Raw genomic sequence first — 143,278 nt, 5'->3', positions numbered from 1 at the left:
AGTAAAAGATTCTAATAACCAAGCCTTCTCAAAATCCCAATAAAACATAACTGTTTTCAGTAATGAAATATTACGTTTAATTTAATAACAAAAACAAAATAAAACAATACATAATTTTACATGATTTTCCTATTTGTTAGAATAGTACTTGTGTTTCTTAATACAACATGTGCCTAAATAATTTTATATGGTTTTCCTGCACGTAAAAATAGTGCTTATGTTTCCTAATATAATACGTGCCGGAATATTTTGACGTGCTTTATGTATACGTTAAAGAGAGTGCTTATGTTTGTTTCTTTTTATACAATGTATGTGTCTTACTAATTTCACACGATTTTTCACTACTTAAAACTCTTTGTTTTGTTTTCAATTTTGCGCAAAGCTACACTAGAGTTATCTGTGCTAGCCGTCCCTAATTTAGCGGTGTAAGACTAGAGGGAAGGCACCACCCACTGTCAACTCTCAGGCTACTTTTTCACCAACGAATAGTGGGATTGACCGTAACATTATAACGTCCCCATGGCTGAAAGGGCAAGCATGTTTGGTGGGATAGGATTTAAACCCGCGACTCTCAGATTACGAGTCGAATTCCTTAACCACCTGGCCATGCAGGGTCGTTAAAATGGTAATTATGTTTCTTAATATAATACGAATCTAAATAAATTTATGATTTTCCTATACGTTAAAGCAATGCCTATGTTTCTTGGTATAATATATGCGTTAATTATTTTACATGTTTCTTCTGTAAGCAAAAAAATATTTATGCTTTCTGATATAATGTGAGTCTCAATATATTTATATGTTTTTTTTCACATGAAAGAATTCGTATTCTATAGATTGATAACATCTGTATGACTGAATACAACGTCATATTTAATAAGCTCTTCACAAGCCAGTGGTGGACATTTTTATTGAAAAAGAAACAACTACTCATTCAGATTTTCTTAAATTTGAACTGAATATTTTTAGACAGATTTATTGGCTTAAAAAAAAAAGTTATTTTCTGCTCTCTTTTAGTGTTAGGTCTGCGAAAAATGATTTGAAGTGGTAAGGTGATTGGAATATGTCACTGGCCAAGCAAAAGAAGCATGAAAGTTTCCAACTCGTTCCAAAGATGTTCGATGGGGTTTAAATCTGGTGATCTGGAGGGCCAGGGAAGAACGGTGATGTTGTGGTGTCTCAAGAAGACAGTAGTGAGTCAGGCTGTGTGAGGACGGGCGCTGTCATGTTGAAAAACGTCGTTGACGTTCACCATGCTGGGTTGCACATGGGACCTAAGAATCTCGTCGACCTATCGTTGAGCCGTAAGATTCCCTCGAATGTGCAAAAGGTCTGTTCTGGCATTGTAGGCAATGGCAGCCCACATCATGACGCTGCCACTATCAAATCTGTCAACATCCTGCACACAGTTTGCTGCAAAACGTTCACCTCGGCGACGGTAAACACGGGTTCTTCCATCCTGCCTACGAAGCATAAAACGTGATTCATCGCTGAACCAAACATGCCTCCATCGTCGATGAGGCCATACCCGATGTGCCCGAGTCCACTGCAGCTGTGCTTGACGATGTTGCTGGGTGAGGATGACGCCTCTGACTGGACGTCGAGGTCGGATTCCTGCATCTCATAGACGGTTGCGTACGGTCTGATCGGAAATCCTACGCAGCCCTGGTATGGTTGAGGCAGTAGACGTCGCAGTGGTTGTCCTATACCGAAGGTATAGTAACCGGATGTTGCGATCTTGTGCGGGCGTGGTCACACGAGGTCTGTGAGATCGTGGACGGTCACGAGTTGATCCATGTTGTTGGTGACAATTCCATAGCCTTGTAATGGTGCTTGGGTGGACATTCACAGCTCTGGCAACATCTGATCGAGATTCGCCTGCTTCCAAGCGACCAATGGCGTTGTTGCGTTGTGCTAGAGTCAGTCTTGGCGTAACTGTATTGCGTGTCGGTGGCTTAACACTGAGCTATGGAAACCGAGAACCCGTCACTTTTATAGGGATTTTGCACTTGCAGAACATGCAGATTTCTCAAACAAATTTATTGGACACGCATGCGTTTTGGCGAAAAATCCGATGTTTTCCTCCGTTTTCAAAGTGCACAACTTTTATTGTCATTTTGGTCTGACAATCAGTGCCTTAACACGTGTAACATCACATACTCTGAGCTTGTAACGTTATTACACATATTTCTCTCTAAAATAACAAAAATATCCCTTTTGCGTTTCTTGTTTTGAAGAGTATATTAACCATTCATAATAATTAAATCAGGGGCGGTACTATACATACTAGCTTTATGTTTTATTTAAAACTACATAGCTCTTGACACTTATAATTTACTTCTCATCTAGTAACCTTACAATTGTTTTACTTTAGCGATGTTACAAGGATACATTGCCACCAAGCCTTTATTTCCATATCTTCAAAACATTTAGTGACAATATTTACGTAAAGTGCACATAAGGTAATATTTTCTCGATGAATAATCAATTCTCGTTACGATATTCCATGCAATGTAATATATAATCTAGAAATACTTAGTGAAGTAATTAGCGCTAGGAATTTAAAAAAGTTATGTCATAATTTGTACTATGACAGTTTACTATTTCACTGGTGTTATGAAATGTAAATAGTTTTTGAAAAATACTTTTTTCACCAAATGTGACGATACAAATCAGGAATTAATTAATCAGTTTCAGTAAATCACATAATTATAAGATGTTGAGAGTAAAAGCAAAATAGAATATGCAATAATATGTCAACCACACTACATCTAACATATCTATTGCCTACTAGGTCTTTGGTCGAATACCACGGTTCAGTAAGGCGGCTGAGATGAATATATTCATAAACTGTTGTGACTGTTGTGGTGTGAACAAAGTTAAGCTAATGAATTATAATTATTGTCATTTTTATTTAAGTCATTTTAAAATGACATAAAAATAACATCTAAAAACATTATTGAATTTATTTCTAACGCCGATTATTTATTTATTTATTAGCATTTTGTTTAAGTATTGCTGCTATTCACATGAGCTAGCAAACCAACAAGATAGTTTTCTTTACCCTAAATTGAGTCAAACAATCACAATCATAGGGTCAATGGAAGAAAAGCACATTTATTATTCTGAGAATCCATGAGTGAAAGCGAAGGAAAATATGCCATAATATATCAATCACACAACATCTGCTATATCCATTGCCGACGAGGCTTTTCGTAAATACTATGGCTCATCAAGCCGGCTGAAACACGACACGCATTTTTGGTCCAGAGGCTGTTTATATCAAGTTTATTGAACTATAAATGTTAAATGACAACCAATGGTTGATGCCACTTAATCCTTTACCAGTGCAGAACCTACTTGGATCACTTGCATTGAATGACCGCCAAAACTCTCCATTTATTTTATTTGACACTTTTAAGGGTAAATAGAGATAACGTTTTACAGTATATGAGTCAAAATCAAATATTTCTGGGATAAAATTCAAGTAGGCCATATCTCCAAGTGTGGGATTCAGTACCAAAGAACAACCTCTTTGTTTGCCATCTTCTTAATATTGAATCATGGGACCACAAAAATTTCGTAGGAATTTAACATTTATATGATTTCATGTGCGTGGTAGTTCGCATTGGTGAGAAATATTTTAAAATTAATTGTTTTGTATTTTGCAGAATTATCAATAATTCAGTGCCAAGGAATGTAAGTTAACGGAACAGAATATGCACATTACAGGTTTCTAATATAAGACAGTGATAAACATCGTACTATAATGGAACTCTTGCTTATATGATACTGGAAAAAATGTGTTTATTACAGTATGTGCAACCCCTAACTTCACGAAACGTTCATCATGTGTGCATGCAGAATTGCAATAGGCACAAAGAACTGAGGGTGCATATATGACGTCATGAATACGTCACACGTGGATCTAATGCACTGATGCCATCTATATAAATGTAATAGTACTTTTTGTTGTATCTCCATATAAATACTTCGCATTGTGTGGGTGGATCTTCACCAAAATTGGTATGAATGTTCATTAGGTCCATGAGAAAATATATACAACTTTAACATTTTGCACGTTGCAGTTTTTATGAGTGTTCTTGCGGTGTTTTTTTACCACTACTTCGCCCCTATTATGGATCTTCACCAATTTGGCATTGAAATGTTTCGGGTCCACGAAGAGACACAGGCAAATTTACAGTTTCATATTTTGTGTTGAGCTCTTTTTTGGACTTTTTCGGTTTTTAAAGTATATATATATAAAGGAAACAACTTTTCATATCTTAATATAACCTTTCATTAATCATGAATTTGCATAGCTTCGGTCCAGAAACGGATACCCAAGCCAGTCTGAATATATTAAATATCTTTTGGTGACTATGTGAAATTAAACTCCAAATATTACGCAAAATTATGTAGTTATTACGAATTTGCATTGTTTTCCGGAATAAATTATTTTCTCTGTGGTTGCTTCCTTTGTACGATACTGGCCCGGCATGGCCAGGTGGGTTATGGCGTTCTACTGGTAATCTGAGGGTCGCGGGTTCGAATTCCGGTCGTACCAAACATGTTCGTCCTTTCAGCCATGGGGCGTTATAATGTTACGGTCAATCCCACTATTCATTGGTAAAAGAGTAGTCCAAGAGTTGACGGTGGGTGGTGATGACTTTTCCTCTAGTCTTACACTACTAAATTAGGGACGGCTAGCGCAGATAGCCCTCGAGTAGCTTTGCGTGAAACTAAAAAAAACAAACAATTATTCGATACTTACAGAGGGCACAACACAGATGGCCAGTTGTGTAGCTTCGTGCTCAACAAATAAACCCTTCGCACAGATACCACGGACTTATCAACATCGGTAAGTATCTTGAGTTTTAAATTTAATTTTTAAAATATGCGCTATAAATAAAACCTTGATATTGTGTGACACATTGAAAAACAGTTACATTCTTTGCCCTTTTACACTTAAAACATCGAAAGACTTAACTGAACAGTGGTAAATTTAGTTGGCCATTAGACAGCATTCAAATGCTTATTTCTCTTAGGTATTTTAAATAAGTCCAGTTTTCAATTTAAAAAAACAGATCGTTCGTGTATGTTTAGTGTTTAGTGAAATAACTTGGCGGAATAAAATATGTTTTATAGAGTATCAATAAATTATTATTTTTCGTAAACTAAAAACAAACCCAGCTGAAATTAATTTTTACGACAATGAGTCCAGATCTCGTAAAAATGGCGATTTTCCCCAGTGATACTGGGGAGTCTTTCTCATAAAATCTTTCTATTTAAGGGCCTGCTATAGCCCAGTGGACTACATTGCCGGACTAATTCGTGACCCATTGTCCAAAAATAATTCCTGCACTTTAAGATCATGGGTGCAATATAAGAGTACCAGCAAATCCTACTATTTGATCAGAAATGACCCAAAAGTTGGTGGTGAGTGCTGTTGGCTAGATGTTCTCTCCAGTGACGTAGTTAATGGGTGTAGGGAATGAATCTGTCACCGGGCACCGTATTCAGGGTTAGGGCTTAGAATTAATAACCACTTTACCCAGAATTTAGCTGTTCCTATAAGGTTAGGTCTCATAAATATGTTTTTGTTATGTTTGACAGTAAGCATTTAGTATATCATAAGAAATGTCATGTCTTGAAGAAACAAAATTACCCACGCGTGTAAAACACCCTCACTATACTACTAGTTTTCCCTCCAGTGTATCAGTTCTAAACTTGGTAGGGCTAGCGCGGATAGTGTTTCTATAATTTTTCTTAAATATTCGAAATATAAAGTTATCTGGTAAAACAGTGGGAAATACACTGATTTAAAATGCTAAAATATGGGTTTCAATTACCCGCGGGGGCACAGAAGATGTGGCTTTGCTCTTAAACAAACAAATAAAACACAATATTCAAACTTTCTCTTAAAAAAAAAAAGAAATCAGTAGCGAAGAGGATTCTTAAAAATATCCATTCTGCTCCTTGTAGTTTTGTAATATAATTTATTTTGCCTTCACGTGGTAATATCCCAGCATGGTCAGGTGGTTAAGGCGCTCGACTGGTAATCCGAGCGTCACGGGTTCGAATCCCCGTCACACCAAACATACCTCATCCTCTGAGGTGTCAGGGTGTTATAATGTTACGGTCAATCCCACTATTCGTTGATAAAAGAGTAGACCAAGAGCTGGCGGTGGGTGGTGATGACTATCTGCCGTCTTACAGTACTAAATTAGGGATGGTAGGGAGCGCATATAGCCCTCGTGTAGCTTTGCGTGAAATTTAAAAACAAACAAATAATCATATGGTAATCTCCCCAGTGGCGCAGCGGTATGTCTTCGGATTTACTATTTTAGCAATGTAGTTGGTAGAGCATAGAGAGCTCATTATATAGCTTTTTGCTTGACTACAAACAAATAATCTTATGGTAAAGCACCATATGACCATGTTGTAAATGGATGAAAGTTCAAACTTTAGCTACGCTTTTTCTTTACAGCTCTTTATATCATATAATTTTTTTTTGGGGGGATGCAAGGTGAGCCTCTAGGAAGATAAATTTTCAAGTCTCTTTGAGAAAACTCAAACTTAATTTAATTCTAATGATTTACTGTTGGTTAAAAACTATTTACAGTTTTAACGATTTTTTAAACATATTATAATAGCTTCCTATTTTATAGTTTATACACCATTAGTTCGACGTAACTTTGTCTTCATTTTGTCACACTTGACATTTATCTTGGTTATGGAACAGTCTTTTAAAACTCTTAGTAAAATCATACTTATTCTACTCGTGTAAAACTGTAAAAGGCATGTGGACTTTAACAACTGTCAAAGCTGCTATTCTTTACTACATTTAATGTTTTTCACTTTTCTCTCTTTACACGTTATTGAACCTTAACTTGAACACTGTTGCACTAGATAAGAAATAGCATACTCACAAATAGTTTGTGTGGCAAACTTCTTGTAGTTTTTGGATTATTACCATCTTTTATATAAAATCTGCTAAATGTCGTTTATAGTAGTAAATATTTAACCATATACAATTTTTTGTTCTTTTTTCAATTATTCAAGAAGTTCAGTTGAGCCACTTTTAAAAATTTTAACTAGATTGTTACAAATGGGATCTTCCAGTAACAAATGGACTATTCTAGCAGATTGTTCCCAAAATCTACTTTGTTATTGGTCTTTACAGAACATATTTATGTCCCTTATCTAATACCTTTGTCTAAATCATCCAAGGCAAATAACTTAGGGTTTATAGGGAGAAATCCCATAACTTGGACTCCTCACTTGGAGTATCTCACCTTTGTATTGTATCATTGTTTTATTAACTGCTTTTTTTTATATTGTCTCATTTTGTCGTGCGTGTTATCCAACTATTGTAGTTTTCTCAACATATCACAACTGCGAATAGTAAATTTGTTCCCTCGCAGGTCAAGATTGAAATGTTCTGGGCTTCGAGCTGTCATGATTCGCTATTTACTGCTCACACTTTCTTATAACATTTTCGACCCGATACATGTTATAACACAAAAAAGTACTTCTTGAAAATGTTCACATATTCAATATATTTAGCATTTGTTCTTCACGGACATTTCATAAAGCGACTCATGCAATATGAATGCTTTATACAGAAAAAAAGTGATATTAACATTATTTAATTGAATGCTAAGAACTTATGAGCGAAAATAATGAAGAACATGTAACTATATGTCAAATACACTGTATCTGCCATAACCAGTGTCGACGAGGTCTTTCGCTAAATACCAGGGATCATCAGGCCGACTGGAATGCAGCAGACATAATAGTGATCTTTTCTGTTTGTTTGTCGTTTTATTCCAGTCCAATGGGTTGATGGTTATAAGATTGTTGTGCCCTTTCTCTCACCAAGGACAGAACAATTGAAGAAAGTTTGGAGAATCATTCAACTTTCTGGAGTAAAAATAGCTGGTAAATTTGACATTGGAAGTTCCACGTGATTAGGATCGTCCACTGGAAATGGCATAACATACGGAGTTTAAGAGACGATGAGCTGGTGATAAGAGCAAAGTATTTTGATAGAATAAAACTCCTATGAACATCATTTTCTGAAGTTTGCATTGGACAAATAACGTATATATGTATAAAACCAGGTTGATTTAAACCTTAGAAGGTTTTCTTAAGGCATTGCACTCTTAAGATATTGAGTCAACTTGTGATTAAAATCCGTCATATGGGCATTTTAAATGAGATATTTATTGAATATGATATCCATATACTTAACAGTTTGAGAGCTGAATCAGAATAATGTTGATTTAGATAATGGACAACAATGGTTTCAACATAGTGAAGCTTTCTCTTTTTATAACCAAAAACATTCTTGGTTTAGTACCGTTAATTGCAGGACACCAATGACCTCTCCAAGCCCAAAAGGTATTCACTGCAGCTTGAAGAACTTTATTAAGAGAACTTATAATCTTGTAGGTGGATACAAGAATAGTATATGAGCAACATAAAGAATATTCAGTAGAAAAGATAGAATAGGGCTTGAAAGAGTTTCAGCAGAAGGATCGAGAGAGAGTACTCTAAAGATAAATAGCTACATGTCGTCCAAGAAGAAATTAATTATTTATTCAGCATTGTGGTTTGTAGGTTAAAACTAAGATGATAGGTAGTGTCGAAAGCTCACTAAAAATAAAAAGTAGCATACAACAAGGCTTGCTCGTGTTACAGTTACAGAAAATAATGGCTAATAATTTGAGAAGTTGATTCATTTTCGGTAAGTGTGGACAAAAACCAGCCTAGATACTTGGTAAGAGTTAGTAACAAGGAATAAATGCATTGATGTGATGAACTGAAATGTATTTGACATTTTTACAGAGGGCACTGTTAAAACTCTTTGGAACATAAGGATAAGTTGGATTGACGCTTATTAGACTTGATGAAAATAAAAGAATCGATTTTTTTCCAGGAATTGGGGTAAAATCTGGAACAAAGAAGAACGGTATAAAATGTTTCAAATAGAAGAAATAATTTAACAGAAGCATGCTGGAGAATATACTCTGCAGTTTAGTCTAGGCTAGTGTCAGTGTTGTGCATACCCATCAAAACCAGTTGGAGATTCTGGAGAGTGATAGGTGTATTCGTTCCATTAAGCTAAATTTACAGTTTTAAAACACTATCCTCTCGAATTTGAAAGTACAACATATATTCTTGAGTTAACTGATCAATCTCTTCCTGAACGCACTCCCAAGTTTGAGAGGATAGTGTTTTAAAGCTGTAAATTTAACTTAATGAAACGAGAAAATTAACCAATGCTAATTGATATTTATGCAAGTACTTTTGTTGAATTATGGGATTATTGGAAAGAATTTGAGAAATGATGAAGTTGGTTGTAAAAACATGGCACCATTACAGCCTCTTTATTGCTCGTGCATAATTACGGGAGTCTGCTTGGGACCTCTTTGACGTCATAAAAAAATGGGTCATGATAGTAACAATAATGCCGAAATAACGTTGTTGAAGTCAGACGCAAAAGATCCACAGCTTAATTAAGTAAATATGGTTTATAATAGTATATAGCGATTGGTTAGGATATATAAGAATCTGATAAAAGCATTGGAAAGAAATGTTGCCAATGAATTAACATTATTTATAGGGGAAAGATTCGTAGCAATGATAAAGATATCTGTTTAAACATGAAACCAATGAGAAGGTTAATAGGCATTACAAATGTTGTAAAATATGTTACTTGTTTTGGGATGATCGTAGGATACGCTGGTCAACAGTTGAACCATATGCTAAGAGAGAAAAAGGAAGCTACATTTACTGAAACTATAACATTATATGGTGAATAAATTGTTTTTCAACGACTTGGAGAAGAAAAGGGTCAATATAGATCCTGTAATATTTTATAAAGTAGATTGAAACTGAATAAATTCTAAAATTTCTATGCAAGTTGTAGAAGAAGTTATGAAATATGGTACATAATAACAATTGTGATATTTGTGAAAAGAAAGAACAAAGTGAAATTAAGGTGCTCTGGAAAAGTTTTCTGGATAATATAATAAATACAGACAGCCACCATAGCTTTGACAATACCTGAAGTGTGATCACAACAACCGAAATTGTAGCCAGAAAATTTAGCCTTTAAGGTTAGTTTGAAAAACATCTCGTTGAAGACAATGCATTAATAGGATTTCTCAACTTGTAAAGTTTACAGAAGAGTCTACTTTGTGAGGAAATAATATATGTTAAAGAATAGACATTTTAATATGCAGTATTGACGTATTTTCTTTCTTTAGTATCCCATAAGTAACGGAAATGAAAGAGAGTGTTAAGGCTTGAATAAGTGGTTTGCATACTGAGTTAAAGACAGACTTAACTACATAGTGGATGTTGTCCAGGACAAAGGTTCATTGAAAGGGGTAAATATTTTGTTCAGCAGTACTATAAACTGGAGAACGGTTTCTATAGTTGGAAATTACATGGATAAATTTGATGTATAATTAAGATCAGTGGTACCAACAGGAATAACATTAATTATATTCCTATAATTATAGAAATATGTAGGTTAGTCTAGCCGAATAATACTGCAAAGGGAGATAGGATGTATACTTTACACTGTCTGAGGTGACGAGGGGTCTGCCAATAAGGACAAACTAACTTATTAAAACATTTAACAGTGGAATGAGCATTGTATCTCTGGCACGTTTTGCAGCACAGTGGTTGGGGTTGAGGTGTCTAGAAGTTTCAACCCAATATTGTTGAAAATGAAAACACCACGTTGAAAAAGGTGGCCACTTACGTCACTGCTTTCTGCTAAGACATAAAAGTTGGTCCATGCACACTATTATTACGTATTGATTACCTTACTGACAAATTATCTTTAAGTAGTTCAGGAACTATTTCTGTTTCTGAGATAATTACGTCCATTCCACTATTAATACATGAAAATAATATAATTCGACAAGATGGTGGTTGTGTTTTAATAAACGTGGATCCGAGTTTCCAGATGGTAGTTCTATTTAGTAAAAATTATTAATAACCTCACAGTTACGAGTTGATATAATTTGGTGGATGTTAGCTCTAAGACAATACTTAGAAATCTGCAAAAAATAAGATACAAGTCGTATAGAATTTAGCTTCCATTTGAGATAACAAAAACACAGAGAAAATTGGTATACAACTTGCATCCATTGGAGCCAATGACAAAAGTGGACCATCTGGAGGAGGCACATAAAATAGTGTGGTTGAACTTGAGAAATCTTACACCATCATAAAAGAAGGAGAAATGACAGGCGTTGCTAGAGATGTAATTACATCATAGCAGGGCATGATTTTTTAATATATTTCGCGCAAAGATACACGAGGGCCATTTGCACTTAGCAGTGTAAGACTAGAGGGAATGAAGCTAGTCATCACCATCCAACGCCCATTTTTTAGTTATTCTTTTACCAAAGAATAGTGGAATTGACCATTATAATGCCCCCACTGCTGAAAAGACGAGCGTGTTTGGTGTGATAAGGATTTGAACCCACGACCTTCACGTTGCGAGTCAAGCATCCTAACCACCTGGCTATGCCAGGCCGATAGGGCATGATAGCGGATCCAGGAGAAACAGCAGTGGGCATTGAAGAATGATACAGATCTGATGCAGCAGCCAGTAAAGGAGTTACTGTTTCATGACATGGACTTTGAGTTATTTCTATATTGGAAATAAGGGTTAACTTGATATCTAGTAAGAAATAATTCTCGTTGCTCGGTCCCTGTGACGAACTACTACCAATGTAGGCAAATTAGATTGCATATAATATAAATGATTGTAAAAATATTGAATATTTAATCGTACAGATGAAATAATAAATAAACCCAAAAGAGTATTAATAACAAGAATAATACAATTGAGAAACTTATCTTTAAAATAATTGTACTTCAACTGTACTCAGTAGTAACAAACACAACTAAAGTCCTTTCTTCCCATACTACTCTAAGCGCTATTTATATCGTTAATTAATTGCATGAACAGCAACTGTTAAGGTGTGAACTATATTAAATGTACATAAAGTAGAGTGTAATTATTATTATTTAAGTTAGTTAAATATCATAATTAGGCGAAGGGTTAAGTATATTTATTCATGATTAATGGATTGGAATAGTCGCTACTACCTGTTGTAGAAAAAAACTCAGATGTAGAGGACGATGTCTAGAAAGTTTTTCTTCTTTCTGACGAAGGAGAACTTTCAAAACATTGTTCTCTGTACTTGTGTTTTGCAGAACAGCTAGTTGCTGCCCATTTCAGTCTACTCATCATGAATAGTCTGCCTAAATAATCTAACAATATTTATTTATTTGAAAAACAGTTAATTAATAATAATTATTATTTTCACGTCAATTAATTTTACTGGTGTTGCAAGATATATTTTTGATGTTGTGATTTAATTGTTAGCTAGAGAGAGTTGCAGGAATTTTGATACCTTCATAGTACATTAAGTTCATGTTAGTCTTAGGACTCTCCAAAACAAAGGTTTGCTTTGAGTTTCACGCAAAGCCACACGAGAGCTCTCTGCACTTGCCGTCCCTATTTAAGCAACGAAAGACTAGAGGAAAACTACTCTTTTACCAACGAATAATGGGATTGACCGTTGCTTATAACGCTCCCATGACTGAATGGGCGAGCATGTTTTATGTAACGGTTATTCGATCCCGCGAACTTCAGATTGCGAGTCGAGCGCTCCCAACCACCTGACTGGGAAGGCCCGTAATGACAAACCAATATTATATACCAAATGTTAAGTGACTTATTATTGTTACTTTCTCTAGACAACTGACCATATTTATCACTGAACAAGTACTTGACAACCCAGTTATAAACCTTATTTTGAAAATCATACACACTTAAAATGAACGAATTTTTCATTCGTTAGAATAGACTACAAACATGATTTAAAATGGTTTTCAAACTTTATATGCGTGGTTTTTAAAATGTTTTTACTCACATAAGAGTCACATATTCATGTAGGAATTTCAATAATATTATGACAGATTTATTATGGTATTGATGTTTGTTTAAGTTAAATTTGTATTTAGAAATGTTGTGAACTTATTCTGTTAAATCTATTTTAACAAAATTCCCGCCCATTCTCTAAAACTGTAGAAAATTCTAAAGTGTAATAATCAACAATATACGAGCGTACGCAACAACTTGGTTTCGTTTATATTGATGCGTAAACTGAAGTTTCGAGAAACTTTCCTCACGCTTATCAATATAACCAACGCAACATGCCAAGAGACAGTATGTATTTTTGGTTTGCTATAGTTGGGGTGTTATAAATATCGGAAGCTATAACTGTGATTAACGCTTATTAATAGGAAACTTTAAATATTCGACCAGAAACGGTTATAGATTTCAAACATCACAAATATTTGACTTAAGTGGGTTCATATCCGACATTTTTAGTTTTACGAAAATCTTAAATAACCGGCGAAGAAAGAGGAATTCAGAGCCAGTTAGCTTTATTAAGTGAATTGTATCTACCTCAATTTGAAATTAATGCGCTCATCGTGAATCCTTGATAAGCTATCAAGGAAGTCCCAAATCGAACACAAGCTTCAATAATGTTTGAAAGTTTGTAAAACTTTTTATATACAGACATTATTTACAATAACCATTATTGTAAATTGTGTTATTTGTTTGTATATTAAAATACATTTGTATTAAAACAAACATACTTATTAATCTTATTGGCAAGAGTTATAAACTGTATATATATCGACATTTATTTAACTCCTAAGTGATTTAACTCAGTTTCACGTTATTCATAATTATAAAACATTGTGTTCTAATGTGCAACAACGATGATACTCATTTATTTTTGAGAATTATTCATCTGACATCTGTTTAAAAATATATTAAAACTGTTTAAAACATGCTCAATATAGCATACTACTTTCTCGGAGTTCCACTCTTAAAACAAAACAAAACTGGATTAACAGTTAAGTATGAACTAAATGGAGAGTAACTGAATAATGATCATAATTTAGAAAGGAGACCAAACAGGCCTACTTGCTGATAAGGTAATGAGGCGTTGCCAATTCTACAAATGTCTCATTCATCGCTGTGACGTCATTTTGTATAACATGATGGACCTCATCAATCTACTAACATAGAAACCCATTAGTACCTGACCTGAAACCTGGTTCGGAGGAAGGCTAAACTCTGGTATTAAAAGTAAAAATAGGACAATTTATATCAAAGAGTCAACAATCATATAACTTGTACTGAGGTTCATCTCTTCCAACCAAAACACCTATTATATTATTCGCTTACCCATTTATATACATATTTTTTTAATTATCATACATAAACATTAGCATATCTTATATATTCTTAGAAAATGATTGATTATATATTTGCTGTGTCAATTATAGCAAGTGCTAGTTTTATAGCCACAATTTATAATATATTTCATGGTTAATATACATGTTTTTTATAGCAAACTTAATTTTATTTTATACTTCATAGCCTTATTTTTACAGGTCGATGTCTTTACTTATATTATTTTTTTTTGATAACAACAAACAGTAACAGCGTTTCCACAGTTTCGTTCAGTGAACAACACTAAATACGTTTAATTCGGGCACATGCGTATTATACAAAAATACATTTTTATGATTCAAGATTTATCACGGTCATTAACTCAGGTTTCATTTCCATCAGGCATTCAATTTTTTTCTTTAACATCAGATCCTTACCACTTTATTCCGGAATAATGAAAGTGTAGGTGTACTGTTGACGAAATAACGGATGTTAAGAACAATGTTTAGGAAGCATGTGACAAGCGTGAACTGGTATGCATGCATCCATACGTTAGGCTTGTGAGATATTCAACCTGTTAACGTTTACGCCACATCATTTTATTTTGAGATAAGTTTGTTAAACAAATTGGTCTTAGTATAAAAAAACAATGCAGGGAAGTGTTAAATATCTCCAGCTTCATAAAACAACAACAAAAAATATTATTGAAGGTTCAGCTGAAAGCACATAATTAAATGATAACCAATAAATAATATTGTAATGAAAATATTATTTGTGAGACAGTAAAACAGATTAATGACTATCAGCTGCCAGTACTCACTAGTGAAGACAAACGGTAGATTTGTGTGAAATCCGACTTCTTTCCTCTTTGCAGTATCTTTTAACGACTACATTAAAACTATTTTAAAAGTATTTTCAGCGCAGCATTTAATTCTAAGACTTATTTTTAAAGTTTTAATGTAATACTGTACGAGGCTTAAAAGCGAAAGTTTGATTAAAATGAATGAAGAATTTCAAATCACCAAGCAAGCATTAAATACCTTGATTCTGTATATTTATTTTTGTCAGTAGTTGAGAAGATTGTGTACAAAAAAGGAACGAAATTTCAAAGATTTGGAGTGACCTCATCAGCAGGTCACGTACCAATTACGTAATATAAACACTGCCCTTATATGTCAGTCTGGCGCCCACTCGTCTTTTCCTGTAATGTAGAGGAATTGCGCGTAGTGGAATACCAGTTTTAAACGGGCCGTGTGCAAAATTATAAAAATTGTCGTATCATTCAGAAGTTTATCATAGTTATCGAGAAAATAATCAAGTGAGTGATTTTGTCAGGTGGTTAGATTGCGCTTTAGATTTTTATTTTCTGATATCTTTGTTCCCAATTAGCATCGATAAGGTAAGGCCATTCACAGTATGTATGTATTACTGTATTAAACTTGTGCAAACAGAGATAACCGTAATTTAGTTAATTAAGAAAAATCATTCGGCCTAGAGTATTGTTTTGAGTCTTCTTCTGTGGTGGTGTAATTTGTTTAGAATTATTATTTTCCTTCTTTACTATTATTAACTCACGCTTGGTAAAATTTTATTAGATATTACTGAGAAAACTATGAGCATTCTGTGCCATTCTGAAATTTTAAGTTGGATGAGTAAAGTTTCCAATTATAAAATCCTGTGGCAGTTGTGAAATGTATGTTATTCACGTTTCAAAGGTAGAGCTATACTTTGTTGTTGATGGCTGGCATATTTTGTCAAGAGAAAATACTTTCAAATGTGAAACATGTATAAGTTATAAAATGACTGTTCAGTTATAGAGAACCGGCTGTATCATTAGACTGTAGAACTCTTAACTGACAGACACCAATATTTACTAGGTATGCAACACACGAATGGGGCCTGGCATGGGTTAGTGCTTTTAGCTTTAGACTTATAGGGCATGGCATGGCCTAGCGCGTTAAGGCGTGCGCTTCGTAATCTGAGGGTCGCGGGTTCGCGCCCGAGTCGCGCCAAACATGCTCGCCCTCCCAGCCGTGGGGGCGTTATAATGTCACGGGCAATCCCACTTTTCGGTAGTAAAAGAGTAGCCCAAGAGTTGGCGGTGGGTGATGATGACTAGCTGCCTTCCCTCTAGTCTTACACTGCTAAATTAGGGACGGCTAGCACAGATAGCCCTCGAGTAGCTTTGTGCGAAATTCCAAAAACCAAACCTTTAGACTTACAATTTTAGGATCGCGGATTTAAATTCCGGTCATACTGAATCTTCTCGCCCTTTTAGCCGTGTGGACGTTAAAAGGTTTGGTCAGTCGCATTATTCGTAGGTAAAAAAAAATTAGATTAAGAGTTGACGATGAATGGTATTGATTAGCTGTCTTCCCTCTAATCTATAACTGCTAAATTTGGGACTGCTAGCGCATATAGTTCTTGTGTAGTTTTGCACAAAGTTGAAGAACAAACAAAACATGAATTCATTCTTAAAACCTTACTAATTGCCAACTCCATACAGAATTAATGTATGTATATATATTTTCAGAACCTTTGTTATTATAGAATATTTGTAAACATTTCAAATATCTTGCTTACTGTCGTTTTGTTAATTAGAGTATAGTTACTTAAAACTGCATGAGTTGGGTGACGGAAACCTAGACAAGGAATGTCTAATTGTGAAGCAAGTTGAAAGATAGGAGTATTTATTTCTAGACGCTAAATATGCTAAAGTATTTTGATATTAACAATATGTTCTTATCTTCTCAGCAGTCCAGTGAATGAATTTGATTTTTCCTTTTTGTAAAATCGCAAATTACAACAATATGTAGCTATACTGGGCTAAGAAAACCTCCTGTGGTTTGCGAGGATGTTTCAGGGGATCGGGGATCACGTCTAAATTTCATAAATATGTTTGAAGATCTATAATTTATAGAGTGAAAATGTTTTTGTATATGAATTCAAACATTTCATTTTGAAAATGTAGATTTTCGTGTACACAGAATATTTAATTTTTCTTTAAAAAGAAACATCGGTAGGTTTGAAGGTCCTCGACAAAAAATAGTGGTCCTTGGGTTATTACAGTTTGAGGCCCGCTGATTTGAGACTAATTTTACCTAGAATTTAGATAATGTAGTTCAACCTTGATAAATTTCGTATTTTCAGTGTTTACGTAAAACGTGTTTTCATCGCTTGACCTGTAGGCTGTAGCGATTGATTTAAATTCAATCCATGTACTGCCGATAATACTTTCCTTATGCAGGCTATTTTAAACCAACAACAAAAATGAACCAGAATTTACTAGTAGCAGTATCCACATTATTGTTGGAAAACAACAGCAACAAACTTTTTCATGGAGATTGAGTAGTTAAGTATTGTAGGCACATTTATTCTACATAGTGTCACAATCCAGATAATTAAGGTTCAGTTAGGCTCAAGTTTCGTATATCTGTGTATGAAATGACTAAATCGGCCCATGTTACGGTATTGTATCGAACAGCCTTTTTATATCGGCTAACGTTACGGAAGAGCTTAATATTTCGACTAACATTTATTTATTATTAACTAATTCGTAATCAAAGCGCTGGATTTTTAGTGTGTGTTTTTTAATATTTAGGTGTAACTTTCTTGTACTGAACAAATATAGCAGCATTTTGAAGCGATGTTATTAATTATAATCGGATTCCTAACAACAATCAGTCTGTTAAATAAATGGCGAAACCATTTTTCTCTCTGACCCTGTAAGATAAATTGGAGAGACCGCTATTAAAGTTTCAGCTCCTGATTTCTCTTTCAGCGTAAAATGTTCACTGTCTCTCGAATGCTGGCTGATTTTTAATAAACCTGACAAAACCGATTTGCCAGTATAATTAGATTCTGATCTTGACTTGTTTAATTTAAAACGAACCATCACTTTAATGACAAAGTAACTTGGAAAGTAGGAGGTGTCTCATGTCATGAGTGATTTGGGGAAGGAAAAGAAGTCATTCAAATTTCGTGGATTCTTTTGAGATGAAATCTTCAGACAAAACTAAAACAAATTGATTAAATAAATAATTCTCGGTGCATTTAAATTACTCATATTTGGTGGTCTTCGGATATTTTGTTCAAATTGTTAACAAGGCCTGAACTAATACTAAAGATTCCCTTATCGGGTAATAGGAGAAATTGTGAATGCTGGTGAGCATGATTTTGAAGTGCGGAATACTCTGCGTCATCAAAACTAGGTGTTGCGAGGAAACACGTAGTTTTGAATGCTTACGTCATATTTATTTGACTTGTCCTGCGGCGGTTTAGTTACTCAGTGATCTGTTATTTTAATATTGAATGATACTTGTACATGAGTTACTCATAATGTATTAATACTAGTTATATAAAGCTTCTAACAGTGTCAATACAATAATTTAAAAGAACTGCAATATTGTGATAGAATATTTAGTCTGACCTCTTTCGGAACCAGTTGTACCCTAGGTGATCTGAAAAGATGAATAACAAGCCGCATACATGAATGTGATCAGAAATTGGGAACAGGATATTAACTGGGGCATACCTATCAGTTAGTCTTACCAGTTTTAAGGTGTAAAATTTTATTTTATGATTACTATTGAAAATAATAAATGTTTATTCCAGGAACATTAATAAAGTACAAAAAAGGTTACAAGACTAGCTATGCATTATTTGTCTTCATTTTTATTCGGAAAGTTGTTCTTTGTAAAAACTGTCTCGAAATTTACTGATTTTTACTTGATTAACCCAAATTGTTCCACAAGTTTAAAGCTGTATTGATAACATGAATTGAATATTTAATTTAGTGATTCTCAATAATTATTTAGCTGACAGCATCCTAACCTATTTCACCTTGAGTTATGTGATATCCATGGTGCCACGTGTAATTGTTTCACGTTCTTAATTATCCTTCTTTTGGTTGAACTCTCGAAACTTGCCGCGACGAAGATTGGAAACCTCTGATTTCGAGAATTTATTAACGAAACAATTTTCCACAAACGTTTCTCAAATCACTTCTGCCAGTTGATGCAATTATTTAAATATTATGCAATTAAACCTAAAAACGAAAGTGACCTTTCACGTTCCGGAAATGAGTAGTCTTCTCTCTAACTTGTTATTCGTCATTTTGTACGTTTACTAAACATTTTCAGAGTATTTAAAGCTCTAGATAAAAACGAGAAGTTTTTGAATTTTTTCCTTTTTGTGACAAATGCCAATTATTGAAATGATTCAGTAGTGTTAAACGTTTATTATATGTTAAAATTTTAATTGAGTTGTAAATAATACTCTACTCGTTAGATCTGTAGCAGTAGTTTTTGATTCTTGGTTTGCGAAATATCTTGCAGAATGGTATTCATACTGTAACTTCTATTTTAGGATTAAAGCAAGAGTGAGGGAGAACTGAAAAGAAAATTTAACTGAGACACGAAGCTTCGTATTGGTGATAGGAAAGTTATGATTATGATACAGCTTTGAAAGTTGTGCATAGTATTTGTTTGATCGATGACAGGAAAGTCAGTATGACGTAGCTTTCGAGGTTAAAAGGATATAAAGCGATATTTTAGATTACTACTTTCAGACAGGTAATATATGGACATCATGTGTTCCTACCTGCTTATATTAATGTTAGAATTTACCAAAAAAAATCGTTTATTTTTTATAGTTTTGGTATAAATACGTGATCTAGAAAACCACAGATTGTTTCATTCTAGGTGCTTTTGTATTTCTGTTATCTAGCAGATAGCATCAACTTTACCGTTAGGAATGTTGCGTAGAAATAAGTCGTTGATGGCAGTGGCCTAGTGGGCGATGTCTAGAAGGTACAGCCTTCGTCTGTATCAAAACGTCCAACGACCAATCACATTAACGTGTTTATATCGCTTGAACTTAAAACTTAGGTTACCTATTTCTCCAAGTAGTATTGGTTGAAGTTATTCTTGCTTGGTTATCGTCGTGTAGTCAAGCTCAGAGTTAGCGTGTAATTATCCTGCACGAACCTCCTGTTATAAACCGGAACTATCTAATATCTGCAAAGAATTAAGTTAATCTAATTCTAACGAGATTAAGAGACCAGTAACTTAAAGAATTTGGTGTCTGTTTTTTCATATGGGTTGCGGAATTTTTTATAGCAGGTGTCTTTTGACTTGTTGGCGATAAATTCGAACGATAATGGGAAAGTGCACAGTCCACTTGTTTTAAAATAAAGCAAGTTAAACCCATGTGCAAACATTCTGTACTGTACAAGATATCAGTTTCTAAAACTGAATAATTCTTTTCTTGCTAAAGTTCACACAGGTTAGTTCAATTACTTTATAACACATTTTGACAAGATGAATTATTTTCATTAAATATTAAACTGTGAAATTCGCTTTAAATATTGCGTCTAAACTAACAATCATCCACTAACTCAACGTTTTCTGACTTTTTAGTAACTTTTTAAAAATCGTCAGGACTAAACTACCATTCACTCAGACTAGATCTGTCTAATTATCGTTCACGTAACTTGCTCTATTTTTCTATCTCCGTATTTTTTAAACGACACAGAAAATATAGAAGTATCGTTCCTATAGTGAAAGCATTACTCGGAGAGAATATCTTGAAGCTTTTTGTAAGATGACGCCAGCAGTAGTACAAAAATCTAGAGCAACAAATAAACTGCATACGCAACATACGACTCGTACCGAGCTGTGCTTGTCTTGAATATTCGCGCAAAGCTAGAGGAGGGCTATCTGCGCCAGCAATCCTTAATTTAGCAGTGTACGACATGAGGGAACCCACCGCCAACTTTTGGGCTACTCTTTTACCAACGAATGATGGAATTGATCGTCACACTAAAGTTTCCCAAAGCTGAAAGGGCGAGCACGTTTGCTGTGACGAGATTCGAACCCGCGACCCTCAGATTACTATTAGAGCGCGTCCTAACCACCTTGCCATGCCCGACCCTTACCGAGTTATGTAATAAAAGTTGTCACTTTTCGGTTTTAAAATTAGCATTTAACATCCTTGTGATGGAAACTAATTAGTCATTAAATATTAAATCATTAATAACTCTTAAACGAAAGTCTTGTATATGGAATAAAAACGAAAGTGTAACGCATTGACTTATAGCGGAGATTGGAAAGTTCGTATATGGTTACGCGTCGAGATAGGCATCTTGACTAAATGAATTAAGTGAAAAGAAACTAAAACCTCGAACTACTTTTGCCTTTTATCGAGCGATGTTTTGCTTACATTACTCGGAAGTTCTTGTTGCTACATGCCTATATATGTACATGTGTATATTCTTGTGTATGTGTGTGTATATATCTGTATGTGTATAACGTTCGTAGGTCGATGGTGGCGTGCAGATCGTAGTCATTCATCACACTTGTAAAATTGGGCTTATACGTAGGTGTACACCATAACCGTTTAAACAGCTACTTGGACTGTATTATTAAGATATATATTACTCACGCTTATATGCAAAATAAAAACATATCTTGTGTTGATCAAACGTTCGTCATTAAGCCTGATTTCAACAGGTAATCTGTATGACTACTTTATACTGTGTAATGAAACTTGGTTTTTGACTACAATAAAAATACCGAGAAAAAATACGTATTAAAGACTTGCGAGTAGCTTTATCTTCGTTATAAGAATAAGTGAAACTTTAAAGAAATGCTTAAAATAGTCTGACTTTTCACTCGCTACTAAACAATGATACATGTTACATTCCCGATGTTTGAGAAATTTTTGAAGTAAAAACGACGCTCTTTTACTTACGTCAAATATAATTTAAGACTAACTTAATAAAACTCAACGTATCAAATGTTTTTAACAGATATTTTATTAAAAGAAAAATATTAACTTGATTTTTCAGAATTAGTTGAACATTATACATCAGTTTTAGTATAACTCTAAAAACTAGCATCAAATAAACAAATACTAATATTCATTGTTTATTTGAGGCTAGTTTTCAAACGTACATTAAACGAACACTGACGTTGAGTACGTGTAAGCTCTAATTAAACTGACCCTTTAATAAAATCCTAGAATTTGTTGTTCATACAAAATGTGGAAGCATTTATAAAAGATAAAATAGAAGACAAACTAAATGGAGTTCAACATCTGAAAATGCTTTTCAAACATCTAAATTAAGTTTATATTGCTATAGATAGAGGTAGGTTATAAATCAGGCTAAAACTTATTAACGTTACGTATAATGTTACTTCTAATAAATAATTTCTTTCAAAGTTCTATGTAATTAAAAAAAATTTGGTTTGGTGCAGGGACAAAGTAGTCAAAAATTTATTCTTAAATGTTGCGCTTAACAGTGTTAACAAAACACAACTAGTATTTGGCATTAAGTATTGATTTTCAGGCTATAAATGTAGATATAATGGTTTAGACCAGGTGTTAAGCATTCAGTTTCTTAGTTGTAATGGGTACAATGGTAGGGTTTTATTTGGGAACTCGGGACTGCGTGTAATTTTAAGGAAGCTAATAAGGAAGATGTGTAATTTTTATGTAGTTTGTAAGGTAGAAGAGTTTGAAACTATCCTAATCAAAGTGGAAGCAGTAGATAAAGAAAAGCGTAAACTGTGGGAAACAGAAGCAGAATTTCAGGAGGAGCTTAAGCTTTTACAGGCAAGGTATACATCTGCTAATAGTGGCTTTCAGGAAGTTAGAGTACTATTAGAGTAAAATATATTGAACTTAGTTATGACGAACTTATTTTGTTGAACAACAAATTTTAGCCTTTGGCTTCTGCAGATGAGGAAACTATTGCAGTGAAAAAAAAAAAACCAAAAGTGTGAGAATGATGTGGATAAAGAGGTTATAAGTGATTTCTTGACAAGACGTGGATAGAATAGTCAATGAGGCAAAAAGGAAGAAATGAATCAGTTACCCAGGGGCACAGGTGGTGGATATAATTGATATAATAGAAGATGTAAAAAAAGAAGGGCCAACAAAGATGCATCTTTGTGGTGCATGTAGGATTAATGATCTAAAGAAAGGTATGTCAGAGGAACTATTTAAGTTCAAAAGATTGATAAAGGCATTTTAAAGAAAGGCCATAACTTAATTTTGTTGGATATTACTTTGGATATTAGAGATAATATTCAGCAAGGACGCTGAATCTGTTAGTTGAGTATAAAGGGAAAAGGCGTTTTTCAAATAATAAATTAAGATTTCAGCTGTTAATGAAATTGTGGTTATGGGCGATTTCAATTTCAAGTATATAGATTTGGAAATATTAGTCAAACCATAAAGGGGAAAGTTTTTTTCCTTTTTGAAACTGCTCAGGTTGGCTTTTTTCGCCAATTATTCAAGAAACCTACTAGAAGCGATGCTATTTTAGATTTATTGCTTACTTCAAATCTAGAAATGGTCGAGATGGTAGAGATTGGCAGGGGCGTAGATTTTTTACACCCGATGGGAGGGGGATGATTTTTGCAACCACGTATGTGGACTGTTCAATTTGCAAATTGGTAATCTCTGAACCTGAAAGCTGTTAACATTCAGTCAGAGTAATCTTGTTGCCACGATACTTGGATGTATACTTAGGCCTACTGACTAATACTTACGAAGTTACGATCTATAACTTTGATCGAAAAGCTTAGAAGCACGTCTATATTAAAGATTTACATTTCGGCTACTGAAAAAGCCTACATCTAGGCCTAATTATATAATTCGATTGGTAAGAACACGAGAATCACAAGAACAAACACACAATTATAGGCCTATGATGCAATAAAACAATTCAACAGACCAAACTGTAGGGGGGATGATTGTATGCACCATACCCCCCACCTAAAATGAAGGGGGTATGTATAACCTCCATTTCCCCAGGATCTACGCCCCTGGAGATTGGTGAATATTTGATGCAAGTAATCATTGCTGTAATTGGTTTGTTTTGCTGCATATAAAGATAAGCAATAATGATATATTGGTTACAAATTTCAAAAGCAAATTTTTAATGGATGCAACAAGAATTATATGCTGTGCATTGGACAGCTGAGTTATTAGGAGACGCTGGCCGGATGCGGAAAATTTTAAGATAAACTTGGAAATATTCAAAATATTTCTCATAGAAAGGAAAGGGTAGTTGCAAGTAAATAACCAGGTTGACTTCCAACAAGTTTGAGATGAAATTAAAATCAGAAACTTAAATTGACTGGTATGACAGGAGGCCTAGAAAATTATAAAATAACAGGAAATTAGGACGTCAAAAAGGATGCGATAAAAAAAGGTTGGCTGAAAATGTAAAAATCAAGTTTTAAATTTCATATAAAGCTACACAAGGGCTATCTGCTCTATCCGTCCTTAATTTAGCAGTGTTAGACTAGAGGGACGGCAGCTAGTCATCACCACCCACCTCCAACTCTTGAACTACTCTTCTAACAACGAATAGTGGGATTGGCCGTCACATTATGTCGCCCCTACGGCTGAAAGAGAGCATGTTTGGTGTGACGAGGATTCGAACCCGCGACCCTGACACTTAAAGGACAAGTGTTTCTTTAAATACATTAATGGCAAACAAAGTGTTAAAATTGTAGTAGAGGTATGGTAAATGAAGGTTATTATCTGATGATCATAAGATAGCTGGGTTATTAAATTTAGCAGTTTCTTTGGTTTTTTACTAATGAAGACTTGAGCATTATTCGACATTTTGAACAGTTGATAAATGAAAACGACATTATACAAGATGAATGCAATAATTAGGAGCTGATTAATAAAAAATTGGAGAGCTTAAAAATACGATGAGACTTCTGGTCCCAAGGATTTCGAAGGAGGTTTAAGATTGGATATGTGAGCTACTTTCTACTATTTTTGGCATCCCGTGAATAGTGGGCAGGTGCCAGGGGATTGGAATTTAGCAAACGTAACTCCTCTTTTCAGTGAATGTGATAAAACTGTCCCAGTAATTATATACTTGTTAGTCTTGCATTATTTATGGAAAAGGTTTGGAAAGTCTATTAAACAATGTTTTGCAAAGTTATTTAACAAAGTTTGGATTTTAATTTAGATAGTTGACGTGGTTTCACTGAGGAAAAACCTTGCCATACAAATCTTTTGTTATTCTTTGAAATAGTTACTACTTATGTAGATAATGGTAGGGGTGTATATTTGTATCTGAATTTTCACAAAGCATTTGACAAGATGTGAGATAAGACTTAAGTTATTTTTTTAAGAGATAAGTTAGAAAATAGAATAGAAGAGCAGCTGGATGGAAGAAAGCAGAGGGTTGTCACAAATGGAGTTCATTCACACTGTATTAATTTCACAAATGGGATACCCAGGGCTCAGTCTTAGGACATTTGCTCTTTTTGACTTGCATCAATAACAGAGGAAGGAATGGTCAATAAATTACTTATGTGCAGATTATATTAAGGTCTTGGGTGCTGATATCTGTGAATAGGATGCTGCTGATTTAGTTAAGGATTTAGATAATTTGAGCTGGTGAAATGAACGGCAGATGTTTTATTATAATATATGTAAGGTAATGCATGTGGGTTATAAAAATTTGAACTATAAGTATAATTTGATAATAACCTTAATATTATGAAAGAAGGGGATCTAGGTGTAATAGTTGATCTGCCTCTAAAGTCATCCAAGCAGTTTGCTGTTGCTAGTGGTGAGGAATATAGAATTTTAGGTTGTATCTACAGAAATACTCAACAAAGTCTGAAAAGGTTATAATTCATTATAAGGTCACTGGTTAGGCTACATTTTGAATATTGTTCAATCTTGACCTAGCTACCTTAGGAGGGATATCGAATTGTTGGAAAGGGTTGACAGGAAGTTACTAGAATGTTGGTTGGGGTGGAAGAGTTGTAATATGAGGAGAGGTTACCTGTTTCCTCTTGAAAATATGAGTTAGGAGCATCTGATTGAGTTATTTAAGATTATAAAGAGAACTGATAATGTTGATGCATAATTTTTTCATATTTAACGGTGAAAATAGTAGGATTAGGGGGACACAAAGGGGACAAGGTTAAATTTTGGAAGGATAGGAGTTATCTTCAGCTAAGTTATTATTTTTGTAACAGTGGTTGACCGTTGGAATGGATTGCTTTCAGATGTTGTACATACAGTAAATTTAAACGCGTTTAAGAAAAAGTATAAGTACATTAATTTTATAAGCTGGCTTTAAAGCTTTTTTAGATTAATATAGTGCAGAACAGCTGAGATGGACCAGTAGTCCTATGTTGTCCCAGAACGTTGTTAAATCTATATGGTATGTCGTAGTAATGATTTGCTTGTTGGAGATCAAATGTTTGTTTCATTATATATTGAATGTTAAATGTTTGGAGGTAATTTGTATTTCTGAGATTTCAGCCATTTAGATATGGCTCGCTAGTTTGACTGTGTGGGTATTTGGGTATTGATGTTGTTAAATACCCAGGAGGGTCAGGTACATTTGACCTCTTCCTCCCTCCCGAACGATTATAGCGTCTGTCTTTAGGTTTTTTTTTGTTGTTTTTTTTCACAAAAGAAAGTAATAATTATTATTATTCAATACTTGAATAATAATTCAAAAAGAGAAAAAAAATAATGATTAAAAAAGAAAATAATAATTATAAAAAGAAAAAGAAACAAGGACTAAGTGTCTAGTGCATAGTGGCCAGCTTGTGTTACATTTTTTAAATATATGTTAAAAGGGGAGAGGTATTTAGGACCATTTACATCATGTACGTGATATCTGTCGAGATCACACATTAAGTCATTTTTATGCCAATTCTTATTGAAATATTTTAGAGAATTATGCAAGAGTCTTTCAGCTATTGTATCTATGTTTGCATACTTGTGCATGAATGTGGTTGAGGTGCTACGTGGTACTTTATATGCTGAAGGTAGTACAGAATTTTGTATACGTTGAAGTTTCTGTACATGTGTGGGTGCTATGTTAATCCAGGCAGGTGATGCATATTCTATTGTTGGTCTAATGTACGTTTTGTAGATTTTAAGTATGTTGTCTGGTGATGTTCCTTGGATTTTACCTGAAAGACTTCTTGCATAGTTTGCTCTTTTCCAGATTCGTATCAGTACATTTTAATATGTGGTAGCCACGTTAATTTTGAGTCATAGGTTAGACCTAGAAATTTAGCAGAAGTAGCAGTCAGTAAAAGTGATCCATTCATATAGAGTTTTGGTGGATCTTTTTTCAGCTTATTCAGTCTGCTGAATACTATGACTTGGGTTTTTGGAATATTAATTTTGATTCTGTATTTCTGGCAGTATTCTTCGATGTTATTTAGGACTGGTTGTAGGTTCGTTGCTGCTATTGACGGAGTGGGGCACTTTTCCAGACTGCTACATCGTCAGCGAACTGTGATGCATAACCTAAATTTAGGTCCGACAGAGGCATATTACTCACGTACATGATAAATAATATAGGGCTAACAACCCCTCCCTGCGGGACTCCTGCTTCGGGTGAAAAGGACCCTGAGTGGGCCCCATTTACATTTACTTTACACATTCTGTTATCCAGGAAGTTGGACAGCCAGCGAATAGTTTCCTGGGGTAATGTCATTTCAAGCAATCTATGTCGTAAGCCGTTATGCCACACTGTGTCAAATGCTTTCTCAATGTCGAGAAAGCAAGCTACAGTGCATTCTTTTTTGTTGAAGCTGTCGGTAATTGATTCTGTAAGTCGAATCAGGTGGTCTGTAGTTTGGCGGTTTTTTCGAAATCCGTTTTGAATTTCTGGTAATTTTGAATTTTCTTCTAAGTAAACTGACAGACGATTACTAATTATCCTCTCTAATATTTTGCCAATACAACTGGTTAAGCTAATCGGGTGGTAGTTGTTTGGTTTATTCGCTGGCTTTCCTTCTTTCTGGAACATTAATATTATTGCTTCCTTCCAAGAAACGGGGATATATTCAGCTGATAGTGAGAGATTAAATAACGCTGTTAGGTGTTCATATAATCTCTGAGTGCCTTGTTTTAGGAGGATAGCTTGAATACCATCTTCTCCAGGGGCTTTGTTTTTTGTGTTGTTAATAGCAGTTACGACTTCTGTTACAGTGATATGTTTTATCAGTTGATTAGTGCTCCAGTCTTTTGTTTTTTCTTGGTGTGTAATAGTGTTGACTGGAAATTTAGGTGTAAAAATGCTTCTGTTTTGATCAATAAAGTTTGTGACTGTATTATAAAAGTATCTGTTCATGTCTGGTTCATGATGTGTTTTGAACGTGTTTTCTAGGTTTTTTTAAATATCTCGGCTTTTTCTGTGTTAGTGTATGCTGTTTCTCCATCCAGTTCCAGTGGTGCGCTAAAATTGTAAATTAATCGTATTTTAAAATCACGCGTTTTGTAGTTCGTGGTGTAGACTGGAAGCGGCCTCTACCGTAAACTAAAGTTTATAAAATAATTATTGAAAATGAAACTTGTCAATATGTTTCAAAGATGTTAAACCTAAAAGGACGTGTTTGAAATGGGGGAATAAGCCTTCAGTTTATTTTCATTTATTGCTTTGGGAGCCTTATTTTAGGTTTGGCATCATGAATAGTGGTGAGGTCTATAGTGACTTCGAAGTAAACTGTCACGATTTTAACTTTGTGCACCATGTTTGAAGCATAATATTAATGTTAAAGGATATGGAGATAAAATCGAAATCTTCCTCCATTATATGTTTTAATTCTATGTAATATGATCAGTTATATCATTAACCTCTTTAACATCCTTGTAACATTTACGGTCTTTATTTTGCGTGAAACAGCAAAACCTGATTTGGATAAAAATGCTACGGAAGGTTTGGATTAATAACTGACATCTCTTCTTTTCACTTAATTTTATACCGAGTTCTTTTGTTTCACCAATTCCATCATTTTTTTTAAGTGTTTTTCTTCGTCCAAGTTGAAGGGTGTTTAGACAATCAATAGTTAATTTATTCTTTTCCTTCTGAATCGAAGTTGTCAATTGATAGTGTTTAAGTATTTTGAATTTTAATTTATTAAACAAAAAAGCACAATATTCTTAAACAAGATGCTAGTTTTAATTGGAGAGCCAATTTACCAAAATGAGATATATAGATCTAGATTTTAATATACTGATCTGCTCTACCCTAAAGTGGTTCAGCGATAGGTCTGAGGGTTTGTAATGTTAAAAACTGGGTTTCGATAGCCATGTGTTCTGGCAAAATACCAAACCAAAAGTTGCAAGCTACCATATTATATCCCAGCATCAACGTTCGTAAAGAAATGGTTCGTTGACACTAAATATCCCAGTGGATACACTATCAAGATTTTCTACAAATCCCGAGTTAACATTGCTGTTAAGTAGCAGGGTGGTTTCATTTTAGAAGAACGAAGCATTACATGTTATTTCAGCTCTTGTGTGGACAGTTTTTGCAATAATAGTAAAACCAGTTCCATGCAGCCTCTGAAGACCGAAATTTTGGTAAGAGAAGTAGTGGTAGTTGTCTATTATTAATTTATTTGTTTCGCGCAAAACTACTCGAGGACTGTCTACGCTAGCCGTCCCTAATTTAGCAATGTAAGACTTAAAGGGAAGGCAGCTAGTTATCGTTACCAACCCTTGGACTACTCTTTTACCAACGAATGGTGGGATTGACCGTCACATTATAACGCCTCCCATAGCTGAAAGGGCGAGCGTGTTTGGTGTGACAGGGATTCGAACCCGCGACCCTCAGATTACGAGTCGAGCGACTTAACCACCTGACCATGCCGGGCTCGGCCCGTCTGTTAGGGTAACATGTATGTTAGAGGTTTTCCTTTGTTCGGACTGATTCTTCACATCCAATCAGTCTTGACCTATTTTCAGAAGCTTAGGTCATCTTTTCAAAATTTAAGGAATATAAAATATTTATTTTGACTTTATATTATGCAAATTAGTCAGTGATAATGTTATATAACCTGTGCTGGAGTAAACTGTTGTACCTATTTCAATATTTCCATACAAAAAACAGTATGAATATTTTCTTTACTGATAAAAAACAAAAAAGGCCAAAACCTAGATAACACTATTTAAAGGGTACATGCTACCTTAAATGAACCTGGTAGGTTTGGCAGTGATGCATAATGAGTAGTCAACCAGAGAAAATTAATTAAAAAAAATAGTAATACTGACGAAAGTGTTACCAGTATCAGAGTGTTGAGCATAAGTTGGCTCTAAACTAATTTCATGAGGTAAACTGTTGTGTGAGCCGTGTATACGAATTTCACAAATATCCTGTGATTAATCGATAACTGTGTGAAACCCATATGTATATCATTTGTCACAATATCCAATGTATATTAAGGGTATTTTAGCTTTATTGAAAGGGCATTCTCTAGTGAAAATGATTTCAGTATCTTTGATACTACTAATGTAATTTGCGAGTTGTAGTGTAAGCCCATTTCTGGTATCCGTAGATTCAGTGTTATGCACTGTAACACACTGATCTTTGAATCGTATGAACAAATGTAGTAGAAAGTTTAAGATAAAAGAATGAACAAATGTTACAATGACAGTCATTGTTGTGGTGACAAACTTAATCCCTTTGACACGGCATATAAGATGGCAGGTGTGTCGTCGTTTTGTTCATTGGACATTTATGCTGTGTGCTACACCGCTGTTAAGTAAACGGAAAATCTACGTTTAGTCTTCAAACCCTCTTGAAAGCAGTAAAAACTCTTACTCTGATCAATCGTTGTTACAAAATGGATTCCGATGAACTTAAAAGGCTTGGCCTGTCGATTTAGAACCCTGGAATCGCAGTCTCACTATTTGTTGGTAAAAGAGTAGCCTAAGAGTTGACGGTGGGAATTGTTGACTAGCTGCCTTTTTTCTAGTTTATCACTTTATAATTAGGGATAACTAGCACTGATAGCTCTTGAGTAATCGAAAATAAAGAACTGTTTAGGAGATCGACGTATTTCTGTCTTTGAGATAAGGTCTACCTTGTATTGTGCATAATTTTCTACCAGCAGGTATAACAGCTAGTTTCTGTGGAATGCTATTGGGCATGCGGCATTTTCTGGAATTATTTGACACTTCAACCATATACTTCTACTTGACATTCAGTAATATTCATCATCCTTGAAAAAGAAATATTATGGAAATTTTAGTTTGAAGTTGCGTTATCATCACATCGAAGAGTACATTTTATTGGGGTATTTTTTGTAGACGCAGTTATCAAAGAAAATGCCTTATTTTTCTGTTGCAACTCTCGTAATATTTTCACTAAAGAAAAGCAGTTTTTTTTAATTTGTTTTTTGGTTGTTTTATATTTGAAACTTGTTCTTTTTGTATTCTTTATTGGTTAAAATTGAGACGTATTTTTGTGGAAATTTCAGTTTTATTAATTGATCAGCTATAAAAAAAATAGTTATATATTGAAAAAAAACAGTTATGATTGGTGATGATCTGTGCAATAGTTTCCGAAATCCGGGTTTTGGACGTGTACATTGCAAGCTCCATTATAAGATAATCATCTGCAGTTTCCAAACTTACTAATGTTACGTCTCTCTTATTGTATTGATACTGCCGTTTTTATTTTTATCGGCCACAGTACATTACCGATGAAGAATTATCCTCCAAAGTAGACAGACGTACACGTCAACCTTTTATCGACGGAAATCCGATTTAACTTCAGTTTATACCTTCATGAAAGCTTCGAATTCAGTTGCATCGAAAAAATGGTTGACGTGGACCGATTTTAGCTCGAATAGATGCTATAATGAGAATTTTCCGAATGACAGTACTTAGTTGCGCACTTGTTAGGAAGAACTTGTATTTAGTTTCGGCCCAGCATGGCCAAGTGTGTTAAGGCGTTCGATTCGTAATCCGAGGGTCGTGTGTTCGAATCCCGGTCACACCAAACATGCTTGCCCTTTTAGCCGTGGTGGCGTTATAATGTTACGGTTAATCCCACTATTCGTTGGTAAGAGTAGCCCAGGAGTTGGCAGTGGGTGGTGATGACTACTGCCTTCTCTCTAGTCTTACACTGCTGAATTAGGGACGGCTAGCGCAGATAGTCCTCGGGTAGCTTTGCGCGAACTTCTAAAACAAATAAATTAATAATAGACAACTATTACTACTTTTAACAAGCTTTCGGTTTTCAGAGGCTGTATAGAACTGGTTTTACTATTATTGCAATAACTGTCGACACAAGAGCTGAAATAACATGTAATGCCTCGTTCTTTTAAAAAGAAACCACCCTGCTACTTAACAGCAACGTTAACTCTGGATTTGTTAAATAATTTTTCATATTTCAATGAAATTACCTGAAAGTTTGTTTAGACTTCGCAATTTTGGTAGTTGTTTAACCCTAGATAACAGTGCAAGATACATTTTGTTCGTTTTGCGTGTTTTCATAATTAGTTGAACTTTGTTTTAGGAACTTTACTACAATGCCTTTCAAACCCGTTCAACAGCCCAAGTGCCCCAAATGTAGTAAATCAGTTTACGCAGCTGAAGAAATTTTGGCAGCTGGCCAAAAGTGGCACAAGAACTGCTTTAAGTGTGGTAAGTAAACTGAGGGTTTAGATATTTGTTGAAATACTGACTAAAATGTTATTTTGTTTTGCTAAATTTATTTTTTCAACGCTTCCAACACCCACATAGTGTTCGAGAAACTTAAATTAGTTACATAGCAGTAAACAAACACCGTTAAAACGTTTTTCATTGAAACTTCTGCTGACCAACAGTAGTCTTCTTTTCCATAATGCTCAATTGACCAGCAGTTAAACCTTTTTACAACGCTCCATTGATTAGATTCCGGATTAATTAATGCACTCGTTTACTTACTGTTCGTGTAATAATTTATAAATTTGTGTTTTATATTTAGATAATATAAAACATTTGATTATCTAAATTTGTGTAGATAAAATGCACAGAATAAATCAATCTAATTTAGATAAAATAATTATAAACATTGAAAACAACAGAAAAAATCCTAACTTCAACTAAAATTTGTTTGTATAACAGTTAAAAGGTAAATAGCATAAAAACTTAAACACAATATACTAGGATGCCTCTTGTGTAAATAGACAAAACGTTGATTCTAGTTTTACGTAACACCTTTTAAGAAAAAATGTTTTAATGTTCGACTGTACTTCTTCAATTAACTTAACGGGCCATTTTTGTTTAATCGGGGATTTACTGAGAATGCAAAGAAACTGTTGACTAATAAATACTTAATTCTAAATTTTCTAAATGCCTTTTGGTTATTAAAAAAGATAGACTCGTAACAATAATATTATTGCCCTTACCCTAATATTAAGTGATTAAGCTAACTAGGATATAAGATCTGATTTTTATCAGAATAAAACGGAGTCGTTCTAAAGATTATTTGACATTTTGAACCGAGATTCTGGGATTCTAAACGTTGTGTTTTTAATAATAAACGTTAATGTTTCGTTCTAAGAGACTTTCTGGGAAAACCTAAAGATTCGAAGTTGTACTTGTCTTTGTATGAAGCAGGTTTTGGCTGTCTAAAGATTATCTTATCTATTAATAAAATAAAATTCTTTAAATGCAGTTCATTCTCACTGGTTCTATATTTTGATACACGTAGGTCTCTGTCAGAAAAGATTGGACAGTACAAACGCGTCTGAACACGATTCTCAAATATTTTGCAAACAGTGTTATGGCAGAAAGTTCGGACCGAAGGGTTACGGTTTCGGTCAGGGGGCTGGAACCTTGAATATGGATACTGGAGTGCACCTAGGCAACACCGAAACTCTGATGAGGTGAGTGTTGGATTCAACCAGTTGGCTTTCTTAGGAACGACCTTAAAATTTGACTAGTTAATGTGTCATTTTTTGTGTTAAAGTATTTGGTTGCTTCATAATGATATAATTATGTGTTAGAAGCACTTTGTTGTTCTTTCACATTAGACAACTATCTGAATGTCAGTGTCGAATATGGAGTCTTTTCCTCATGACTTACAAAACAAACATTAATAAAAAGGGAACAAATTATTGAGACCACTAATACTGAGGTGGTTCTTTCTTATTTTGGTTTTAATTTAATATTTCATTCAGATATCAAGCAACTAACAGGGACATTTAATTTTTAGAGACAGCATCCACATTTTTAGTCAATTTTCAAATTTAATTACAGTTATTTAAGAATTGAAAAGCTGTTTTAATCACAATTGTGACTAGATAAACCTGGAAGAAACTGAATATAATTCAGTTTAAAGTCGATCAATTACCTCCCCACACAAAACCATTATGTAACTTAAGTCAAATATGATAAATTTTTGTTAGTCTTTAAATTTTAATGGTTCTGAAAGTTCATGGAAAGTCTTCGTAGATTCATACAAATAAACAATCTTAAGTTTTAACTGTTACTTGTTTTCTTAACTAAGTTATAATCCTTTTACTTTACTCTTTGTACAGTTTTTATATTTTGTTTATTCTGTCCAGCTTCATTTTTCAAACTCTCCCATTTTCGACATGAGAAATCTTGAATATACGACATGTTTTCAACTGTTAATTATTTTACCAAAGTGTGTACAGTTGTGAATCACATGAAAGAATATCACAAAAATATTAAATGTGTTGATCTCATGACATGCAGTTATCAGGTTATATTGTATGAATGCTTTGCCCGATATTTCAGTGTTTGCTTATACCAGGCGAAGAAATTCGAATGCCATTAGAAAACTATTTACTCGTGAAAATACTTTTGGTACACCAGAGTAATTATGTACCCATATAGTTCATACAATTTAACTTAAGACAACTTATTTCTGTAATTTTTTTTCGTCTGCTATCAACTAAATGTTTATTAATATAGGATAATGTAAATACAGTACTTCAGTTTTACCTTTTTCTAATGTGATTGTGCTATGGTATCTTTTTGTTTTTCTTTCAGTAATAAACCAACTGACCCGAATTACGGATGAACGACAGAAATCGAATGTTTTCTACTGCTGGGCTGTTTTTTTGTTTGTTTGTTTTATCAAAATATGATGTACAAAGAAAATTTACAAAAATAACAAACTCTAATTTAGCCCTGGTGTAAGAATGGTCTATAGGGTTTCTTATTTTTGTCTTCAATTAATTTTTCTAAAGGATTTTCAAGGAGAGGATGGTTCATTGAGGACAATTTTTATTGATTTTATAATAAAACATGTTTATTTAAATGTTTGTTTTTTGTCATTATGAACTTAATTCGTTATTTCGAAGAGTACGGGGAAACAAAATTAAACATTACGGTGATATAAAGCAAGATTATATATAATAAATTATTAACGATAACTTTCTCAATGCTTAATGCTTGTTTTTATTAAAAGAAATTATCGGTTCAAATGGAACATTTATTTTCTCATGCTATGGAAAATATTAATTATATTTTAAATTTTAGTTACTATTTTATGTTGTTTTACTGTCAGACGTGTAGCAAAACATTTATGTAATAAGCGCTGGACAGTTATTTACTCGCTTTCTGTAACGTTCTCTGTTGATTAAAACGTTTGGAACAGTTAAGTCTTTCTTTTTACTTTCCCTTTAACTACGAATGTTTGAATTCTTTTTTCATGATACACTACATTTTCCTAAACGTGCTGCAGTATCATGGATTTTGTTGTGCTAGAGTCTAGCTAGACTGAAATGGATTAAAATACTTTCTGCCCTCTAGTGGCTGAGCGGAAAATCTGAAGGCGCTGAAAAAGTGTTCGTACGTGTGGTTGACACGACACAAAGTTCATTATGTAGATTTGCGCTTAATAATAAAAATCAAAAATATTTTTCTGAAAAAATCTATTAAATACTTTTTAGTGACATGTTTCTTCAAATATGAAAATATTAGCGAGTAATAACTGAGAATGTGTAAAGAAATAAAACTTCCTAAAAGCACATTTGATTCACTCGCCGTGATAAAAATGAAAGTCAATTTATTTAGTTTCATTTATTTAAAAAAACGATTTTATAGAGGCAGAAGTTTTTTTTTATATATTACAAAGATGTAAAGACCACAACACTATCCTGCTTAGGTTTTCTCCATTTTCTAAAGTACTTTATGGGGTTAGAACACTGGTTTCCATACTTCAAGAACAAAAATTCGTTTTATGACGAGGAATAAAGTAAGTCCATATGAGTGTTAATTTTCAAGCCATGATTAGTATGCGTCGGTTGAGAACATGCATAGTACAATAAACACTACGATCTATATTTTCACTTTAACGCACGTGTACGAACAAGTTCAAAGCGTTAAATCATTACATGGTCGTGTAGATGCGTGCTATGGAGGGTGGGGTGAAGAACGGTGTGGGTGTTGGTAACAAACTGTAAAATAAAGTTTATCCAATGTATGAAGGAGTAATAATGGTTATACTACTACTTTGTCACATCGATATTAATTACTTGTGTTCATTGTAAAGCTATTCATCTAGTTTCAGTACAGAACTTCAGAAAGTCGAAATTATTATCGTCAAGGTTGGAGAAGCTTGCGCTGTTGCCAAGCGCTCAGAACCTTGTTTATGATTACGATGTTATTTTTGAAATAAAACTATTAAAACATAACATATATTTTGCTGTGTAAACAAATTTCTTGTAACTACTTATTAGCATTCGCAACGCATGCAGTTAGATATTCGTATCTAAAGTTTGATTCATAGTCTCGGATGTCGCTGGAAAAACAGCTCACGCGAATCATAAGTTGTTGCTAGTTGGGGATAAAACTAATAAAAGTTGCTAAAAGCTAGTTTCAGTTACGAATTATCTGTCACCACATCAAAATATTCAGTTCCAAAGAGTGTATACAGTTCGCGTTCAGTAATTTTAACTTTTTCCTTCGTGACTGAAATGTAGTGTCAGTACGAGTGAAACCGTTTGAACGAGGTTGTAAAATGTTTTCACATTGGCGTAATGCTACTTAAATAGCTTCTATATGCCTACAAAGTACATGCTACTACCTTAGGCTTAAGAGTAGGCTAGGATGAGGTTTGATCGTCAACAATTTAATACTCTATTAAAATAGTAAACACCACCAAAAATGTTGCGGTCAAAGTAGTATCTTTATTGTAACAATACTTCTTTAATCACATGTTTTATGAAATGATATGAAAATTATAATCGAAGTCGCCGAAATCTATAAATGCACTTGTCTTAAGCCTAACAGTAGTTACACGTTTATAAACAAAAAAACAAAAACGACATATTCGATAGCGGTAAAATAACATCACCTTTGTACGTTTTTGTTTTGGTTTAGGTGGAACTAAACTATACCGTACTTAATGCAATCGATGATAAACTTTTATTCTGTGAGCTAAAACTAAGTTTAAGCTTTTAATATGTTGAACAAAATATCTACTAAGGTGTGTTAACACCCGTTAAAAACAATTTCGTGTACATGCGCCTTTACAGTAAGATACGCCCACATTTTTAGGCCAGACAAAAATTGACTATTATAATAGACAGTAGACTTGAAATAGATGTGGAATAATTACATTTGAAATGAGAATGTAGTATTAGTGTGATGCATTCAGATAAAACTAAAGCAACTTGAATTCTAACAAACTGGTTTGCTAAACGGGAAGTCAAAAGATAAAATGTTATTGGAGAATATTGATTGAATGAATACAGTTTGATTATAAGTCTTGGAATTATCAGTAAGTGAACTTAGCAGTACAGTAGGGAAACAATCTTCATTAACGAAAAAACAAAACTTGTTGCTTTGAGAAGTCGACAGTCACTTCAGGCTTTCTTCTTTCGAGATGAATTCCTAGAAAATTGAACACGTTAAAAACAAACATTAATGTTTTTAAACAAAGCTTTGACCTTGCAAAAAAACAACAAAACAAAACACTTCGGTACGTTATTATTGTGTCCCCACATGATTTCTTATTTTGTCAGGGTATTCTTTGGACTTCAGATATTCCCCAATTGGCCAACGGAAGATCGCTCCATCAGTGTGGCTTCTGATACTAATGTAGAAACAACAAAGCTTCAAGACAAATATATTAATAGTTCAGAGAGGCCTTAACGATTGTTTTAGACCACGTATTTAATGCCAAAGTGGCATTTATTCAGAATTAACTGCAAGTATACAATGCATATTAATTTAACAGGAAGAAATTTCTGGTATATTCGTATACCTTATTATACACATGTAGTTTTCTCATACCTTATTCGGTCCCTGGGAATTTTTTCTCAAGAAGAAGAGTGCGTAATATTGTCTTACAGACTGTCTGTCATATCCAAAGAAGAGAAATATTTTGATGTAACGATGTGTAATTCACACTACTTGGACTACGGTTTTGTTCTGTACATTTCCAACACTATTTTTCTAAAATCTAGCATTTGATTTATTAGTAATGCAAGAATTATAAATTTGAAGTTTATCGAATTTCATGTTAATTTCTTTGATCTTCATTCAAACATTCTGGTGACGAAACGGTTTGTTTTGTTTTTTTAATTTCGCACAAAGCTACTCGATGGCTATCTGTGCTAGCCGTCCCCAATTTAGCAGTGTAAGACTAGAGGGAAGGCAGCTAGTCATCACCACCCACCGCCAACTCTTGGGCTACTCTTTTACCAACGAATAGTGTGATTGACCGTCACATTATAACGCTCCCACGGCTGAAAAGGCGAACATGTTTGGCGCGACGGGGATGCGAACCCGCGACCCTCGGATTACGAGTCGCACGCCTTAACACGCTTGGCCATGCCGGGCCGTGACGAAACGGACAAAAATAGCAAATAAATCAATGGAATTTAGTTGACTTAGTGTGATGCGCCCGACATGGCCAGGTGGATTAAAGCGTTCGACGCGTAATCTGAGGGTCGCGGGTTCGAATCCCTGTCGCACCAAACATGCTCGCCCTTTCAGACGTGGGAGCGTTAGTTATAAGTGACGGTCAATCCCACTATTCGTTGGTAAAAGAGTAACCCAAGAGTTGGCGGTGGATGGTGATGACTTACTACTTTTCCTCTGGTCTTATTCTGCTAAAGTAGAGATGACTAACGCAGTTAGTCCTCGTATAGCTTTACGCGAAATTAAAAAAAAATTTAATAAAGATATTAGGCCTAGTGGTTAGGGCAGTCGCCTCGAAATCTGCTTTTCGCGACTTCGAAATCTGTCATGAAGCATGTTCGCCTCCTTTTAACCGTGCAGAAGTTATATGTATTGGTCAATTCCACTATTCCTTGTTAAAGAGCAGTCTAAGAGATGGCGCTAGGTGAAATAGACTAGCTGTCTTCCTTCTTGTTTCTAACTTCTTAGTTAGAGACGGTTAGCGCGAATAGGCCTCGAGTAGCTTTGCAGGAAATTCCAAAACAAACAAATATGATGGTATTGCTAATTTATCAGTTAAAGTTTACCCACAATTTAGCAGTGTAATACCAGAGGGAAGGCAGCGTCATCACCACCCACTGATTCACAGTCACATTATAACGCTCCCACGGGTGAAAGGGCGAGCATGTTTGGCGTGACAGAGATTCGAACATCAGATTACGAGTCGAGTGCCATGCAGGGCATTTAAATTCGTCTAACAAAGAACGCGATACAGTTACTGATAATCTGTAAAGGTTTGATGGGCGGATCTTACTTGTGACGTATACTAGCCACATCTGTATCTGCCTCGATACTGTTTAATATAAAGTTGTATTGTGCACATGCACGTTCATCGATAGAAGGCTCAAAAGCTTCATTATAATTCCCTTTATTGAGCTCGAAATCTCTGCGTCATTTCAACTCATCTGTCGTCGGAAGTATTTCACAAAACATATAAGTTGACTAAATATAACAAGACACGAATTTAAATATCCTGACTGAATTTGCGCAGATATAGTCGAGTATGTTACTTAATTTGTTTCCATTATCAATGGTAAATATTTGTAACTACTGATGACTAAATTTTGCGATTTTTTTTTTTTGAGCAGTGTATTCTTGTTGTTTCAACGTTAGTATTTTGTTTCCAGGTAATTCATATCATACAATATTCTTTCAGTGTTGAATGCAAACACACTATTAATATTTCTTTAAAACGAAGATATTTTTTTATTTCTGTTGACTTTTGCTTCCAAACAACGGAGCTAGAATACGTAATCGCGTGTAGTGCCGTCTTTTAGATGTTACTGAGAAATTCTAAGTAATTAGTTAGTATCATAATAGACTAACATTTAGTTATATATAAAAAATTGACGTACAGCCATAAATGATTAAATTATTATATTATGTTGTGATTGAGAACCTCATTAATAATCAAATAATTACCGGTTTATATCCTTGGTTGAAAAAGAATATTGTACAAAGACTGTTATTCGATGGAAAGAATGTTAACAAGCGAATATGTGAATGAAGAAATATTGCGCTTTGAAGTTATGAACGAAACTATTATAAAACTGATGTGTTTATCATAGCTAATCGAATTCAGGTACATAAAAATATGTTTTGTTATCATTTTAATATTTCTACATGAAAATAGTCTGATATTTTAAGTTCAGCATCGTTGTACGAATAATTCACAGTGAAAATTTGGTTAAATAAAGTTATTGTCACTAGATAGCAAAATATAGAAATCATAATCAATGTTTGTCACACTAGTATCTTTTAGCAACGTCAACGCAAAAGCTACGAAAAGTATTTGAACATTTGAGCTTACAGGTAAAAAAAAAACAAAAAAAAACAATATATTTTATCATCAAAACAAAACAACTTAAACATAACGTGAATAGTTTATATAAATAATTTTTAATTATATGATTAAACAAAGCACACTTTAAGCAATTTTATTATCTAATGTCTTACTACGTCGAATTCATCTAATATCATCTCTTGATATGGTATGAAAAATTAGCAGAATAATTCGTTAATGAAAAAAGCCAATGTCTGATAAGTAGTCTGCTAATTAATTTATTAGTTCAAAAATACAATAATTATAATTTTTACACAAGGGAGCTTCTAATTTTTACAATTTCAAATTTCGACCCATAGTATAACCTCATCATCAGGTTACAGTTATATTCATTAAAGAAGTTTGAATTTCACTTCAGATACGTGACGGTGAGTACGAGTTTTGTAGGTGGCGTTAATTTAGCTTTTTATTTAGTTGTCGTTTTTTAAGAACAAAGGTGCTCAGTGGCTTATCTGTGCTGTTCACACCATGGATATCGAAAACCGGTTTTTACTCTTCTCGCTGAGCCATTTGGGGTGAGGGGGAGGCAGCTTTTAAGTAAAATAAAGTAGATAAACAACAATTTACATAAATCGAGTTCTTGTTTATTTATTTACCTTCAGCTTTGATGACTTTATCAGTTGTGCTTCAGCTGACGTCTGGTTTTCTTTGAATTATTTCGATATATTGTTTTGTTTCTTTGAGATGTTTACAAACTACGAATATACTTTAAAAAGTTCATTAGGTTTTGAAAGTCATTTCTCTCATGGTTTATACGGTATAAAAGTATAAAAGTGTATTATGAACAGATGGGTCCAAGTTTGTAATATTTGGTTCAAAGCGTGGTTTATACGTTCGGCGGAAGAAAGGTGAAAGATACTTACGTCAATGCATAGTACTTACCATGAAGCATGGGTGAGGTAGTATGGTGATTTGGGAGTGTTTTTCTGTAAAGGCGACAGGAGATATTTGCAAAATAAATGGAATAATGGACCAGAGTAAGTACCATCAGATACTGATCCGTCGTGGTATATCTATGGCATATGCAGAAATTACTTAGCTAAGAAAAAATATGCTGGAGTCATTCAAATGATGCAATGATTTCCCTATCCCAGATCCCCAATTTCAAATAAATTGAGCAGATTTGGGATTTGATAGATCAAACACTTGACAAAAGTTGCTTTCAAAGAAAGTTTATAGGAGTGTATTAGAAACATTTGAAGTAAAATTCCAAAGAAATCTTTGATTAAATATGTTGCAACAATGCCTGAAATACTACCTTCAATTACTAAAGCAATAGATGAACACATAAAATATTAACTGTTTACTGAACTCAATCACTTCCATTGGGTGTTTGTTGTACTAAGTATGAAAATTAATAACTGCCATATGTGGTAACTGCCATGTATTGCATAGGGACTTCCTTGTCCTGGACTGCGAAGCTACTAGAAGCTAGCTTAACCTAGCAGCCACATATCTGAAACCATTTCCCAATATGCATTTTTCCTCAAAGTTAATGAGAAATAGTAAAGTACCCTACAGTGAGGGTAAATTCTAATTTTCCTCTTGCTTGCAATTTATGTCTACTCACCATTTGCATCACTCCTTCTTGTTTTGTCTCCCCCCCAGTGGCACAGCAGTATGTCTGCTGACTTACAATGTTAAAAACAGGGTTTCGATACCCGTAATGGGTAGAGCACACATAGCCCATTGTGTAGCTTTGTTAGTGATGTCCTACCTACGCAAAACCAACTCACGCACACCACAAATATACGGCATGAAGACAAACTTCATGTTCAACAACCACAACTATATACAAATAAATGGCCTAAGCATGAACAACCCAGTATAACCAGTTCTAGCTAATATTTTTATGACACAAGTTGGAACAAGCAATTAACACAGCATTACATCCATTACTATACTGGTACAGATATGTAGATGACACGGTTGCGAGATTCACATCTACAGAACACACACTTAATTTTTTCAATCACATTAACGCTATACATCCCAACACTAACTTCACATGTGAACAAGAAGAAAGCAATCAAATATAATTTCTTAACTTCAAAATTACAAGAACCGATACACAATTTAAAACATAAATCCACCAAAAATTCACCCATACTGGACTATACATTTCTTGGGACTCAGCACATGAAACAAAACAAAAACTCAACATAAATAAATAAATAAAAAGTAAATAAATACAGCTATAAATCTATGCTCACCAATTACCAGATGAAATTAACGATGAATTAGACAAAATAAAACAATACTCCATCAACATCAATAAGTTTCCTCCACAAACCGTAGAAAACATTATATGCACACACTTAAACAGAAAGCAAAATTAACCAACAAAAGTAAATATATCTCACGAATCAAAAATCACGAAACCATATACTGCTGCATACCATATATTCTCGACATCACTAAAAAAATAACCAACATTTGGCAAAAACTAGTTACAAAATATTACATTCCAGTTAACACCAAATTTATTCAAAAACCAGGCACAAAACTGAGGTCTATACAATGTAAAAACTACACTGACAAACACCACACCAACGTTATTTATAAAATACAATGCAATAACTGCCACGACTTCTATATTGGAGAAACAAGTAGAAAAATGGAAACCAGATTCAAATAACATAAAAAGTCACCTTCACACGTTTTCTACAAATCAAATAAACACAACATAACCATAGAAAACACCAAGATACTAAGTTGGGAAACAAATATAAACAAATGCAAAATTAAAGAAGCCTTATTTATACAACAACTTAAGTCCAAAATAAACCAATGCAAAGGAACACCTTTATACCTATATTAAAAATAATATAATAAACAATAATAATAAAATAAATGATATAAAATTATATATTCAAACATCTAAGCACGCCCTCTACATTCCGACACTCAGTTACACAACCCCTTTCAAACATGTGGTCAGCTTCCGGTCAGTTACCTCTTTCTTTCTATGTGAACCACACGATGACTGAAAAAGGTCGAAACGTTGTTCGCTCCTCTACGTAAAAATTTTTCTCAACTCAACGATCCGTTTTAACATATTTTACATATATGTGTAGCTTTGTGCTTAATTCACAACAACAACAAGATTTATTTTGTTGTTTTTTTTATTCAACTGATTGTCTAGCTAATGATTTCAGTTCTTCTACAATGTCGATAGATTAGGTAAGATGTAATATTCATATAGCTTCTAGATAGTACCATTTGTAGTTTATTTGTAAATTTGAAGGATTAAAGTTCCATTACCAACTGAAAAGCCTCCCTTAAAGATGCACACTTACTTTGTTTAAGCCTGATTAACATATCCTCTGCTTAGGATAACCCACATAACCCAGTGGCTTAGCGGTATGTCTGCGAACTAACACCACTTTAAACCGGTTTTTGATACTTGTGGTTGGCAGAGCGCGGATAGCCCATTGTGTAATCTTTTGATAAATTCCAAATAATCAGAAATAATCAATCAAACCTCTGCTATTATGACATCTATAATTGGCCATGTACTAATAAATCTGTCATTTCTTGAGGAATGTCTGGATGAGATAATTGGCCAAGCCTTTACAAACCTTCTGTAAGTTCAATTAAGGGTTCTTCTTTTTTCTATATCCCCTTTTGGAACTTTACTCTGGATACTTCTTTCTGGTACGAAATTCCAAGTTTGTTGGATAAGCAGTTACCAGTGTTTGATCATTGTTTCAGCTCTCAGCTGGAAGGTTGTTAAAAGCTGTCAAACCTGGATCTTGAAATTGGCAGCAAGATGAATAACTTGTTGTCCACTATTCCACCCGTTTACTCTGGAAATGATTTTGAACCGAGCTTGGTGTGACTACTATGATACATTCCCGATATAGACTATTATTTTCTCAATTGGATAATGGTGAACTGGCCAGCTAAATTATGGAACTAGATTTGATAATTTTATTACCAGAGTAGCCCATTTAGGTTCTTCAGTAACAGGTAGAACACTAGTAGAAGAAGTAAGTGTAAACAAAATATGTTTTCCTATTACATATCCGGTGGTTGATGTTTTCTTAGTTGGAACTCTTCAGTTAACGCAGAAAGAATTGTAGTTGGGTTTGTAATTGCATTGAGCAATTCGTTTTCAGGATAGTCTACTTTGTCACTAATGTTTTCTTCTACGATAATGGTACACCATTTACCTCATCGACATCTTATCTTATTTCACTTTTAATTTTGTCAAAGTTCTTTTGTGTTTTGTTTTGACTTTGCTGATACCCTTCTATATTTCTTTATCCTTGTTGTTGTAATTCCTCTGTATGTATCCTATAGTTTCATCAATCATTTCTTTAATCAGGTTATATTTTATTTTAATTCTTTTTTAAATATTACAGTTCTTTATTTTAACTTCCCTGATAAACAACCGTCTCGTTCTTACTTATTAACCTGGTTTATTGACTAGTTCATCTGTACTTATAATCTAACTCAGGATATTTGACGTCAAATCTTCTACATATATCGCAAAGCCACAAGCTTTTCGTGATGTCAATTTAGAGTGTTATAGGCCTACACGCACAAACATATTTGATCTTACCTTCGTGCGATCTTTAGGCAACGAACAAATTACAACGCTAAATTGTAGCTTATAACAATATAAAAAGTAAAGGTAGAAAGTCGATTGGAAGTATGTAATTGTATATTTCTTTTCTGGCTTAAACAGATGTGTGTCTTTGTGAATACCTGCTGAAAGAAACGTGACAAAGGTCTCTTATCTTTACATTTCTTAATAAAGCTTGTACCTGGAGCATATATCTCCTAAATTACAGGGTGGCCCGTAAGTCCCTACCCATCCATATATTATTATGTTATATTCAATAATAATAATGATGAGTTGAAGGCAGCTGTTATTACGGCATTTGGAACAGTAAACCCTAGTATGTTGAGGAAAATGAGTCATAGAACATGGCGTCGCATAATATTATGCAGCAAGAATGAGGGACAGCACACAGATACACTGGCTACATAAGATATATGGATGGGTAGGGACTTACGGGCCACCCTGTAGAATAAACTAAAAAAGGCTAAAGTTTCACGTGTTTTGCATATTACGTGGTCAGTATGAAAAGTAAAGAAGATAAAGTAGATAAATCACAAATAAAAAATCAGACAACTTTCGAAACATAGACCTTTATTTTACACAAGCGAAGTAGTGAATAAGTGTGAACGTTATTGTGTGCTACGTATAAATAATGGCTTAATCTGCCAAAAAAAATTCAGACTGGAGGTGAATTAAAATGTTGCAAGTGTATTTTCATAAAAGTAGCGTTAAACTATAATGAGTTAGGGAAGGGTAAAAATTATAAGAATTATTTAAAATAAGAAACTTAAAAATACATGGAAAAAGTTTACTAAAAGTTTCTTAAAGTGAGAAACTTGAAATAAGAATAGAAACACGTAGAACAAATATAAATAAAAACTATAAAACCAAAAAAAAACACTTCTCCCCTTATCATAGAACATTTACCAGTGTGCAAGCCAGGTAGCATGGTGCCACCATAATCCCATACTTATAACAGAAAGGTAGGGGGGTAGAGAGTTGGTAGTGACCATTTTAATTAGTTACGTTATTTAATTAAAATTATATATCATTTTTATTATTTGAACAACAAGCATGAATTAAGAAAGCGGAAAGTGTGATTTTCCTATAAAGAAGTTACGACAAGTCTGTTAAATGTAGTTCGATATTATATGATCAGTGCAAACAAACGTCTAACTTAGTATAGAGCTGCACAAACCAAGTAATTTGAAATTAATCTAACGTACTAATTTCAGTAACAGCAATACTGTTGCTCCATTTTATCGTCTTTTTAAACTGATATCGGTGCCTTTTACATACAAATAAGCTCACTAAGTTATTACACTATGTAACAAAATTTTTACTTTTTCTTGTTCCTGGCCATAAAGTGTTATTTTCCAGGTGCTTATGATGGGAGACCAAATTTATGGGGCTGATACGTGAAAGTGATTTACGTTACAGTCGCAAATCACGAAAAACTACTCATTTCTAAACATTTTTGTTCATTTTTGTATATTTTCAGTATAAATACATGTAAATCTTGATGCATATGTTGTTTTATTCAGACCTTATGTAAATGAAAATGTGCACATTTGTCCGTTTTTACATAGAAAATAGGTTAATTTCTAAATTTCATTATCTAGGTCACAAAAGCAAAGAGGTGCGGCATGGCTAGGTGGGTTAAGGCGAGCGACTCGTAATCTGAGGGTCGCAGGTTCGCATTCCCGTCGCACCAAACATGCTCGCCTTTTCAGCCGTGGGGGCGTTATAATGTGAGGATCAATTCCACTATTCGTTGGTAAAAGAGTAGCCCAAGAGTTGGCGGTGGGTGGTGATGACTAGCTGCCTTCCCTCTAGTCTTACACTGCTAAATTAGGGACGGCTAGCGCAGGTAGCCCTCGAGTAGCTTTGTGCGAAATAAAAACAAACAAACAAACAAACAAACAAACAAAAGCAAAGTTTGAAGGGAATAATGGACATTTTTGTACTTTTAAGCAATTAAGAAATAACACTTACTATCCAGGAACAAAATTTGTGTTACATAGTGTTATCTAACTACTTGTTCGATGTTATAGACTAGGCCTACTTTTTACAATTTTCTAGCTATCATGGCATCAACGTATCTGTATAGAGTTTGTATAGATTTAAGACCTTACAACTAAAATTAAGCTAAATTATTGAAAAGTTCAGCATTTCTTTTTCTTATTACATTTATAGCCTATAAATTAAAAAGTTTTTGTTCTTAAAATTATAAAATCTGAACGAATCGCGATAAAAATATCATGAACTATTTATTCTAGATTTTAATGATAATTAAGGAATAGGCATAATCACCCTTATCATCTGTCACATATACTGTACTTTGGCAACGACAAAATAAATAAAGTAATTTTTCATTAGCAATCCTTTTATTTTGTAATAAAAGGCCCCCCGCTAGTACAGCGGTAAGTCTCCGGATTTACAACGCTAAAATTAGGGATTCGATTCCCCTCGGAGGGCTCACCAGATAGCCCGATGTGGCTTTGTTATAAAGAAATAAATAATCATAATAAAAGATAGACGCTTTTCAGGTGATAATAAAATTGAAGAAACGTGACCTAGTTATCAGAAAAATCTTTCTGAGAGGCAAATCTCACAGATTAGAGGGCATTTCCATAAGAATCATTAAACTGATAATTCGAATCCATTAGTCTTACTGCTTTAGTTCTATAATCATTTTAAACACATTGATAGTTTTATTAATAACATGTTTCTGATATATATAAGTTGATTGTTAAAGATTTTTCTTTATTTAAAAAGTAAATGGAATTGTACAAACAACCTTGTTTACAATTTTTAAGGATATTTTGATTGTGTTTGATGGAAAAGGTAGTTTTTATAACCTTAAGGGTCTGTCAAAAAGCTTTGTTACTGGGATGATTATTGTTCTGTGGTGGAATGCTATATATTTTGCATGAACAGAAATATGTTTGAAAGTTTTCTTGTGAACGAAAATTTCAAGGACAGTTCGTTTTCAACACCCACTGACTTGCAATAAGTTTTTCTTTTTTCATAATACGTGAGGCATTCTTGAGTTTCGGTATATAAAAATTGAATTATCTTTCAATATTTAATAGAAGACTTATAATAATGATTTTTCGTTGAGTGGTTGGTATTAGTCTTTAAATCTTTATATCGATTCAAATTTTTTATAACCTATTTATACTATGGTTCGTTTAAACCTTTGTGTATTTTAACTGTTTTAAATACTACAGATTTTCCGAATGTAAAGATATTGACTTTACAGACATTTCGTTTAGTATTAGTGTAATGAAATATTCTGTAGTGAAAGTACGAAGCTGTATTGTTTGTTAAATTTAAGGGCATATTGCTATAAAGAAAGATTATGTGGGCTGGGAGTAATCAACAGTATCCTTGGTAGTCGTGTGAATGGTGTTAGGATGTGAAAGAAGTTTCGAATCGATCTATCACTGCTTGTACGAACAAGGCAAATTTTGAAAGTGCTTTTCTGTAAAAGTTTCAGTTCATTCAATATCCGTAAACGTGTTAACAGTGCTGGGAATCACGTTACTCTTATTATCCATGACAATACCGTTCATTTAAATATTCGTTGTTAAAGTCATTTAATAATAAAATAACACTATCTAGATCAGAAAGATTTTCATATTTAAATATATTGGATAAATTTTTAGTAGTTTTTCAGAATCTTTGCCCCTTTACTGTGTGTGATAGTGTATGGGGAAGAAACACGAATCGTTTATAGTAGATAAAACTATTGGAAAGTAACTTTCTTTCGTTATTGATTTCTTAAACAATGTTGATAAAACGTGTAATATATATGTATATTTATACGAGGGCTGTTCAAAAAATACGCGGACTGTTTGAATTGCGCGGCTCCAGTTGGTTCCAGGGGAATCCGCTTGGTGTCGCTAGGTTTGCACAGATCAGCTGATTACGACGCCATTTCCCGATTGCAGATATCTTCATTTGTGTATTAGCTACGCGGTTTTAAGTGAAGTGCCAATTTTGGCGGATTTCAGAATGAATGACCTGAAGGAGCAACGACTTGTTGTGAAATTTTGTGTTAAACTTGGAAAATCTGCGACTGAAACTTTTGCTATGCTTAACACAGCTTACGGTGATGTTGCTATGAAGCGTACGGCATGTTTCAAGTGGCATGAACGTTTTAAGGATGGTCGACAGTCCATTGAAGATGATGAGCGTCCTGGACGTCCTTCCACGTCAACTGACGACCCACACGTCGACAAATTCAACACCCTGGTGCGGGCAACTCGACGTCTGACTGTCAGGGAGCTTGCTGAAGAGTGTGGGATATCAGTTGGATCTTGTTACGAGATTTTGACCGAAAAATTGAAGATGCACCGCGTTGCTGCGAAATTTGTGCCTCAGAACTCGTGAGTTTTTGGCCAAACACTCGATCACTGTTCTTCCCCACCCCCCTACTCACCTGACCTTGCTCCTTGCGATTTTTTTTGCTCCCCAAACTCAAAAGACCCTTGAAAGGAAGAAGATTTGAGACGATTCCTGAGATTAAGGCAAATGCGACGAAGGAGCTGGAGGACATTACAAAAGAAGCGTACCAGGACTGTTTCAACAAGTAGAAACACCGTTGCAATAAGTGTGTGCGTTGGGGAGGAGAGTACTTTGAAGGCGTCCCAGACCTGTAACTTCTCAATAAAGTACATTTTGTTTTATGACGTCAGTCCGCGTATTTTTTGAACAGCCCTCGTATGGTAGACATAATAAAAGATAGTTGTTTTTTTTTCTGTGGATACTTTGTAGAAATGATAGAGCAGCCAAGATTGCTAAGTTTGTGTATGTCATGTATCAGATAAAATCCCCTTTATTTGAGAAGCACTAATTATTTTGGAGGAGACATTTAAGAGCCACTGATGGTTTTCGTAAACGGTGTTGTAAGTTTCTTGGTTATTATTATTTATTTATAGAAACTGGTGTGAGTTGGCCGTTAGATCTTATGATATAGTTTTATTTAGGATCATTATAACGTAACCAAATTTATTTAAAAAGTAATGTTAGATTTAAGGTCTGTGAGTATTTTGTCTTCGTTTGGTTCACTTTTTATATAATGTTTTGAAAATTTTTAAATTAGATAATGTTCCCTTTAATGGCCTTTTATGAATCTATATATAGCTAATTCCTTGTTTGAAGGAGATATTTAAAATGTAACAGTTTAAAATGCGTACATGTGCGATATGGAGAGCGATTTAGTTTTATGTAAAGCTGCACAATAGGTTGTATGCTCTCCGTATACCATAAGTAATCGAGTCTTGATTTTAGCGGTTTAAATTTAAAAAAAAACTCCCTACTTAACCACTGAAAAACAGGATAGTGAACTTTCTTTTGTTCAAAATTTAAAAATAGACTGTGTTTTATTTTCCTTTGATGAATCTGTTTTGTTTTTAATGCAGACACATTTTTATAAGTTTCAAGTAAAATATTTTTTGTTCATAATCAGTCATCCTTTTCTCTCATTTTGTACTGAGTGAACTTTATTTTTATTTGTATAAATTTTTAAAGATTTGGGTACGATACTTGTTTCTATATCAAAACTAAGTTTCTTCGACTTTGTATCGATTATGCTGTTTTCCGCAGATAAGTATTTTATTTATGTTTATAGAGTAGCATAATCTTCCTGTAATGATGTTTCTATCTTAGGTTTTAAGAAGAACCTATTTTTTATTTGAATTCCCTTTTCGTTCCAAAAGGAGTGCTAAAAAGTATAACATACGTCAGTATAAATTATAAGATGTAAAATAAATAGAATATACATTTACATTTCTAATCTATGTGATATTACGAAAGCTGTTCAAAAAATACGCGGAATGACGTCATAAAACAAAATGTACTTTATTTAGAAGTTACAGGTCTGGGACTCCTTCAAAGTACTCTCCTCCCCAACGCACACACTTATCCCAACGGTGTTTCCACTTGTTGAAACAGTCCTGGTACGCTTCTTTTGTAATGTCCTCCAGCTTCTTCGTCGCATTTGCCTTAATCTCAGGAATCGTCTCAAATATTCTTCCTTTCAAGGGTATTTTGAGTTTGGGGAACAAGAAAAACTCGCAAGAAGCAAGGTCAGGTGAGTAGGGGGGGTGGGGAAGAACAGTGATCGAGTGTTTGGCCAAAAACTCACGAGTTCTGAGGCACAAATTTCGCAGCCATGCGGTGCATCTTCAATTTTTCGGTCAAAATCTCGAAACAAGATCCAACTGATATCCCACACTCTTTAGCAAACTCCCTGACAGTCAGACGTCGATTTGCTCGCACCAGGGTGTTGATTTTGTCGACGTGTTGGTCGTCAGTTGACGTGGAAGGACGTCCAGGACGCTCATCATCTTCAATGGACTGTCGACCATCCTTTAAACGTTCATGCCACTTGAAACATGCCGTACGCTTTATAGCGACATCACCGTAAGCCGTGTTAAGCATAGCAAAAGTTTTAGTCGCAGATTTTCCAAGTTTAACACAAAATTTCACAGCAAATCGTTGCTCCTTCAGGTCATTCATTCTGAAATCCGTCAAACGAAAAAATCGCACTTCACTTAAAACCGCGTAGCTAATACACAAATGAAGATATCTGCAATCGGAAAATGGCATCGTAATCAGCTGATCTGTGCAAACCTAGCGACACCAAGCGGATTCCCCTGGAACCAACTGGAGCCGCGCAATTCAAACAGTCCGCGTATTTTTTGAACAGCCCTCGTGTGAAAGGTCCTACATGTTGACGTTTTTTGTGTAATGTTTGCTTCATTTTCGAATATTTTAAAGATGTTGTTCAAATTATAAAAATCGTGTTGTAATGGAAGTGTAATGTTATAAAAATAGTTTCTTTGGAAACGATAGATGAAGATAAAAAAGGTTTCAGGATGTGATTGGTTACTTCCCCTTTTAGTAAGTGTGGTATTCTTTTGCATAAAGTATGTCTCTTGAGTGATACATATTAATAAAGCACAATTAAAGAAAAGCAAAAATTAATTTTTGTGAACCACTTTTGAAGATAATGAAACAATACATTTATATAATTATTTCAGTACCTTCCAAAAGCAGAAGAAATCCATTATTTCATGTGTTTTTCTAAACATATTTCGTGGTAATCGTTAAGGGCGCGATCCAGCAGGGCTAATATATATTAAAAATCACGATACAGATTATTATTATTATTATTTTTTTTAGATTTCCCTTACTTGAAACAAAATGATCATATTAAGGGGGATTTCTTTGTTGTTCTTGTTAAGCCTAAAACTACTAAAGGAATTATCTGCTCTATGCCCAGAGGGAGTATCATAATCCGATTTTTTAGCGCTGTAAATCGCAGATTTACCGTTGAGGTATTAGGAGAAGGTTAAGAGATTCATCTTGATGGGGATCTGGGAGATCAGGTACTATGCATATCTCTTCCTCTCTTCGGCACTGATGTTTTGATCCGTTTAAGCTGGTACAGTTAATTTAAGAGCATTGCTAAATGTTAAACATCATGTAAGTGAGGGTTCTGTATTTGTGTGAAGTCGCTATAGTAATTACATATCCATATCAGAGTTATGTCCACTTATGTTCAACGCTGAGCATTTGTTGTGACACATATTTAGCTTCCTTTAAAATGTAGGCAGTCTTACGCTACACAAATAATTCCATATATTCCATTGCTTGTTCATTTGCTAATATATTTAGTATGTTTATGACACTAATACCCTAAAATACACAGTGAATACGCGAAAATGATATGGTTAAGTAATTCTAACAGTAGGTGTGTGATTGTTATACTTACATTACATATTTATTTGGGAGAATAATTTTGGCTCATTTCCATCGTGTATGATATAGCGTACTAGTTTGTTTCTTTCAAACCTTTCTCTGGAAGTAGGTAACCGATCAATTCAGGAGGAATGCCCGGTTTGTTTTAAATTTCGTGCAAAGCTACAGGAGGAATACCTGCGATAGCCATCTCTTATGTAGCAATGATGGACTGGAGGGATGGCAGTTATTCAACTCCACCCACCTCCAAGTCTTAGGCTACTCTTTTACCAACGAGTAGTGGGTTTGAACAAATATTATAACGCTCCTATGGCTGAAAGGGCAAGCATGTTCGGTGATGGAAATTAGAACCCGTTACTCTCTGTGAATGGAGTGCTTTAACCACTAGACAGTAGTTATGAGACAAAAAAACCTTAACTATCGCAAACTATATCACAAATGTTAGACCTTGTGATTCACAACGCTGTGTTAGCTTGTAGCGTTCTGATATGTATTAAAATTGATATAGAACGCATTATTTTGGTTTTAATTTAATTTCTCTAATTTCTGTAGCACATGTTATGTGTCTAAAAGACATTTTATACAAGAAAGGAATGATCTTATAACACCAAATTTATTATTTTTTTAGTCGGAAAAATAATAAATCTGGTGTTATAAAGTATTTCATTTTTAGTGTTGTTGTCATTGTATCTTTGTTATAATTGAAGAGATAAAAGCTAACTTAACCTCACACTTCCTTATCCATTACCTACAGTTAGGTACAGAGGAGATGAAGTGGACAGAAGCACATTGATAAAAAAGGGAAATTTTTAAGCACAGTAATGCAAACGTTTTTAATGGAGCTTGTTTCAATTTGTTTGAATTAGAATAAAGTCACTTTGGATATCTGCTATGTACACTACGGAAAATCAAACCCCGAAGTTTTGTGTTGTACGTCCGTAAACTTACTTCTATCCCACCGGAGTTCTTTTATGGGGGAAGGGTGTTGGGGAAAGTTCTGAGGATGATGGATTGATTCTGACCAGAATATAAAACGTCGTAAAAAGCAAATAGATCCATTTTTATTCCTATTAAATTGGCTTTATAAGCACTTTTAAAACCTAAGCCTGAAGAATAAATTATTGTGTATTAACATTTACAGCATATCACGATTACATCTTTTACTGTAGATGCTTTCAAGCCCATGTATGAAATTCATTTCAAAGGTGATATGTTTTTTTTATTTCTAAGATTGCTGCAATTAAGGTGTGGAGCCAGATGCATCTTCAAAAGTTGTTGATAATTTGTTTTTATGACTTAGACGAGGGCTTCAGGATACCCAGCCCCTCCCTCCCGTACACATCACCTGTTACCAATATATTAAACAAGTGCATACTGATGATGTCAACGTTTCCAGGTAGTACTCATCGATACACGAAATTTGTATTTCAGATCTATTTAGTGCAAGACAGTGTATGTTTTCTTTTTCTTTGTGGAAGGCAGCTAAAATAACCACAACTACGAAGTAGTAGCATTGATCGATTGTTTATATTGACCCATTTGGCAAATGTGTGCTATAGTATCAATACCTGTATGCAGGCTATGTCAATATTAAAGTTAAATATCTATATACTTTGCATCTGCCCATACATTTTAGTATGGCGCTTGCTCGTATTGACTTTATATATGTAACTTTAGTTTATCTTGTAATAATTATTGTGACTTTTATATTGTCTTCTCATAATCAGCTGAATTTTACTGTTCAAATGACACAAACCGAGTCTGAGGTACAATCACAAGTAATATATTTACTAAGAAAGTAATAAATATTTTATTTTTAAGAAGGGAATTCTAGTTGAAAAAGCGCTGCAAACACAAAAGCCGACTTAATCACGAAATTAGTGTAACACGAAATTAGTGTAATTATGAGAAAAACAGCAAGCAAAACTGGTTTGTTAATAACAAGTGTACTATTTTTAATGTATCAAGACAGGACCTTATGTTAATTAGTTAGGTTACTTTAATCACAAAATAAATATTACTATTGTTGCATTATATCACCTATTATTTTTCTTCGTCTCAAAATTTAATGAAGTTTCTAGTCGTTGTTTTATTCGAGAAAAGAAAAGAAGATTAACCGTCACTAGCATAACAATATAGCAGCCAAAGATAATATTACTTCAACTCGTGGATTCCTTCAAATATCAGGTCATCCAATAAGTAATGTCCGAATATTTACTACAGAAATTGCATCATCATTTCTCTCTTTGTAGAAGACTTTAATGACTATAATATTTAGTAGGACATGTATAAAAATCTTCAGACAAATAAAATATACTAACGTAACTCCACTTTTTGAGATATTAATCGAATAATCCCTTATGAAGGTGGATGTGTCTGAGGAACACATTAGGCATAAAAAGACTTGTGAGTTTAGAAAAGGCAATAGTGCAGCAGAAACTACACGAAACATTCAAGGTGTTTATGGTTTAATGATGACTTTCTGCTGGCTGCAGTTGATGAAGATTGTGCTGTAACAGTTGAATAACTAGCAGAGAAGCTTAATTCAACCCATTAAACAGTTTACCGTCATCTGTAACAGCTCGGAAAGGTGTAAAAACTTGGAAAATGGGTCATCTATGACTTGATAGAAGCCAACCTTAGAGTAAGAGCGGACATTTGCACTTTTCTACACTCTCGTGAACGTAACTGACCTTTCTTAGACAGATTAGTGAATGGAGATGAAAAATGGATATATTATAAAAATGTTAAGTGCCGCACATAATGACTCAGTGCAGGCAAACTGGCTAAAGCGCAGCTCAAAGTGGACCTCCATCCTAGAAAAGCTTTGTTAAGCATTTGGTGGGATACTGTTGGAGTGAGCCATTTTGAGTTGCTGCCACTCAATGTAACGATTACATCAGAGCGCTTGAATGTTGCATTGAAAGAAAAGAGGCCTGCTTTGATCAGTCGTAATGGTTTTGTGTTACACTAGGATAATGCACGGCCCTATACATCAAGGATCACACCTGCAAAGATTGAAGAGATAGACTGGGAAAAACTTCCACATCCTCCTTATTCTTCAGATCTTGCCTCTTCTGATTATCATCAGTTCTGAAGTTTGTAGAACTATCTTGATTGAAAAGAGCCTGGAACACATGAAGATGTCAAAAATACTTTCTCTACATTCTTTTCTTCCAAACCCCAATAATTTTATAGAAGTGGCATTCAGAAGCTTGTGATTTGTTGGCAGGAAGTAATTAATAAGAATGGAACATACATTATTAATTAAATAACATTAAAAGCGTTTGAAATCATTTCTCTTTTTCTGAACCTAAAATAAAATATTACTTAATGGATGACCTGATAGTTTACACGTTGCTTAATGTGCTATAGCAGAACAGGAGGATTGGAGTTATTTTTGTCAAATCTGTGCGTTACAGAAAGAGCCATTTGCGTATAGCTATCCAAGTCTTCAACTGTTATACTAGATGGTTGCTCTTATCTAAATCATATGGGGTTTTTGCAACCCAAAATACAGAACGCATTTTTGTGGCAACATTTTGAAAACCATGAGCCTTAGGACGTAAAACTCGTTCACGCTCACTATTGGTTACAATCAATCTCAAAACAAAGAGAAAACTATACGGTCATAATGTAGTATTCTTAGTGCATTGATTTCACGTTATATCCTGAATAGCAGGAAGTATTACATGGAATTTAGATTTGAAATTTTATGAATGGGATTAAATTGAAGAAAAAGATTAGACCTGCATAATGACAAATTAAAACCAAACTTTCTTTCAATGAGACACAAGTCAAAAAGCGTACAGTGTACGAATGCACAAGATATTACTATTTTCTGAATTGATAAGAGCTCTTACGGAATAACGTCTGGAAAATGAACCAGTATATTCAAAAACCAATAGTACCATTTCTATTTTAAAATGTTCGTTATTAATGTGATCGTTCCATGAACAAAGATTAGAGAAGCTATTCCTACCAGACGTAAAACATTCCTCTTCATTACGTTATCAGAATATAAACTACAGCGACACAGACCATGGGAGAATTTAGGTGACATCAAAGGGTAGTGACCCATGACAGTATGTAGCTATCATACTAAATAAGGTTATGATAGTACCAGATCGACTTCCTAATACATAAAAATCTATACAAGCTCTGAATGTGTTTATCTCTACGAGGAGAGGCACTTAAGAGTTCATACAATCAGTACAGCGTGACACACATTAATACAAGCATTTGGTGAAGTACTGATTTAGATTAGTGTGAAATTATTTTAGCTCGTCTTTTAAGGGTTTTGTCAAAAATAATGAAAGCAATCCAACAGAAATTAAATGAATTGTTGCTTGTTGACACTGTTTGAAAAATTTCTATTGAAAATTAAATATCAATATACTTTTTTAAAACAAATCATTAACATTTATCAGCAACAGTACGCCTTCATCAGAGCCTGATGAAATACACGCTGTACATATTATCACAATCTGAACGATTGTGTTCTAAATGTTTGTTAATTTTTAAGAAAATTGCTATTTGGGCAGTTTATGTTTTAAGTGAAAACACCAAAAGAATTATATTAAAAGAATCTATAAAAATAAGTTCATTAAAATTGTCAATTTCAAATTTTATTAAAGTCTGCAATTTATTTCATTTTTCTTTTCATGTGTTGATTGAAAACTTTAGAATGATAGTTTTCGACACCAAATTTATAGCATACTAAGCTACTAAAGCCAAAACACAAACAACAAACAAACTGCCAACATTACAGTTGAAATCACTTTGTTTCAACAAACTCTGATAACATTATTTACAACTGAAAAATTGTCGTGATTTTTTTAAGTACATTAAAGTAACGTTCACCAAATTTTAAACGGAAAAAAAGCAAATTGTTCCTTGAACAAATTTAACTTTACTCATGACTTCAGATCTTTAAAAGAATGTTTGAAAATTAATCTAGAAAATAAGGGATAACAAGAGGATTACTAATAATTATTTCTAATCTCTTTTTCTGTGCATACTTACCAAGTAAATCACACAAAAATCCTTTACTAATGATTCATCACCATTTTTATCATTACATTTTCATAAACATACAAAAGAGAGAAATGTTAAAATTCACGATTTTAAGTTTTGCTATTATGTTCATGTTTGGAATGAATTTGAAATATACTACAAAAACAATTAAGGATAATTAGAAATTCCAGTAGTACAGATATGACAAGAGAAAACGACTCTTGCTTCCGTCAGGTCGTTGTTATATAAGTCAGGTATTTGATGATCAGTCATGTTATGTGAAGAGCAACGGATTTGCCATTTATTATATAATATTTATCGTGGTTTTATCCCTGTTGAAGGCAATTAGAGATTTCAAAGCACTTTCACTTGTTTATTAACTATAGTTAAATTTCAATAAAGACATTTAGATATTTCACCCATCTCGAGAGCCATTGAACGATGGCGATTGACTACTGACTCTAGCAAATTGGCTACAGCTGTCTCAAAGAATGTGGGAACACTTCCAAATTGAAATACCTTGACAAGTTAAAGCAAGAGTAGCAATGTAACAAGTTATCTGTCGATTTTGCTCGTGGAAATCATGGGATACTTAGCTCAAAACTGAAAATTATGTTACAGCTGTACTTGGACACTGAAATAAAGGTCAAAGCTCATGAACCGTGCTTAGATTACAAATAAGACATTTGGATGTTTCACTGATGTGAAGACCCGTTAAACGATGGCTAATGAAAACAATATTTTGATAAATGGCTGCAAGTATCTCAGTAACTTGTTATTTTGCTATCAGAAAATCACTGAGTTGCATTCCACCCACATATGACGCAAAATAACTTGCTTGCAATACTCTCAAGAACATGAACAGTGAAATAAAAACACCTGAAACAATGTTATTTCTACAGATGTATCGCACTTCACCCTACACACATACAAAAGAGGTACTTACAAAAAATCTTAAACTCCCCAAGTGGCTCAATGGTAAGCTTTCTAACGCTAAAAACAATGTTTCGACATCAATGGTGGTCACAGTCTGCTTTGCACATTGTGTATTAATAAGAAAACCAACTAACATATCCAACTGCATTGTCATACAGGAACGTGATGCATAATGAGGTAGTAGAAAATTCATTGAATCAATAATACGTATTGCGCGCCATTTTTACATACATTATAAGAATCACATTCTACGACCCTTCTGTTATCATATACTAAAGTAATTCATTCTAATTTCAGTTTAATGAAAAAAGCCAGCGTATTAAAGTGATCAATACTTCTATAATAAAGGAAGAAATGACCAAATGAAGTAGCCTTCGTGGCACCGGACGTCAGTCCTATAAAGCATCTGCAGGATATTCTTGGACAACATGCCACATTTTATTAACTGGCTCCAAATATGTTTTCATAAAACTGACTAAGGATATGCGAGGATAAAAGCAACACTGATTTTATACATTCAACATAGGAATCAGGTTTCTGTTGCTGTTCGTTATGATATTCCTTTTTAAATTGAAATTTTGTAAAATGTTAAGCTCTAAAGCCACCTGTATCAAATATTGATTTACGATTGTAGACTGAATGACCAAGCATTTGTATTTAAGATTTATCTTACAATTCAGATTCTTAATTTGAATAAGTATGAACTAGGGCGGTCATTATCTTATAACAATATTCTTATCACGATATGGCTAAAACATTATAAATTCTAATTGTGTTTTAATATTGGTGAAATGTAAATACCTTTATTAATGCTTTGCTCCTTTTACATCTGTTTAAAGCACAAATAATCTTTTATTAAGTTTTACGCCGTTTTAACTTTGTCACTGTCAGTTAAGGCTGAAAAACAAACAATTGTATGATTAATTTTACTTCAACCGAATTTATAATACACAAATTTCCATTCATACTGTAGCTACCAGATAACACAGAGAAAAAAGCAGATGCTTTATGATATTCAGTTTGAAATAATCCACTAGGGTTGTAAAAATGCATTGCTGTACGAAAATAATAAATTGAACTATTAAATAATGGTTTGATTGAAAACGTGGAGATTGAGTACAATGGCTCTAAATCAGATTAATATGCTAGACAATGCCCATTTAGACTTGTCAAGTTTTTGTCAAATGACACTATGCAATAAGATTTGAAATACATATATATGTATCCCTTTAATTCTCTGTAGCTTCAATCGTAGTTGCGTACTAAAAGTTTTTTATCGATCTTGTTTAAAATTGTGGGAAGAATGGTTCGTATCATGATAACAAAGGCTTTTTGCTCTAAATTATACAGATAATTTGGTTTAAATTATATACCAATCATATCATTTGTAATGCAAATATGAACAAATGAAACGACCATGAACTCGGAGCATTTGTATTACCAATACGAATAAATGAAACGACCATGAATTTAGAGTATTTGTGTTATAAAGATGAATCATAGAGGTCATTACCTGAATAAATCATAAAGCCTAAACGTTTAGCAAGTGATAAGAAATATTGAAAGATTTTCTACTGTTCTCAGTCGTTTCATTTATTCATAATTATGTGCACATAAATCCAATAAGAATTATGTAATTAAAAGGAAAAAGTAGAAATATTTATGTCATAAATGGACACAAAATGCAATTGATACATAAAATATTATAAGGCTCCTGAGAAAGAAAATAGCACTATCTAGTTATTATTTTTATAAATTCCAAGAATATTGCCGATTTTGTGTTTATTTCATCAGAAAAAGAAAATTAATAAAGGGTCAAAGAAAGGTTAAGGTTGTTTATAAAGTAGTTTAAAATTTGATGTAGCAGGAGAATAATATTTTTATATGTATTTGTGCATATTCACATATATTTACTGATACGTTCACACATTAATAAAACATAAAACTTTAATAACCTTCATATCCTCAGATAATGAATAATATGAAGGCTTTTTAGTTTCGATCACTGCGTGTTACAAAAGCTAAAGAAAATTGAAGAACACTTTCCAAAACTGTTTGCTTGTTTATTTTAAAGCACAAAGCAACACAATGGACTGTTTGTGCTCTTGAATCGATACGCAATTATGAACTTTACGAATCCTCAGAAGTTATTTTTGAGACACCAATGGGAGGGAATAACTTTCAAAGAAACTCTACTAGTTTAAAATTAATATATCCAATATGCACAAAAATATTTACACTAACAACAGTAATTTTTCACGAGATAAGAGACATACACAAATAATGGAGTGCCAAGATAATTATGCCAACTTATAATGCAGATCAGGTTTCGATATCTGTGGTGAGCTCTGCAAAACATGTCAAGTAAAACACTTATGTTTGTTTGTTTGGAATTAAGCACCAAGGTACACAACGGGCTATCTGTGCTATTTGGGATCGAAACAGTTATGAAATAAAGCAATTAGTTTTGTTGGCTTTATCACTTGATCGGTATTAATGTATAGCACTAACATACTCGTATACCTTATTCTTAAGGTAGTCATTTATTTGCATAGGTATTTCTAGGTCTTTCAAAAGCTAAAATTGCTGAAAAATTCTTTTCGGCTCGACCTAATTAGTGGAATATATTTTTCTTTTTAATTTATTCAACGAAAATGATTTTGTGATGTATGTAAACAGAACGTTCTGGGAAAATTGACCCTATTTGATTTTGTTTATAATGGTTAGTTCACAGTCCGTTTGTTTTGAAATACACGTCCCTAATTCAGCAGTGAAACTCTTGATCTACCATTTTACCAACGAATAGTGGAATTAATCGTAACTTTATAACGCTCCCACGACTAAAAGGGACGAGAATTCGAACGCCATGACCACATGGTTATCCTGGGCTCTCTAAATCTGAGAGATATCTCCCACTTTCCTAGCTGTTGAAGCAGAAAGAAGTGTAAGTGTCGATTATCTTGTGCTCACGCCTTCCTACTGAATTGGTTTTAGACCCAGAACAGCTACAGGAACTCGGCAAGTTTGTGATTGAGCTTACAGATGTTTTTGAGGGACCAAACAGTTGTCTTGGTCATGAAACAACAGTATATCGCCTCATAGACATACTAACGTGTATTCAGTGAAACATCTGTTGTGTAGGCTTCCATAGAACCTGACTAGATGGTGAGCAACAGAGTAAAACAATCTATGTAAAGTGCTTTTTCATATCAAGTAGATCGATAAGCTGAGGCTCTCTATGAATTTCAAAGATACTATTGCAGTTAAACATTAGCACGCCTAACGTTAGGTAAATATTGTAAGTTATTATAACGTATTCCGGACGAGTCTCCGATTTTATTACGTTACGTATGTTAATATATTACTATTTCAAATAACCGGAAATTTGAATTTAATTTAGAAGTTAATTAAATATGGATATGTATAAAATTTATGATTAATACACACAATTTTCTTTTTAACACAGATATATTTAATATACAAACAAAACAAATAATATAATTTTCAAAATTATATGCTTATCATGAACTCTCAATAGGGCATCAAGGAAGTTCCGGGGCAGATAGAAGACTCAATACTATTTGTAAGTTTGTGAAATGTTTGTATAATACATAAATCATTATTCATAATAACCGTTATTACAAATTGTATCATTGTTTGTATATTAAAAATATTTTAATTACGAAAGAAAATTGTGTGTATCGATTTTGTTGGCAAATGTCATACATTTGGTACATATTGACATTTAATTCTAAATCCAAACTTCTAAATCCAAATTACAATTTAACTCGGTTTTAGACTATTTGAAATTGTAATACGTAACATGATAAATCGGAGACTCTTCTGATAAAGTCATTCAGTTACGAAATTGTGCTTTAGTTGAGGTGCTTATGCCAGCTTATCCAATACTTTTTAAACTAAATATTTATCTTGATCATAAGTAATAGCGATAGTGGAATCACAACAATATTGTTTCATGTAAGGGATATAATAGAACAAGTAACTGCGTGTGCTAGTTGACTACTAATGATTTCTGAAAGTATGTAATGAATGATAAAAAGTAAATCTTATTATGGTTGTACTTGTCAAGCATTAATACCAATACACATGCTTATTGTTTGAGTGGCCCAAGTATTACCGAAATAGCTCACGAACGTAAAAAATCTAGAAGAGGTGAATGTGCAATAGGTGATATTGTAAGTCATTATTTGAGGTAGCAACATAGTCATGTTGATGTATCGTTTCATCAATAAGGATATGTGAATTTATTGAATGCCCAAACCTCAAACGGTCTGTCGACGAGAAAGCTGTTGTAACAAATGTGAGCAATGCAGTAATGATGAATTCATTAGAAGAAGAACTTCACGAATGACACTTGGAAGAGGCCGACTTTTGGCACTACTTGACGCGCAGTTGGTTTCACAATTAGAGGAATACAGTACAGTTTACCTACCCCATAGAACTGTACAAATAGCTATTACACAAGTTGTGCTTTATCACTGTGAAAAGCTACAAAACCATATACCTAGTAATCGCCAGAACTTTGATGCAGAAGTTGCTTCAGACTATGTATGAAATAAAACCAGAAGATAAGCAGGGTGTTTCTCACTTTTATTAAAGAAGTTTTTATGCCCATATTTGTATCAAGAACTGAACTACGGTGCAAGCAATGTACATTCTGCTAAAGATTTGTATATTTTTCTTTACAGAGAGTAGCCATGGATATAAGTGTTCTTCTCGTAAGGAGGAAGTATGTGTTGGTCTTTACTGACTATTTCACCACATGAGCCAAAGCTCCTTAATTGGATGATTCATTAGGACGGAATATCGCTGTTATATTGGCTGAACAGTGAATATTGGAAGAAATCCTTCATTTCAACAGTTTTTTTTGGGGGGGGATGTTCAGGTACATACTTCATTGTATCATCCACAGTACGATAAAATTGCTAAACAGGCTGTTCAAACTGACAAGCATACGTTTATGAAGTTTGTTATTCTTGTTTGATCTTAACAGTGTGAACACCTGCCATTCGTCATGATGAGGCCCGGCTTGGCCAAGCATGTTAAGGCGTGCGACTCGTAATCTGAGGGTCGCGGGTTCGCATCCCGATCCCCTCAAACATGCTCGCCCTTTCAGCCGTGGGGGCGTTATACTGTGACGGTCAATCCCACTATTCATTGATAAAAGAGTAGCCCAAGAGTTGGCGGTGGGTGGTGATGACTAGCTGCCTTTCCTCTAGCAGCATTACCATTTGAATGGTAATATCCTTACACTGATAAATTAGAAACGGCTAGCACAGATAGCCCTCGAGTAGCTTTTTGCGAAATTCAAAAAACAAACAAACAATCGTCATGATGACCGATGACTGACAGAGAAAAAATCGGTTAAATGGTAGATATGTTTTTGAATTGGATGAAAAATGTATTTTTCAACTTATGTGATGCATGAGTAGTTTCCCAATGAAAACATACCACAGTATCCACAGAAAATATATGGGATGATCTGCAATGCTTATTACACATGAATTTACACGTAACAAATTGAGTGAAGCCGTCTAATGAAAGAAGTGGTGCTATGACAAGATAATGAAGAGGTAACAACTGAGGTCTGGAGACAGGGAATATCTTTCTTTTAATATCATATACCTGGATACAAGAAATATCCTTCGTTTAACAGTTTTGGTCGGGATACAAGGTATGTCTTTGCTTTAACAACTTAGGTCTAAAGTCCACGAATGTCTTTCTTTTAATACCTTAGGTCTGGAGACAAAGAATATATTCGTGATGAAAAGAAACCTACTTGAAATAAAAATGTATTCCCAAGGCAGCTGGTATGGGTATTAAAACTTTAATTAAAATAAAGAATAAAACAACGTTTAGAAATTTTTGGGTCATCTACAGGTTCAAATTAAGGTCGAAAACATTGTTCTGTACTTCATTTTAATTAAAGTTTGAATACCCATCCCAGCCGTCTTTAGAATACATGGAACGTCTTTCTTTTAACAAGGCCCGGCATGGCCAAGCGTGTTAAGGCGTGCGAATCGTAATCTGAGGGTCGTGGGTTTGCATCCCCGTCGCGCAAAACATGCTCGCCATTTCAGCCGTGGGGGCGTTATAATGTTATAAGTCAATCCACTATTCGTTGGTAAAAGAGTAGCTCAAGAGTTGGCGGTGGGTGGTGATGACTAGCTGCCTTCCCTCTAGTCTTACTCTGCTAATTTAGGGACGGCTAGCGCAGATAGCCCTTGAGTAGCTTTGCGCGAAATTCAAAAAACCAAACCATCTTTTAACAACTTTGTCCGTGAGACAAGATATGTCTTTCTTTTAATAACTTAGGTCTGGATACAAGGAATTTCTTTCTTTTATACGTGATTGAGGCACAGAAGCACTACAGTTATAAATGAACTTATCATTTTATTATTCTCAGACAACCCAGATAATCAAACAAGTTGCGTCTATTGAATGGCGCATCAAAGTGCACTAAATATACTGGGAAGCTAAAACCTGTTTGTCATTGGTGAAACACTCCTGCATTGTTGGAACTAGGAATAACAGGTTGAAGATACTTATGGGTTATAAAACAGTAAAATCATTTAGTTGTACGACCTTCACTGGATCAAAAGACATTAAATTCACTGGGCTGTATGGCCTTGACTCAGATTGTCAGAGTCAACATTTTGACTGAACCACTGAGAAGAAGGCTGTTACAAGAAGTCAGTTTGCAGTATACTAAACTATTTAAATACGTCTATAGAGATTATGTGCTAAAACATCCAAAAATGGCAAGCTAGGTTTATGATAGTTATAAATTTTGTGCTTGGGTATTTATTACTACAGTGTATTAAAAACTTTCTTTTGACTGAAAAATGGCACGTTTCATCCACAGTCCTTTAATGTGATTTAATGTCAGTAGGACTTTCCTTCAACACTGTTTCATACAATAACTCAAAACTAAAGATTTGATCCGATACCACTTCCTTCAATTATTCCACTATGTATGGCTTCTTGTAGCTCAGAGGTAAGCTTTAGGATTTATGACGCTAAAATTCCGGATTCGATTGCTGCGATGAAAATTCAATATAAAATCTGATGTATTAAAAGTTGTTTATGAGTAAACTGTCACTATTGGCTTTATAGGGAAGCACAATATATTAAAGTTTGGTAAATATTACTTTTTTCAGTATGAGAACGAACTAGTCTAATTATTTCTGTATTGGCTCTCAACATGTTACCGACTAAATGCCTGAGCTATAAAAAATTAATTGACTAAATATTTTCAATCTCAACATTAGTTACATAAGACCAAACAGTTGAGCTTTGGGTTAGTTTGTTTTTTCAGTGATAGAATAACTGTTAATTTCGAAGAAGATGAGAACGAAGTAGTATAATTTTTTTGTAGATTATCTTAATTATAATATTTATATCACCTGAAGTATAGCAAATTTTCTACTCTCATATTCTGTACAACTTCCCTTACAAATACAATCCATTGTATTTAAAATTATAATTTTATTTCCTTTTTATAGTTGTGTTTGGACCCAGTTAATACACTTTTGAAGGTTAATAACAGTTTCACGTTCTTCTTGGGATATGCTATAGTATAACACTTGTTTCTTGAATCATGGTCATGAGAAGGACTACCAACATAAGTTCTTAGTGTATGGAAATTATAAACAGAACAAAGGTGAGAAGACAAAGACAATCTTTCAAATGTGGCACAAAACCTTCAAAACAGGATAAAAAAAACTCCAATCTGTAGCGTCTTTGAAATAAGTTCAAAAGATAATTCATGTACTAATTTTTCTTCTCCACATTATCACGTTTATGAGAATATAAACTGGAACTAGCGTAATCGGGTTTGGTCTTAATGATTTTCTCATGCCGTTTGGCATTAATACAATTTAATTTTCAAACACGATTCATCCTTCACTAATTACATTAGTTTCCTTATCACTGTACTCCGTATTTAATATAACCTGGTCAATTATTATTATTTGTGGAATACTGTATTAACATCTGTATAACCCAGAACATCCACTTAATTAGAACCTTTCTTACCAATAATTTGAGTTTAGGCCTAAAGTGTATGAATGTACTATTTGAAAATATATAAAGTAATAAATTTGTTATTAAACATAGTTTTTGGTTATCAAGTATTGTATAGACATTGAAGTTCAAAGAAGACGAGTTTCCAGCCACTTGCTATATTTAATATCTCTATACTAACATAACGTTGCAAGCAACTATTGATTTATATTCAGAATTGTTATTTTTCATACATAGGTACAGTAAATTGTCTTCCTAATCAAGGGTTTTCTAAGCTGACATAATTTGCAGCTAAAAAATAGCATTGTGCATTTAAAGGAATAATTTATGATCGCGTTATGACATCGAAGCTTGCACCTGCTGCGTGAGGTTTCCTGAAAAACAATCTTGAATGAATGTAAGTCTGACTACAGATCGCTTTAATACGCGGGGTTGTAAATGACATATTTACTGTTTTTCAGACACAAAGCCATTTTGATGAATTTCTTAAATACTTAAACGTGAGAGTTATAGTGGAATGCGAAAGGAACCTTGTTGGTATACAATCGGTAAAGTTCTTTTTTTATTATTTGGTGCGTATCAAAAACCGATTTTTTCCATGACCTTATGAATAGTTTAGTAGCTTGTTTTAAAATTATTTAGAGTAAGTTCGGTTAAAGTGCTTATGAAATGCTTATACACCGATAGTATATTAAGAAAAATCAGTGTTAGTCCTGACCAGAGTTCATTCACAGATGGAAATTAGATGTCTTTTGAGTATATATTGTTACGTATTATAATTTATTTCGGATGAGTCTCCGATTTATCCTATTACGTTAAGTTACAGATTACTATTTCAAATAACTTGAAATTTTAATTTGAATCCAGTAGTTAATTAATTGTTAATATTTATCAAATTTATGTTATTCGCCAACAAGATCGATACACCATTTTCTCTTTTAACACATTATATTTTAATATACAAACAAAAAAAAAACAATACAATTTACAATAACGGTTATTACAAGAGTTTGACAAATCTATGAACTATACTGAATATTCTGTTTGTTCTAGAACTAAATATTTTATCGATAGTCAAGGTTCACGACGAGCAAATTAATCCTTAGTTGATATTGTCACACCTCGTTTTAGCTTACTAGCTTGGTTGGCCTTGTACTAGTTACAAGCGTAAGCTTTCGCCAACGACAATATCTAATGTCCTCGTAGAAATACTAACGTCCGAAGTTAGTTCACTGAAGTAGAACGGTTTGTAATGTTTGAAATCTATAAATGTTCCTGGTCCAATTCTGTAGCTTTCCTATTATTAGATGTAGATCATAATTATAACTTCCTACGGCTATAGCACACCGACTGTACCTGTCCAATAAAATACTACTTTTGTTCCTCGGCGGTTCAGTTTATATATATCAATCACACGAGACTAGAACGTTCACAAAAATTCGCTTATAACAATACTGTTAGTCACTAGTATTATATACACATCTAGTACATTGTTTATTCTTACGCACAAGAATATTCTACAAATTTCGAGAACAAGATGGACTTGCGCAACACACAGTGAAGAATATATGTCAAATGTCAAAATAAACAAAAGCAAAACTATACAGGAACAAGCGTAGCCACTAAAATAAATGTACAACAGTAAACCCATTACAATATAACTAGACTATGTTTCAATTATTTCAAGTATATGATACCTTAAAATAAAAATCTCATTTTCAACTCCATTAAACTTAAGAATTCATCAAACACAACATACCCTCTCGGTAACACATTGGCTAATGGTGTTAACTTTTTGATAGTCAGTAGACCTGACGCACTCGAGAGGCCATCAAACATGACAGGTGTAACACATCAGCTAATAATGATAACTTTCTGATAGTCAGTCGAGCTGACGATGAGGATTTTCGTAGGTAACACTTGTTAATCAGAAGCTAGTAACTAAATTTATACTCTTTATGATGTAAGCTGGTTCGGTTTTCTTAGATTATTAAAAGACAAAGTCTTGTAACAGGAAGTCCGCGACGGTCACAGGCAGTGGCGTAACTATAAAAGATGGGCCGCATAAAAAATAAATTGCTTACATGCACTTATTTTCCTATAATTGTATGTCTTTTTCTTTGTCGGAAATTTTAAAGATTGTTGGGCCCTTCGAGCTCTCTTTTGGCCCTCTCCCCGTATTTTCAGGGACATACTTACACCATTGGTCCTGGGGAGTTTTGCAGTATTTTAACTTTGTAACAAGAACTAACATTCGTCTGGTGTGTGAGAGATTTCGGCGAGGAAGTACGTTACTATAGTTTCTGTCAAAAATGAAATAAAAAATGTCTCTTACTCAAAGTTTGTTATCTACGGTCTTTTGTTTAAAGTTATTATGAAACTAAAGATTATCTTATTCAAAGCTATAAAGCCTGAAATTATAGACTACGAGTGTTTTAGTGAAAGCTATGTTGTAAAAATGAAATATTGTTATCACAAGTGTATCACAGCGTTAAAACTAAGTTTTTAAAACCTGGTTTGTAAATGTCAAAGGTTTTGTTTACTAACTCTCATGTTACAAAGCCAAACAAAAGTTGTTATTAAAGCACTAATACAAATAGTTTCACTTAAAACATTACAGTAATACTAAAAGTGATCACGCCTTATTATGTTATAAGTCTGAGAAAAAAATAGTTTGCTTACACTTTTTTCTTTTCCTTGACGACTTAAACACTCCAGGTATGTTAGGAGTTGGGTGGTGCTTCCGTAAGCCAGTCGGTGTCCGTATAGAATGTGCATATTCGACGACGGGCTTCGAACTCACGATTCTTTAATAGCGTGTTCAGTGCTCTAACCTGTGATTGAACAAATCGAAAGAAATAAAACTGCATAGGCTTCTACCCGTTGCCCTCTCTGGTCAGTTAACAGCATCTCACAGCCCACCATCCATGGTAAGTGATTAACAGTCACATTTATAACGCATTAATAGTTTAAAGTGAATTAATATGAATCAGGATCGTCAGCGCTGAATCTCAGAGCTCTACCATACATCCAATCAGGGCCTTAACTGAAACGTTAAGAAGCATTGCTCACAAACTGTACATTTTTTGTGCAGTTAAATATTAAGAGATTATTAGCCGAATGATTTGAGGTAAATAAAGTACTATTTCCATCAAATTATAATGCTTGCATCAACCTAATAGGTAAACAGCAGTTTCTTCGGTTTTGTTGTTTAAGTCTTACAAAACTACTATAGCATTTACTGCATATAAGCCTATGGAATAATTTTTATATCATGAATACTACTAATTTTAATTGCGAGTTTTTATTCAAAACGCAATGAATAAAAAAAAAGTAAACTCACCACTATAGCTTGTATAAACTTCCAGAATGAAAGAAAATTCTTTCAATAAATTGCAAACATACATGTTTATAGAATCGAATAACATAAAGAACATTTCATTAATAGTGGCACAACCCGTCATCACCAGAAAATAATAAAATTGATTTGTTTGAAGTTAAACATAAAGTTATACAATGGGCTATCTGTGCTCTGCCTACCATGGGTACACAAACCCAGTTTCTAGTGTCATTATTACACATCATTTAAGTTTATTTAAACAACTGAAAAAAGTTGAAATGAGTTATGTATATATATAGTTTCGATTTTTGTTTCCTGTGTTTGTTTACGCGTAGGTTGTTTCTCTTGGCACGCTATCTTATTTTCAAGAAACTGTCGTGACAAAGTTTAAATTTATAATATTTTAGAAATATTTTACAGCCTTTATTGTATTGTTGTTGTGAAAGAACAGTTGTAAGTGTTCATTAATAAGAAGGCTAATTTAATATATTATGCAGCAGAAACCTGTAGTTTGAGCTAACCTCTTGGAACTGGAACTTCATCTACACAACTTCGTTTCAGACCGTCCCAGTTTCCAGTTTTGATCAAACACAACAATGTTGTCTACACACTTAGAAATAGGCCTTATGAGTAATGCGCAGTCGCGTCACCATAACAACATGTAACACAACAATCCACAATCATGGTTATGCATGTCCAATTCACGTGCCGGTCGAAGAGATGTTTCACTAGCCACCAGATAGTTAAAATTGGTGAAAGTGGTGTTGGTGGTTTTTCTTACTCTAAAAAGATTTCACCAATTATGCAAAAAAGGTAACAGAAACATGCCCGAATATTTGGCCTTTACACTCAGTCTTCTACTGTCCACATAATAATGTTAGAAGTTTTTTTGAGAATTGTTACCTCGGAAACTTTTTTGTGTAACTAGAAGCTTGTTGAACGAGGGAAAACTGGTTATCGTATTTAAGGAGGTAGGTGCTCTACTCTGTCCACGCGGATACCCAAAAATAAACCTAGCGATCTACTAACCTGCTACATCTCACTTTTCAGTCTAATTTCTTTCGAAACTTTGAACTGAAAATCTTTGTTATATAATGCTTCCTGTAGTTCTAGTTAGCCACTGAACTATTTTAACACAATTATTATTAAAAATATAACAGAATAATTATTCATTAACGTTCCTAAACTTTTTTCTAGATTTGGAAAAAAAACAAACGAAAAATAACTTACAACAGAAAAGAGAGTCGAAAGTGATAAATGTATTTAAATATAGATACTAATCGTTCGTTAAAAGCTTAATGTTTGTTTAAAGTTATAATAACTAAAGTGGTACATATCACACAAACACACACATAAAAATTAGTTTTAGAAGTCAATTCGCACGAAATGTCTTGATTTTATTGTTTCCTACCACGAAGTCATCCAATGGTCTTTCTGCATTTTGTCCACTGGAGGGAAATGAACCTTGGATTTTAGCGTTCTGTGTCCTGAAACTTACCGCTGATGCACAGGGGAGGGAAAGATATATTGTTAATTAATCTGTGAGGAATTTATCATTTATAATAAAATATGTCATCACGGGCCAGATGGTAGAAACTGAGATATGCGCAAAGTTCCTTGTTTTTGTTTAAGAAAGAGAGCAATGAACAAATGGTTACATTTCTGAGAAAGAGCGAACTTTTCTACGTTGTAGAATCTTTAAATAAAGTTAAATAACCTGTGCAGTGTTTTAATCAGTGTTATTTTAATATAAACCAGATTCCCGAACACTGCTGTTGTGACCTAAATTTATATAACATTTTACTTAATGTATAAAATAATTCATTTCATATTAAATTTAACATAAATATTTTACAAGAAATTCAGAACAAAAGATAGTCCAAAAATACCCTCAATGAAATAACATAAGGCTAAGTCAATTATTCATAAACCTAGTGATCTGCCAACCTGTTACATCTCACTTTTCAGTCTAATTTCTTTCGACCTTAGACCTAGATAGCATTTTTAGAGAAAAATAATCCTAAAATGTTTTAATTAGATTCTACAATATGCCTAGTTTCAGTTTCTGCAGAATGCTGATAACGTAAAATCAATGACTTCGAGTTTAATCCCACCAGTTTAATATTTTTAGTTATGTTTTTTCATAACGATCTAAATATTTAACGCAATAACCTTTACCACGCCTATTCCAAACTTTCAGATCTGAATTGTAAAAAAGCTTGTATTCTTGTATACTTTTATAATCCAATGTTCCGTTCCAACTTTTATAATACTTTTATTTGGTATTTATATTTCCTCAAAATACCAGTTATGACTGAATGCTAAACCTAGTCACAAAAATCGGATTGGAGTCCTTAGAGCACATCCAATTACTTTTATTTTATGAGACTCACTAGAATATATTTTATTTATGTCATTATGGTGAAAATTTATTATTGTTAATATTATAGTAGATATCGTAAAATAAATTCGTCTGTAGCAAAGAATATGAGTATATGTATATTATTCTTTTTTTTCTTAAAACATTAGTACGGATTTCAGCACTTAGTTCTAGAGAAAACAAAGTTTCCAACCATCAAGTATCCCAGTCTTAGAGAGTGCATAGCACGTTCTGAAGTTTAAGCCCAAGACATGTGTTTCCGTGTATGGATAGCGTGGTGGATAATTCATGAACTGGTTTCAGCGTTCTCTCTGAAATGTCGGTCATACATAGAGATGTAGACGTCGAGGATTATGGTTTCTTCCTCCGTACGAATATAAGTTGCCTGACGTTGTGTATAAAATTATTTGCTTTTCGTCTGGTGGTCACTTGTCTAGATTCGTTAACTTGTGAAGCAAGAGTTATTTCATTGTTTTTACAAGACATCTGCATATCATTTGAGGGGTATATTTCTATAATTGAGTATAAAATGCAAATATTAAAGAGTTGCTTCACTTCTATCGTTTAAAAAAGGACATACTAGAGTACAGCCATCACCTGTTGATAACTTACTGTGATTGGTTACCATGCAACTAATCAGATTACTACACCAACATAAGGCTTATAAAAGTAAAGGTACTCATTGTATTCCCAGCACCGGCATAATGGGCACGCTAATGGCTCCAGAGATAGAAACTCCAGAAGACAAACATACAAATCACAATTTGGGCTATTGAAAGGTACTCTATGTAACAGATTTAGTCAAAATGTTATGTTGCAGTAGAAGATGTGTAGAAATCGAAGAGGGTACGTAAAACTAATGCTGTTGATTATAGAAGCAGTTGATTTGTAAAGCCCACATTCTTCAAAATTGGTGCTCAGTAATACAGAACATGTTATGACGCGAAACACAACGGTCCAGTAAAGATCTAGCCAATAATTTAGTTATAAATAGACGTATTCATGCTGCTTCCAAAACAGTAAGACACATTGTAGCACTGGATGGCCCCAGTGGATGGATATTTCACTGCCAAAAATCCAATATTTATGAAAGATAAACCAAGTCCAAAGATTGACTTGGGCATGAGGCTTTAACCAATGAGATTAGCAAAATGTTTGGGCATGAGGCTTTAACCAATGGTATAAGCAAGGTTGACTAGGGCATGAGGCTTTAAGCAATGGGACGAGCAGAGTTGGAAGAGGGTGTGCCTTGCAGATGAATCTCAATTCTAATTAGTCGACAGAAATTAACGATGGTTTATTCGATGGCAAAGTGGAGAATGCATTATATCTAATTTACAGCATTGTATGCTAGGGGACAAACACAAGTAAGTATGCGCTGTAACTGAGCCAAACAGTGCGAGATCGGAACAAATTTGTACGAACCCTAACTTCTAAAATATGCATTTAGACTGTTATCCATCGTGTCATTCCCTAACAAACAATACCTATTGTGCAGCAATTTATTTTCTCTCGAAAGAGTGATCTCAAGTGTGCAGCAAATGTGATGAAAAGATATACGAAATAAAACAAAAAGCGATTTATAGAACATTATGGATATGAATGTTATTATTATTTAATATTTCACTGACATATATTGGTAACTTTGTAGCATTATAAAAACAATGTACACTGCCATGTTTAAAGGAAATACAAAATACTAATGCATTTTAGAGCTTATTTCTTCTTTTCTTATATATGTTATGTAAGTAGAATGCTCTTCACACAAATGTGTAACAATATCCACAGGTGTTCGAAAATTCTTAGGGATTTTGCTAAGATTTCAACGTAATTGTCTTTTACGACTAATTTTTGTTGTTGTTGTTGCAAATGTGTGGACAAACGTCTTTACAGCTGGCTGAGACGTCTCAGGCATGAGACTCAGTCTAATTAATGTTTTTTTTTCAAAGCAGAATGCACAACACATTTGATTTAGTTTGAAGTTTACTGATTTTATCTTAGAAGTATGGATTGAAATTTCGAAACGAGACCCAAAACTCGAGCGCTTTTGAATAGTTTACTATTCTTCTCGTTTCGAAAAAATTACAACTTTTATAATCCTGTGTGCTAACTATTCAACCTGGATTCAAATTTCGAGATAGAGATTGTTTCTAAGATTGCGGTGAAGTTACTATTCAGGTCGCTATTCTGATTAATTTATCATTATTGATTTTTTTATTTGTGTTTGTACTTGCTTTTAAATCAAAGTCACAATGGGCTATCTGCTGTGTCCATTGCTGGAAATCGAATTCCGAATTTTATCATTATAAGTTCACAGATTTACTACTTATCCACTGGGAGCTTGCACGCGTATTTCTGAGTTTTCTGTCCCCCGTGGCACAGCGGTAAATGTTTAGATCTGCAATGCTAAAATCAAGGGTTCGATTCTCCTTGGTGGACACAACAGATAATCCGATGTGGCTTTTCTATAACACACACACTGATGTTTTATAAACTCCAGTTGATTATTAAATGCACAAAAGTGATTATTTTCTATATATTAGAAATAATTTTAATCCTTCCCTATTTTCAGCCTTTTCAGTTTGAAATTCATTCCCACATCTCTGTTTCATTGTGTAATATATATACACTCAAAAGCACATTTCACATAACTTACAGTAACCCCTCTATCAGGTATCTCTTAGAAATAAAGACCACGGTATTCATCATTTAATAATTGGTCTAATACATAGATTTTGCACGAACTGAATTTATGTTTTTTGTCAAACAGGTTTTTGTTGATTTTTTTAAATTAAGCAGAAGCTGCACAAAAGGCTATACGTACTCAGCCAACCATGGGTATCGAAACGCGGTTGCAAGTGGTTTGGGTCCGCAAACATACCGCTGTGCTACTGGGGGTTGTTAGAAAGGATATTCCAGTTTAAACTAGTTTTAACCCAGGCTAAGAACACTCTAATGGGCGGAAAACGTCATTTAACAAAAGAACAAAGGACTGAAGTAGCTAGAACAAGAAACACGAGACCACGTGTTGCTGCCATGACAGTGAGGAAACTAAATAATCAATAAGTTGGAAAAAAAATAAGTACATCATTATAGATTGAAAGAAAACATAGTATTCTTATATACCGCATGAAAAAATATACTTCAAATACTATATTTTGAGTGGAGATTAATATTTATCATTGAAAATAAGCTTTGATTCTTGGCACCGAATTATAGTCTGAAGTGTGTGAAGACCAGTAAAGCGAGACACTGGCAATGATCTGTTAAATTCGTACGTACAGGTTTTATGTATTTTAGTATAAAGCTACACAATAGACTGTCTGTATTCTATCCATCACAGGGAATCGAACCCCATATTTTTAAGTCCTTACAAATACGGTTAACATACCAGGAAACCTTTCTAACGGAATCATAGCTGTTGGGAAAGATGGACGCAGTTAACTTTTACAGTAGATGTTAGAAGAAAGGCACTTGGGAATAAAGCCCTTATCAAATTAACGAGCTTCTTTTGTCCTTCAGTAAGTGTAATTCCATGTGGTTAAACATTCAAAACGGATGTGTGATTTGAAGATGGTCTCAGAGGGATGCTGAAAAGTGTGTCTCGGAACTTAAACAGAGTAAAGTATATATTCTCGTTAGCTCAGGAAAATACTTGTTGTAGAATACATAACTACAGGGATGGAAAGGAACAAACTGTACAATGAGTGATTATTTCTAAAATAGTAGAATGCTTTGAAAGCAAAACTATGGGCATGGATCAAGTGTAGCTGTTTTCACGATAGTAGGTCACCAATCACCAACTACCAGGAGAGTCGTTAATTATGTCGCAACAGCTATAATAACATACACTAAAATGTGGTCGATCTCCCCAGCTACCTGGTTGCTATATACTTCATGAACTCAATACGTTATGAAAAATAACGTATATATGAAAGTTATCGATTAGAACATTCATCCAAACAAAAAAACAAGAATAGCAGAAAATGCTCAACCAACGCAGGAGCAGATGAAGGATTCCTGAAAGTGAAGAACCCATAAATAACTCCTCTCCCTCTCTTCCACGAAAAGTAGCTGATATAAAATGTTTCTAGAACATTTTTTCATCCTTTGTCGCGTATTTATGGTTACATAATGTCTGTGTACTTGCTGTGTGTGGTGTTAAATTAATGCTGTGGTTGCAAGCAAATAGAAGAATGCTACAAAAAGATAAACCTGAATTTTAAGTAAAGAATTTTCCTCACTCGTCATCGCAATTAATTAGGATACGATTAATATGGTATTAAGAATACGTGTATTACTCACTTTCGTATAATAGGAACATAATAATAAGCTGTAAGGTATCTAATTCATACTTTTATCCCATTAAGGTAATGTGTTAGCGAATATCAAGTGCAGTGCAATATGTATATCATACGAAGTCTGTTAAAAAAATACGCGGACTGACGTCATAAAACAAAATGTACTTTATTTAGAAGTTACAGGTCTGGGACTCCTTCAAAGTACTCTCCTCCCCAACGCACACACTTATCCCAACGGTGTTTCCACTTGTTGAAACAGTCCTGGTACGCTTCTTTTGTAATGTCCTCCAGCTCCTTCGTCGCATTTGCCTTAATCTCAGGAATCGTCTCAAATCTTCTTCCTTTCAAGGGTCTTTTGAGTTTGGGGAACAAGAAAAAATCGCAAGGAGCAAGGTCAGGTGAGTAGGGGGGTGGGGAAGAACAGTGATCGAGTGTTTGGCCAAAAACTCACGAGTTCTGAGGCACAAATTTCGCAGCAACGCGGTTCATCTTCAATTTTTCGGTCAAAATCTCGTAACAAGATCCAACTGATATCCCACACTCTTCATCAAGCTCCCTGACAGTCAGACGTCGATTTGCCCGCACCAGGGTGTTGATTTTGTCGATGTATGGGTCGTCAGTTGACGTGGAAGGACGTCGAGGACGCTCATCATCTTCAATGGACTGTCGACCATCCTTAAAACGTTCATGCCACTTGAAACATGCCGTACGCTTCACAGCAACATCACCGTAAGCCGTGTTAAGCATAGCAAAAGTTTCAGTCGCAGATTTTCCAAGTTTAACACAGAAATGTTAGAAAATGTTAGAATAAATAATATTCATATATTATTTAAATATGAATCTTTTTTCACCCTGTTAATATTTATATTTCACTTCTCTAGTTGTACCATTCTCACCGTTAAGTACGAAAATAATATGATGTATCAACACTATCAGGTCCCTTGACAGTCTTAAATATCTCATCAGATCCCCTCTAATTCTTCTTTTATGAAGAGAAAACAATTTAACATATATTAATTTCTCCTCGTATAACAATATTTCCTTTCCAGGTGTCATACTAGTAGTCCTTATCTGAACTATTTCTACCAATTCAATTTGTTTTCAAAGTTAAAGAACTCAAGACTAAAAAAAAATATTCCAATGGTGCTTTATATTGTAGTATAACACATGGAATGATTTTCTTTATATTGTAGTATAACACATAGAATGATTTTCTTTATATTGTAGTATAACACATGGAATGATTTTCTGAGCTTGTATCTAATGAGTTCTGCAGTCTTCTGATAGCGCACGTGATTTAAAAATGTAAGGAACTGAACCATTTTAAACATCCATGTTGATTTTTCCTCTCGGCAGTTGTCGCTTCTCAATTTCTAACTATTAATAAGATATTATTATTACAATATTGCATATAATGCTGTTTTCTCTCTGTAATTTTAACATTAACTGTATTTTAAATATTTGTGATATCATTGTCTCGGCGTATTCCTGAGATTCCATGCATTTACCACGCTGTTTTAGTGATGAAACGTGAATGAAAAAGGAAGCTTTGAAGTGCGTGTAAATGACAGCCTGTGGTATTAGACGAAGGACTTCACCGACACTGGATGTAGGAGCTATATTGTGGTCGACATACGTTTTTACTTTAACTCAGAAGGTCTTATTAATTAGCATCACATACGTTTACAATCCTGAATGAAAATTCATTTTAGGTTTAAATGAAATAACATTTAAGGAAATAAACTTACACCTCATTTAAAGTTCGAGATCAGTTAAAACATGAGATCGTTTTTGTTTCTTCAAATAAATTACGTTAATAGATAATCTGAAACACAAAAAATATTGAACCACGTGCTTTTTGTATCATTGTAAGTAAAAAAAATGTGCTGTCAAGGAGTTTAAGGAAATTGATCAGAATAATTAATAACTCTTTTTTCTGTTAAACTGAAATTTATATTAATTGTTTGTTTGCTTTGAATTTCGCTCAAAGCTACACGAGAGATATCTAAACTAACCGTCCCAAATTTAGCAGTATAAGATTAGATTGAAGGCAGCTATTTATCACCACGCACCGCCAACCTTTGAGCTACTATTTTAGAAACGACCGTTACCTTACAATGTCTCCATGGCTGAAAGGGTATGACAGGGATTCGGTAAATCCCACTATGCGTTGATAAAACAGTAGCCCAAGAGTTGGCAGTGGGTAGTGATGACTAGCCGCTTTTCTTCTAGTCTTTCACTGATAAATTGTGTACGGCTAGCACAGATAGCCCACGTATAGCTTTGCGCAGCATTCGGATCAAAACACAGTTGATTTTAGGAACAGTTTTATAAGACGAAGCAATTTAAAATAGATTGTGCTGAAAATAATCTTAAATGATGATGTTCTTAAATATATTAATTATAATTATCATTAATTAAATATATTTTCTGAAATAAGTCATTCATATTTACTGTGTTTTCTTTATATAGGAGACATGGGCTGTGGATCAAGCAAACATTCTCGAGTTGTGTCACCTTTTAGTAAAGCTCTGGTACTGCCACATTTGGCATGGGCAGGAAATAAATCAAGCCTAAAACCTATTATGCTAAAGAAAAGGCCTGAAGGGCTGCTGGTTGATCTTGGCATTCAAGTTGAACAAGCATTTGAACTTGTTGATACTATGACTCAAACAGATGTTGCTTTGTACCCAGATGAAGAGTTCGAAGACTCATGCTTTGGAGATTCCCAAGAACCTAATATATCTGACGTTGAAACTCAGACTTCGGTTAGCACGCCACCTGGCAGTGAAACTGTGAAAAGTATAAAAGTACAAACTGATTCTCAAAAAATCAATTTAAGAAGAAACCGTTCGGACAGAAATTCTCAAACAGAAAGCAAGATATCAATTGATATTGGTGTACAGGCAGTAACCTCCAAAATGAGCCATTTTACTCAAACTGACCGCCAGCCATCTTCGAGACTGGGCAGTGTGCAGTCCAGCGGAATGAGCTCGACACATACCTCTGGCCGTAAGACCGCTATGTCCATCAGACCAAACACTTTAACTAAATCGAACTTCGAGCCTCAGACGTACTGCGTTTCAGAAGCTTTACCAGAAAATACTGACAGTGACACCAAGGTGTTATATACTGTTGACATGACGTCACCTTTTGCTCACATAGAAAGAGAGCTAAACACTTCTTTTTCAGCTTCCAGAAATCATCGCACCAGAAAAGGAAATATTCATGAAAGTATTGCAAGACTACTGGAAGATGTGGAAGACACTTTTCGATACGATTCAAACTTAGTAACGAAACTTGGCTACAAGTGTTCAAAAAAGACAGAGACTGCTGTTCAAACGGATAATGACCCAATCACAGATGAAGCACCTGAATTTGCTGCCCGTCCTCCACCTTGTAAGAAAAAAGAGATGATTCCCAATCCTGCAATATTTCGAGAGATGGACCAGTATGCATTGCAGGTAAGATTTAATCAATTATCGCTTCTTAAAAATGTTAACGCGACAGCTATCATTTTCAAAACACACACTTGCCATTTGTGATAATGTATTGACAAAGGTTAGTTTAGTATATATATTGGTTATAAGGGAAAAAATACATATTTTCTTTCTTCAATCGCCCTTTCCATCCCACGCTGATACAGCGGTAAGTCTACAGACTTACAACGCTAAAATCAGGTGTTCGATTACCCTCTGTGGACACAGCAGATACTCCAATGTGGCTTTGCTATACGAAAACACACACACCCTTCTATTTGTATGTACATTGCATAAATGTGTGAGTGTCCTAGATGTATTTGGAATTGATAATTGCAAATAAGTATATATAAATATGTCCGAACACGTTTCTACACTGTTTTGCAATTTATCTGAAAAGTAAGTCATCAAACAAAAATAAAGCGGTCAAGAATGCCAAATCGCAATAGAACAGATGGCTGGGAGTATAAAGATGTAGAACAAGGACTAGGTTTGACTGCTAATTTTTTTTTTTTAGTGCAGTACGTTTTGACCTACTGCTACTTTTATCTATCGCTAATTGTTTGTTTGCTTGTTTGTTTTTTAATTTCGCGCAAAGTTACACGAGGACTATCTGTGCTAGTCATCCCTAATTTAGTAGTATAAGACTAGAGGGAAGGCAGCTAGTTATCATTGCCCTCCGCCAACTTTTGAGCTACTCTTATACCAACGAATAGTGGGATTGACCATAACTTTATAACGCCCCCACGACTGAAAAGACGAGCATGTTTGGTGTGACGGAGATTCGAACCCGCGAACTACCAGATTACGAGTCGACTAACTTAACCACCTGGCCATGCAAGACCCTATCACTAATAGTTATGTGAACTCCTTATACATTTGGGTGATTGCCACGTCCATTATTTACTGTGGATAAAAGTGGGTATTAGAAAAGTAATATCAAAAATAAAACCCGAACCAAATTAAACTTCTTTTCTACGGTACAATGTGGATCACTGAAATACGCACTTTAGTAAACCAATGAAATTAAAATAAGTAACAACTAAACTCGGTACTGACATACACACAAAAAATATCCGGTCGAATTTCAAATAAGCTTCTTGCTCGTTTGTTTGTTTTGAATTTCGCGTAAAGCTACTCCAGGGCTATATGCGATAGCCGTTCCTAATTTAGCAGTGTAAGACTAGATGGAAGGCAGCTAGTCATCACCACCCACCGCCAACTCTTGGGCTACTCTTTTACCAACGAATAGTGGGAATGACCGTCACATTATAACACCCCTACGGCTGGGAGAGCGAGCATGTTTGGCGCGACCGGGATTTGAACTTGCGACCCTCGGATTACGATTCGAATGCCTTAACACGCTTGGCCATGCCGGGCCGAGCTTCTAGCCTTAATGAATGACAAACGTACCTGGAGACTTTGAGAGATAACCATGGTCAGCTTACGTGCAAATGTTGGCTTGCTGCAATTGCACGTCGATTTTGTGTCGTCTAAAAAATCGTTAATGGAGGACAATAACAAGGAGCACATGTTGTCACAACAATCACTCGCAAGATATCATACTAAATCCTCGTAAGCGGTCTTTGTATTTTTATATTTATATTTAATATCAATCTTATGAACTGAATGAACCATTTTTCTTTTTCACCAAAGTTTTGAAAATCCAAAAGGTTAAAATTATTCAGAAATTGATGAGTAATTGTGAAATTTTGTTACGTTTTAGAAGCGTTTTATTAGGATTAACGCCCCCCGCTAGTACAGCGGTATGTCTCCGGATTTACAACGCTAAAATCATGGGTTCGATTCCCCTCGGTGGGCTGAGCAGATAGCCCTATGTGGCTTTGCTATAAAAAACACACAAACACACAGTTAGGATTAATTGATTTCAGTTATCATCTCTCAGTTTACTTTCATTTATATTTTATTAGTTGTATTTTAAATCTCTTTGTTTCTAACTTAATCTGCTTATTTTACAGAATTTTGTTGAAGTCTCTGTAAAGAGATAAAAAATATAAAATCATTTTTTCTAAATTTTGTCCAACTATTCTTTCCGCTAATTTCTCGCGGATCTTAAGTCATTTCAATTATGTAATGCTAAAAAGAATTTCGTTGAACGGTTATTTACCAGTTTTAACACACACTTTTTATTAGAATTAAACCAGAAATAATGGGAAATTGAGTTTATTAGTATTTTTATTTTCGCTTGTAATTATTGTAATTAAATAGTTTTGAACAAACAAGTTATACCATTCGTTTTGCTATCAAAATATTTTGTCATGCAACAACAGCCCTGATTTAAAAAAGGAAAAAGGAAATATTTTATTTTGAATGGAATATTTCCACAGCTAATTAATGCTGATAATATGTTACTAGGAACTCAACTCACGAGCAGTTTCAAGCATAAAAGAAACTGTTTAAAGAATCGATGAGAAACTCTGTCGTTAAGTTTATTTATTGTTCACTCACATCCACACAATGCGTTTTTGTTAGAGATCTAATGTTTGGTATTATAGGTCTTCACACTTACCACGAAGCAACCGGGATGCAATAAGTTTGTCTGTTTTTGAATTTCGGGCAAAACTGCATTAGGGTTATCTACTCTAGTCGTCCCTAATTTACCGTTGTAAAACTAGAGGGAATGCATCTAGTCATCATCACACACCACCATCTCTTGGGCTACTCTTTTACCAACAAATATTGGGATTGACCGTCACGTTATAACGCTCCCACAGATGAAAGGGCGCGCATATTTAGTGTGACGAGGATTCGAACCCGCGCCCCTTATATTACTAGTCGAGTGCCTTAACCACCTGGCCACGCCAAGCCAGAAAGCGATAAGAGACAGTGATTTGTGTTTGAAATATTATAGTTATTGAATTATAAAACTTGAAAGTCATCATGTTTTTAAAACGTATTTTGAGTTTTTAAAACAAAAAAGCGCATGCATTGACGGAACAGAACTTGCTGTAACACTAGATGTGGTAAAATTCCTTTAGATACAAAACTTGTTTTAACATTAGATATTGTAAAGTTTTGTTAAATACAGAAGTTGTTTTAACACTCGCCATGGTAAAGTTCCCTTAAGTACAGAAGTTGGTTTAGCACCTAACGTGGTAAACTTCCATTAAATAGAATAATTGTTTTAACGCTTGACACGGTAAAGTTCCATTAAATACAGAAATTGTTTTAACACTCGACATGGTAAAGTTCTCTTAAATACATAAGTTGCTTTAACACCAAACGTGGCAAAGTTCCGATAAGTACAGAAATTGTTTTAATATTAGACGTGGTAAACTTCCTTTAAATAAGGAAATTGTTTTAACGCTTGACATGGTAAAGATCCATAAAACACAGAAATTGTTTTAACACTTGACATGGTAAATTTCCGCTAAATACAGAAATTATTTTAATGTTTGGCATGGTAAATTTTATTAAATAAAGAAATTGTTTTAACGTATCAAAGCTTGACATGATAAAGTTCTGTTAAATACAGAAATTGTTTTTACACTTTACATGATAAAGCTCCGTTACATACAAAAGTTACTTTAAGTTACTCGGGAAAGTTCCTTTAAGTAATGTTTTTAAGTCAGCAAAGCTTTTAAGAATAGAATTACGTGGAAATAAATTTTATTGTAAGATATCGTCCATAACGTTCTGTTCTAATTAAATGTTCGTTTTAAATATAAATATATATTGCGTTATGGTGAAATGTAACAACTCAATTGCGACTTTTTCTTTCCTTGTACAGATTTTGTAGATTATATGTTTGTAAAGACGTTGAAAAGTAGATGGAGTGTTGCGTGACAAAAGAAATATGCCTGTCGTATATGAAATGCTTCACGTTCTATTGTAAACTCCAAATATCCCAGAATGAAGGCAATAATTATGGGAACAGGGTCTATTACTACATGATAGTAATTTCTTACAACTTTTCGCTTCTCTTATAAATGAAAACTGCATATTTTAAAGTAACAGCAGAAATTCCTATTGTAGGATGTATATCGTAAGAAAAGATAGTGATTTAAAACTTTCTAAGACCGCAATTATGCATCTATACACTTTATTTTACCACTACAAAGAAAGTCTGTTATATATTGGTCCAAAAAGTTTAAAAACAGTACTTTAATTCACCTTTTGACACAAAAGCTATTAATATGGACAAACTGTAAGCTGTCTTAATTTTGAGGTTTCCATAAGCCTTACAATTTAGCTTGTACCAAGGAACAATAACAGTTCATCTGTTTTTATACTGTAAGTGACTTGACTTTAGTATCATTTAGAGACATCAGAAACCTGATCATAGAAGATGTATAAGAAAACATTTCTTCGTTCCTGAGCACCTTTACTGCTGGTGGCCACTAGGAGAACAGGATCAGGATGTTCAGTTTAATTTATTAATTGTTTGGTTGGTTTGTTTTGTTATGAATTTTGCGAAAAGCTACACAAAGGCTATCTGCGCTAGCCATCCCTAATTTAGCAGTGTAAGACTAGAGTAAAGGCAGCTAGTCATCACCACCCACTGCCAACTCTTGGGCAATTTTTTATCAACGAATAATGGGATTGACCGTCACATTATAACGCCCAACTGCGGGGGATTCGAAACCGCGACCCTCGGACTAAGTGTCTATGATTGTTTGGAATTAAGCAAAAAACAACACAATGGAATATCGGTGCTACACTCACCATGGGTATCAATACCTGATTTCTAGCGGATTTTCTATATTCAGTTTAATTTACCTTGGCTAAGTTGGTTTGCTTGTTTTAGAGCAAAGCTACATTGGACTATCTTCTGTCTTCATCGCAGGAAATTGAACCCAGGATTTTAGTGTCGTAACCCGTAGATCTACCACTGTCTCATGTCAAGTCTGTAAAAATGTGAGCTTGATAAATTGTGCATTTGTGTATTTTCTTTTTTCCAAAGACTGGCGCTGAAAATGTAAGAAATAATTTTTAATTTTTAAAAGTTTGAAGAAAATTGAGAGTAAAATGACGATAAGTCAAAACTGGTTTAATATTGAACTAATGAAAAACATGGCTGTTGGAAGGTGCAGTTTTATGACGTTCAATATCGGAGAAGTAGAAAGAGGTAATTTAAAAAAAAAAAGGTGCTTGCAAGTTTTCTCAATATTTTGAAATGCAACACAATGAAAGAAACTACCGTTATAAATGAGTTAAAAAGTTACAAGCTTTTAAAACGACTCATTGTCATGGAAACTGTAGAAATCATAACTTCTCATGACAAAGACAATTCTAAAGAGTAAGATCAAACAACAAGAGGATCGTATGGTGTGATCCAGCCAGTAAAACGCATGGTGTGATCCAGCCAGTAAAATGCATGGTGTGATCCAGGCAGTAAAACGCATGCTGTGATGCAGTTAACTAGTCGATAAGAGGTGCTGCACTTGTTGATTGAAGTGAACCCAACACATGTGGCCTTCCCATAGCCGACAAAAAAAAAGAAATTAGGCACTATGGATAAGAAGTGACGGTATAATGTGGGTCAGTATTCACTGTTTTGCTGTTGTTCCAAGGTTTCAGGCACAGCTAATTTCTCATCGATGTCAAATGAAAATGATAAAAAATTGAAAAAAATTGTCTAAACATTCCAGTTAGCAGATCGTCTGAAGACACTTCAGTAATAACTCAACGCAGAAGATAAGCTAAAAATGAACCAAACAGTCGAACGTTACATTGAGCTGTTAAATCGAGACAGCGACGATTTTCGACTTTCTTCATAACATATAATCAACTTTTCTTCTTCAACTCTTCATTGAAACGCATTACTTCAGCATATTTGTAGTTAAGTTGTTAAGCCACTGAGTAGTACGTGATGGGAAAGTACAATTCATTTCGCTACTTGACAATCAGGAGACATCACTTTCAGACGATTAGTTTAACATGTTTTGAATTTCACTCAAAGCTACAGGAGGGCTATATGCGCCAACATTCTCTAATTTAGTAGTGTAAGACTAGAGGGAAAGTAGCTAGTCATGACTACCCATCAACAGCACTTGAGCTACTCTTTTACTAACGAACTGTGGGATAGTAAAGAAGGCTTTGTAAAGACACTGTTGGGCGCAAGAATGCAGATTCACTCACTAGGAAGAAAGACACACAAAAGCTATGATGACATTGTCTTTGATCCTAAATTTATTGAGAGAGTCCAGCGATTACAGTCACATAGGCACTTTGATCTATTTCCTAACGGCCCGGCATGGCCAGGTGGGTTAAGGTGTTTGACTCGTAATCCGAGGGTCGCGTGTCCAAATCCCCGTCACACCAAATATGCTCGCCCTTTCAGCCTTCGGGGCGTTATAATGTGACGATCAATCCCACTATTCGTTGGTAAAAGAGTATCCCAAGAGTTGGCGGTGGGTGGTGATGACTAGCTGCAGTCCCTCTAGTCTTACACTGCTAAATTACGGACGACTAGCGCAGATAGCCGTTGAGTAGTTTTGTGCGAAATTAAAAAAAACTGAACCAAGAAAACAGGAACATGATGACACTGACCTCCAGGTCGTCTTATAAGACAGCTAGACAACTAATGAAGGAACCTTATGACGAATTGTAAGCCATCTTGTTGAAAGTGGCTAACATAATTACGAAAAGGGGTAATGGAACACACGTGCAAGAACAAATTAGTATCTTCTTTTCCCAACACCCATTTCGTACTGAGGGTTATGCCGATGTTTTTCACTGTCAACAACCAAACAAGACTGGTTGTGCCGGCAACAATATCGATCTTGCACGAAACTACAAATATTGGACTTGAAGCGAGCTGTGTGTGATATCGTCTCAAGTAAAAGCAAGGAAATTTAAATTGTCATCATTTGTTATACTGTAAAAGTTCCTTAGGTTTATTTAGTGTTTGTTTGTTAGCTGTTGCTAAGCGCTAAACTACACAATGGGATATGTGTGTGCTTTTCTTATTGAGAGCATTAAAACCCGATTTTAGGGTTATAAGTTCTCAAACGTGCTTCTGAGCCATAGGATGAACATTGCTTTATTAAATAAATACAGTTGAAGTTCTACTGTCTTGTTTGGGGAGGGGGGGAGTTGCGGAGGCGAAAGATTGTTTACTTTTGAATTGATTATCTGCTCTAGCCGTCCCTGAGTTAGTAGTGTAAGACTAGAGGGAAGACAGCTAGTCATCGCCACTCACCGCCAACTCTTAGGCCATTCTTTTACCAACGAATACTGGGATTGAGCGTCACATTATAAGACCCTACGGCTGAAAGAGCAAGCAGATTTATCTAAGTTTAAAAACTTCCTTTCTTTAAAGATTTGAAACCAAAATAACTCACGTGAATGAAACGTATTGTTAATAGAACGCATTTTAGTCTGTCTGTCGTACAATGAACAATTTTTTTCCACGATAGACCCCGCTAGTACAGCGATAAGTCTACGGATTTACAGCGCTAAAATTAGATGTTCGATTCCCCTCGGTGGGCTCAGCAGATAGCCCGATGTGGCTTTGCTTTAAGAAAACACACAAATTTCCACGATAAAAGAATAATTTGAGCCTGCGCATGATAAAAAACACTTTTTTTTTCCTGTTTGTTTTAGAAAACAGGGTTTACTCTGCTTGTGTCATGGGCAACAGAAATTGTCATCTGTAGGCGAACAAAATACTTCTGTGACAGTTGGGGAGAAACAAATTTTGATTTTTAAAAAATAACACACACATTTTTTCTATTCTTTGTAAAAAATAAACAGAATATATTTTATATACGGTAGAACACATATTTTTTATCTGTGCCAGAGAAGCAGACTTTGATATATTTTAAAGTAAAACACACTGTATCTTATAAAAGTTTATTTTAATGTATTTCTAGTAAAACACGTATTTTTCTCTCTTATTTGTTTTTATAAAATGTATTTTGCTCTGATTATAATAGAGTATACATCTTCATTTTCTATGATATAGCATACATTTTTGAGCCGGAAAAATTTTAGTAGAATTATTTTGCTAGTTTTGTACAAATGAACATAAATTATAATAAATTTATATTTTACTTCTTGCTTGAAAATCTTTTTAAACTGTTGGGTTTGGTATTCCGGCAAACCTTTACAAAGCCGTCCCTAATTTAGCAGTGAAGTAAAGGCCATGTAGCTAGTCATTAACACTGACCGCCACCTCGTGGGCTGTTCTTCCCTCAACGAATAAAAGAAGGGACCATCAAATAATAACGCTCTCCAGCGTTAGAAGAAGGGGAACATCTTTGGTGATTCGAACCCGTTATCTTCATATTAAGAATCATACGCCTCCTACCTACCTCAGACTTAACTTGTGGCACTACTAGACAAGCGGGTTTTATTTAAATATATTTTTGACGTTTTTCAATTTGAGCTTTTGCTACCATAATAGAGGCTAAAAACCGAACTTCATAAGGTAAAGTTTTCTTACGCCAACCCTAATGAAAACGTTTTTAAATCTTTTTTTCACTTCTTTTAATCTAAGAGCAGTCACCTTTTCACATCTATCTGCAGCCAGTGAAGAGTCATGTGTAGATGTTGGGATGTTGTAGACTTGAGTACCAACATCTTGCTCTATTATTTATTTCACTCTTGTATTGGTTTCCTTTATGTGCGAGGCTTTGCGAACGGTGGTGAAGACTAGTAGACTGCGTTTGCCCATGTCTGTGTTGGACCTATTTGCGTAGTCACTTTTTAAACCCAGAGCATATCATATATCCCACATTATAGCTTTTCCTTTGGTGACTTTGTTTTTTGTTGTGCAGGGTTTTTTCTTTAAGTCTTGTTTTATATTATAAGTATTAGTTACGACCAACGAAACATTTCGTATGTTTTCCTTTAACTTTCCTAATTCTAATATTTTCACGCATGCCTTTTAAGTTATGCTTTCTTGCAGGCATGTTTTTATCGTGAGCTGGCCTCGCATAGTTAAGTAATTAAGGCATTCGACTCGAAATCTGAGGGTCGCGGGTTCAAAGCTCCGTCACAGCAAACATGCTCTCCCTTTCAGCCGTGGGGGCGTTATAATTGACATTCAATCCCACTATTCGTTGATAAAAGAGTAGACCAAGAGTTAGCGGTGGTTGGTGATGACTAGTTGCATTTCCTCTTTCCTTACACTGCTAAATTTGGCACGGCTAGCGCAGATAGCCCTTGTGTAGCTTTGCGCGAAATTCGGAAACAAAGAAACAAAACTAAACCTTAGTCTACTGATGGAATTTTCATATTCGTAGTACTTCGGTGTACTATTGTTCTCTGTTATTGGCTTTATATATCTATGTTATCCTAGTCTGCGATTTTTTACTAGTTTTAATATATTCGCAATATCTTAGTCTACTGTTTTTCGTCATTAATTTTTTTATATATCCAGATTACTCTATTAAGCATCCTAGTATACTGCTTTTAGAGAGTACATGTAGATATCTCTAGTACCTTAGTTTACTGTTTTGTTATTGTGATTTTTTATCATGTGTACTTAGTGCTCTAACTTAATGATTTTCAAGATTGATTTTTAAATATTTATACTGTTTACTGTTTTTTCTTGATATAGTCTACGATTTTTCGTGATTAATTTTATAAAGCTGTAACACCCTAAGATTCTACTGTTTTCCTAGTTTTTTAGATATCCACCGTATATTTTTACATTTTTATGACTAGTTTTAGTCATCTGTTATACCATAGTTTGTTTCTTCAGTGATTAGTTTTTATATACCCATAATTTGTTAATTGTATGATACATTTTGGTCATTCAAATCTAAATTGAATTAAAAGCGTTTTTGTAAATGGAAACTTTAAAGGAAAACATGCAGCTTTTCAACTATTTTATCTGATGAGTTGATGATAGTGTTTTGGTTTCACGAATCAAATAACGCTAAGTCAATAGCTTTATTACACTGTAAAATCTATACATATACTCTTATGGTATAAGGTATCTGAACAATTTAGCCTCTTTCATGTGTTCACAATTTACCTCCCGTTCGTCCCCCGGTGGGATAGCAGTAAGTCTTGGGATTTACAAAGCTAAGATCACAGGTTCGATTCCCCTCGGTGGACACAACAGATAGCCTGTGTCTTACGTGCTAGGTATGAAAAAAGTAAATGATATCTGTATGAAAAATCATTCATACTTATATTAATTGATGTTTGTTTATCTGTGAATATCCCTATAAATTTTGAATCTAGCAAGGTTAAACGTGATAGAGGAATCGATATGGCTCAGTGAAGGGGATATCCTTATCTATAGAGTGGCCTAAACTCTTTTTCAAGTAACTAAAACATAACGCACCCGGAAGATCACCTAGACATGATAGGAGGCTAGGAACAATTTTAAAATATCGCTTAATTCAAATCCGACATCTGATTTTGTGTTTCTAGACCCCCTTGGGATCCAGGGAGTGCCATGTTTAAAACTGTGTTCATACTTCCTCTTGCAATCTAGCAGGGTCAAATGTGATTTGTAGTTGTACAGTAGGTGTTGATTTTCAAGACCCTTGAAGGTAGCTATAGAAATAGTTGGGAATAATAAAAAATCTTGATGCATACATTGCGGCCTGTGTGGATCATAAGGAAACCTTTGAACTCCTCAGAAAAGTGCGAACATTTTATAGATACGTTCTTTAAATATCTTCATCCTATTAAGTTTTCATCTAGCTTGCTCTACATTATACTGTATATAACTAGCTTCTCTTTACATTCATAAGATGGTCACATTTTTGTTGGGGTATAAAACCCTTTTAAATCCTTTTCTGGAAACATCAGTTATGAATGAAAAAGAAAAGGATTTGTTTGTTTTTTAATTTCGCTCAAATCTAGACAAGAGCTATCTGATCTAACAGTCCTCCCTAATTTAGCAATGAAAGACTAGAAGAGAGGCAGCTACTCATCACTACCCACCGCCAACTCTTAGGCTACTATTTTACCAACGAATAATGGGATTGACAGTCACTTATAATGCCCCTACTGCTGAAATGGCAAGCATGTTTGTTGTGGCGAGAATTTGATCTCGTGACCCTCAGATTGCGAGTTGAGTGCCCTAACCACCAGGCCTTACTGGGCCACAAAAAGAGTAAAGGACTAGGACAAGATTTAGTAGGAATTGTAAGCCATTCCAGCTTGTACATCAAAGACCATTTATTCAAATTATTTAGGACACGTAATTCGTAAAATATATATATAACACATTTCTTACGAATATCCTTTTAAAATTCTTGAATTCTGAATTAAAATATGCGTTTTCGTTGGTTTATCAAGCATTTATGATATTCAGTTTAATACTGACGTAAGCCATATTATAATACCGTGTATCTTGGTGAGATAACGTAAGAAAAATTTATTGTTATAGTTGCACGTTGTACCGTAATTAACTAGTATCTGGTTTACTCTGTTATTAAAATTGAGGAAATCCAAAAACAAAAGACAACTAGAGAATAGATTTGTATATTTGTTTAAAAACCTTCAAAAGACGCTTTAGTGACAATTCTACTTTAAAAAAATCGATTAAACCAAATTAATATGAATATTTCATTAGTTATTATACTGAGTTAGGTTTGTTTGTAGTGAAACGCACAGCCACAAAATGTATTATCTGTGTTCTGGCCACCGCAGGTATCTAAACCCAATTTTAGGGTTATAAGCCCTCAGATTAAGCCAACAGGTGTTACTGGGTTGAAATTACAGCAGACCATTCAACTAAAAACTGTAAATTATAACATTTGAAAAATATTTAATTTTATTTTTCATCCAGAGGTTTCTTTTCAGAATAAATAAATTTGGTGTTAGACGTCCAGTTTCTTTGTATTGCAAATATATTTATGCATTATATGATTATTTTTTTATAAAACATACACACCTGATCGTAGGCATGTCTAAACCACCTGATAGGGTCCGACATGGCCAGGTGGTTTTGTCATTCGACTCGTAATCCGAGAGTCGCAGGTTCGAAATCACGCCACACCAAACATGCCTTGAGGGCGTTATAATGTGACGGTCAATCCCACTATTACATTCATTAGCAAAAGAGTAGCCTAAGAGTTGGCGGTGGGTGGTGATGACTAGCTGCCTTCCCTCTTGTTTTACACTGCTAAATTAGGGACGGCTAGCGCAGATAGCCCTCTTGTAGCTTTGCGCGAAATTAAAAACAAACAAATCACCTGGTAGTGTAAGGTCATAGAATTTCCCTAATAAATGAGAAATATACCAGAAATATTAGTATTAAATTTCTACCATAGCAAATTGGAAACAAATGTATCATTATGCTATTTGTTAACGGTAAATTAATGTAAAATGTATTCTCAGATAGCAATATAACAGCCCTCTTAATCTGATTAGAAGATCAGTTTTGTTACATTTTTATATTTTGCTAAAGGGCGATAGAAAGAAACATTCTAGTTACTGAGAGAGCCAAGCGTGGTTTGTTGGTTAGGGTGTTCGTCTCGCAATCCGAGGGTACAATCCTAGCCACCCGGGGAGTAAAAAAATTGACTTATAAAAATACCTGTCCGCCTCAGACTAGTTGGGATTCAGGTTATAACTGGAAAACAATTTAAGTTATTTACGATTAAAAGATCTATTCTGCATGTACTAACGTATGCTTGAACTTGGGAATTTCTTTGTTTTTGTAATCTAAATAAAATAAATAACCAAGTATTGTGTACAAAGAAAAAAATGACAAATAATAAATAAGCACAATGCTAGAAACACAATAACCAAGTATTTTCAGAAAATAAATCTTCCTTCTTCAAGGATGGGTGAGTATCGCCACTGCAGAAAAATATAATAATACACAAACTAAACAACAAAAAAAACAAAAAATTTCATATCATTAGTCACATTTAAAAGCCAACCAACTTAAACAGTTTAACTATCAAAAAATTAATTTTCATTATAGAATTTCATGCCTTAATCTTTAATATAGGTATAATATTCACATAATTGTTTCTAAACTAAATTTTACTAACAACTTTAAAAAACAAACAAACATTGAAGCGTTATGAGGTTAAATCAACGAGAGTTTTCTAGGTTAGACTTACTGTCTATTAAGGTAGCAACAGGCCTTGAAACTACACTTAACTGATATTGCGAAATATGAGTGGCTTGTTTTTCTATTTTCTATTCTACGAAGAAAAACATTGTGAAATGAGGTGTTAGGAAAGCACATTAATTATGTTCGTTGTTCAGACTAAAACGATTTTAATCTTTCGTTACAGTGTTCTATGACTGTAATAAATATATAAAAATAATATATTTCCTATTATATAGAGACAAGCTCAGTAATATACAATTATTCTAAGGAAACAAAACTAGCACTATATTTAAACGAATAACATTAACTCTTTCTTTCATGTGCTCAACCATAAACCATTTTCCCAAACTTCCTATCAACAGTGTATCTCAGAACGGCTGATATGGGTATTAACACTTTTATTGATAATAAGAGAACAACGTTTCGACCTTCCTAGGTCATCTTTAGGTTAAGAAAGAGAAAGTTTGAATGTGACTGTTGTTCTCTCTTTATTAGTAAAAGTGTTAATACCCATACCAGCCGTTCTGAGATATATTTTTTATTTCAAGTGGGTTTCTCGTCATCAAGAATTCCCATCAACAGGTTTGGAATGTTAAAGTAATGTTGAATCAGTATTATATTCACCATTGCTACGATTTAAAACGCTGTTAACTGATTTTCATTGTTGAAGTAATGATGAACGTGTATTCTCATTAGGAATTATAACATTCCACTAACTGGTTTGTAATTTTGAATTAATAATGAACCTGTATTGTAACCACCACTGTCAGGGGTTATAATATTCTACTAACTGGTTTTCATTGTTGAAGCAGTGATCCATCGGTATTCTAATGACCACTATTAGGAATTATAAAATTCTGTTAATTTGTTTTCATTGTTGAAGTAATGATCCACCAATATTCTAATAATCACTATTAAGGACTATAACATTCATTAACATTAACTGAACATTGAAGAAGCAGTATTGTAATGACAACTATTAAGGATTATAACATTCTTCTAAATGGTTTTCATTGTTGAAGTAATGGTGAACCTGTATTGTAACCACCAATCATTAGCCATCTCACCAATCTTTCTTTTCTTTCTCAGAATTCTTCGTTTAGAAAAATGCGTTTTACTGGACTTCGTATCTGATGGCAACTATAACTTACGAGGTGCAGGTTTTTGAAGTTTTTAAGTTGTGGGCCAAATTTTAAAGCTTGCAGTTTCTTGTTAGTTCTTTCTATAAAAAAACCACTTGAAACAAGTCAGTTTATTTGATCTGAAGAAGTCCATATATAACATCTATGATTTGTAATACTTCATACCAAAATACCCAAAAGAATAAAAATTCAAAATGTGAGTTCTGATGAAGCGATGCAACTGATGGAATTTCTGAGTTGTCGTCTTTGTGTTTAAACAAATAATTTAAACAACTGACGACTTTTTAAAACTTCACGAGAAGTGCACTTGTTACTCTAGCTCTTGTTGATTGTCATTGTCATTGAGAAACCTTTCAGCACTGAAAGTACTTCGAGGATTTGATCATTTAAACTTTTACAAATACAGATTTCCTTCAGTTGATAACAAATATTTATAGACACTTTTTGAAGAATACCAAAGAAGTTCCGAATTTGCACAGATGCAAATTCTTCTGCAGTTTGACCGAAGACTAAGTTGTGCAATCGATGTATAAAGCATATGCCTCGTGCTCACTATTAGTTTTACTCTCATCACATTTATATTATAATATAAACTTGTACGACAAGGTTTCTTATCTTCAACTTGAACGCTTTGACAGGCTTCATCAACATGAATTCATGTATCCTAGAAAAACTTTTAAACTCCAACTTTACAAATAACACTCCACAAAATAGCTTTTCTGATGTCTTCTATAATTTCATTTCTGAAACGTGAAGCGAAACTTAACTTGTTCTTCCATTATTATAGACTGAAGCAACGAATTTCCGTCTAAGATTGGAAATTCTGCTATATCTAAGGATGATATATTGAGAGCAGGTTCAAAAGCGTGAGATGCTGACTATCATCTTAACATGAAATATTTGAAGATTTTTCTATTAGTGGCAAATTTAATCCAGTAATGGTCCTAATGAGGTCAAACTGAACATTTAGGACTTCTTTCCATTTTATCGTTTCTTCATCTAATCGCTTCTTGAGAGCTACGTCTATAGATTTGTCTGCCAAATATGTTTTCATGCCAATACCTGCTTGAAAACCAGATTTATTTTTCGCATGCTCTTGAATCCGTGTTGATAAGTGAATACAGTCTCTCCACAATATCACATCTCTATTCCCAAAGAATTAGCAGTAATAACAGCATGCTACCTTCAAAATCGAAGAATATAAAAGTCAGCAACGATTTCTATTTTCGTCACAATTATATTATGTAATTCATAATATTTATCTGAGAAGTTGCAATGCTGATGGACCAACATTTGATTTTACCTATAACTGTTAGGCAGTGCCTGGCTCTGGTAGTGGATATATTTCACTTTCTACCAGATCTATCGTTGTACTACCAAATGATCGAGGATATGTATGGAATTTTGAGAATTTTCTACATTTCTTAGCAACTTCTCGCTAGCATCACTTCGTTTTACAGAACCAGTTTTGTGTTTATACATACTTCTTTTAATTTTAAATCTGAAAGAAACACAATAAATAATATCAATTTATTACAGGTACTATCAAAACAACATTAGCGCCAAAAAATGTCCACTAAGGACATTAAAAAGGTCTCACTAAAAAATGGTTTACTGGAGAGACTGATAGGAATGATGGTTGTAGTCAAAGCGCCAAAAGCTGAATTTGAGTGAAAATTTTCTACTTCATGCCATTCTACAACTGAATATTGTAAATAAGTATAATTATCATCATATATGTAATATGTAATTATATAAATTGTTCTTTGTTATTAAGCACAAAGCTACATAAAATGCTATCTCTGCTCTACCAACCACGGGTATCGAGACCCAGTTTCTAGGGCTAGAAGTCCGCAGACATACCCCTGTGCCACCATCAACCTGAAGAATATTCAGTATTTAATACCAATATTCTTGGTTATTATTAAGTTAATACTGCATAAATTTCTCAATTTTGCCCATTCAAATGTTTTATGGGGCTCAACTATCTATGTTGGGTGGTAGATAATAATATAACATATGCCCTCACGGAGATTCAAACCCGCGCCCCTCAAATTGCGAGTCAAGCGTTCTAAGCACCTGGCCATACCAACATAAAAACAGCAACTAAAACAGTATGCGTTAATAAAAATACAAACTGAGCAATATAATCAAGCATTTATTTATAAGATGTTTTGTTTATGAGTTATTTAGGGCACTCACAATATTAGGGGCTTGTGAGTGCTTTTCCTGATTACACCAAAATTGAATACGCCAATGACAGCTTCAACTGACTGCTGCGGTGGGAATCCCATATGGGATGGAACCTTGTTGTTAACTCATTTTATAATAATATGTCATATCAAAATATACAATGTCTACTATATTGTAAGCGATACTTGAGTGCTCGAAGAGGAGAAAATAATTCCTGTTGTATCGTTTGTCTTTTTTTATTGTTTTTTCAGTATCAAAATGAGAATGCCTAAAATTTCAGATTTTAATTTAATCATGATGAAAGATTAAGCTAATTTATTATAAAATATTTTAAATAAATATATAACATGTATACTAGCAAAATCTGACCATTCTGTGTGAAATACAATTTGGATTTTTAAAGATTCAAAACTAGAGGTTGCAGTTTGCTAACAAGACTCATAAATGGACAAAAACTATTTGTTTCCATGTACAAAACACCTAGATATATAACCTACTGTTCCAAGAGGAGCTAGCTTTATATATTCATAACACATATAAAATAACAGAAGCTGCTGCATTGCTTGTCCAAAAAGTAAAAGCACAACAGAAATAATTAGTCAATATGTTATACGTGTATATAAAAAACGTAACATTAGAATGGGTATAAAGATGGGTTACCATAAAAAGTCGAGTTATACAAAAAAGACAAACCCTGTGAATATGCGATGTAAAAGTTGGTAAGTTAAACAAGAAATGAAAACTGGGAGAATATGTCTGCCTTTTATGTATTAATCTTTCTGCTCGTTTCAGAAGCAATGAAAAAAGATTCCAAATTATGTTCCTTCTGAACATGTCCCAATTTATCTTACCTCTGTACGGAATTCCCTCTTTTATATAACTTCACTTGTTTTTCAAGTTGTTTCCATCAGATATGTTGGACAGTTAAGAATGCTTAAAAAATTAAATTGGAAAACGATTGGTCTTCTTGGATGGTTGGTTGTCCTGTAGCAAAGCAACATTTGACTATCTGCTGTATCCACCGTGGAAAATTGGACCTCAGGTATTAGTGTTGTAGGACCGGGGGATTTCTCTTCTTCATCAGGTCTATGATGATTTAAGTTAGCACTGTGTAAATTTACATGCTAAGAAGACTGTTAAATGAGATGAATTCACCCTTTTACGATATTAAAATGCAGAAAAACTTTAATGGCTATCTTCTCACAATGCAGTTTTCACTGGGATCACCAATTTAATTAGCATGATAACTTAGAGCTATTAAAGTTAATATCAGAACACTTGTTAATACTGCACTCTTACATAGCTTGAAATGTTTAAAAGTCAAACATCTTTACCAGTTGTTTCGTTATGAGTCTAATTACCATTAATGAAAAGATTAATTAAAATTACTAGGTTGTTCGAAAAATAATGGCGGATTTTTATATCAAAAGTTTAGTCATTTATGGGGTTAAAAACCTATCTTTCTTAAAACTTCGTATATACCATTGAAAAATTAGAGCTTTTATCTATTTATTAGTGTTATTATTCTTTTCTAAAAGCTTACTTCCAATATTTAAAAACATTATAATTAATGATGGAAAAAGTTGCATATCATTTTTGCATGAATTGCAAACAGCTCGCAATATCGATCAAGCATGGAGCGAAGGAACCCCATCTGTGTAGTACATCGTCGATTCCAAAAGTTTCGTAATGGAGATGTGAGTCTTAAAGATAAGAGCAGAAGACGTTCTTTTGTTGTTCAAAACGACCAATTGGCAGCATTAGTGGAAAGAAACCCACGTCAAATTGAAATGGCACAAGAATTAAGTGTTGGCATTTCCACAATTTCGGACCATCTCAAGCAAATTTAAAAAGTAAAAAAGCTCGACAAGTTAGTTCCACACAAACTCAATGAAAATCGGAAAAATCATCGTTTTGAACTGTTCTCTGAGTTTGTACAACAGAAATGAACCATTTCTTGAACGAATTATCAACTGGGATGCAAAGTGGATATTTTACGATAACAGAAGGCAATTTCACGGCTTAACCGTGAAGAAGCTAGAAAACACTTCCCAAAGCCAAAGTTGCGCTAACAGAAGGTTATGGTCACTGTATGGCAGTCTGTGGCCAGTACTGTCCATTACAGCTTGCTCAACCAGGGCCAGAAATATCACTGCGGAGGTTTACTATCAAGAATTGGAAGAAACGCATAGAATGTTACGTAAAAATGTCAACATTAGTCAGTCGAAAATGATCAATCATGCTTCATGATAATGCTCGGCTACACGTGTCTCAAATGACGCTCCAGAAGCTCATCTAATTGGGCTATGAAACATTGCCTCAACCTCCTTACTCACCATACTTGTTCAAACATTTGGACAGTTTTATACAAGACAAAAGATTCGATAACTAAGCAGCAGCAGAGAATGGCTCTAAATAATGTTTTAGTTCTACGACTTCAAAGTTTTATCGTCATGACATAAATAATCTTGTTTCCCGTTGACAAAAGTGTGTAAATTCACTGGGTTCCGATTTTGATTAATAAATTTGCTTTTGAATTTTTTTTATTTCTTATTAAAGCTAAAATTTATAATCTGCCGTTATCTCTGAAACGCCCCCCGCTAGTACAGCGGTATGTCTACGCATTTACAATGCAAAAATTAGGGGTTCGATTCCCCTCGGTGGGCTCAGCAGATAGTCCGCTGTGGCTTTGCTATAAGAAAACTCAAACTCAATCTCTGAAACAAACTAATAATTGCCCATAGCTCGTTAACGTTGTAGAAAATTTGCAAAGTTTTTAATTCAAGCTGTGAGGATGTTCGCAAAGAGCATGCGTATCAATTTTTACATGTTATTATCATTTCTAGGTAAAGTCGTGGTGTTAAGACAATTTGTGTATTTCGTTATTCCTGCCACATTAATTATGCATATCACATGTATGACTGAAAGTGTACTTTCAGAGACTGTGACATATTACTTGTGTTTTGTGAAAGTTATGAGAAGTATATATAACAGTTTCTTCAACATGTAAACTCGCACAGTTGGTCCGGCATGGCCAAGTGGGTTAAGGCGTTTGACTCGTAATCCGAGCACCAAACATATTCGCCCTTTCAGCCATGATGGTATTTATTGTGACGGCAATCCCACTATTTGTTGGTAAAAGAGTAGCTTAAGAGTTGGCGGTGGTTGGTGATGACTAGCTGCCTTCCCTCTAGTCTTACACTGCTAAATTAGGGACGACTAGCGCGGATAGCACTCCAGTAGCTTTGAGCGAAACTCAAAACAAACTCGCCCAGTTTTAAGGGACATCTCTACTTTAATTTTGTGTAAAAATCCTGTTCCGTTTATTTCTTTCAACATTAATATACATAAGTAATGATTACATTTCAATCATTTCTGCCAACGTTTGCTTTCTTGTAGGTGTTTTCCCATATTTATAAACTACCATCGAGGCCCCACGTCATTGATTAGTATAAAACCTTTTAGTTCTTTAGAAATGCAGTGAAGTATATTGATCGTACAAAGAAATATTGCATGGTGCCACCTGATGCTTGTTCTTTAGCTTAGAGGCTGAATACATTCAGACCCTGTAGTAAAAATATGCTGCACTGATCTAGATTGTATGTAAAATAGAAGTGGGGGTGTGACGTCTGTAAGGTAGACATTACATTTAAAAGCGATTGGTCGTTATATTTTGATTCAAGTCCAAGAATTATATAGAATACTCTAAAAAAATAACAGTTGGAAGATATGCTGGCTGTGTTGTAAAATGGTTTATATATCTGCAGTTATGAGTATAAAGCATGCACACAGTTTTCACATGCACACAGGTATATACATATGTTTAAGAAGAAATCTCTCTACTAACTACTTTTGTTGATATTGTAGAGAAAAGCCACACTAGTCTATATGCTGTTTCCATCGCCGAAAATTAAACCCGTGACATTAGCATTGTAAATCCATAAATTTAGCGCTGTTCCAACAGGAGACGTATTCACAAAATTATGAATAAACAATTACGAGGTCTGTTCAAAAAAATACGCGGACTGACGTCATAAAACAAAATGTACTTTATTTGGAAGTTATAGATCTGGGACTCCTTCAAAGTACTCTCCTCCCCAACGCACACACTTATCCCAACGGTGTTTCCACTTGTTGAAACAGTCCTGGTACGCTTCTTTTGTAATGTCCTCCAGCTCCTTCGTCGCATTTGCCTTAATCTCAGGAATCGTCTGAAATCTTCTTCCTTTCAAGGGTCTTTTGAGTTTGGGGAACAAGAAAAAATCGCAAGGAGCAAGGTCAGGTGAGTAGGGGGGGTGGGGAAGAACAGTGATCGAGTGTTTGGCCAAAAACTCACGAGTTCTGAGGCACAAATTTCGCAGCAACGCGGTGCATCTTCAATTCTTCGGTCAAAATCTCGTAACAAGATCCAACTGATATCCCACACTCTTCATCAAGCTCCCTGACAGTCAGACGTCGATTTGCCCGCACCAGGGTGTTGATTTTGTCGATGTGTGGGTCGTCAGTTGACGTGGAAGGACGTCCAGAACGCTCATCATCTTCAGTGGACTGTCAACCATCCTTAAAACGTTCTTGCCACTTGAAACATGCCGTACGCTTCATAGCAACATCACCATAAGCCGTGTTAAGCATAGCAAAAGTTTTAGTCGCAGATTTTCCAAGTTTAACACAAAATTTCACAGCAAGTCGTTGCTCCTTCAGGTCATTCATTCTGAAATCCGCCAAACGAAAAAATCGCACTTCACTTAAAACCGCGTAGCTAATACACAAATGAAGATATCTGCAATCGGGAAATGGCGTCGTAATCAGCTGATCTGTGCAAACCTAGCGACACCAAGCAGATTCCCCTGGAACCAACTGGAGCCGCGCAATTCAAACAGTCCGCGTATTTTTTTAACAGCCCTCGTATGTTAAATTAAATTTAGGAAAAAACACAATAGTTTGATACTACAGACATAAAACTATCTTAATATCACAAAATTAGATTATAGTGATTCAAGTTCATTTTACTTTACTTCTGCGCAGTTTAATTAAAATAAGACGGAATTAAAATAGTTTTATCTTTATCGCTATGTAAAACGTTAGGGTTTCAAACGCAAAATCTTTTGTTTGTTTCTTTTTTAATTTTACGCAAACTGCACGAGGGCTATCTACGCTACCCATCCCTAATTTAGCAGTGTAAGACTCTTGGGCTACTCTTTTACTAACGAATAGTGGAATTGACTATCATCTATAACGCCCCAACGGCTGATAGGGCGAGCATGTTTTGGTGTGACGGGGATTCAAACATGCAACCTTCAGATTACGAATCGAGCGCTCTAACCACCTGCCCATGCCGGGCCGCAATAGTTTGTAACAGATATTTCGCAGATAGGTTTCACTTAAACCTATTTAATTAAACCTATTTAATTAAAATTAAATTACAGATGATTCGATCGACTCATATGTAACTGACGAAACATTCGTAGGTTATGAAACTACTTTATCGTTTTTTTTATTTCGTAACATTTCATTAGCATTTTCTACTCCAGAAAATAACTGCTTTAAACTGGTATTAACAACGATTTAGGTAATACGGTTAATATTAAAACTACAAAGAGCAAAATGTTGGGTAAAATGTAAATAGAGTAATTACATCATACGCAACCAAAAGTAAAATAGATTAACACACTTTTATGAATCTGAAATTTACTTAAACCCAAACAACGAATGCTATTTAGGAGAGATAGAGAGTCTTCCTAATCTTTGGTGTCATTTCAAAAGAACTAAGATTTACTAGACGAGTCTGTTTCATTATAAGATACTGTTTTCTTGTTGTCTTTTTATTTCACGCAAAGCTACATGAGGGCTATTTGCGCTAGCTGTCCCTAATTTAACAGTGTAAGGCTGGAAGGAAGGCAATTAGTCATCACCACCCACCGCCAACTCTTGGGTTACTTTTTTACCAACGAATAGTGGGATTGACTGTCACATTATAATGCCCCACGGTTAAAAGGGCAAGCATGTTTGGTGTGACGGGGATTCGAACTTGTGACCCTCGAATTACACCTGGTCATATAAGATACTGAATTGAAGTGATAATATTGCGGGGATTAAAAACTGAACTATACCAGTCTGCTTTATACAAAGATGATCTGTTTGTTTGTTTTTGAATTTCGTGCAAAGCAACACGAGTGTTATCTGCGCTAGCCGTCCCTAATTTAGCAGAGTAAGACTAGAGGGAAGGCAGCTAGTCATCACCACCCACCGCCAACTTTTGGGCTACTCTTTTACTAACGAATAGTGTGATTGACCGTTTCATTATAACGCCCCCACAGTTGAAAGGCGAGCGTGTTTGGTGTGATGGGGATTCGAACCCGCGACCCTCAGATTAGGAGTCGAACGCCTTAACCCACCTGGCCATGTATGGCCTACAAAGATGGAGGCGATATTGATTTGGAGTGCTAGTTCTATTTGGATTAGAAACTTAACTATACCAGACTGTTCCATACTAAGATGAATATGATTTTAATTGAAATGTTAGCTGTGATGTGGAAATTAGTTATTAACCTTTACCAGAATGTTCAGTACTAAGATAGATGCTTCTACTAAGCTTTGTGATTTCAAACTGTGCCATATTTCCTATAATACCTCACCAAATACTTCAGAGAAGTAGCTTCAAGACGCCATGACAAGTATCCAGGACGATATACATACCTTTACTTTTTTGAAAGCACAGATTCAGGTATGAAGATCTTTTAGTACGGAATTATATACAACATAGAATGTTGCATTATAAAAAATTAGGATTATATGTAACATTCATAAGAATAAAACTGGATGAGAAACTGGGCATGAAAAATAAAGTTTCTGATGGAACAAAATATTTTTATTTTACTTTCCTTTAGCTTTAGTTTCTTTTAAATCTATATTTCCTGAATCTTATGGGTTTTTTTAATTTTATTCTCAGCTTTACTTTATTCCATTATTCAAAAACAGGAAAACAAAACCTAGTTTTATCTCCCGTACAGGCCCGGCATGGTCAAGTGGTTAGGGCGCTCTTTCAATTCCTCTCAAGGTGAAGAGGAAATAAAAGCTATCTTTCTAAAAAAAGGGCACTCCGAAATTGTTTGACTACCTAATAACACTTTTTAATCTATCTCTATCCTCAGGATACATCCCAGTTTCTTGGAAGCTTGCTAATATATTTATGTTCCATAAGGAAAGAAAGCCAGCAAATAAACCTAATAGCTACTGACCAATCAGCCTGACCAGCTGTATTGGCAAAATTCTTGAAAGAATAATTAGTAGTAGACTCTCCACATTCTTGGAAATAACATCAAAATTACCAAAAGAACAAAATGGATTCAGGAAATTTAGACAAACGACAGATCACTTAATCAGATTAACCGAAACCATAATAGATAGCTTCAATAAAAAAGAATGTACTGTCGCTTGCTTCCTTGATATTTAGAAAGCATTCGACACTGTATGGCACGATGGTATAAGGTTCCGAATGAATGAAATGGGACTATCGCGTGGAATTATTCGCTGGCTATCTAACTTTTTGGAAAATAGAAAGTGTAGAGTGAATGTTGAGGGTACCTTTTCTGAGTACTTTACTCCAGAAACTGGTGTCCCTTAGGGAGGGGTGGTTAGCCCTATACTCTTCATCATGTATGTAAACAATATGCCATTGAAGGATCCAAATCATGGATTCTCTTCACAGTTCGCAGATGATGTGGCAGTCTGGAAAAGTGCTGCAACACCAACAATAGCAGCTACCAACAAACAACCGCAACTAAAGAGAATAAGTGAATACTGTCAAAAATATAAAATAAAAATAAACACAGCAAAACACAACTCGTAGTCTTTACGAAATTGACAAAACACAAACACCAACAGCCAGAAATATATATGAATGGCACACTACTTCAGACTGCCCCATCAGCAAAATTTTTAGGTCTAACCTATGATTCAAAATTAACTTGGATTAATCATGTCAAGGAAATTAAAAATAAAGTCTGGCGAAGAACTAACTATGCTAGGAGTATAACTGGCGAAAACAGTAAAGCATCTACAGACAACATACTAAAAATCTATAAAACATATATTAGACCAGTAATAGATTAAGAAGCTCCAGCATGGATAACTGTAAGCAATAAAATAATTAAAACCAAACTACAAACAATCCAAAACACACTCCTTACAACAGCATACAGAGTTCCAAGAGCTATATCATCTCAATTCATACACAAATATTCGAACATACCAACCATACCAGATAGACTCTTACATAGTACAATAATGTACTTTAATAAGAATTGGATGAAAAACGAATTACTATGCGAACTAGATAGGTACCTCATACAGGATGAGGTTAGTCTTAAATATCTCTCCCCAGTCAATATATATTTTAAACATAAAAATAAATAAATAAAAATAATAAATATTAACTAAAAAAAAAGTGCCACCAACAAACTTGACATTATGCTGATAGAGCAAAATAACAACTATATATGTGCCACAATACATGGACATTGCTCTGAAAAGGATCAGAATAATAGTCAGTTAAATAATTACAAATTCCAATATGGCGAGACCATAAGTACGGGTAGGAGAAAGAGATCACAGAGAACCTGACCCTCCAGGGTATGAACATTTCTTACCCAAACACCGAGAGTGAGAGAGAAATCCTTGCTACACCTAACATGTTCGCCCTTTCAGTCGTGGGGCGTTATAATGTGATGCTCAATCCCACTATTCGGTGGTAAAAGAGTAGTCCAAGAGTTGGCTGTGGGTGGCGATGACTAGTTGCCTTACACCGCTAAATTAGGGAAGACTGGCGCAGATAGCCCTCGTATAGCTTTGCCCGAAATAAAAAACAACAACTAATTTTCCTTATATTTCCAAATACTATGTACGTGTATTCCAGTGTTTTTACGTTATTTCACTTTAAGCATAGAAAACTAGCTGTCTCTATCTATGACCCTTAGAAGGGTTTCAAGGTTTTACAGTTTATTTTATCACTTCCTTTTTAGTTACCAACGTGACCCAATGGTTTTAGACTCGTAGTCGGATGGTTACGAGTTCGAGGCGTGCTGTTGTTATTCTGTTTTGTCCTGGAACAACACACTTTATACAACTTTTTCCGGTCTGTACGATGGATACCAGATATAAGTTTGGGATTAACCTGCTATTACCTAGCATCTCGTTCAAGGGGAACGAGCCACCATCTTCATCCGCTCGCGCTATTTGAACCAAAGTTCGAAAGCACCGTTTTTTTTGTTACCATATATCCATATATTTTAAACGTAAAAAAGCTTATAGAAGTTGTATTTTCTTAGTTCTGTATACTTTTACATCATACTCTTAACGTCTACAAATGTTTAATAAGAGTCAAGCTTAGCAAGAAACTACAAAATATTTCTAAAAAAAAATTAAAGTGCTATCTCAAACATTACGTGTCAGTTCTCAAGACTCAGTGTATACACTCATACGTCTGTCTGAACATATAACACTGTGGTACCAGTAGACATGCCAATCCAACATGTTCTACAGTGTGCTTATATGTGATATCAAACGTCTCACTTTTTCGTCAGGTCATTACCTAACAATGCATGAACTACGAGCTAGCATGATTCTGCTTACACACACGAGATATTCCATCTTGTTGCCAGAGAAGTTTGTTACGTCCTGTGAGGAAAAAGGTCAAACTTTTAGAGCAGTCTTTACCACTGAAATACTGCGAGTAGCTTCACTTGCATTGGTCATTTTACCTTACACTGAAGGGGCAGAACGTTGCAGATTACCTTTTAACACTTACATGTGTTAAAAGGTTTGTTTGTTTTTTGAAATTCACACAAAGTTACTCGAGGGCTATCTGTGCTAGCCGTCCCTAATTTAGCAGTGTAAGACTAGAGGGAAGGCAGCTAGTCATCACCACCCACCGCCAACTCTTGGGCTACTATTTTACCAACGAATAGTGGGATTGACCGTCACATTATAACGCCCCCACGGCTGAAAGGGCGAGCATGTTTAGCGCGATGGGGATGCGAACCCGCGACCCTCGGATTACGAGTCGCACGCCTTAACACGCTTGGCCATGCCGGGCCGTGTTAAAAGGTGAGATATTACTCGAATAAAATAAATAAACAAAAATGACTTGTTTAATTCTAAGTTTAGAATTACATTCATACACATACAGCTCACGCAAAACATAATATGAAACTTCACTTATACAGAATGCATATTGCAATGTTCTGGTCAGTCTTTCATTGCCTAAATATTGTTTTCATTATATATCTTAACATTGATATCCGTAACATAAGTATATGAATAATTTCACCTGTGGCATTTACCAAACAAATACATATGACTTTAGTATATAACATATTAATACTGATACATACACGGTAACCAACAATAAGCAGTATCTATCACCATGGTTAACACTCTGCTGTTGTACTTCCATTTATGATCCATAAAACCAGGTTCCTTTTGTACTATAAAAAAAGTAATGCAAACGTACGTAGAACCTGACGCAGGACAAATACATCTTCAACCGTTAGGCCTAATGGATTAGCTTCTAATATTGCACAGCTTGTTTTTGAATGCTACAAGTAATTTCGATTAGTTGATGTTTTATTGTACGGGCGAATTTTCTCTTAATTTCAACATAGGAATTATTACATTTCCACCTAATACAAATTTATTTGTCGAGTTTTCATAAAACTCCATTAGAACATTTTTGAAATACACGTTTTATGGAAACATTAATGTGGTAAGTTTTGCAACCTAACTATCTTGATGAAGAGCGTGATCGAGAATTACGGAGGGTATAAAAGAAAAAGTTACCTGTTCTTCAAGAACAACTTGTATTTATAATTGACATGTAATAATATTAAATGTCATCGTAAAGCCATACCTCAGAGGGCTGCCTGCCAGCTGCCGTAATTGGATGGGCGGGTCTCGAAGCTTTCGTGCAGTGTTAGGTGGCGCTGGAGAAAATTGTATGTTTCTGTACAAACAATCCGTTAGAAACAATTTGTATACAGAGAATTGCATTTTTAAGAGGTTTCCAACAAAAACGATACGTACGAGGTAAAAAACAAGAGAGGTACAATACGTTTTAAAGTAATCCGTTTTAAGTGAATTAGAATATACATCTAAAGGAAAATAATAGTATTTAAGTAATTAGCTAAAAGAAAGAAAAATACGATTTTCGTATGGTTTAAATGTGCATATGCAAACTCATTTTCACATCTTGTTAAACCTATGAATTTTTTTTTAATATTACAAACTTGTATCTGACTCATTGGGGGTTTATTACACATTATTTATTTTATCAACTCAGAAATAACAATGTGGCATTATAATTGTGTACGACCTACATTATTTGTACATGTTGGTGTTCCAGCATAGTTTATTATATTCTACGTTATTCTCACATGTTGATGTTCAAACACAGAAAATTCATTAGGCTACAAGATATATTAATACAAAATCTCTTATTTTGGTCAATCATGGACGGTTTCTAACATTGTGTCAGTTCTCTAATAGTGCATATTACCTACGTTGTGTAGACTTTCTGGCGAGGAAGAAAGATAATTTCGATAATCATTCTTTAAGAATGAGCTATTTAAATGCAAATCAATAGTTATTCTCCGTTATAAATGGAAATAGAAACGATGAATCTTTTAGCGTATCACAACAGTTAAAAAGATACATTATCTTGTGCTATAATTTCAGGAAAGAGTGAAACATAAATCTCTTCAAACGCACCAAATAGATATAAGTGAAACATATTTCTATGTGTGTCTGTGTTAAAGTTTCGCTGAATGTATAACCGTTGTTACATTGTTTCTTTTTGGAAGTTTGCGTATAAGTACTTGAGTGGCATCTGCGCTATCCGTCCCTAATTTGGAAATGATAGACTAGAGAAAAGACAGCTAGTGAACTCAACCTACACCCCAAGTCTTGAGCAAAGAATAGTGGATTTGAACATCACATTATAATCATCCTACGGCTGAAAGGGCGATCATGTTTGGTGCAGCGAGCATTCGAACCCGCGACCCTCAGATTGTGAGTGGTGTGCCATAACCACTAGCCAAGAGTAATGAGACAAAAAATACGCTATCACAACCTTTATCACAAATATTAAATCTTGTGAACAACTCCCATCGCCAAGATATAATAGAATTGACCGCACATTATAACGCCTTAACGGCTGAAAGGGCGAATATATTTGGTACCAGTATTTGAACTGGCGACTCGTAGGTTGAGAGTGAAGTGACTGTTACACCAGGCCTATTGATAGAATATATGGTGAAACATTCTAGTCCTCAGTTTTATCGCTATTCACACTGATAAAATTAATCGCATCAAAGCACAGACTAGATTTTACGCGAAATTCGACTTATAATTTTATAGGCAGTGCAGGTAAACTTGAAGGCAGAATGGTTCAGTGTTTTCGCTCTTTGGACTTGTAGACGCATGGTTCAAGACTCGTCCGCTTCATGTTGCTGCATCCTTAACAAGTCGTTTTATCCCATCTGTTCCTGCGACACGAAAGGTACCAACTGTTAGCTGGGGATTAAACCAGTATGGACTGGCATCCAGTCCAGGAGGAATATGTCACCATTCTCATCCGCTTGTGCCAATACGTCGGAATTCAGCACTGGATCATATGTACCATCTCAGCCTGGGGGTGGTTTAACTAATTTATTTACATTTTTTAACTAACCCATCATAAAGTTCGTGGGTATAAAGATAAAGTCATTCTATTTACCTGTCTAGGTGGGTAAAGTGACACATACGAGTGTCTAATCAGTAGTAAAAGTACAGATTTTTAATCGACTTCTAACAGAATGACTCTTAAAATCATGGGACTATCAACACCATTTGATTTTTTTTTTTTTTTCAAAATATCAGCAAATGAAATATTGTTGTAGATCAACGAAACAAGCTATTGTTAGAACCATATTTAAAGTATGTTTCTGTTTTCAGAAGTAAAATGAACGTCTGCTAAGAACTTCAGAGTGGTCTTATAGTGAGATATTATTCTGAATTGACTTCGCTCTAATACGTTTTTACTTAGTACATCATCAGCCATTTTTCTTCATCTTCTTCCTTCACTAAACACCATGAGCTGTCTGTGCTGTGCCTTTTGCGGGTATTGAAACCCAAGTTTTTACGTTGTAAGAACTCAGACTTAAACCGCTGAGCATCAACAGTAAAATAATCCAAGTTTTACTGATTCATGGCTGAAAACTGATTTTGTTTAACACCTAACACGAAACTTTAAGAAGGAAAGAAAATAAAAACCTAGATACAATGGCAATAAAATCTGGGAAAATTTGGAGTTTGACATAATATTTCGGTCATAAACCCTTCTTCAGGTAATGTCTGGATGTTTTTAAGAGGAGAGATTAGGACCGAAATGTCATGTCAAATTTAAAGACGTCTTTCCTAATTTTTTTTTTCAGATGACGTTTCTTTAAAATCCAGACAGTACCTGAAGAAGAGTTTAGGACTAAAACGTTTTGTCAAACTTAAAGTTTTCTCAGACTTTATTACAATTGTATCTAGTTTGTAGTTTGTTTCTCTCTCTTTCTCTTTACCTCCACCTTCTTTGCTGGTTTTATATTTATATTTTTATGTTTGTTTACATTATCACGAAACATTAGTTGCTGTTCATTCTCAGCTGCTATAAGTTTGCTCTAATAGTGATAGGGTGCATTCCGTCAAGACGTGCTGTATAAAACTAAACGAATTCTAAGGTTTTGTTGAAATGTGTTCGTTTATATAAGAAAACAACAAATTAACGTTTAGTCCCATCTGTTATACGACATGAGCATAGGTTGTTTTTTCGGTAGGTAAACTTTGATTGAAACAAAAATGAAACAAACAAACAAACAAACCGGTAAGATATTTTTAATAGTTTGATACTGTTGTCCTGATACGTTTGTACAATGAAAATAGATATTTTGGAAGCATCAACCTAATATTTCGAATTTTATTCGGCATTTCGGATTCCGATTTTAATAAACATTATTGAATTCATTAAGTTTCAAAACTTCTTAATTCTACCAGTTCTCTTATACTACACAGAATATGTGTTCATAATGATGCAGTGAGTACAAATAACTGAAATATTTAATAAACTAACCTGGAATGTTGTAAGAACAGAGCTATCAGAATTACCATATAACTAAGAACTGTTCCAATATAGACTTACTTCGAAACTGTGATTTTGGTTTCGCACTAAAGGCGCTAGGATTTTTGGTTATTCTCAACTGCAAGCTTTATATATTTATAGTTATGTTCAGCTATTAACTTTATATATATGTATATATTTTTGGTTATGCTAAACTGTAAACTTTATATATTGCAATGTTTTACTGTTCCAGTACAACGCAAATTAGTTAGTATATATTTTAGTCTAAAATATGATAAATGTGTTATCAACATAACTTTAACAGTAAATAGTTACAAAACTTGCTAGATACTTACACACACACACAAAAGTTATCCGTAGCTACTGACTCATTAACTTGATCATTAACACAATTACTGAAAATAAAAGTACAGTCGTTTTACAACCAAAAACATCAAATGAGGAAACTCGTGTTTAGGTAATTCTCTTTGTTAACTTGAAATTCACCTAAGAATGTCGAAACGTTGTTCTGTACTTTATTTACCAGTTGTCTTTAGAATACGTGTTTAGATAAATCACTGAATGTATCTAAAGAATAAAATATGAATCTGCGTATAACAACTTCTTATAACAGAATGTAGTGTGAAGACAATCTGAAGTAGAAAGTACGAAATCTTAGTATATCTTAACAGCTTCTTTAACGGAACGAAATACCAAATATTCGTATAATCTAAAAGCTTCTTGTAACGAAGCGTTAGTGTAAAGATACAAATGAACAAGAAACTTCAAATTCGCTGTTGAATATGAAAACACAAAACTATGTTTCACTTTAATACTAACGGCCCGGTTTTTAAAAAAATGTGTGCACTACCAACACACTTTCATAATGGGAGCTGACAATTTTAATTTCTGTGTAAACACTTTATGTTTCTGCAATGTTTTTATTCATCTTAACTCTATTCAACCTGCTAATTTAGTACTTTTTTACATGCTTGCCCTTTCAGCTGTAGGGGCATTGTAATGTACGGTCAATCCCACTATTCGTTGATAAAAGAGTAGCCCAAGAGTTGGCGGTCGGTGGTGATGACTAGTTGCCTTAACTCTAGTCTAACACTGCTAAATTAGGAACGGCTAACGCAGATAGCCCTCGTGTAGCTTTACGCAAAATTTAAAACAAACGAAACCAAGAACACACACAGTGTTAATGAGGTGTGCAAGTTAACACAAAGATACAGTTAGAACTTGTTTTACACCCGAAATATCAAGTAACGAGAAAAACAAACAAAAAACTCCGAATGAATTTTCAAGAAATTCGAACACTGTATCGTAATGTGAAACACTTAACCAAATTACTCACTAACATTAAACGTATTATTCTGTTAATTTCATAGCCAACAAAACTGGTGAAATGTGCATGGAATGTTACGCATTGGATTAATTTCCTGCCATGTTTTATTTCTAATTGCGATTTCGTTATGAAAATGGCCTCGATTTAATTTTAGTTTATTTCAGACTCGTGAGATCAAAAACGAGTACTGTAGTGTTAGTTGCTCATAAGATCATGAGTTTCCAAATAATGTGTTTTCAGACGATCATAAGATTACACGTTTTCGAGTAACTTAGTTCAGTTAATCACGAAATTAAAAGATGTAAATATGTATTTTAACAAGTCATAAATTAAATAATTGTATTTATATACTGATTGCGTGTGTGATTATAGGAGGGTTAGCATCTCTTATCATGATTACAGATATATTCAGACTACACAAATACTTAAAGTATGAAAAATAATAAATATAAGCGCTAATAAGAAGATAACAAATATGTTGTTAATTACCTGAAGCACTATAAACTACGTACGGGTTCGCATCCCCGTCGCGCCAAACATACTCGCCCTTTCAGCCGTGGGGGCGGTATAATGTTATGGTCAATCCCACTATTCGTTGGTAAAATAGTAGCCCAAGAGTTGGCGGTGGGTGGTGATGACTAGCTGCCTTCCCTCTAGTCTTACACTGCTAAATTAGGGACGGCTAGCACAGATAGCCCTCGAGTAGCTTTGTGCGAAATTCAAAAACAAACAAGAAACTACGTAAAGTAAACAGCTAGTGCTGGAAATAATACATTTATAATAAATGTAGTTTTACTTATCAAAACGTTTCGAATTACGAACAGCTGAAGCTGAAGAAAGTGGCCCGCTGTTTCTTTGATACGCTATTTCGGCAGTATAATGTAAAATATCACCAGCAGTAGTAGCGCTGATTTTATTAATAATTTCGACAGAATCAGACAGAATTGGCCTTCAATTTTATTTAAGTAACGATTAGCACGAAGTTATCTTTAGTGTAAATATGTTGCTGAAAGTTTAGCGGCATTAGTCCTAGAAATTTTTTTTTTTTTAGTTTGGGTGCTCATTGCGCATATAAAGGTACTTTTTGGCTGAAGACTAACGAAACGTTTTTTAGTGGTTCAGCGGTTGGTGTGCGGATTTTTAACGTTAAAACCGGATTTCGATGCCAGTGGTGGACACAGCATAAGATTGCCTTCTGTGTAGCTTTTGTGCTTAACTAGAAACAAAAAATAAAAGATCAATGACATGTTTAAGGTTATTTCAAGTACTTTTTTTTCTTTCGACATGGCGGTTTCAGATCAGTTTGGTTCATTCTCTGATGTGAGAATTTTCTTGAGTTGTAGAATGCCCAAATATGTATGATAACAAAAGAAAAAGAAACGCAATATGTTTGGACATTCCGCAGATAAAAATGCAAAAACAAATTATGATTTTGTACATTTGAAAATACAAACAATTTGGTTTAGTAAAATTAACTACGTACTTCAATACACATGCCTCTTTTATTTTCTGAACTGATTCAGATTACACCGTTAAATAAGCGTTAAAGTTCATCCTATGTTCATTGAGACCGATACGTTGCAAATAATAAGAATAAAGTAGCTGTTGCAAAAAATATCTACATTTCAAAATTTACTATTACTCGCTGAATATGCTGTAAGCTTGTTTGTTTGTAGCACAAAGCTACACCATGGGCTATTTATGCTCTGCTCACCATGAGTATCGAAAACCACTGTCCATATACCGAAGACTAATAACGTCCCACACTAAACTATTAGACACGGGCAGTATTTCAACATAAAACTAACGTTTGCGATTTATAACAAACGTTTGACTGGTGTTTCCGTTTCTTTCATAGATTTTTATTTTTTCAGAAAACATACGAGATGCGATGTCAGTTAAATGCTTCTTTCCTGACAGTCGTAACGCTGTTATTTAGTTTTTATTGTTAGCATGGTTTGTATGTTAGAAAACTGTTTTCCAAAGCGGTAGAGCTGTGTCTGGAAGTGTTTTACGAGGAAACTACATTAACGATATATTGTTATCTAACACACCATACTTATGATTCAGATGTTGAGAAAAACGTTACACTTGGACAATCTTTAGTCTTACATAATTTAATAACTAGAAGGTAAAACCAAAAAAAAATTGTATTTCTTAAGAATGGAAACAGTGTTATGAAGATAATGACAAATTAAAAGAAAAAGACAACTTTAAACTGTTGGCTGGAAATATAAACATTAGCACTAAAGAGCCTTTTTCAGAACTACATAGATTGTAAGCTAAATGGATATCTTTATGAAGTACTCTGTACAAATCGTCAAACTGTAATACATATGCTTTGCTTATTTGTGAACATATGGATCTTGATATGAAACTATAAATTAGAAAGTTGACCTAAGTTTTTTTATGTTTTTTTACTATTTTACACAATACAGAACTTGACACTCATGTTTAGACAAGTGAAAGTTTTTATTTTTTACTATTTTACATGACAATACACAACTTGACATTTATGTTTAGACAAGTGAAAGTTTTTCTGTTTTTTTTTACTACTTTAGACAACAATACACAACTTGACATTCATGTTTAGACAAATGCAACAACATCTTTTGGTTGTTCTTTGGCGAACCATGTAACAAAACATATGTTCGTACAATTTTCTGCCTGTTAATAGTATTTCCTATAGACGATCTCTTTGTCCACCTAATAGAAACACAGTTTAGAGCTATCGACACCTAGTAGCATCTTGTGAAACGACTCGTCTAAGAGCACGTGACCTCATCACCCAGTCATCATCTTAATTATTTATTTTTTTAAATATACTATAGAAACGCTTGTTTGAATAGGAAGAGACAGGAACAGTTTCTGCTTGACAGTTTAGGTACAAAACAACAATCTTTTGACTGGTATTTTTTGTTTTAAGTATTGTCGATATATTCAATTATTCATTTAGTAATCTTCGAAGATTCAAGTATCTGGTTTAAGATAATTTAACAAACTTATCTAATCTTTAAAACAACAAAACATAAAGGATTTTACATGCTTGTTAACAATGAAAACTTCTTAACAGTGAATGAAACTGGTTAGTACAGTATGGCTATTGATCATCAACCATAAGTAACAGAATTTTACTTTAATTTACTTTGTTTGTTTTTCCGTCCACGACTTTATTAGTTTGCTATTAGCAGCAAAAGTAAACAATGAACTCTCTGTGTTGTGCCAATAATGAATATCAAAATCCAAATTTTTCAGGTATAGCCGGAGTGGTCTGGTTGGGGTTTAGAAGTAGGTTTTGAAGATCACTGAGACTGCACTTATGATTTTATATTGTGCATCTGGTTCTCTAAAAATCCTGGAGGAAGGCACCGTGTTTGAAACTATGCTTATATATAATTCACTAGTTAGGCAGGACAAACATAACATAACAGCTCAATTCCACGGGCGGATACCTAAGGAGGTTTGTTTTTGGATAAAGATCCATTTGGGATATAGAAATAATTGCCGATAATGGACGAGCCTGATTCCTACATTGGAACCTCTGTGAATCACGAGCGGACACATGAATTCAGCATCTATTTGTACGCTAGTGCTCTTAATAATCCACACAACATGATCTGATGAAAGTGGCTGTTTAGAGTAACAGAAACTCACTAGAAATAGTAAATGTGGAACACGCAAGTTCGAATTCACTTGTGCTTTTGTAACCGGCACAGTTTATTCTGGACATCATTCTTCATTGCGACAAAGGCTTCTTCAACGTTAACCTTGCGTGACACGAATTACTAGAAATCATTTAGAAAAACACTGAACCGTGCTCATTAATTTGGTTTTTCCAAGCACGCAAGACCTAAATATTAGGAAAGAATGCACAGGTGTGATAACTAACCCAGTGAAAGTAATAATACTGCAGAACAAGGAACTAACACTAGCCAAATTAATACTTACCTGTGATTTCTGACGTCATCTTCAGAACTTTTGAAAGTAACCTAATTATTTTCAAAGTGTGATAACGGTTGAAAATCTTGGGAGGGTTAAGATAATTTTATACTCCAGTCCTGTTAAGCCTAACAGAGGTACAGAAAACGTAGCTTAAAAGAGATAGACTTGATAGCGGGATAGGCGTGGTCTAGTACTTAGGTGGGAATGTTCATGGTTTACGTCTCGTTGCCCCAAAAATGACGCTTCACATGTTGTTGCTATGCATGTGCTATAAAAGCGACAGTCACACATCACTGTATAATTGGGCAAAACTAGGCCAAGAGTTGACTAGCTGCCATCTTTCTAATTTGTCACTTCAAAATAAAGAACTATACGGAGATAATTCTTACTTGTGTTTGGGCAAAAACTCTGAAATAAACTAATACTCATTACTTTATAGCAAGTTTAGCAATAGAACAAACAAATGTTGATAATCACATTATCACCGGCTGTAACGCTTCTAATTGTCGATTAATTCATATGTATAGCTTATGAAAAAGGACTTCCAGTGTCCGGTTTTAATGATATCTCTGGTTACGTGTGATTTTTTTCTTTATTATTCTAAGTAAAAGGCTACAAACCTATAAAAATCATGTATACGACTATACTCTGGAACTTATGTATGTTATAAACAAAAGATCTTCCTCTTAAACTATATATATATTAAACTGAATATCAGAGTCATAGCAATATTAACAGCCAGCATTTTTGGAACCTATTAGGTATTGAATTCATTCCCATGATGCTCCACAGCTGATTGTTACTGTTATATTAATAAAGGGTTCAATACCCGACTGTACAATTTTGTTCAAATACGATGAATATATAAAAAGTTTCCAAAGGTGAAAACAAAACCAAATAGGTAATTCAAAATTTTAAAGCTGCTCTTGAACAGGAATGATATTTATAGATTTGAAATTCCACGTGAAACCCTGTGATAATCTGCCATATCAGATTAACTGAGTGTAACAAATCTGTTTAAATTAAGTGAAGACCTCAAAGCACTTTTATATTCTTTCATAGAAGAATCAATAGTGATTTTTTGTCGACAAATTGACGTAATACTCGTTGTCATCGGGCTAGTCTTAGTGGTTTTCTTTTATATTTGTTTGTTTATTATTAAGCACAAACCTATACAAAGAACTATTTATGCTCTGCGCCCCCCAGTGGTACAGTGGTATGTCTGCAGACTTACACACTAAAAATCGGGTTTCAATACCCGTGGAGAGCAGAGCACAGATAGCCCATTGTGTAGCTTTGTGCTTAATTCAAAACAAACAAACAAACAAACAATTTATGCTCTGGTCACTATGCGTATCGAAACCCGGTTTCTAGGCGTATAAGTCTGCAGACATTCCACTATGGCATTGAGGATATGTTTTATTAATAACCCATATTTTTGTTTGAGAATAGGTGCTTGTAAATCGTGAAGTGTACTACAAAGTCACAGCTGAGGTTTCAAGTTAAAATTTCTTAGAATATTCTCGATCCCGGGTATCCAATCACTCCGTGATGCAGCCAATGTATTCTCATTTATAGCGAGGGTGCGTGAACTTTTATTTTAGCAATAAGAAAGCATTAAAGTTGAAAACCTGTCTGTTGTTTACGTTCAGAAAAAGACATTTACCAAACTTATGAATCAGTTCCTTTTGAGCTTCTATTTTCGATTCAACATGTACTCGAAAAACAACCTGCTTGCACATTTCCTTGGGACTGATGTGAACCGCATGTGTAAGTGAACGTGGAAAGCTATTTTTGTCTCAAAATAAATTTTGTGCTTTGATATTCTCTGTAAAAAAAAAACAAAAACACATTCGTGACTTTGTTAAGAAGTGATTTCGGTATTTGCTGATACGCATTACATACCTTAAATGTTTTATTAAAATCTAGATCATTGTAAGTAAGTACAACAAAAAACGTATTTCCTTATATAAATATTAATGTAAAACTGAGTTCAGAGCACTTGAAATTGTTCTTCGCATAACTGTTGAAACCCGAGATGGATTAGTGGCATTCATAACTTAGTTATCTGCGTTTTATCACAAGAAATCTTTGAGATGTTTTACAGTAAACGTTTAAAGGTTATTTGTATTCATAATTTAATTACCTACCTTGTACCAAATGAATTTCTAGGCCTTCTACAATAAAATTTTAAACACTATTGGTATTCATAACTTGATTATTTGCTTTGTATTACAATAAATCTTTGAGTATCTTTCAGTAAACTTTCAAACAATACTGGCACATATAGCTTATTCGTCTTTCATGCCTCACAACACATCTATGGATCATATTGAAAATAAATATTATACGCACTCTTAATGATGGTTAATTTTTCTTACTATCAGTATAGTATAATTAGTTATTATTATTAGATACTAATATTATTCTATTTTAAGATCAATTGCGCGATCTCAGCCAGTATGCAAAACAACAGTCAAAACATTATAGAAACCAACACTTTCGAAGAGAGATTTTCTAAGCTTTTTAATTTATAACAAAAGTGGATGTAGCCGTAGTCTTCCTCTTGTGATCCTACCTTCGCAACATAAAACCACCGAATTGGAGACATTGCTAACTTATATATCTTACTTGTAGTATACATACAAAATCTGAACATTGGTAGGTGTATGTACTAAAGATAGTGGTAGTGGTTTGTTTTGAATTTCGCACAAAGCTACCTAGTGTTAGTGATAGATTATTCATCTAATATCTTCAAAATAAATACCTAGAACTCCTGAGTGTTTGATATCAAGTACAAAATTACACAATGGAGTATCTGTGACCTTCCCACTGTGGGTAACAAAACTCAGTTTTTACCAGTGTAAGCCCTCAGATTTATCGCTGTTCCACCAGGATGTAATGTTCTAGGGTTACTGACAAAACAAAAAAGCGTAAGTATTATATTAACTTATTTTAGTTATGTTTACGATGTAATTTAAATGATCTTATACAAACGTGTTTGTCTGACAGCTTTGTGATTGTATAGGTCGAATATCGAGAAAGTTCATATAATATAAACTTTTAGTGACAGCTACTATCATGATGTAAGAGGTACTATTACTTTAGCTGACACTGCCTTTCCAAAATTTATAAGCCCTTGTTAGTTATTCTGGTTTGGGGACACGAGCTGCTGAATATTTGTTTTAAGATATGGACATTATATTGTCAAGATGATTGTGTTGGTCCTTGTGGACTCTTTTAAAAAGAATAGCGGCTACCAGAAGGTCAGGAAGAACAGCTAATTGGAACACAGTACTGAAAACAAAGAGCAAAACCTCAGCCGGTAAGTAAAGCAGTCATCTTGGCATCGGAGTTTTTGTTGGAAAGGTATCAGCTAAAAATAAAACCTTCATGGAAAACTAGAAAAGGATAGAGCCTAAAGCACAGTGAAGAATTAATTATCTTTTTACAAATCCTACAGAGACAGACAAAAGAAAGTTGTGCTGCGTGAAAAAGAGATGAACAAAGCTGAGTGTGAAGTCAAGATAAACGAAAGAAAAGAGTTTCAAAATATACGGAATGGTTCAATGTACATTAACTGGGAATTGTTAGCTTTGTAGATTATACTGCTCTTAGTCCGAGATTATAGAACTGGAGCGTTATTCGGTGTTAGGAATTGATATTGTTACAAATTCTGTAGGTACATTTGCTGTGCTTTATTACAGTATGTATCATTTAAATTTGTAATTTGATCCTGTTATTTTGTTTTGTAATTTCAGTCCAAAAGAGACACGGAAGACTGTCCTAACAGTTACTGGTAGCTTGTTACAAAAGTCTTTGGTAAAATAAATGTGATACTTGTAACTTTGGTATATGGTGTCCATGTGTAAAGAGTTGTCTGTGTTGCTCTTAATGCTATTTATTGTAAAATATAAATTTATTTATAATTATTTGTGGTGCTATATCGTAAATGTATACTAAATGTAATACATCATTATGTAAAAATTACTATATGTTATACTTTCTAACCCAGAACCTTCGGACTAAATTGATTGTTAATACTAGAAGAGAAAAGTTTTACTGTGTAACGGCATCAGCACTCTATCCTGTGTGTTTGGTATGAAACACGCTGTTGGTATGAACGTGCTTTGTAGTCACCATGAGAAAAACCTATACACTGAATATAGGTGCAGAAAAAGTGTCATTGGTCACTATTCAGTTCTTCACATTACATGGCAGAACAGTAGCAGATATAATAAATAAATAAACTTAGTATACCGAAATTTTTTTAATTTCGAAGTCTAAATTCAAGGGAGATCCAATTTAATCTACGGTTTGATCAACGTGTGTTATTAGGTTATACTAGTTTCGGAGAATTCCACTCGTCATTAGTTAACCAAAGAGAAACAAGCTGGATGTATATGTTTGTTTGTTTTTTATTAGGTTGTCCTTACTTATAGCATAATGTTAGAAAAACACGTACGTTCAAGAAGTCTTAATAGAACTGAAATAAAAACCCTGTAATCCGAACGCTTTTAAAAGGTCAACCTTTGGAAATCTCTCGGGTTATAGGGTCTTTATTTCATTTCTTACTTACACCATGCACTGGTAGGTCATCTGTAAATTTTACGGTGTAATACGTCATAACGGTTACAAAAATAAATTTCTTGCCATAAAATTACAGGTGAATCATGTGTAAATTTTACAGTGAAACTGATGTAACATACTGCAATATCTGTCCTTAAGGTAACGGTGAATCACCTATAAGGTTTAACGTTATAAGAAATAAGAGAATGGCAATGCATATTTACTAAAATATTAACAACTGAAGTTTGAACATTTGTCAAACATTTTATTGTAAGAAAATTTTACAAGTTAAACTGATTATATAAAATCACATAGAAATACTTTGGGACTAAACCTTTATAAATTTATTTATTTCAGTCTCCAGAATCAGCGAGGTCTTCAATTCGAAATCTTGTCAACTATCTGACACAAGGTGCCAAAAATGACTTGCAGAAAGTACGAGCTTTTTTCAGGTGGATAGCTAGTAACGTCACGTGAGTTTATCCTTTTTTTTTTGTATGTGTTCGAAGACTTTAGATGTAAACGCTTTATGTTGTCATATTTTATGTTTGAATGTCATTCATTATTTTAAATGAATCCACCAGACCTATTTAGTCTACATTGATTACTGTGGGTCGAGAAACCCAAAAAAGTAACTCCATGCAAACAACTAGAAAACGACTTACCCTCACAAGTATGTTATGATGTTATGATCATTGGTTTAAATAATAGTAACACTGCATTATTGTGTTTTTTTCCAGGAGGACTACTTATCTTAATAGAATTATCAATATTTCATGCGCCTGTTTATCAAAACTTAACATTAGATTGAATGGATGTAAGAATGCTTAATTACCCTAATTGAACACCAATGTGTGTGGAAGTTTCTGAGAAGCCTACTTGTTTTTAAGAAACGTACACGTTTTAATAGCTTATGTTGAATTAATACTTTTCCTAATAGAAGGCTGTTTTGTTTGTAGGCGTGACTGTACAAAGGAGAATTGCCTTAATAAAATATGTCAGTATTTTTCATGCTTTTTGTGGGAGAGCCATTATAAAATTACAATATTTTTTGGCTTTTCCTTTTCCGGTGGTGTTGTTGGTGGGGGTAATTGAACTACCGTTACCTTTTGTTTTCTATGCTCTTGTCTCTCAGATCAGCTATTTTACCGATAAAATATAGCAGCGGTTTTTCCTAACTTTTCTTAGTAGCTAGCAAGGCCACGTATTTTGTTTTATCCATCATCATTTCCCAAGTTGAAAAAACAAAACAAAACAAATCAACTCATCCTGGCTAAGTAATGAATTAATACTTTTTTTAAAATAAAATTATCATCACTACTATAAGGATAGCTACCAGTTTGGCTGCCAATTTTGATTTCATTCCTTCAGATCGCATGCTCAATTCTTTCATGACTGCTCCCTATTCTTTTCACACCTGAGGTATTTTTGGTGAAATATATTTAAATAGGTGAAAAAAAGCAAAAATGATTCTCAACAGTTGTAAACCATTCGGTAATTTTGATACTACTAGTAAAAATCTCTAAAAACTCTAAATCAAACCAGCCTAACACAATAAAAACGGGTGTCAAGACTGCCTAGTCCTCAGAACATAGACTGTTTGTTGTTCTGATAATAGTAAAAACTAAGACCTTCCTTGCACCCCCGTGGCTCAGCGTTAACTCTAAGGGCATGTAACACTAAAAATTGAGTTTCAATGCTCACGATTGTCTACCTTTGTGTTTTACAACAAGCCTACAAACAAGCAAACCTTTATGGATACTCTGAACGCTTGATAAAGCAAAAAATAAAGTTATACAATAATTAAAAGTGAGAAAATTAAAGTCACACATCTACATTTCGTAATGTCAAAAGTCTCTTGGAAAACGTACACATAATATGTAAAGAGCATTCAGAAATTCCAACGTAATACAATCACAGTTAGTACACACCAACAACCCACACAGAGACTCACTCGAGAAGGAAAATACCATTTGCAATATTCATTGTGAATAAGGCTTCCAGTTGCATTGAAGAAACAGAAAGATTAACAAAACTCACATCAACAGACACGGATGACTCTGGATTACAGATGAAACTGCAAAAGTCCATAGAATCATAGAAGAGCATACAATAAAGCCCAATAGCATTCAAAAATGGAATATGAACGAGACGCAAAAAAAAAGTTTGTTTGTTTGTTTTGAATTTCGCGCAAAGCTACTAGAGGGATATCTGCACTAGCCGTCCCTAATTTAGTAGTGTAAGGCGAAGGAAATGCAGCTAGTCATCACCACCCACCGCCAATTCTTGGGTTACTCTTTTACCAACTAGTAACGTCCCCATTGCTGAAAGAGCGAATATATTTGGTGTGACAAGAATTCAAACCCGCGACCCTCAGATTACGAGTCGAGCGCTTTAACCATCTGGCAAAAGAAAGATAAAAAGAATTTCTTTTCATTTATCTAACCAACAACCTAATATCTCCTTTTATAACACCCAAATAATTAAATGTTTGAAACCCTAATAACGATGAAAGCTCAGTAGATTGGATATCACTCACCTTTCTAATGGGGACATGTTGGTTAGGATGCTCGACTAGCAATTTGAGAGTCGCAGATTCGAATTACCGTTACCAAACATGTTTTTCCTTTAAGCTGTGAGAACGTTATAAAGTCACAATCAATCCCACTATTTGTTTGTAAAAGAGTAGCCTCAGAGTTAGCGGTAAGTGGTGTAACTAGTTTATCACTGTTGAATTAGGGACGGCTAGTGCATATAACCCTCGTATAACGAAATAATTCAAATAAAAAAAAAACGTTTCTAGCGAAAAACCTAGGACTGAATCTTGGTCCCTACTACTACAAACAGTCCTTCTTATGTTATCCTTGAAGACGACAGACGAAGCCTAGGGTGCAAGTTAATTAGTAATTGCACTCTAATAGTAATATTAATAACATATCCTTGCCACAACTCCACAGTAAGTACTTACCATGTGGATTGTGCATGGTACTATGAGAACTATCTGAATGTTAAGAATAACGCCATATTACATCTGTTTAAAGCTTTATACACCAAGGCGGAAAATGTTTCTATGGGTCAGTTGTTATATTGCTCAACATTTCTCAAAACGTTTGATTTTCCTTGATGATTGTTGGAAATAAAACTATGAATAATGATGTAACATCCGTGATAAATATTACGCTAGGTTGCAAAATCTTTTTTTCTCTTTTTTTTAAACATTCTTATTCAGTTCTCAAACATTATTTCTTATCAGAAGTGTTTAAAACACACAAAATTATATTCCGATAATTATCTTCACCACCGAAGGTGGACGGAGATTTTGTTTTCTCACCTTCATGTGTGCGTGTTTGTCAATAGAATTTCTCGAAAATGGATGAATGGATTTGAACGAAAGTTGGTATACATTTGTACCATTTTCCAAGTTAGAAGTAATTATTTTTGGATGGACACAGTCAATGGTCAAAGTCCAGAAAATTCAAACAAAAAAACGATCTATTAACACGTGGACCGATTTTTCACACAATTGTCAAAAATGACCAAATTCCGAAGAAATTTGGGGGACATAAGTAGAATATTATTTCTCAGTGTACAACCAAAAATAGTCCGTTTGGGTTCATAACGACGGTCATGCAGACATATTTTCATACTTTTTGTGAACCGAATAAGATCAAAGCTGCGTGGCGGAGGTATGCTGAGTCCTCCTCTCGTTAGTCTTGTTTCAACCTTCAAACCGTTACTAAGGGATGATAATCATATTTCACAATAAATGATAGTCTTGAAGTATCCTGACGTCACTAACTATCGTTAGTTCAATAGAATGGGTCGGCAAATATTTCATTGGTTACTCACACTTGAATACTTATCAGAAACTCTGTCATAAAGGTTCGTTTGTTTTTGAGTTTCGCGCATAGCTACACGAGATCCGTCCATAAATTAGCAGTGTAACACTAGAGGGAAGGCAGCTAGTCATCACCACTCACCGCCAACTCTTGGGCTACTCTTTTACCAACAAAATAATGAGATTAACCATCTTATTATAACACCTCCCCGGTTAAAAGGGTGAGCATATTTGGTGTGACGGAGATTCGAACCCGCGATCCTAAAATTACGAGTCGAGCACCTTAATCGCCTGAGCTGTCATAAAGGATACTAATATTTGTGATATTGATATATTTAATATATATCATTTAGGAAATTACTATTTAGCGTAAGTAGTATAAATGTTCTTCAGAATCATCACTGAAAACTGTTGCAAAACATTGTTAGTACTTTTTACGTTTCTAATGATTTTTGGTATTTCTGTTCTATTATGTAAAATTTATTAAATGCAAAGCAAAAAAAAAGTACAATCGTTTATTAGTATGTCACAGTTTGAATTATTAAAAAAACATTTTATAAGCAATAGCGAATGAATTAACCCTTTCAGCTCAGTTAATAGAATAGTCATCTGGTATGTAAAAGAACTTTCGTTTCAATTCTGCTTGTAACTGGATTATCAAAGGAAAATGTTACTTGAATGACTATTCGGTTGTAATACAACCCAAAAGCTTTTTGTAACTGCAAATACACTTCAAATATCTTTCGAAATATCCAAGGTAAAATAAAAACTAAGGCTTATGAATGTGTGTTAATATATTCTGATTGATAACTGTTCCCTATCATGTCAAAAATAATATTTCTTTAATCTAAATGTAAAGGTCTGCCAACTGTAATATAATTTTTTATTTTAGAATGTAAGACCAACATAAATATGTCACGCAATTCACGAAAAATCACGAAACCAAACGTTTTAAGTACGTACAGATTTCCCGTGCCTATTAAAAGCATGTCATTTAAACAATTTTTACAATAGAATTGATACAGAATGCTTGCGACTGAATTGAATGTTACGTTAAATAATTATGATGTAAAACAAATAAATATTGATTATTAGGCAGAGCGCTGGTTGGAATAATTTTTATAACACTTATCAACAGTCTTCTCATAAATAAACAATATTGAAATAGTTTGGTAATAGGTTGATAAATGATATTGATGTTAATAGTAATACAGTAACACTAAGTAGAGTACGATATTTTATTCGAGTGTTTTTGATACAGGTACAACTGGAAATATATAGACGTACGGTTAACAGCGGAGGAAGTATTGCATAGAGGAGAAGGGGTCTGCAAAGATTATTGCAAATTATTTAGTGAAATGTGCAGGTAGGGTTTAATTTTTGTCTTCTATTCATGGGTATTTTATTTTAAAAAATACATAAAAAATTCAGAAGAATCCAAAAGGAGTTAATGTATACAAAACAACAGGAATAATAGAATATGTTTATACCTTTACACACACAAACATAAAAAGTGTTTTTATTTCGTTTTTGTCCAATCTGGCTAAATTTTTCAATAAAGTAAAGTAAAATGAGCTTAATTCATTATAATTTCATTTTGTGATATTATGATGTTGTAACATCCGTATTGTCAAACTATTGTGATTTTTGTTCTGATTTAATGTAAAATAATTGTTTGTTCATGGTTTTGTTCTCTGTATGTGGATAAGTTCCCTTGTTGGAGCACTGCCATATTTGTGACGATACATCCCAGGATTGATTCTCTGTGGTGGACCCAGCAGATACCCAAATGTGGCTTTGCTCCAAAAACAAACAAGCTATATGCGAATAATATTGTTGACTTAACATATTTTACCGTTAAGACAACGTCAGATAGTTATTTTAATAAGTTATACATCATGCGTTTATATTGGCACATAATGGACAAAACGAATTAATATATACCTATTACCGAAGACCTACGCGTTTCTAATGTTGTTTAGCCTCACTAGATAGCAGCTACAAAGTTCGAAAGTTGGATGTTGCTTCTTCGAAATACAAAGAAACGTATCTATTAAAAAACAGATATTCTTTATCAACATAAATGAAAATTCTACTAGAGAAAGGACAAAGTTAGATCAGCAAATTTCGATGGCTACTTTTATAGAATGCAGGACAACTGGATACTGGACAATTAAAAATGACCGCGTAAGATTTTTAGACGCTACTTGTTTATTGTAAAATAAAACAGTACTTACAACAGATATGTGCCACGTACAGCACTATATAAGCATATAAAAGACTTATATATATATATGCCTAATACATTACCAATTTAATTTACTTTATTGTGTGATAGAATATAAAACTATTGGCTATCGTTGGACCCAGCGGTGAATCCATTTACCTGGTAATAAATAACATTATTAAGGAGGAAATGATTTAATGGTCATACTATCTGGAACACAGATGCTTAGAAACTAACCACGTGAGTGAATTCAAACCTGTCCTTTACTCAGTTATGATAGATCCAAGCGAATCTGACCCTCGCTAGTCTATAAGACCAAAAATCCGACAAGGAGAAGCAGCCGCAGGCCTACCACATTACCAGTTTAATTTACTCATATATCACCTTTGCTCTATGAATATCGCCAAACTTTGAAAATTTTAACACCTCCTAAAATTATTAGGTGTCTAAATATCCTATTTTATATCTCCTTTTTTTTTATAGGTATCTGGTTATCCAGTTACCTCTTTTGTTCAGAGTACTTTAAGTAATGGCCCAGCATGGTTAGGTGATTAAGGCATTCGACTCGTAATTTGAGGATCGCGAGTTCGAATCCTTGTCACACCAAACATACTTGCCTTTTCAGCGGTGGGAGCAATAATGTGACGGTCAATCCCACTATTCGTTGGTAAAAAAGTAGCTCAAGAGTTGGCAGTGGGTGGTGATGACTAGCTGCCTTCCCTCTAGTCTTACACTGCTAAATTAGGGACGGCTAGCGCAGATAACCCTGGAGTAGCTTTGCGCGAAATTCAAAACAAACAAACAGCTTTGCACGAAATTCAAAAACAAACAAACTTTATGTAATGTGTAATGGAAAAAAAATACATTGGTTAAACTGGCCTTTAATACGTTTATTATATTTGTATCTCGTTTGATAATTATGTAATATTATTGTATAAAAGAAAAATGTTTCTTTGACGTTCTTGTTATCGTTTAATTTGTGACATAGACTATCACAATACATATTTTCTCGCTATTTTTTTTCAGATTCGCCAACATACGGGTAAAAACACTACAAGGGTTTGCCAAGGGCCACGATTATAGGCCAGGCCACCAGTTTCACCCTGGAGAAGACGTGACGCATGCGTGGAACGCCATCTTTGTTTTTGGTGCATGGCGTCTAATTGATACCACCTGGGGAACAGGTACAGAACATTTAGTTGAAATTTTTTCCGCGTCGTGTTAATAACATATAGATAACATTAATTATTTTAATTTCACAAAGGTAAACAAATGTGGTTTAAAAATTCTTAGACAATTTTAAATTAAAGTGACAAAATAATGGGTCCATTTTGGTAAACTGAACTAAAAAATAACATTTTTTTAGGCATGCCGTAGGTTCAGTGAACACGGGCACCCACTTATACAGCGGTAAGTTTACGAATTTACAACATTAAATTCAAGGAATTCGATTCCTCTCGGTCGGCTTAGCAGACAGCCCGATGTGGCTTTGCTATAAGAAAAACATACAAATACACAAACACACTGAACACGATCAAGACCTGTATCATGTTCCCTGTTTAATCTTTTTTAACACTGCTATGGAAAACTTGGAATTTTGTACTGCCTTGGAGAAAATATATCTGTTTCATAATCCAGATAAGAAACTAAATATTAAAATGCTTTGTTTGTTTTTATTGTTATATATCTAAAAGTAAACCTGATAATGGGAGAGGTGTTTATCTGTAAATGTAGCATACGTTTTACTTCACATCTAAATTCACGTGACCTTATTTGACTGAATCGCGTTCTTCTATTTTTACCCATATAGTGTGTATGTATATATTGTAGCGTGCGAATGAAAAATTCATAGTTCGCGTCTTTTTGTAGCAATAACACATTCCGAACTTTCGGGCCATGGGTATGCTCCAAGAAAAACAGTCTAATTCCATTGTTTGATTAAATAAGAATAATCAGTGGTTGGCGTTGAGTGAGGTTGATTAGATACCTTCCTCTTAACGTGCTGCCCGGGGTTTATACACATTACGATGCTAAAATTCAAGGTTCGGTTCCTCACGGTGAACTTAATGTAGATAGCCGATTGAATACTTTTATGCTAAAAACGAACAACTTTCTCTAGTCTCAGTTCAAAACTAGAGATAGCTATGTGCTGATAGCCCTTGTGTAGGGTATATATATGCAGATAGCCCTCGTGTAGCTTTGCGTCAAAATTCTAAAAACAAACGAACAAACAAAATATAATGCTTTCTCAACTTAATGGCCTGGCATGGCCAGATGGTTAAGGCACTCGACTCGCAATTTGCTGGTCGCGGGTTAGAACCACCGAACGTGCTCGCCCTTTCAGTCGTGGAGACGTTATGAAATATGTCAAATACACTATTCATTGGTAAAATGGAAACCCAAGAGTTGACGGTAAGTGTTTATGACTAGCTTGCTGCTCTCTAGTCTTTCACTGATAAATTAGAAACGACTAGCACAGGTATCTCTCGTGTAGCTTTGCGTTACAGAGCGTTACAGAAGAAAAACGAAATGAAACACAGACATTCATGCTTTCGACAATTTTTATCACTTCTAGAACTGTGTGGTAATCAAATTGTGTTGTCATGGCAATATTCCTGTGTTCGATGTAAAAGTGTCTGTTATGATAATCGTCTTCTCTGTACTGGCTGTATTTTCAAAACCACTAATTTGCCTTACGAAATCGTAAAAAAATCAATCTAAACCACCTTCATGACGTCATTTTTCTACCGTGTGTTCGTATCTGCACTCCCTTTCGAAACATGGAAATGTATACAAATACACCAACAAGAAGTTATTTGAAAAACAATTAGTTGAAGTAATCTAATTTGTGTATAATTTTGGTATAAGGATACAACTCAGTGTTTGATAAATTTTAATGGGTACTTTGAAATAACAGGGACAAGTAAGTCGTTTTCTTGATAATTCTAGAGTGCACATTATTATTTTTTCAGTACACTTTGAGTTACTCTTTAAAGAACAAAAGGTATGATAGAAACGGGAGTTCGACTTTAACACTTCGCATGTCGGGAAAACAGTGAACAACAGATATGTAATCGTTTCATATAAATGAGATAAATTTATTATTGTTTGTTTTGTTTTTGAATTTTGCACAAAGCTACTCGAGAGCTATCTGTGCTAGCCGTCCCTAATTTAGCAGTGTAAGACTAGAGGGAAGGCAGCTAGTCATCACCACCCACCGCCAAATCTTGGGCTACTCTTTTACCAACGAATAGTAGGATTGACCGTCACATCATTAAGCCCTCACGGCTGAAAGGGCGAGCATGTTTGGCGCGACTGGGATACGAACCACCGACTCTCAGATTACGAGTCGCACGCCTTAACACGCTTAGCCATGCCGGGCCTTTATTATTGTATCAACTCCTCACATTTCTACAAGTGTGATTTTTTACGTTTTTTTTTTGTTACAACTGTATGTGTACTACTATCATTTTCGAAAGAATATAGTCTTCTCTTACCACAAAAGAGATTTTTATGTCATAAAAGCAGCATAACTACACTATTTAAACTCTTTTTTCTCTTTATTTATTTCAGATAGACTTTAATCACGTTAATTGGACTGCTTGATTACATGTTTAATTAGCACTCCTTTCGTTTGGGTAGGGATATAAAAAATAACATGGTAAATTGTTGTGAAGCTGTTGTAATGTTAGTACACTAGGGTACAAGTACAACACGTTAACAATCGATATCTTACTAGTGCTAAAATCATTTAAAGTTGCACTAAAGACAAGGAATTACATTTTGAACGTGAAATCAACTTATTCTACCCGTTATATTCGGTTTCTCCATAAATTGACAATTTTTTTTTCTCAGACCAAACATATTACAATATAAATAAATCATTTCAAACAAAACATTTCTAGAAAAGAGAAAAAAAAAACATTATTAAGACAGAAGGTATGTCGTTGAAACATTCATTCCACTGTTAAGAATGAGATCACAGTTTTATTCATTGTACTAGTTATAAATCCCACGTGCAACTTAAGTGCTCGAAATTTCTCATTTTTTGTTTTGTTTTTTAAATTCGCGAAAAACTACACAGGGGCGCTAGGCGTCCCTGATTTAACAGTTTGAGACTGGAAGGAATGGAGCTAGTCATCACCACCCACCGCCAACTCTTGGACTAGTCTTTTACAAATAAATATTTGGATTGACCGACACATTATAACTCCCCCATGGCTGAAATGGTGAGCATGTTTTGTGTGACGGGGATTCGAATCCGCAACCCTAAAATTATGAGTCGAGTGCCCTAATACACTTGGCCATGCCAGGACTTTATTGGTTTAAAAGATAATAGGGTGATAAAGAAGAAAGCTGTTACATGAAATAACAATATCTAAGACCACCCGATTTTCTAGTACACCAGTAATAGCAGTATATACGTAGGGAAAATGAAAATGCCAGCTGTTTAGTTAATATACGTAATGACTAAAAGTTCTCAGATTTGTTCTTTATTTAAAATGCTTACTTCAACTTAAAACAATAGGAAACACGAAAAAAAAAAACACGTATGCCCAAAAAAGTAAATTAAGTTTAGATTGCATTAGAAACACAATGTAGTGGTCACGATATTTTTGCAATTAAGTTTCTTTGCTTTTGAAGGTTTCAGCAACTATTCATTTGCTGTACAAAAACAAGATGAACATGATGGAAACATCACGACCAGAAGACAACTTTACGATCACAACTTTATTAATGGTGCAAGGCTTTACTGTTTCGTCGGGTCGTAGTGCTGACGGGATGAGGGGTTTTAGTACACCATTGCAGATTTTTAACCATACTGTTGGTGGTTGACTACAGGGTTGTTGATGAGAATGTTGAATCATGTGTGACGCTGAAGACTTACTCGTTTAATGTGGAATTTCATATTTGTAGGTGTGGGTGCGACCTTACGAAGTTGCAACCGGTCTGTATCTAACGGTAACACCTCTGAATACGAACTGCATTTACAAGAAAAGCTATCACGACTGAGAGTACGTCAGATTAAAGTATTTTTGTTTGCTTGGAAAGTGATGTCGATGGAAAGAAATGAAGTCCTCAAGTATCTTTGTTGAGGCTTGAGCAGCTGACAACTGTAGCACAGCCAATCAAGGCGTGTAAACCTGTTAGAACTATGACAAATTCCATGCCCATGTGAATTACAAGTTTATGCGCGTGCAGATTTTGTTCTCAAACAGAACCAGAGTCTAGAACGCTGAAATTCATTATGTTAAATCATACGTTTGCGTTAAGACCAAGTAATTTAGTAAAAGTAGTCCTAGAATGTTCTTGAATGTGACTGATCGAGAGAATTTGCGAAATATATAAAATGAAAGCTAAATTATAAACATGAGAATTGGTGAAGCATTGAGTCAATTACATTTGGTTCAGTGATTGAGATGCTAGTGAAATACTCAGATTTGTGTTAGTTGTTGCATATGTTAGTTACTTAATTGATCAACCGTGAAATTGTTGAACTTCGCACATTTGTACATTAGTCGTAATACTTACTGTTAGTGAGTAAATTTCTGTTAAAAGTGAAATCACTGTATGTGAACTTATAACTACAACTATGCACGAAAGATATTAATCTGTAGGAAAAAAGACGAATTTGTTATCGTTAATTGGACTGCACTTTGTATTACTTTTATTAAATAATTCAAAAGGACTCATCCAACGATAGAAAAGGTTAGAACAAAGCATTTCTTGGTGAGTAAAAATAGCACAAATAATATCCATTTTTCACGATGCCAAATTGATCCCTTTCATTTCAGATGCAAGAACAAAAGGATATACATACATCATCGGCTCCTTATACATTGGATTGAAAAAAAAAAAAGAACATTATTGTTTACTAGGCTAATGTACTTTGATGAAATATCCATATTGATAGGAGGTATAATAGCTGGCAGAAGTTAGTATCACATAGTATCCGTTCTGGTAAAGAGTGTGATACCAGTTACTTTAATATTTAATAAAGAATTTTTATATAAGACCACTTTTTGTCACTAGTGGCCCATAAAGTATCCCTGATGAAAGATTGGTTTGGTTTGAATTTCGCGAAAAGCTACTCGAGGGCTATCTGCGTTAGCCGTTCCTAATTTAGCAGTGTTAGACTAGAGTTAAGGCAACTAGTCATCACCACTCACCGCCAACTCTTGAGCTACTTTTTTACTAACGAATAGTGGGATTCACCGTCACATTATAACGTCCCAACGGCTGAAAGGGCGAGAATGTTTGGTGTGACGGGGATTCGAACTCGCGACCCTCAGATTACGAGTCGAGTGCCTTAACTACTTGGCCATGCTGGGCCTTTGCTGAAAGAAAACATAGCACTAGCGTAATATGCAGGCTTATCGTATGTTTTCTACTTGCTTTACTAATGTAGGAATTCTATATTTTTTATTTGCTCTGTTTGCAGTTTTAGAATAAACACGTGGTCCGGAAAGTTGTTGAGTTTGGCTTGTCTTAATTGCTTCTTTTTCTTCCTATTCTAATACAATGTCCTGTTCACTAACGATTACAAATTAGTTTACTTCTTGCTACAAGCTACTATCATATGTACACAGTTATACTTATAGGCTTAAGTTCGCAAATGACGTTTTCATTTTCAACAAAAATTAACTTGCTAATTGTACTACGACAAACGTGTAAATAAACTTTCTTCTGTCAATGTCTGTGTTGCCTGAAAGGTTTTTGCAATAACATATATTATCCAGGGTGAAAGGATCAACACTAATTCCAATACCAGGCCGAACTGATGTAATAGCCAATGAATCCTCTGATCACGTGGTGATGTCGTTGATTGAACAAAGAAATCGAATTCACCTGTTGAATTCAAATATACTTTTTAAACTCATTCCTGCTTGGAGATCGTCGAGAAGATACTTATTTCAAGATCATCCATCGTGTTCAGTCCAAAATAAGTAATTCCCAGAAAAAAAAGTTATGGTACATACACTGCGCTTTCCTTTTGTTTGTTTAATAACAAAAATTACATTCATTTTTATCAAATTTGTCCAGCGTTATGTATCTATGCTGATAGAAAGTGTGGTAACAGTTCCTCTAATATTTGGTGAAGAAGTTTTGAAGGTCATTTCATTGGTAGTAAGTAGAGTAGAGCTCCAAAAGTATCCATGGTGACAAAAGTGTTGTAACAGTTCCCGTGACACTTGACGTCGAAGTTTTATTGACAGGAAGTATAGTATCAGTTCCTCTTACTTTAACAATAACGGGATAAACCTTGGCTCTTGAATGCCACTTCAGGGACTTTGTGCTATTTCTGCTGTCCAGGTCAAAGTTGTTGCTGGTTCTTAACATATTCTGATCAAAAGTTTCCGACTTTTTCCAGCTTTACCGATACTTTTCGATCACGGGCGATGAAGTTTTTATAATTGTTAGCTTTTAAAATGTACGCAACTGACGACAGACAACTTTAATAATATGGAAATAATTCGCTGTCACTTTAAATACATTGTTATATTACGAGTAACATTCGTCTCAAAGATTTTGATGGAACCAGTTTAACAAAGTATTTTAAAGTTCGATGAAACACAACGAAATTTAATGTTCGGAATTAAAGTCAGTACAATACCCTGACTTGCTTCATGACCGACCCCTAGATATAAGGCAGTCATTGAGAACGTACGTTAGAAAAATGTAAATCACACAGTAAAGCTATACCTTATTGCTTTATTTATTTGTGATTAATCCTTTTTTTTTACTCATTATTAGCCAAAGTTTAATGAATGGTTCCATTTCGAAAGACAGATTCGGAGTGGCACAGCATTAAGTCTGAAGGCTTCTAACGCTAAAATCCTGGTTTGGATACCCGTGGTGAGAACGACAGAGATGCCCGATTGTGTAGCTTTATGCTTAACTATAAACAAACAAAACAAATTAGAAGAAAAACGTTCCATTCACATAAACACACACATATAGGGGAGATGAAATATAGCAATTTGGAAACAATTCAACAGTTTTTGTAATGATTTAATACAAGTTTATATATGCTAGAATCCTCTATTCTAAATTGCACTTTTACGCGTACAAATTTAGTAATATTTTAGTAACGTATGTATGGGTTTTATTACAGCAAAGTCATGTCGGGCTATCTGATGAGCCCACCCAAGAGAATCGAAGTCCTGTTTTTAGCGTTGTAAATCCGTAGAAATACCTCTGTACTAGCAGTGGACCGTAGTAACGTTTAAATATTAATGCTTAATTTTTAACTTCGTATATAAAGGACTTACTTTCTATATATCGTTTTACTGAGCGTTTAACTAATAGTGTTTAACTATAACATGGTCTAAAGGAATTACCTTCTACATAACGTTTTACTGAACGTTTAACTTATAGTGTTTAATTGTAACATTGCGTCTAAGGACTTACATTCTACATAACGTTTTACTGAACGTTTCAGTAATAGTTCTGAACATTAACATTGCACCTGAGAGACCTGCTTCCAACATCATACTTTTATGGTTAGTTTTTCGAACGATCATCTTGCTTTTTGCGCATGTGCAATCTGCCTACCACTCAATTTAAACAGTTCGTACTGAAGACTGACTTTCAACACATGAATCTATTAATTCTGTTTCAGTTTATGTTTTTCCAATGGTAATTGTTTCTATCTTAACATCAGCCGTCTACAACAGAATAGAATAAACTTAAGAAACTAAAAGGTATTTGAAGTTACGGTTATACACATTTAAACCCATCTTTTTCACCATATCTAATTTAAACACATCTATTTCATATATGCCTTCTTTGAAACGTACTTTGACATCGTTTGTATATATATATATATATGTAACCGTAATTTTTAAGCCAAAACAAAACACATTAAATTTAAACAAAATACGCTGCATTTAAAAAAACAGAAGAAAAGATAATTGGGTTATAAAAATATCCTAGGTTTTGTAAATGACTACGGAAGTAGGATCTAAATTTATTTTTTTATCAAACAAATACTCAGCGTATTTTGTTTAATTTTAACATGTTTTATTTTAGCTTACAAATTCTCGTCGTCACCGAATATGGTTATAATATAACTAATCAGAGGGTGGGATTTGATGTTTCTAACGCAGTTCTTCCTCATAATTTTGTTTACTTATTTAACTTCAATTAAATGTACTTATTTAATTTCAATATATATACATATGTGTGTGTGTGTGTGTGTGTGTGTATGCTTTCCGAGATTTTAATGGAAAATAAAACTGTATTGTGTTGCCATTTGTTTCTATATAGTTGTTATGGCGTTATATTTCGCCTTTAAAGTTGCGTATGCCTGAATAGATTGACCTATTATATTCCAGCCAGTTTTTGATGCTTTACTAACCAATCAGAAATTTCTTAACAGTTGGAGTGTCTGAAGATTTCTTTCTGATGTCTGTTTAGATTGATTTTTATATACTTCTGGAGTACGTTTACAGCTGACCTGTTTGTTATATTTCTCTCTTTAGTTCTTCTTTATGCTGCATTTGTTTTCATATACTTTTGGAGTATGTTCAGGGGTGGGTTATTCGACCTTTAATTTCTCTTTTTTGAGATTGTTTACAGCTGACTGATCTTTGAAGCGTTCCTAACTAACATATTCTTATTTTTTAACCAATATTCTGTATACTGTAACAAACTTCTACAATTCTTTCTCAGGATATACAGATCATACAGGAAAATTCCAGAAAAAGCTGAATGAACATTTCTTCTTGACAGATCCCGAGGCTTTAATTTGGACTCACTTTCCACACGATGAGTTAGAGAAAGATTACTGCAGGTAGTGTATTTCGCTTAGTTAACTTATGATTCATTTAGTGCCATTGTTTTCTAAAGACATTAGCATAAAAAATAGCACGTTTGTTTACGTAATACTTTTTTCTTCACTAAAGTATTCCAAAGAAATTCAATGGAATATAATAACAAGCCCTACGTATCAGGAATTTCCTCTGTCTGTTTGACTTTACATTTAAAATATAAATGTACCCTTTCATACGTTGCACAATGATTCCAGGTCATAAAGTAAAGCTATAAATTCGAGTTGTATCGTTAGTAAAGCCTTACTTTGGTTTAAATATTTGGGTATTACTTCTTTGTCGCCTCTTAACAAATTCACTTTTAATTGTAACAGACTCAATTGAATTATTAATTGTGTATGGTCCCTCGCTAGTACAACGAGATGTATACGGATTTACAACGCTAAAATTAGGGGTTCGATTCCCCTCGATGGGCTCAGCAGATAGCCCGCTGTGGCTTTGCTATAAGAAAACAATCACAAATGTGTATGTTTGTTTTTTTAATTTCGCGCAAAACTACATGAGGGCTATCTGCGCTAACCATCCCTAATTTAGCAGTGTAAGTCTAGAAGGAAGGCAGCTAGTCATCATCACCCACCGCCAATTCTTGGATTACTCTTTTACCAGTGAAAAGTGGGATTGACCGTAACATAATAACGCCCCTACGGCTCAAAGGGCGAGCATGTTTGGTGCGATGGGAATTCGAACTCGCGACCCTCAGATTACGAGTCGAGTGATTTAACCACTTGGCCATGCCGGGCCAAATTGTGTATGTAAAGTTCAGCGTGTTGTCTCTGCGAATGGCTGTGAAGTACTTGTCATTTAACTCAATTGTTTAGAAAGTTAGCGAGCTGAGTAACGGTGTCTTTATTACTATAAGCAGTAAATGACAAGTATAATAAAGGTATTGTTTCATTCCGATTCCAAGCGGTTAGGGGGCGCTTGACTCGTAATCTGAGGGTTGCGGGTTCGAATTCCCGTCACACCAAATATGATCGCCGTTTCAGCCTTTGGGGCGTTATAATAATACGATCAATACCACTATTCGTTGGTAAGAGTAGCCCAAGAGTTTGCTGTGGATAAAGATAACTAGCTGCCTTTGCTCTATCGTAAACATAAAATAATTCAGTATTTTATAGGATTCCTTTGTTTTATTTCAGGTGGCAACTGCTCGATAAGCCAATCACTTTGGAGCATTTTAATGCTCTGCCGAAGGTCACACCATTTTTCTTCCAATACAATCTCAAAATACGATCTCGCCCACAAAATCCAGTGAAATGTAAAGTACAAACCGAGATTAAACTGGGAGCTCATGAGCCCATGCGGTACAAGTTTAAAATGTATCCCGCTGACGAACTTGAAAACTCGTCACTGAATAACTACGTCTTCTGTCAGCTCAAAGAAGACCGCTTGGTCGGATCGTTTGTTGTCTCTCCGCCGATAGAGGGCAGGTACTACTTCAAGGTCTACGCCAAGCCGGAGAATGAGATGAGTGACGACACTACGCTTCACAGTGTCATCATTTTCCTCGTGGAGTGCGAACGAGCAAGGAAATATATCCAGCCATACCCACTGAACGAGGTCCCTTGGGGCCCAACACAAAGCTTCTTTAATTTCAACATGAAGCTAATAAACCAATCAGGGCCCCTTATTGTGACGTGGGGTGGACGAAGGAAGGTAACACTGGAGATGAGCACGTCTATGTTGATAACTCCTCAAATGTTTGATGCAGACGGTATGGAACTGGACCTGAAGAGTATTCTTCTTCGAGAGGACCATGAAAATCGGGTTACCTTTACCATCCTACCGTTTCGCGTTGGTCTCTACAAGCTGATGATCTTCGGAATGCCAAAACCCAAGCAGAAAGGGAAATGGAGACTACCCCTCATCGCTTCGTTTCTGATCGATTGCAAACTAACGAAACAAAACAATGAGGACGATTTGTCTTCACCTACCGAAAGAAGCGCAAGGAAAAAAGCTTCTAAGACTAACAAAAAACTAAGAATTGTCCCTGTCCATTGATCGTGAAAGTAGCTGTTGCCGCGCTGATATTTTCAAAGAATCTAAACGTACGACAAACAAAGCATAGCCTTCAAGTCCGCATCTTTATATATAGACTTTGAGGGTCTGCTTCAAAAGACGCTTCCATAGAAAAAAATATGCCCTGAACACACCTACGGAAAATTACACTTTTAACATCCAAACAACGAAATGGGTAAATCATTGAACAAAATATAAATAATAAAACCTCTATTCTCTGTTGCTCTAAATTCAATAGTGATTTGGGAAGGATTTTAGAAGTGAAAAGTTAAGTAAGAAGAAAATGTTTAGTGTTTGTCTTTCTGTGAAGCTACCGAGTTTTTTTGTAGTGAGCAATATTTTTTAACACTTAATACCACAGCACTTTCTGTGTTTTTATATATAATGATAAGATTATATCTTATCTTTTCTGGCGTATACACGTAGCTAGTCTTCAGTTTTTCGTAATTTGATAACAGCAAACTATATATTTTCAGTTCACACCAAAGTCCTATTTGCTAGTTATATTGAAAACAAAATACCTAGAACACAATTATAAGTTATGTAACAGACGTTATATCTGAGAGAGGTTAATTTAATTCGGGTCATAGAATGATGAAAATATTATGAAACTTTCAAAGAAAATTGGAGGACATTTCTTTCATAATATTTATCTTCATTTTTTTTAACGTTAAGGAGTGAAAGTAACCATAATTTTCTCTAACATTTTCTGATAAAAGTAAAAAAAAACAAGAAACTTAGAATTTATTATTCTCGTCTAGTTTTTCTGTATCAATTTCTTAAAATTTTCTAATTCACATGAATATCTTGAAAAAGAAAAACTCGTTAACAATATTAGACACAGAAATCGAATTACCCAATCATTGTATCACTTTCCTATTGCATATTGCGTTATTTAGCTGAAAAAATCTTACTCTTGCGCGAGACAGAACAGTCAATTTTCAAAATCTCCCTTATTGTAAGTACATCAGTAAAAAGAATTTTTGGGTAAATATATATATGCCCATATATTATTAAACCTTTGCAAAGCAAACAAAACAATTACATAGCGTGGCACATGAGTAATATATACTGAGCTAAAGGTTTTTTTTTATATTGAAATATTTAAAAAAGAAAGTTTAACGGAAACAAAGCTTTAGTTACGCTTTGGTGGTTTACTGTTAGCAATTCTATAAAGGCAAGATATGTCGCAAATTCATGAGATTTGTCGTAAAATCTTTGTTTCAAGGAAACATCACGTTTTTTTTTTCGAACCTCTGATGCTTCAATGTTGTTGAGCTTCGATAATCTTAATTTGATATCAGGTTTTGTTCATTGGTCCAAGCTTGTGGTTTGTTAGATATCGACGGTTATCTTGTTCAAGTAAATATATATATATATAATAAAAAACAATCAAAAGAGATTCTTGATTTTTAGAACACTAATTTGTTGTCAAAAACAAATTTAATATTTATTTTGTAGTTGTCGAAGTTGTGAGACTTGGTGGATACGAAATCAAATTTATATCAACTGTATTTGCCAAAGTAATGGAATTATAATAATAACATTTTTCTCGTTGATTTTTTACCCGAATAAAATTTAGTTCCTGATTATCTTTCTATTGGCCTAAGAAAAATAAGCAGCAACAGAATTTTGTAATCTCACAAACACAACAATCACTTTACTTTCATTGATATTTTCTAAACGATAAATTATTTCGAATATTACACGTAATTATCGATGAACTGTTATTTTTAGTTTTCACCTTTCCAACAACTTATTTTATTATTTCATTAACTGTTTGGTGTACTGTTAAAAATAAAAGTTTTTTTTTTATATTTATCGAATTGAACAAATCCTAGACTTTCATACTACAAAGCAAAATCGTTTAATGTGTCGTATGAAAATGGCCTAATATCCATTTCAAATTAATCTGCTGCTAGTAATTAGCTATTTTATTTCTACTCTTTCACAACAATAAAAACACGTTTCTCATGGTTCTTGCGAAGAGGCAGCTTTCCTACTTTTATTATTCAATGAAATTTTGGAAATTTATGGAAATTAAATATTATACATTTAGTTGTGTGTTAACTCATTAGTGAATAGTTTGTAATTTTCTCTGAAACTGGATAAACTATTCAGGAATTTTATTATGTGAATCTTGTAGAACCAGGACTAACCTTGCTCTTTAAGTGTGATTTTTTTTACGTGACTGCATACTCATTACCGTAATTAGAGTCAATCAATATTCTACCAAGCTCAAACTTGGGTTTCAAGGTATAGCTTTTAATTGTGTGTATATATATAATTAAAAGCTATATATATATATATATATGGGGATATGTCTATGAAAGAGTGAGGAAAGCCAAATAAACAACAAAAACAAGAATATGATCTGGGTATCTGTATAATTAGCTACAGCCGTATAATAATGTTCTAATTTTCATGAATTAAATTGTTCACCTAGTCTTAAAAATGAATAAAATTATCTTGCGAATAAATTATATTAAAGAAATGCTAAATATTTATGTTTTGTATATTTGGTATGTAATGGAAATTCACCCCTTCAAAATACACGACAATATTTCAAGTAACAATTTCGGTGTTTTCTACTACTGTGTGAAACATGAACAAAGCTAGCATAAAAATAATCTCTATGTTAATAAGTGGCAACTCATAACGTAATTTTTCGAATATCATTTACGCTTCACATATTAAATCAGATAGATATACACAGAGTCTTTGCCTTGAGTATCTGATGATGATTAAAATTATCTTTTAGCTGACTGTTTATTCTCGCTAAATTATTTTATGATAAGTAATAAATGGACCAATATGATCATATACAGATATATAGATATACGTGTAAGCCACATTTGGCTCCACTCTTACAAACCATTTTTGAAGTTAAAACAATACATAACCTTGTTGTCCGTATTGGTTTTGATTTTGATAACCAATTTAACCATTTTTATAGTCTAGAGTTCATAAATAAAATATATTTGTAATATTACCGTGAAAGAAAACGAGTCTAGCAAATGAATCCAAACAGATGTGTAATTATAGTTATATTTTTCATCGGGAACAAAGCACAATATACATTCATGTTGTGACACACAAATGCTTTTGTTTGTATATTATAACCAGGTTTATGACACACGCGTGCTTTTAACCGTATATCATAACCAAGTTTATCACACACAAGTGCTAGTATTTATATATCATAAATAAGTTTCTGACACACAAGTACTTGCATTTGTATATCATAACATATATTAGAAAAAGTTATGACACACATGAGCTTGTATATCATAACAAAGCTTATGACATACAAGTTCTATTTATAAATCTTAACTATGTTCGTAACACAAATGCTTGTACTTGTATATCATTACCGAGTCTTTGACACAAGTGCTTCTATTTGTATATCGTAACCAAGATGATGACACATAAATGCTTGTACTTGTGTATCATAACAAAGTCAATGACAAATAAATGCTCGTATTTGAAAATCATAATCAAGTTTGTGACACACAAGTACTTGTATTTGTCTATCATAACGAAGTTTATGACACACAAGTATTTTTAATTTCATATTATAGCCAAGTTGTATGACATAAGTATTTGTATATCATAACCATGTTTGTGACATGCAAGTACTTATATATCATAACTAATTTTATGACACACAAGCGTTTGTACTCGTACATCACATCCAAGTTTGTGACACGTGCTTGTATTTGTATGTCATAACCAAGTTTATGGTACACAAGTGCTTGTATTTGAATATCAATATTTAACATATTATACAGTTATTGTTCTGTTAAATAAATGTAAAAGTTTGCAATTTTCAAAATGGGTATCTAGTTCAATGTTATGATAACAGTCCTTCTTTTCTTTTTAGAGATAAGACCTGTTAACAGGTTTGTTAGAAAATAAATTTACCTCATTTTAAAGCAAATATGCCTGTACGCAAGTCAGCACAATATGTCGTACTTTTGACATTTCCGTCCTTTTAGAAATAGTTATTATAATCTACATATATGTAATATATATATATATATTACATCAAGGTAAAATGTTAATGTTTAGGAGGTAAACGAAATATAAATTTAAGATACAAACTGTATATAGGTCTATTGTAGAGTATATAAATATCAACTGTTTTGTAGAAATTATTCCAATAAAATGTTCTACAACAAAAACCTATCCCATCTGACTTGCTTATTTTGTTTATATCTTGATGACAGAAATTCATCGTCGTTGTGCATTGATGATACGTCTCGTGTTTTTTGTCTTTTTTAAATCATTATTTCGTTCATTAATTTAGCTGTTTACCATCGAAAAGTTG

General features: G+C 34.2%; 2 protein-coding genes and 1 long non-coding RNA gene across 4 annotated transcripts; 2 read left to right on the top strand and 1 right to left on the bottom strand.

The window, feature by feature from the left end:
- The first annotated feature begins 15,474 nt into the window (after window positions 1-15,474).
- LOC143222062 (muscle LIM protein 1-like) lies at window positions 15,475-35,709 on the top strand. Of its 2 annotated transcripts, none has more exons than XM_076447917.1 (4): window positions 15,475-15,689; window positions 32,610-32,737; window positions 33,789-33,963; window positions 35,096-35,709. In XM_076447917.1, exons 2-4 carry the CDS (start codon window positions 32,623-32,625, stop codon window positions 35,124-35,126), a joined length of 321 nt encoding a protein of 106 aa, XP_076304032.1. In that variant the 5' UTR covers window positions 15,475-15,689; window positions 32,610-32,622; the 3' UTR covers window positions 35,127-35,709. The 2 variants fall into 2 exon arrangements, with proteins under 2 accessions (XP_076304032.1, XP_076304033.1); XM_076447918.1 differs by having other exon boundaries at window positions 15,555-15,704.
- Window positions 35,710-71,263: 35,554 nt separating this feature from the next.
- On the top strand, window positions 71,264-143,056 carry LOC143222061 (kyphoscoliosis peptidase-like). Its single transcript, XM_076447916.1, has 7 exons — window positions 71,264-71,511; window positions 79,694-80,685; window positions 121,389-121,504; window positions 126,131-126,235; window positions 128,123-128,280; window positions 136,772-136,892; window positions 138,069-143,056. Exons 2-7 carry the CDS (start codon window positions 79,699-79,701, stop codon window positions 138,928-138,930), a joined length of 2,349 nt encoding a protein of 782 aa, XP_076304031.1. The 5' UTR covers window positions 71,264-71,511; window positions 79,694-79,698; the 3' UTR covers window positions 138,931-143,056.
- Window positions 90,620-107,985, bottom strand: LOC143224121 (uncharacterized). The gene is made up of 3 exons (XR_013013223.1): window positions 107,942-107,985; window positions 97,887-98,121; window positions 90,620-90,758 (listed from the first exon to the last, which is right to left on the bottom strand). It is a non-coding gene; the product is annotated as an uncharacterized LOC143224121 (long non-coding RNA).
- Window positions 143,057-143,278: the final 222 nt, after the last annotated feature.

Source organism: Tachypleus tridentatus, chromosome 8 (genome assembly GCF_004210375.1).
Source record: "Tachypleus tridentatus isolate NWPU-2018 chromosome 8, ASM421037v1, whole genome shotgun sequence".
Taxonomy (NCBI): Eukaryota; Metazoa; Arthropoda; class Merostomata; order Xiphosura; family Limulidae; genus Tachypleus; species Tachypleus tridentatus.
Note: the sequence above shows the minus strand (reverse complement) of the source record. Positions and strands in the feature narration are given on the sequence as shown.

Bases quoted from the DNA above. Each gene is read 5' to 3' on its own strand.
- LOC143222062 (XM_076447917.1), top strand. From the start codon at position 32,623: ATGCCTTTCAAACCCGTTCAACAGCCCAAGTGCCCCAAATGTAGTAAA. The intron at 32,738-33,788 runs GTAAGTAAACTG...TGATACACGTAG, and splicing joins CAAGAACTGCTTTAAGTGTG to GTCTCTGTCAGAAAAGATTG. The intron at 33,964-35,095 runs GTGAGTGTTGGA...TTTTTCTTTCAG, and splicing joins AACACCGAAACTCTGATGAG to TAATAAACCAACTGACCCGA.
- LOC143222061 (XM_076447916.1), top strand. From the start codon at position 79,699: ATGGGCTGTGGATCAAGCAAACATTCTCGAGTTGTGTCACCTTTTAGT. The intron at 80,686-121,388 runs GTAAGATTTAAT...TATTTATTTCAG, and splicing joins TGGACCAGTATGCATTGCAG to TCTCCAGAATCAGCGAGGTC. The intron at 136,893-138,068 runs GTAGTGTATTTC...GTTTTATTTCAG, and splicing joins TTAGAGAAAGATTACTGCAG to GTGGCAACTGCTCGATAAGC.